Here is a 140042-nt window from a genome sequence, read left to right as displayed (position 1 = left end):
TGCACTAGGAGTCCCCCTGGAAACCGTGGGGAGCGGCGAGCAACCCGGCCTGTGAGCGCCCAGCAGGAAGATGTATGCCAAGCGGCGCAAGTGTGACCTGGTGGAGCTGTGCAAGCAGAGGGGATTGCGCCTGGGGAGACGCACCAAGGACCAGCTGATTGCCCAGCTGGAGCAGGGAGACCGCATGAATGAACGGAGCCCTGTCTCTGAGGGAAGCAGCCGAGCAGATGCAGCGCAGGCACCAGTGTCTGTCCCCGCTGGGAATGGTCAGCCAGCGGACGAGGGCTTCCCGAGACCCCCCCCTCCTAGGCGTAGGGGAAGGGCGGGGAGGAGCCCAGTGTATACCGAGGGCACCGTGACACCCCCGGCCAGCAGGGGATCTGCCCAGCAAAGCTCACCCCCCAGCAGGGGATCCTCCCGGCAACGCTCGGCATCCGTGGAGCGGACGCGGCTGGAATATGAAAGGGAGAAGCTCGAGTTAAAGAGGCAAAAGCTGAAGGAGAAGGCGAAACAGCGTGAACATGAGCTGGAGGAGAAGGAGAAACAGCGTAACCATGAGCGGGAGGAGAAGGAGAAACAGCGTAAACATGAGCTGGAGCTGGCCCGGCTGGCAAACAATGGGGCCCCGGCTGTGGTGAGTGAGGGGGGACCCAAGCCTACAAAGAGCTTTGATAAGCACTTGCTGCCCCGGCGTAAGGAGGGGGAGGACATAGATACCTTCCTGACGGCCTTTGAGAATGCCTGCGAGCTGCACCGGGTTGACCCTGCAGACAGGATCGCAGTTCTCACCCCCTTACTGGACTCCACAGCCGTGGAGGTGTACAGCCGACTGAAAGGGGCGGAGGCAGGGGACTACGAACTGTTCAAACAGGCCCTGCTCCGCGAGTTTGGGCTGACTCCTGAGATGTACCGGAAAAAGTTCCGGAGCCAGCGTAAAACCCGTGAGGTCACATACCTACAACTGGTCAACCGGGCGCAGGGGTATGCCCGCAAGTGGACGGCTGAGGCCCAAACTAAAGAGGACCTGCTTGACCTATTCATACTGGAGCACCTGTACGAGCAGTGCCCGTCCGACCTGAGGCTGTGGTTGATGGACCAGAAGCCGGAGAACCCGCAGCATGCAGGCCAGCTGGCCGACCAATTTGTGGACAGTCGGGCAGGGGATGGCAGGGAGGAGTCTCGAAGGAGCAAGCCTGCCTCAACGCAGAGAGAGAGTCATCATGGGACCTCCCAAAGGGGGCCTATAGAGAACCCCCCCAAAAGGGGAACATCCAGTGGCAGGTCCCTCCGACCCATTCAAGGGGACCCACGAGATATGGACTGCTATCGCTGTGGCCAACGAGGTCACATAAGGGCCCAGTGCCCCAAGCTCAGGGACAGACCAAGCAGACCCAACCCGCAGAGGGTGGACTGGGTAAAAACCCAATCGGAGGAGGGGCTACATTCCCAGGAAAGGGGGGTTGGCAACATACCACCGGCGCATGCTCCAGGTTCCGGGTTTTTGGTTTACCGGGTGGGCGCGGGGCTGCCCCTCCGGAAAGAGTGCATTGTTTCCCTGGAAGTGGATGGGAGGAAGGTCACTGGGTACTGGGACACGGGTGCAGAGGTGACGCTGGCCCGGCCCGAGGTGGTGGCCTCAGATCGGATGGTGCCCGACACCTACCTGACCCTGATGGGCGTGGGTGGGACCCCATTCAAGGTACCCGTGGCAAGGGTACACCTGAAATGGGGGGCCAAGGAGGGCCCCAAGGATGTGGGGGTACACCAATATTTGCCCACTGACATGTTAATGGGAGGGGACCTTGAGGACTGGCCTAGTAACACCCAGAGTGCCCTGGTCGTGACTCGTAGTCAGAGTCGGCAAAGGGCACTGCTCCCCGACAACGGGGAAGGTACTCGACCCGAGGTGCAGGACCCTAACCCAGGGAGCGGGGAACGCCCAGGGGCACGGTTCAAAGAGGCTGCGGCCTCAGACCCAGCCAGCAAGAGAGAGCCGGTCCCCATCCCTGTCCCAGCTGCTGAGTTCCAGGCCGAGTTGCAGAAAGATCCCTCCTTGCGGAAGCACAGGGACCGGGCTGACCTCAGTGCAGTACAGACCATGAGGAGAGGTTGCAAGGAAAGGTTCCTGTGGGAGAAGGGGTTCCTGTACCGAGAATGGGCTCCCCCAGGGGAAGTAGAGTCATGGGGGATCAGGAGGCAGCTGGTGGTTCCCCAGAAGTTTCGTCACAAGCTGCTGTACCTGGCTCATGACATCCCTCTCGCAGGGCACCAGGGAATCCGGCGCACCAGGCAGAGGCTGCTACAGAACTTTTACTGGCCTGGGGTCTTTACCCATGTCCGACAGTACTGCCAATCCTGTGACCCCTGCCAGAGGATGGGGAAGGCCCGGGACAAGGGGAAAGCAGCCTTGAGGCCTTTACCCATCATAGAAGAACCTTTCCAGAAGGTGGCCATGGACATAGTGGGACCCCTCAGCAAGACGACCCGGTCAGGGAAGAAATACATCCTGGTGGTGGTGGATTTTGCCACTCGCTACCCCGAGGCGGTGGCCTTGTCCTCTATTGAAGCAGACACAGTGGCAGATGCGCTGCTGACAATTTTCAGCCGGGTGGGGTTCCCCAAGGAGGTCTTAACGGACCAGGGGTCCAACTTCATGTCGGCCCTGCTCCGGTCCTTATGGCAGAAATGTGGGGTCCAGCACAACTGGGCCTCAGCGTATCACCCCCAGTCCAACGGGCTGGTAGAAAGGTTCAACGGGACGCTGAAGATGATGCTAAAAACATTTATGAACCAGCACCCGCAAGATTGGGACAAGTACTTACCTCACCTGCTGTTTGCGTACAGGGAGGTACCCCAGGAGTCTACCGGGTTTTCACCTTTCGAACTGTTGTATGGAAGGCGGGTAAGGGGGCCCCTAGACCTGATGAGGGACGAATGGGAGGGGAAGGCCGCTCCCGAGGGAGAGTCAGTGGTGGAGTATGTCCTGACCTTCCGGGAAAGACTGGCCGAGCTCATGGGCCTGGCCAGGGAGAATCTGGCCCGAGCCCAGAGGAGGCAGAAGGTCTGGTATGACCGCACAGCACGAGCCCGTGCCTTCGCCACCGGGGATCAGGTGATGGTTCTCATCCCCGTGAGGAGAAACAAACTCCAGGCCGCCTGGGAAGGGCCCTTCAAGGTGATCAAGCAACTGAATGAGGTAAACTATGTGGTGGAGCTGTCAAACCGGGCACATCACCGTCGGGTGTACCATGTGAACATGATGAAACCATACTATGACAGGGGGAATGTGGTGTTGGCCGTGTGTGGACATTGGGAGGGGCAGGGAGATGACCCCTTACTAGATCTATTCCCTGGGACCAAAGCTGGTTCCACCCTGGAGGCGATTCCCCTCTCTGATCAACTGACCCCGGGCCAGCATGCTGAGATCAGAGGGGTGCTGCATCTGTACCGACAGCTGTTTTCCAACCAGCCTGGACGCACTAATTTGACTGTCCACCGGGTGGAGACCGGGTCACATCCCCCTATAAGATGCTCCCCTTTTCGGGTCACTGGTAAAACTGCCCAGGATCTTGAAAGAGAGGTCAGGGACATGCTGGCTTTGGGGGTGATCCAGCCGTCTTCCAGCCCTTGGGCCTCACCAGTGGTGCTAGTCCCCAAGAAGGATGGGTCAATCCGGTTCTGTGTGGACTATCGAAAGCTCAATGCCATCACCGTATCTGATGCCTACCCTATGCCCAGGCCTGACGAGCTCCTAGACAAGCTGGGAGGTGCTCGGTACCTTACCACTATGGATCTTACCAAAGGCTACTGGCAGGTGCCGCTGGATGCAGATGCCAGGCTGAAATCGGCCTTTATCACCCCTCTGGGGCTCTACGAGTTTCTGACCCTGCCCTTCGGCCTCAAGGGAGCGCCGGCCACCTTCCAGCGCCTGGTGGATCAGCTACTGAGGAGGATGGAGAGTTTTGCCGTGGCGTATATTGACGACATCTGCGTCTTCAGCCAGACCTGGGAGGACCACATGTCCCAGGTTAAACAAGTCCTAGACCGACTCCAAAAGGCTGGGTTAACGGTAAAGGCTGAGAAGTGCAAGGTGGGGATGGCTGAAGTATCTTACCTGGGCCATCGGGTGGGGAGCGGCTGCCTGAAGCCGGAACCAGCCAAGGTGGAGGTGATCAGAGACTGGCCTGCTCCCCAAACCAAAAAGCAGGTCCAGGCCTTTATTGGGATGGCGGGGTACTATCGAAGGTTCGTGCCCCACTTTAGTGCCATAGCCGGCCCCATCACTGAACTGTGCAAGAAGGGGAAGCCAGACAAGGTGATCTGGACTGAGCAGTGCCAGGAGGCTTTCCGGGCACTGAAGGAGGCTCTGGTTAGTGGCCCAGTTCTGGCAAACCCAGATTTTGACAAACCCTTTATGGTGTTCACTGATGCCTCAGACACGGGACTGGGGGCAGTGTTAATGCAGGAGGATGAAAAGGGGGAGAGACACCCCATCGTGTACCTGAGTAAGAAGCTGCTACCCCGGGAACAAAGCTACGCGGCCATCGAGAAGGAATGCCTGGCCATGGTGTGGACCCTTAAGAAGCTAGAGCCATATCTCTTTGGGCGACACTTCACCGTGTACACCGACCACTCTCCCCTGACCTGGCTGCACCAGATGAAAGGAGCCAACGCCAAGCTCCTGAGGTGGAGCCTGCTCCTGCAGGACTATGACATGGACGTGGTCCATGTGAAGGGAAGTGCCAACCTGACAGCGGACGCGTTGTCCCGGAGAGGGGGCCCTGAACTTCCCCAGGTCACTGGGCAGAGTGACCCCGCTCAGTTCAGTCTCGAAGGGGGGAGAGATGTGATGGAGTAGGGACTGTCTGTGTGGGGAGTGGGAGAGCAGGGGAGGACTTTAGGGGATGGACGATGCCAGGGCCTGTAACCTGAGCTAGGTAAGGGAGGGGAAAGGTCAACACCTTTGCCCGGGAAGGGGACAAAGGAAGGGAGTGGCAGGAGGGAAGCAGTTTGAGTTTGGCTTGGGGCTGTGTGGGCGGAATTCAGGGTATCCTAGCTAGGATCCAAGCACCCTGAAAGCCCAGATGGACTCGGTGGAGGGGTCCTGACTGTGCCTGCAAGCTCTGCTGTAACCTGTGTTCCTGTTGTCCAATAAACCTTCTGTTTTACTGGCTGGCTGAGAGTCACTGTGGGTCCCAGGAAGAGGGGTGCAGGGCCGGACTCCCCCACACTCCGTGACACAAACATAGTATTTACTATCTTAAAAAAGGGTTACAGAAAGGAGCCAGGAACTATAGACCAGTCAGCCTAACTTCAATACCTGGGCTGGAAAGATACTGGAACAAATTATGAAACAATCAGTTTGTCAGCACCTGGAGGCTAATAGAGTTACGAGGAAGAGCCAGCATGGATTTGTCAACAACAAATCAGGCTAGACCAATCTAATTGCCTTCTTTGACAGGGTGAGTGGCCTAGTGGATGGGAAGAAGCAGTAGGTGTGAGATATCTTGAATGTAGTAAGGCTTTGGACACAGTCCCTCATAAGCAAACTAGGGACCTGTGGTCTAGATGAAATCACTATAAGGTGGGTGCACAACTGGTTGAAAGACCACACTCAAAGAGTAGTTACCAATGGTTTGCTCAGACTGGGAGGGTGCATCTAGTGGGGGTCAATTTTGGGTCCAGGACTACTCAATATTTTCATTAATGGCTTAGATAAGGGAGTGGAGAGTGTGCCTATACAATTTGCGGATGACATCAAGCTGGGAGGAGTTGCGATGACAAGTTTACAATTCAAAACAATCTTGACAAATTAGAGAATTGGTCTGAAATCAACAAGGTGAAATTCAGTAAAGACAAGTGCAAAGAACTTCCCTTAGGAAGGAAAAATCAAATGCACTACTACAAAATGAGCAATAACTGGCTAGGTGGTAGTGCTGCCGCGAAGGCTCCGGGGGTTATAGTGGATCACAAACTGAATGTGAGTCAATCGTATGATGCAGGTGCAAGAGGCTAAGAGCATTTGGGGGTGAATTAACAGGATTGTCGTATGTAGACACGGGAGACCATTGTTCCACTCAACTCAGCACTGGGGAGGCCTCAGCTGGATACCGTGTCCAATTCTGGGTGCCTCACTTTAGGATAGTTGTGGACAAACTGGAGACAGTCAGGAGGAGAAACAAAAATGATCGGAATTTAGCAAACCTGACCTAGGAGAAAAGGCAAAAATTGGGCATGTTTAGTCTGGAGACAAAAAGACTGAAGAGATCTGAGAACAATGGCTGGTGATCAATTGTTCTCCGTGTCCACTGAAGGTAGGACAAGAAATAATGGGCTTAATCTGCAGCAAGGGAGTCAGGTGAGATATTAGGAAAAACTCTCGAACTTTCAGGGTAGTTAAGTTCTAGAACCAGCTTCCAAGGGAGGCTGTAGAATCCCCATCACTGGAGGGTTTTAGGAACAGGATGGACACACACTTGTCAGGGATGGTCTGGGTTTACTTGGTCCTGCCCCAGCACAAGAGACTGGATCTGATAACATGTTGAGGTCCCTTCCAGCCCTACATTGCTATGAGTCTGTGAAAATTCTCCTCTGCAGAGAGATTGAAGCTGTTACCTTAGAAAGGAGGGGGCAAGAGGGGACGTGACAAAAACATATAAAATATTAAATGGTCTAGAGGAAGATAGAGCAAGAGCTTCTGTTCTCTCTGTCTCACAAGGAGGCATTCGTGGTGGACAATCAACGGGACACAAGATCCCAGGGAGACGCTGCAGCCAAAAGAGCTAATGGGATCCTGGGCTGCATAAACAGGGGAATCTCAAGTAGGAGCTGAGAGATTATTTTACCTCTGCATTTTGTACTGGTGCAACCACTGCTGGAATCCTGCGTCCAGTTCTGGTGTTCACAGTGCAGGAAGGATGCTGATAAATCGGAGGGGGTCAGTGAAGAGCCACAAGAATGATGCCAGGATTAGAAAACCTGCCTTCTAGTGATAGGCTCAGGGAGCTCAATCTATGTAGTTTAACAGAGAGAAGGTTAAGGGGGGACGTGGTCACAGTCTGTAAGTAGCTACAATATTTAATAATGGGCTTTTCAGTCTAGCAGAGAAAGATTTAACATCATCTAACAGCTGGAAGCTGAAGCTGAACAAATTCAGACCAGAAATAAGGTGTAAAGTTTTGACAGGGAGGGTAATTAACCACTGGAACAATTTACAAGGGCCGTGGTGGATTCTCCATCACTGACAATTTTTGGATCCAGACTGGCTGTTTTCCTAAAAGCTCCTCTCTAGGGATTATCAGGGGGCAGGTCTCTGGCCTGGGTTATACAGGAGTTCAGACTCCATGGTCACAGTGGTCCCTTCTGGGCTTGGACTCTACGATGAAACGAAAAGGGGGAAATTCAAAACTGATAAAGGAAACACTTTTCTCCACGCAAGATGTAATTAGCCTGTGGAACTCACTGCCACAGGGAGTTGTTGAGGCCAAGAAACTAGCAGGATTCAAAAAACAGCTGGGCATTTCTATGGATACAAGAATATCCAGTTACCCTAATTAATGCTGAAAAAATACTGGTAGGGATACAAACCTTCCTGTACTGGGCTTATGCCAATCTCTGAGTACCAGAGGCCAGGATAAAACCTACTGTGGGGGCAGGTTGTTCCTCATCTGCAACTGCTGCAGGGTTCTCTTACCTTTCCCTGGAGCATCTGCTGGCCAGTGTCAGAGCCAGGACGCAGGGCTCGATGGGCCTCAGGTCTGATTGTAGAGAAATCTCTGTATTAACTATCTCTATAAATCTTTATAACGTTGCATTGTGTTATTTTGTATTAAGTATCTTTCTGTATTAAGTATCTTTATGACATTGCATCTGGCATGATGTTATCTTGTATTTCATATGACTTGGCATTGTGCCTCTTTATTTTCATACAACTTTGTATTAGATCCCTATATAGAAAATTGGTAGAAAACTTTGTATCAAATGTTATAGCCCCTAAGGATAGTATAGTTAAAGTAAAAGAAACATGTGCCTTTTTGCTAGAAGTAGAATAAGATCTTCCCCTCACTCTGTAATCAATTGCCCTATTGACTGAATGAGGTGTAAATGAGTGAGGCTTGGAAGACACCCACCTCGAGACAGCTACAACAGTTGAAGAGGGAATGGGAGCCAGAGCAAAGGACAATACAACTTGTCAATTGGGCCCAATAAAGAAGAGCAGACATATCCACGGCCTCAGGGATTAGAAGCAAACACCTTCTTTAGAAAACACCCTCTTTGAGCAGAACTGGGACAACACCCAAAGAAAAGCAGCACAAAGACCAATGGACACAGACCAACGGACACAGACCCAGATTTTGAATCTGGTCTAGATTTGCGTAAGAGGGAAGCTGCTATAAATACAAGGTGTCTTGCAGAAGGACCCCGGGTCTCGTCTTGTCACCATCGGAGCATCGATCCGGATCGGCAGAAGCCCGGCTCCACCCCTCCCCTGTCTAACTCACCTGGCCAGTGCAGTTAAGGGGAGCAACTAGTTGGTAACAACAGCAAGACGAGTGTGTTTGTGTCTGTGTGTGTGTGTGAATGCATGACTGTGATATATATCTCATATGCATATCATAGAGTATTAATTGATACCTGTATTACTAATAAATGTGGCGTTTTGCCTTAATCCCCCTGAAAAGATCCTGCATATCATAGAGTATTAATTGATACCTGTATTACTAATAAATGTGGCATTTTGCCTTAATCCCCCTGAAAAGATCCTGCATATCATAGAGTATTAATTGATACCTGTATTACTAATAAATGTGGTGTTTTGCCTTAATCCCCTTGAAAAGATCCTGTATAGTACTTTGAGTATAACATGATCCACTCTAGCACTTCTGTTCCTATTAAGCATATTTCAAAGACCTCAAACTAAATTCCTCCCAGGCGTCACTCCATTGAAGTTATTGCTGCTCCAGCTGGGGTGAATATGTTACTGTCATGTGACAATGGTGAAGCATCACAGAGAGAGTCACTTTCTTCTAACACTGAACAAGGAATGTCACGGGAATAAGGGTTTGATGTTCCAGTCTCTCTTTAGCTTCTGTTTCCAACTCTCACCAGCCTGTCCCTGTCCCTGGCTCCAGATCGAAAGGATCAGCCCACGCCTCCTTCCGCCTCACCCCCGGGCCTGTGGGCTTGTGAGTCTAGCTAAACAGTTGGGTTTGGGGTGGGTCCATCTCAAATAGCCCCCGATATAACCTGGACGCTGGCACAGACCCCCTGTATTCCAGCATGCGGCCAAGGATCCCAAGAAGCCGATTCCAGGGTTAATCATCTGGCATGTTTTCCAACCGCCGGGCACCTCGCTGGCGTGGAAGTAATTCCTAAACAATGCACAGCACAGTGATAGAGGCAATTAAGTGCTCTAATGATGTCAAGGCTCTGTGAACAAATCAATAGAGTCTTTTCTTTTACCCGGAATTAGTGAGCAAGTGAAGCAGGTGAAATGTGAGTCCGCGGCGCAGCCATTATGAGGTCCAGGCTGGCTCCTGATCAAGGCAGCAGTTACGCTGTAAGTTATTCCATGCTGCGCCTCTCTCCGCAACCTCGCCTGCAAATGGAACAGCGGGGGCAGGCGTCACCGCTCTGGCATTGCACAGCCTGGTGGCCGCATTCCCAGCAGCTTTGCACAGACTTCCAGTTTCTGCTCCATTTACTTCTCTTGGGGGGGGGGGGGGCGTTGTAGATCTGGAGTGAGGACTCCTGGGTTCTGTGCCAAGCTATGACTCACTGTGTGACCCTAAGCAAGTCCCTTCACCGCTAGGTGACTCAGTTTCCCTATTTGTAGAATGGGGATAATAGTGACCTATTCACAGGGTCATCAGAAGATTTAATCTAGTTGCAGACACATCTCCAGCCTGGCCTGCTCTCCTGGTCTGGCAGGCTGCCTCCTGTTACTCAGGGCTTGGCCTTGACCAGCAAATCCAGACAAGTACTGCCTGGCTCAGGACTCAGCTGGGAGGTCCGACTGCTTAACGCACTGGGGGCCCGGGACTGGCACAGAGGTGCTGCTGTGATAGTCACAGTCTGTTCAGTCTGGTTCATGGAGACGTGACGGATGGGCGCGCCAGACGAGCGCTGGCCAGGAGTAAGGAGAGGCTGCCCCCGGACTTCTGTCGGGGGCTCACTGCCCCGGGATGAGGCCATGCTGCACGTCCGTGCCCGCTCATCGGTCCTGCCCGACCCTTGCTCCGGCGCACTGGGCCATCCCTCGCCCAGTGCCCCTAGGCACTTTTTCCTGAGCGTGGGGGATGCTGCCTCGTGTGGGGGATGCTGGCATGTCTCTCTTCTGACCCGCAGGGCCCAGCTGGGCCCAGCAAAGAGGGCAGCGAGTTGCCTGTGCCACTTTCACAGTCATTTGCTGCCATCTAGCTGCCAGCTGGAGTCTCCGCCTGGCACCACAGACCTCTTACGGACTCCTCACTCACAGTCCAGGGCACTGGAGCACTGGGCTCTCGTGTTCTATTCCTGTCATCGATTCACTGTCTAACCCTGAGTGAGTCACTGCCCCCGTGCCTCAGTTTCCCCCTCTGTACAATAAGGCTAAGCTGTTAATTCAGGGGTGTCGGTATGGTGCTTTGAGGTCCTCGGTGGGAAGGCAAGGGCCGCACAGTTACCACATGCAGGACTTTGCGCTTTGGCTTTGGTTGGAGACCCTATGCGGAGTCGGCCCTTGGACGTCAGCGGAAGCCTGTGGCAGGGAATGCTGGGGCTGGCTGTAGCTGAACCTCTTACCCTGCGGGGACCTGCACCCCTGTTCTGCTCAGTCCCCAGGACGCTGGGCCTGGCCTGCGTTGCAAAGCCCGTTCGCTCTCAGCAACTTCTGGGTGATGGAATTGGCGTCTCACCCATCTTGGGAGCAAAGCGAGCTCAGAAAGCTCCTGCCGTCCACGAGGAGACCTGGCCATTCCCAGCACCCTGACGGGAACCCCAGGGCCCCAGTGGGGTCCCTGCAGCCACCCAGCACTGGCAGGCCCCAGGGCTTCCCGCAGGTAATGCCGGTGCCATCCTGGCTGCTGGATGAGTGCGAGCTGCTCCGCCCAGCCCGTTCAGCGTCGGGAGTGCGGCTGGCTCCGGGGCTCGGGGCTCTCGTCTCTAGGGCGCTGGTGCTAGCCCAGCCTGAGCAGCAGCGTGTGGAAATGGCTGGCAGCTGCTGGGTGGGTTTCGGTGCAGGATCCTTAGCGCTGATGCTAACTGGCCCCTGGCCGATCTCCGCTGCCACGAGCGACCTGCCCACTGGCTCCACGGATGAGCCGCAAGCAGCAATTGCTGGCCTGAGCCTGGAGCGTGGGAATCTTTGGGAGGGAGCTTGGCTTCCCACGGGCCTGCCCCAGCGATGAATCCTGTCCCCACACCCTGACCCATAACGACTCCAGCCTTGGGGCTGAGCTGGGAAGGTCGTAGCCAGTGTGGGCTGGGTTAGGGACCATGGGCCCGGCAGGGCCAGCTCTACTGTTTGTGCTGCCCCAAGCAGCGCGCCACATTGCCGCCGCAGATGGTGGGGGCAGTCCGTGCGCCGTTAGGGCGGCCCGCGCGTTTCCGCATGTGACGAACTGGGACTGTTCTTACTGTGGTCTGTGAGTGCTGAGTGGGGGTGTTGGCCTGGGAGGACGATCTGCATTGGGGGATGGGAGACTGGCCTTGAGGGAGGAGACCTGAGCATGTTAGGTGAGAACCCAGGAGGTGGGTTGGAGGCCGGGTGACACCTCTGCCCGGGACACTGAACAAAGGCTGGAGGAGGAGCCAGGGGGAGGCTGGGGGAGAGATGCTGGGGGGTGAGAGTGCTTCAGGAGCTGGCTGATGTAATGGAGGGGAGCCCAGATGGGGCTCTGACCCCCCAGTGGGGCTGTGGTGCCCCTGGGACCCCAAGATGGACCTAACTGGGGGAGGTCCTGTTGTCTGTACCTGCAAGACCTGTCTTGGACTGTGTTCCTGTCATCTAATAAACCTTCTGCTTTACTGGCTGGCTGAGAGTCCTGGTGAATTGCAGGAAGACGGGGGTGCAGGGCCTTGTCTCCCCCCATACTATGTGACACCGCAGTAGCGGCAATTCGGAGGCAGCTTTTGTCTTCAGCCGGAAACAGAAGCTGCACTGCCGTGGACAGTGGAACATAGAAGCTGCCGCCGAATTGCCATCGCCATCACGGAAACGCACATGCCGCCCTAATGGCACACGGACTGCCCCCGCCGTCTGCGGCGGCAATTCGGCTCACTGCTTGGGGGTAAGCAGACACAGACTGCCGCCCCTTGCAGTTTGCTGCCCCAAGCACCTGCTTGGAAAGCTGGCGCCTGGAGCCAGCCCTGGGGCCTGGTGATTAACCCAAAATGAATATCACACACCACGTTCAGCCAGGCCAAGCCTGAGCTTCACAGGAAACCCCAGGGCTGCAAACATCCATGTGCAGAGCCCCCAAGGTTGGCCCCAGCCCCTGCCACATGTCTCTCCAGGGCCAGGCCCAGTCCCTCGAGCTCCTGTCGTGAACCATCACTGCATCCTGAGGCGGCCTGGGAGCACCTCCCCAAGCTCAGCACAGCTCCCAAACCTGGCCAGCAGGCTGTCCCTGGAAGCACCGGTGACACACTGGTGGAGTGGAGCAGGCAGGCCTCGGGGGGACGGGGCATCACGGGGGCTCAGGGAGAAGGGGTGGGGCAGACCCTGGCGGGGAGGAGCAGCATGGGGGGGCATGGTTTGGGTACCAGTGGCCCCCCCACTTTTAGGAAGCTTCTGCCACTCCTGCCCTCAGCTGCACCTCGCTCGCTAGGCAGGGGGTAGGGACAAAGCACAGGACAGGGATTGGGGGGGGGCTGGTATTTCTACCTAGGGGGGTGGTTTCTGTCCACAGTGGCTTAGACCCTCACCAGTGTTTAGAGCCGGAGCCGACTGCACCTCGTTAATATGGGTGAGAAGCAGGTCTGTGCCTCAGGGCTCGTCCACACTCCCAGCACTGCAGCTGGGCCATAGCAGGGCTTAGAGAAGCTGCTGCCTGTGCCCGTGGGAGAGGGGCGCAGCTCAATGCCCCCCGGGGTGGGGGGTGACTCCTGCAAGCGCCCCTGAACTCTGGGTCTTCCTGGCCAAGGCCAGGCACCTGTGAGTGGGGGAAGCAGACGGGGGTGGTGGGGTGGTTAAGGGACATTCACTCGTGGGATGGTCCCCCCGCACTGTGGGAACCTGAGGCACAGGGCACCACCCAATGCACTGGGGGGTCGGGGTTGCTTACGGTTGCCTGCTTCTGAATGTGGCTCCGGTGTTCTCCCAGATGATGCTGGGTCCCCTTTCCCTCTGCTTGGGAGTGGGGTGCCCCGAGAGGCGCCCCGGGCTGGTGTTGGGTTTTCCCAGATTGCTGGGTGGGGGCTCAAGCTGGTTCTGTTCTGTACTGTTACGAGGTACCCGGCCCTTGTGGCTGCCAGTGCTCCCCCCACCTCCAGCAGAGGGGGTTACACCCCCATTGTCTGACAGCCTGCCCCATGAGAGCTCAGCACCACTGACGCGGCGACAGACAGCTCTGCTCCTGTCAGGGCGTCCCTCGAGCCATACCCAGGGTCAGTGGGGGCTGAGGAGATGAGGGTTTGAAAACCTCCAGGGATCTTGTGAGAAGCCAACAGTGGAGCCACCAAAAGAGGGGGCGAGGGGAAGTGTCCAGGTGTCCCAGTTACTCCTGAGTTGGGCGTGACTCAGTGGGTCTTCAGAACCCAGGGCAGCCCCCACCCACTGCTCTGACTGAGCCCAAGCCATGAGCAGCCGCCTGGCATCCTCCCAGGATGGTGAAAGCTGGTGTCTGGCCTTCCTGGAAATTGCCATTCGTGCTGTTCTGTCCACACTCGTCACCTGCGCCCAGGACAGTCACGGCCCTCACTTGCACCGTGCAGAACATGCCCTTGTGTTGAGTAACGCAGGCAGCTCCTGCAGCTCATGATAGGCCTTGTGTTTCCCGCTTTGCCGCAGCCGCTGCCCTTCACGCCCTGGACGGGAACAGCCAGGGAGGCTGGGAACATGGACCCAGGCTCAGAGGACCCTGGATGCTGCAGGGAGTGTGTAGCAGGAGCAGGAGCCCTTGATCACAGCCAGGACCTGGTAGGCTGCTGTAGGGGAAAGAGGCAGGTGCATGGACGGAAGGAGTTCGTTCTTGCCTAGTCCCATGCAGCCTTCTCCATCCCTGCTGGTAACACACTACCCCATCCCTCCCCTCCCCTGCCTCTGGCACCACCCCTGGGACTCAGGAGAGGCCCCAGCTCAGCATCCCCCACCCCCAAAGCAGCCAGCCTGCCTCCCTCCTGGCTCACATGGCTGAGGTGTGTTCCCTATACTTTGATGAACGTGCAGCCCTGTCCACAACACAGCCAGCCAGCCCCACACAGCACGGCAGCTGCATACAAACCACCCCATGACAATGGCCTATTCTCCACTATCCACCTCCAGCCAAACGTCGCAGGCTTTGCCAAGGACCCGGTGTGTCCCTGTAGCTATTCAGGAGCTGTGAATGGCTGCTCTGTTCTGGGGCTCAGCAAGATGGGGTCTTGCCCAGGGGAACGGGGGGGAGTCTCCAACGTTTCTTCCTTTAATCAGTGTCGTGTCTCAGGGAGAAGGAACATCCCACTATCTCCGGGGGATACCAGCAGGCCCCAGGCTCGGGCCAGCAGTCAGTGAATCAGTACAGAGCTCAAGGGCCCCCATCTGAGAGCTCTGAGCATGTGACATCCCAAAGTCTTCAATTTGGCCTGGTGGCAAACAGGGAGGGTGCTGAGAGGTGTGGGCTGAGGGGAGCAGTGTGTGGGGAAGGGAGTGTGGGACCACTGAGCAGGGAGCATGTAAATGTCACAAAAGTGTGGGAGGAAGAATGTGTGTCCGGGATGTGTGACTAACGAGAAAGGATCACAGCTAAAACCCAGAGTGCTGCACTTCCAGTCCCATGTTTTATCAGCAAGATCAGCCCTCCTGGCATGGCACTGTCACTGCCCTGCCCAGCCAGCGGGGGGCGCTCACACAGCATGTGTCGGTGTCACTGCCCTGCCCAGCCAGCGGGGGGAGCTCACACAATGTGTCGGTGTCACTGCCCTGCCAGCAGGGGGAGCTCACACAGTGTGTCGGTGTCACTGCCCTGCCCAGCCAGCAGGGGGAGCTCACACAGTGTGTCGGTGTCACTGCCCTGCCCAGCCAGCAGGGGGAGCTCACACAGTGTGTGTCGGTGTCACTGCCCTGCCCAGCCAGCGGGGGGCGCTCACACAGTGTGTCAGTGTCACTGACCTGCACAGCCAGCGGGGGGAGCTCACACCGGGTGTGTCGGTGTCACTGCCCTGCCCAGCCAGCGGGGGGAGCTCACACAGTGTGTGTCGGTGTCACTGCCCTGCCCAGCCAGCGGGGGGAGCTCACACAGTGTGTCGGTGTCACTTCCCTGCCCCGCCAGCGGGGGGAGCTCACACCGTGTGTCAGAGTCACTGCCCTGCACAGCCAGCGGGGGGAGCTCACACAATGTGTCGGTGTCACTGCCCTGCCCCGCCAGCGGGGGGAGCTCACACAGTGTGTGTCGGTGTCACTGCCCTGCCCAGCCAGAGGGGGGAGCTCACACCGTGTGTTGGTGTCACTGCCCTGCACAGCCAGCAGGGGGAGCTCACACAGTGTGTGTCGGTGTCACTGCTCTGCCCAGCCAGCGGGGGGAGCTCACACAGTGTGTGTCGGTGTCACTGCTCTGCCCAGCCAGCGGGGGGAGCTCACACCGTGTGTCGGTGTCACTGCCCAGCATAGCCAGCGGGGGGAGCTCACACCGTGTGTCAGTGTCACTGCCCTGCCCAGCCAGCAGGGGGAGCTCACACCGTGTGTGTCGGTGTCACTGCCCTGCCCAGCCAGCGGGGGGAGCTCACACCGTGTGTTGGTGTCACTGCCCTGCCCAGCCAGCGGGGGGAGCTCACACAGTGTGTCGGTGTCACTGCCCTGCCCAGCCAGCAGGGGGAGCTCACACAATGTGTCAGTGTCACTGCCCTGCCCAGCCAGCGGGGGGAGCTCACACAGTGTGTCGGTGTCACTGCCCTGCCCAGCCAGCGGGGGGAGCTCACACAGTGTGTCGGTGTCACTGCCCTGCCCAGCCAGCGGGGGGAGCTCATACAGGTTTTGGCTGTTACACCAAAATGGTGGCTATTGGGCTGTGCTGCACAATGCAGAGTCACACCAAACATAGTGTGGGCCTAGCTTGTTTGTGGCTCTCTCATCTCAGTCGCCGGGATGTTTTGTGGGTCTCTGCCCCTCGCCTCTCAATGGGGGGAGTACCTGCTGCAGCCTCCCTTGTTCACCTCATTGCTACTGGTGTCAGAAAGCAGCAGCAGGGGGCTAGAAATCTCCTGATCTGGCCTGTTTGTGGCTCTCTCAAGTCCTGAGGGTTCCCAGAACCGAGTGGCGCTGAACCAGGGAGCCGGGTTACATGTCCCCGCAGGCCAGCTCCGTGCAAGCCGGGAGACAAAGGCAGCCTCATCACTATGCACAGGGGCCAGTTCCCCACATTCACAGGGACAAATCATTCCCAGCAGCCGCGCCACAATGAACAACGCTCCTTTCATGCCGCTCCAATAGGCGACATGCTTTAAAAGACTCCCAAACTGGCCAGTGTCCACAGGCATGGGAGCTGGGCCGGGGGTGGTCCCAAGTCCCTCCCAACGATGCCGAGCTTGTCAAAAGCAATGGAACAAGGAGTCAGCTCCCAAGGGCTGGGTAGGGGGGCAGGGGATATGACTGTGCGTCCATCTCTGCATCGGAGCATATCGGTCTTTGTGAACTTATGTTCATATCAAAGTATGATGTGTGTGTGTGTGTGTATCTCTGTCCAAGGGTGTGTTTGAGTGATATGTCCAGGTGTGTGTCCCCATAGGACAGTGTGTGAATCAGAATCATAGAATATCAGGGTTGGAATGGACCTCAGGAGGTCATCTAGTCCAACCCCCTGCTCAAAGCAGGACCAATTCCCAACTAAATCATCCCAGCCAGGGCTTTGTCAAGCCTGACCTTAAAAACCTCTATGTCTACACTATGGGATTACTCCGATTTTACAGAATTTGATTTTTGGAAACAGATTGTATAAAGTCGAGTGCACACGGCCACATAAGCACATTAATTCGGCAGTGTGCCTCCATAGTACCGAGGCTAGCGTCGCCTGCCGGAGTGTTGCACTGGGCTATTACACAACACAAAACTATTTCCTCATGCTTATTCCTGCCCCCCCACACACACACAGTTCCTTACATCTCCTTATCAATTGCTGCAAATGGGCCATTTTCATTACCACTACAAACAGTTCTTTTTCTCTCCTGCTGATAATAGCTCACCTTAACTGATCACTCTCCTTAGAGTGTGTATGGTAACACCCCTTGTTTCATGTTCCCTATATATCTTCCTATTGTATTTGCCACTCCATGCATCCGATGAAGTGGGCTGTAGCCCATGAAAGCTTATGCTCAAATAAATGTATTAGTCTCTAAGGTGCCACAAGTCCACCTGTTCTTTTTGCACTGTGGGTAGCTATCCCATAGTTCCCACAGTCTCCCCCACCTATTGGAATTCTGGGTTGAGATCCCAATGCCTGATAGGGCAAAAAACATTGTTGCGGGTAGTTCTGGGTACGTCATCAGTCCCTCCTCTCCCTCCCTCTGTCCCTCTGTGAAAGCAACAGCAGACAATCATTTTGCGCCTTTTCTCCTGGGGTACCTGTGCAGACCCCATACGATGGCAAGCATGGAGCTTGCTCAGCTCAACGCAAGAGTCATGAACATTGTAAACACCTCGCGCATTATTGTGCAGTTTATGCTGAACCAGGCGAGGAGGAGGTGGCAGCTTGGCGACGAGAGTGATGAGGACAGGGACACAGAATTATCTCAAACCACTGGCCCCGGCACTTTGGAGATCATGGTGTTAATGGGGCAGATTCATGCTGTGGAACGCCGATTCTGGGCCCGGAAAACAAGCACAGACTGGTGGGACCACATAGTGTTGCAGGTGTGGGATGATTCCCAGTGGCTGGGAAACTTTCATATGCGTAAGACCACTTTCATATAACTTTGTGACTTGCTTTCCCCTGCCCTGAAGCACCAGAATACCAAGATAAGAGCAGCCCTCACAGTTGAGAAGTGAGTGGCCATAGCCCACTGGAAGCCTGCAACGCCAGACAGCTACCGATCAGTCGGGAATCAATTTGGAGTGGGCAAATCTACTGTAGGGGCTGCTGTGAAGCAAGTAGCCAAAGCAATCACTGAACTGCTGCTACCAAAGGTTGTGACTTTGGGAAATGTGCAGGTCATAGTGGATGGCTTTGCTGCAATGGGATTCCCTAACTGTGGTGGGGCGATAGATGGAACCCATATCCCTGTCTTGGCACCGGAGCACAATGGCAGCCAGTACATAAACCGCAAGGGGTACTTTTCAATGGTGCTGCAAGCACTGGTGGATCACAAGGGACGTTTCACCAACATCTACGTGAGATAGCCGGGAAAGGAACACTATTCTGTTTAAACTGCCGCAGCAAGGGATTTACTGCCCAGACCAGAAAATAACTTTGGGGGATGTTGACATGCTTATAGTTATTCTTGGGGACACAGACTACCCCTTGATGCCATGGCTCATGAAGCCGTACACAGGCAGCCTGGACAGTAGTAAGGAGCAATTCAACTATAGGCTGAGCAAGTGCAGAATGGTGGTAGAATGTGCACTTGGCCATTTAAAGGCGCGCTGGCGCACTTTACTGACTCGCTCAGACCTCAGCCAAACCAATATCCCCATTGTTATTGCTGCTGTGTGCTCCACAATCTCTGTGAGAGTAAGGGGGAGACCTTTATGGCAGGGTGGGAGGTTGAGACAAATCGCCTGGCCGCTGATTACGCGCAGCCAGACACCAGGGCGATTAGAAGAGCACACGAGGCAGTGCTGTGCATCAGAGAGGCTTTGAAAACCAGTTTCATGACTGGCCAGGTTATGGGTTCCGTTGCTGGCTCGGGGAGCAGACAGCCGAGCCGAAAGCAGGGCCCAGCCCCACGACCTTCACAGGGCAAAGCCCAGGCTGGGCGCATGAGGGAGCCAGCTCCAGGACAGCGGCAATGGTGTCAGGTCACTAAACACTCTGTGGCCTGGCCATGAGAGGGTGACACGCCAACCAGTGCTTGCATGTTACAGAGGCTCCATGTTTGAATAACTCCTTTGAAGGGGTGTGTGACGGGTTTGGTCACAGAGACACCCCTCCCCTTGGGACTGTCACTTGATGTGCTGACATGACCTCTGAGCCCATTTTCCCTGGCAGCTTGGGACTCCAGAACCCTGCCTTGTGTAGCCTGCTGCAACACAGACCCAGGGTCTGAGCCACAACCCCAAAGCTGCAGACTGTAACCAAAAACTGCTCAGCAGGTCACGTATCTCCAGCACTCAGACACCCAGCTCCCAATGGGATCCAAACCCCAAATAAATCCATTTTACTCTATATAAAGCTCATACAGGGTAAACGTATAAATTGTCCGCCTTCTATAACACTGCTAGAGAGAGATGCTCAGCTGTTTGCTCCCCCAGGTATTAATCACTTACTCTGGGTTAATTAATGAACAAAAGTGATTTTATTAAGTATAAACAGTAGGATTTATGTGGTTTCAAGTAATAACAGACAGAACAAAGTCAGTTACCAAGAAAAACAAAACAAAACACGCAAGTCTCAGCCTAATACATTAAGAAACTGAGTACAGGTAAATCTCCCCCTCAGAGATGTGCCAATGAGCTTCTTTCACAGACAAGACTCCTCCTTGGTCTGGGCCTGATCCTTTCCCCTGGGACAGTCCTTGTTAGTTCCAGCTCAGGTGGTAACTAGGAGATTTCTCATGACTGAAGCCCCCTTTGTTCTATTCCACCCCCATTAATAGCTTTGGCACAAGGCGGGAATCCTTTGTGTCTCTCTGGGTTCCCACCCTTCCTTCTAGATGGAAAAGCCCCAGCTTTAAGATGAATTCCAGTATCATTTGACCTGGTCACATGTTCAGTGAGACGTCATCACTCACTGGCTGGCAGCCACAGATACAGGAAGGTTTACAAGTAAACAGAGCCAGTTACAACCAATTATCCTAGTTAATGGGAGCCATCAAGATTTAGGGTGACCAGATGTCCCGATTTTATAGGGACAGTTCCAGTATTTGGGCCTTTTTCTTATATAGGATCCTATCACCCCCCCACCCCTCTCCCGATTTTTCACACTTGCTGTCTGGTCGCCCTGTCAAGATTCCAAGCCACCATTAATGGCCCAAATTTTGTATAGTTACAATACGACTTCAGGGTAACAGTTCATATTTCTAGCTTCAGATACAAGAATGATACATTCATACAAATAGGATGACCACATTGAGTAGGTTACAACCTTTGTAATGATACCTTCTTCATGAAGCATGTTCCAGTTACATTATATTTACACTCATAAACATATTTCCGAAGGATGTGGAATGCAACGTCACAGGGTGTGTGGCAAAGCACTGATGCTTGGCCTTGGTACGGTGGAGGCCAGGGCTTTAATCTCAGCGGTGCCTGCAGTGACATCCGCACAGGATCTCAGGTCTCTGGCCTGGAAGTGCCAGAGCCTCGGATGGTCAGCGAGCCCTGTGCCCCTTGGCTCCTCAGAAGGGGTCAGCCATCAGCTGGGCTAGAGTTCATGGTCTCTGGGGGGGGGGGGTGCCCCTCCCCTAGATTGTAGGGGAGAGGTCTGTCCCTCCATCTTACTGCCCCAAAATGGGAGAGCTGGAAACCCCACTGGGGGGCCCTGCTCAGCTCAGTCCCCAGCCCCCAGCCTGGCCTGCTGTGCTTTGACTGCCATCCCTGGGTCGACTCTGAGCTATACACTGGCTGCAAAAATCCTCACTCCCCGACCTCGGCCTGGGAAGGGATCTGTCCCTGGCCCAGAGCACTGCAGGGACAGCTTGCTGGTGTAGGGCTGGTTTAAGGCATATCCCCCTGCCGCTGTGTGGGGCTCGGGGGTGAGATAGCACCTCTTGGTGTGGGGCAGGGGGTGTTGGGAGGGGAGGGAGCTAAGACAGCCTCTCCCATGTGGGGCAGAGGGGATGTTGGGAGGGAAGGGGGCTGAGACAGTCTCTCTCATGTGGGGTTGATGGGGAGGGGAGAGGACTGAGACAGCAGCTCCCACATGGGGCAGAGGGGGTGTTGGGAGGGGAGGGGGCAGAGATAGCACCTCTCAGTGTGGGGCAGAAGGTGGGTTAGGAGGGGAATGGGCTGAGACAGCCTCTCCTATATGGGGCAGAGGGGGTGTTGGGAGTTGAGGAGGCAGAGACAGCCTCTCCCATGTGGGGCAGAGGTGGGTGTTGGGAGAGGAGGAGGCAGAGACAGCCTCTCCCATGTGGGGCAGAAGGTGGGTTAGGAGGGGAACGGGCTGAGACAGCCTCTCCTATATGGGGCAGAGGGGGTGTTGGGAGTTGAGGGGGCAGAGACAGCCTCTCCCATGTGGGGCAGAGCTGGGTGTTGGGAGAGGAGGAGGCAGAGTTAGCACCTCTCGGTGTGGGGCAGAGGGGATGCTGGGAGTTGAGGGGGCAGAGACAGCCTCTCCCACGTGGGGTGGGGGGGTGGCTCTTTAGCTAGGGTGGAGGAGGTGGATGTATCTGCCCTTGGCTCCTGCCCCTGGTTTTCTGAACACCACTGGCTCTGGCTGTATCCTGTGCATGGAGGAGGGTTGGGGTGGGGAACAGGCAGGGACCCTCCCTCAGAGCCAGGCCATGTGCTGTGGTTCCCACAGGCCCTCAACCTGTCTCTGGGGATGAGGGCACTGTTCAGTGAGTTCCCAGCCCAGCCATGGGGTGTGTCTGTTCCCGTGGCAGGACAGGATCCGGGGCTCTGTGGGGCAGCCAGAAGGAGTCAATCCCTGGCGCTGAGCGCTGGCTGGATGACACCTTGGAGCACAAAGCACCTTCTGTGCTGGCCCCATCAGGGAGAGTCATACTGTGGCCCCGGCCCCATTAATAAGGCCTTTGTGGAGCTGTTGGCTCCTGGCCCTAGAGAAGCCCGATGGATGCGCTGTCCCTTGGCAGGGCATAGCTGAGCCTGCCTCTGTCTCTCCATAGTGAGGCCCGGGTGCAGGAGCCTGAGTCAGCAGAGGGGATGGCGGGGGACACAGCACCGGGGGGGGCATGCCTCAGACGAGGCATTTCCAGTAGAGGTGGGGCGATGAACCTCATGCGGGACACTGGGTGCAATTATTCACATTAAGGGCCAATGTTGGCACTTGAACAATGGCTATAAACTGGCCATTAACAAGCTTAGGTTTGAAACTTGGCGAAGGTTTCTAACCATCAGAGGAGTGAAGTTCTGGAGCAGCCTCCCAAGGGGAGCCGTGGGGGCAAAACCCTAACTGGCTTCAGGACTGAGCTTGACAAGTTAATGGAGGGGCTGGGATGATGAAACTGCTGACAGTGGCATACGGCCCACGTGCACCTGTTATTAGCAAATATCTCCAATGACTGGAGGTGGGACACTAGCTGGGGAGGGCTCTGAGTTACTCTAGCGAATGCTTTCCCAGGTGTTTGGCTGGTGGGTCTCGCCCATATGCTCGAGGTCTAACCAATCATCATATCAGGCTGGGAAGGAATTTTCCCCCAGGTCAGACTGGCAAAGACACTGGGGGAGTTTCACCTTCCTCTACAACATGGGGCACAGGTCACTTGCTGGTTTGAAATAGAGTAAATGGTGGGTTCTCTGTAACCTTGACATCTGTAAACCATGATTTGAGGACTTCAGTAACTCAGCTGGAGGTTAGGAGTCTGTTACTGGAGGGGGTGGGTGAGGTTCTGTGGCCTGCGATGTGCAGGAGGGCAGACTAGATGATCATGATGGTCCCTTCTGGCCTTATAGTCTATGGGCAGCTGCTGTCCTCGCCACTGTGAGGTGAGGACAGCAGCTTTTGGGGGCACACTCCCAGGTTCCCTGCACGGCTGTGAGCTGTCATCCTACGGATTCTTGCCCAGTGAATTGGGGGAGAATCTGTCTGTCCTTTCTGGGCCCACCGGGGAATTGTGGGAAGGCACTGGAGGACTAGCCGCACTCAGGTGGAGCTAGCCTGTGTCCGCACTGCGGAGTGGCTGCTGTTAGTAGCTGGGGAGCTGGAGTCACTCAGGTGCCAGCCTGCTCCCATCTCAGCCTGCCAGCCCAGAGTGAAGGGGCTCGAGTTGGGGCAATCCTTGAAGGCAGTGAAGCCCATCCCCCTCTCTCTCGAGTCTCAGGGATTTGACTGAATGCGCTCCCCATCACTGGGGTCCAAAGAGAGCTTACTGGAGGCCAGCTCCCTGAGCAGCATGTCTCTGCTGGGCCAGGAACCAGGCGATGCTGCCCCTGGCAGTGGGTGAGTCCCAGGCCCTGGGCTGCCCAGAGAGCACCAACCCCCCCTGCCCTCAGACCAGGGGAAGGGGAAAAGGATACAGGCCTTGCAAACAAACAGAGCTTTTCCGGTTCCTCTATCTTGCTCTCCTCCCCAATTCATTCATAGTGAACACAGATGCAGATCAGCCCTGAGACTGTTCCTGTTTTTGGCCTGGTCTACACTAGTCTGTTATTTCGGAACTAGCCGAGTTAATTAAAAAAAAAAAGGATTCTGTCCACATGACCAAACCGCCTTTTTCAATTTAAAGGGCTCTTTAAATCGATTTCTGTACTCCACCTCGGCAAGTGGAGCAGTGCTTAAATTGAGTTCGCAATCCTAAATTAAAGGGATTGTGGACACAATTCAATGTTATTGGCCCCCGGGAGCTATCCCAGAATGCTCCCTTGTGACCACTCTGGACGACACTCTCAACTCCGATGCATTAGCCACGTGGGAAGGAAAAGCCCCGGGAACTTTTGAATTTCATTTCCTGTTTGGTCACCATCAGCACAGGTGACAGTCAGCACAGTCCACCATCACAGGTGACCATGCAGAGTCCATCATCGCAAGAGATCATGCAGTCCCGGATTCGCAGGCGAGCTCCAGCATGCTCCAAACGGGAGGTACTGGATCTCATCGTATGTTGGGGAGACGAGTCTGTTATGGCAGAACTACATTCCAAAAATAGGAACGCAAATACCTACACTAACGTCTCCAGGGCCATGCCGGAAAGAGGCTACTCCAGGGACACAGAGCAGTGTTGTACAAAAATGAAGGAGCTCAGGCAAGCATACCAAAAAGCCAGGGAGGCAAACAGGCTGTGACGAACTGGGAATGTTCTTAATGTTTTCTCTGAATACTGTGTTGGTGCCTCAGTGTCTCCTATGCAGTTCTTAAGTATCTAGGTGGTGGAATAAGGGTGTGTGATTGCTGCGGAGGAAGGGGCCAGTGCACCTAAATGCCTGACACTCTGTCTCCTAGCAACTGATGGCCTGGGCCCCTCCCCTGCAAAGGTGCCAGCTGAAGGTGTTGGAGACAAAGGGATCAGGTGACCTCCTGGCCCGGGAAAGGGGCTGAGCAGAGAGGAGGGGCTGGAGGGGGTTGTTAGTCTGGAGCTGGCTGGGGACGAGGAGTGAAGTGCAGATCAACGTGTTGTGCAACAAATAATAAAGAACAGTTTTTAAACAATTTAGACTTTATTTCCTTTCATATACATCTAGGGGGCAGGTAACTTCAAGAGAAACAAACACAACTGTCACACCGTACCCTGGCCAGTCATGAAACTGGCTTTCAAAGCTTCTCTGATGTGCAGCGCACCCTGCTGCGCTCTTCTAATTGCCCTGTTGTCTGGCTGTGTGAAATTGGCCGCCAGGTGGGTTGCCTCAACCTCCCACCCTGCCATAAATGTCTCCCCCGTACTCTGAGATTGTGGAGCACACAATAATCAGCAATTACAATTGGAATATTGGTTGTGCTGAGATCTAACCGAGTCAGTAAACTGCGCCAGCGCGCTTTCAAACATCCAAAAACACATTCTACCACCATTCTGCACTTGCTCAGCCTAAAGCTGACTGCTCCTTACTACTGTCCAGGGTGCCTGTGTACGGCTTCATGAGCCATGGCCTTAAGGGGTAGGCTGGGTCCCTGAGGATAACTATAGGCATTTCAACATCCCCAACAGTAATTTTCTGGTCTGGGAAGTAAGTCCCTTCCTGCAGCTGTTCAAACAGACCAGAGTTCCTGAAGATGCGAGCGTCATTCTCCTTTCCCAGCCATCCCACGTTGATGTCAGTGAAATGTCCCTTGTGATCCACCAGTGCTTGCAGCACCATGGAAAAGTACCCCTTGTGGTTTATGTACTGGCTGCCCTGGTGTGCCGGGGCCACGATGGGGATATGGTTTAGGGAACCCCAGTGCATTAAAGCCATCTACAATGGTCTGCACATTTCCCAGAGTCACTACCCTTGATAACAGCTGGTCAATGATTGCATTGGCTACTTGCAGCCCTGCAGCCCCCACAGTAGATTTTCCCACTCCAAACTGATTCCCGACTGACCGGTAGCTGTTGGGCATTGCAAGCTTCCACAGTGTAATGGCCACTCACTTCTCAACTGTGAGAGCTGCTCTTATTTTGGTGTCTTTGCACTTCAGGGCAGGGGACAGCAAGTCGCAAAGTGGCCCTACGCATACAAAAGTTTCGCAGCCACTGGGAATCATCCCAGACTTGCAACACTATACGGTCCCATCAGTCTGTGCTTGTTTCCCGGGCCCAGAATCAGCGTTCCATGGCATGAACTAGGCCCAACACCACCATGATCTCGCAATTGCCACATGCCGTGCTTCTAGGAATGTCTGTGTCCACGTCCTCATCGGTATAGTAATCGTACTGTCGTCACTTCCTCGCCCAATTTTGCAGGTACTGCACATAGTGCTGGATAAAGCGTGAGGTATTTACAATGGTCAAAACTGCAGCAGAGATCTGAGGGGGCGCCATGCTTGCCACACTATGGCGCCTGCACAGGTAATCCTGGAAAAAGGGCACGAAACGAGCTGTTTGGTTCAAGATGGTTGATAAAAGGCGGTAAATGGTTGTTTTCTGTAGCTTTCACGGAGTCGAGAAGCTCGTTAGAGCTGCAAAAGCAGGAGAGCAGAGTTTGCGACAGAAACATGAGCGGAGTTTGTGGCGGAAGTTGTGTGGTTCTGTTCACGATGGCCGAAAAATGGCGGGGAATTGGTGCCTTCTGTAGCTTCCATGGGAGCCCAGGACAGACAACATGGAAAAAGCAGCAGAAGCTGTGTGGGTCTGTTCATGATGGCTGAAAAACAGTGGAGACTTGGTGCAGGGGTGGCTCTAGGGATTTTGCCGCCCCAAGCATGGCAGGCAGGCTGCCTCCGGCAGTTTGCCTGCGGAGGGTCCAACCAGCGGGCCCTCCGCAGGCATGCCTGTGGGAGGTCCACCAAAGCTGTGGGACCAGCGGACCCTCCACAGGCAAACAGCCAGAGGCAGGCTGCTTGCTGGCAGAGCATCCCCTGCGGCTTGTCGCCCCAAGCACGCGCTTGGCATGCTGGGGCCTGGAGCCGCCCCTGACTTGGTGCCTTCTGTAGCTTCCACGGGAGCCCAGGACAGACAACATGGAAAAAGCAGCGGAAGCTGTGCGGCTCTGTTCATAGTAACAGAAAAAAGGCAGGAAATGGTTAGATGAAAGAGTAGATAGAAAGACGAGAGGACATGCGAGGTGGATTCATAGTACCAGGAGACAGGCGGTGCACCGCACTGCACTGTCTGCTGGTAGTATGGCCCCTGCCGTAGCTTTCACGGAGGGAGGAACGAGTGACGGCACACACCCAGAAACACCTGCGAGAATGATTTTGCCCCATCATGCACTGGGAGTTTAACCCACAATTCCAGTGGGCAGCAGAGACAGCGGGAACTGTGGGATAGCTACCGCAGTGCACCACGCCGACATTCAATGCGAGCCTCGGTACTGTGGATTCCCAGGTCCCTGCTCTAACCGCTAGGTCACCCTCTTCCAGACTTGGGAACAGACCCCCGCAGGCCTGAATTCCAGCCCCCTGCTCTTCCTGCTAGACACAGTAACATTAGAAGCATCCCTGAGAAAAATCACAATGAAAATACAGAACAGTCTGTAAGTTTCCGCAGCTTTTAAAGAACCACTGGGCTGGAAACCAAGTCCAGAGCTTTCAAACAGACACTTAATTTAAGTCTTTCTTCATTAGTTACTCAGCTGTCCGGCTAAGCTTGCCTTTTCAAAGAAATTCTCAGTTCAAGATAAAGCAAAGTTCTGTCGTCAGGCTGATTTTGATGGTAACCAGCCAGGATGGCAGCAAATGCAGCTGACCATCACTGACCGGAGAAGATACCATGTGTGGGGCACTGGAAGTGCGGGTGCCGGCGGGAGGGGCTAGCTGTGCCGAGCACGATCCTGTCTGAAACCCTCAGTCCATACACAGGGCGGCTCGGCCCTGCCACCGCTCGCCCCGCCATGACTGCACAGCTAGTTTGAGTGCGCTGGCTCCACCAAAGCAAGCGCATGCACATCTACCGCGTGGGAAGTTCTGTGCCCCGCCCCCGTGGAGACGGACCCGCAGATAACAAGACCTGCATGGTTAGAGTTAGGCACGTGCTTTGCTAACCGGGGTCCTGAGTGTCAAGTGCAAAATCCCCCAGTGCTCAGCCTCCACTCACACAGACACCTGCTGGCAGGATCACTCACACCCGGGTCCTTGGCAGCCAAAGGTTTCAGTGGCAGCCTCCATACTGGCGAGATGAGAACGGGAGGCAGTGACCTGGCGTGGGATCGTTATCCTTTATCAAAGGGGCGTTGTGTCTGCGTTTGTAATGCAGGTCAAAGTGCAGATGCTTTGAAGTGCACAGAGACTCCCGAGGACACTGTGCTCAAAATTTCAAAAAAGGCTCATTAATCATAATTAAAATGATTATTTATTAATTTCTATCACAGGAGTGCTTAGAGAGCTCAACTGAGAGCTGAGCACCGCAGTGCTGGACTCACTACATACACACCACAAGAGACAGGCCCAGCCCTGCCAGCATATAGTCTGAAGTTATGAGAAAGATTGGGAGGGGAAACTGAGGTACAGAGCTGGGAAGGGACTTGCCCAAGGCCACCCAGCAGGTCATGGGCAGAGCTGGGAACAGAGCCCAGGTCTCCTGACTCATAGCCCATTTTTTAAGTCATATGATAATTCAATAAATGATTCAAACTGCTTAATTCAAACTTTTAAACAACTTATTGGAAACTAAACATAAACATTTTAATAGCCTAATTTTGGGTGTGGGGGTAAGCGGGGGTGGAGGGGAAGGGCACGTTTAAGCTACGAAAATGTTTTCAGCCGTGTTAGCTAACACATTTTAATGGACACAAGTTTAACCAGGACTTTGTTGGGGCACATTGCGTAAAACATGTTACACGCATGACCATTTCTCCAGTCATGTCCTGTGAATAAAGAGAACGGCACATATAACCTTGCAGGCAGGTTTTTTTTCCATTGTGTGTAAGAGAGAAGAGAAAAGACCAGCATGGTCTCAAGCACGTGTTTTCTCTTCACTAAGGATTAAAGTAAACTCCAGCCAAGAGATGTACGTTGTGCAATGAAACACAAGACATGCCCCAGTTGCCGGGACTCCTTCAAGCATGGCTGGTGCTATTTTTGAAAAGATATTTTCCTTTAACCAAGCAGCTCCCTTGCTACACAGACTCTTTCCTTACCCAAAAGACCATGTGTCCCCCAGGAACTCTTGGGTTCTGAGGCCAGCTCTGGAGGAGGGGCGAGTCTCTCTCCTGTGCTGAAATCTGAGTTACGGCTCCCTGATTCTCCAGCCACAGTGGCACACGATACATTAGGGTTAGGGGTTGCTCTGACTTTTGCTGTCTGGCTGTGGTCCCTCAGGCTAGAAGAAAATCAGGGTCTCAAGGGACTGGCTGGAAAGAACAGCCTCTCCCAGGCAGGAAAAAATCCCACCCCAACTCCTCCAAATATTTCAGCAGCTCAGAGCAGAGGCTGGGTCTCCTTTCACCCGGGAGGGCCCTGCTGTGTCCCAGGAGACGAGGTCTGAGGGGCTGGCTCGCCCTGCGCGTCAGAGAAAAAGGCCATGTTGACTCTTACGAGTCTCAAGGATGCTGGGAAAGGAGCACGTGTGGATCAGGCTCTCCCCTGCTGTGGCCACCTCCCAGGTACATTCAGCCATGAAAGGAGTTTACGGGAAGCTGGTGCCCACCCACCAGAGGGGCATGGAGCTCCTGGAGCAGTGCCACACACATCACCACGGAGCATGCCAATTTGCATTTGTTCTCCTCCGCACAAGGCAATAGCTGAGGGTTTCCACTTGTTCTGTCACTCTTTGTTTCTTTGCCAGGGGCCTGGGGGGTTGGCTTGATACATAGCAGACACTAGGACCAGGCACAATCCCCACCTCCTCCTGGCCTCCCCCTCCTTCTGCCTGTGTCACACATACCCCTGGGAAGGCTGGTCCTCTGTATAAACCCCGGCAGCACAGAGCGAATTCCATCCAAGGGCTGCACTCGGGACTCAGCACAGCCTGGAGGATGAGCATGACCATGGAGAGTCAGCGACTGTCCTCATATCGGCGGCGCTTCGGCCCCCAAGCCACCGCTGTCCATCAACCCCTGAGATCCTCGCCCCTCTTATGGCTCATGTCGCCCAGCCCCAGCACCAGAGTCTCCATGACCAAGAAAAAGAGCTCCAGCCTGAGCATCCGTGCCGGCCCCAGGTTCTTCCAGGACAAAGCCGATTTCTCTCTGGCTGATGCCCTCAACACCGAGTTCAAGGAGACACGCACCAACGAGAAGGTGGAGATGATGGAGCTGAACGACCGCTTCGCCAGCTACATCGAGAAGGTGCGCTTCTTGGAGCAGCAGAACAAGGTGCTGGTAGCGGAGCTCAACCAGATCAGAGATAAGGAGCCCACCAAGCTGTCCGACATCTATCAGGAGGAGCTGAGAGAGCTCCGCCGGCTGGTGGACCAGCTGTCTAATGCCAAGACCAGGCTGGAGATCGAGAGGGAAAATCTGCTGGATGACGTCAACGGCCTCCGGCAAAAGTAAGGAGGCTCCTTTGCCGGGCGCAGGGCTGGAGAGCAGCTGCAGTAGCGTCTGGGGGCTATGCAGCCAGAGCAGGTCACTTAGCCAAGACAGGTTACACCCAAAGAGAGCGGTCCCTGACCCTGAGAAGCTGCAGCTTCAATGCACTTTAAAGCTGGTGGGGAATCTGTGTGTGGCTGCAAAGGCAGAGAGGGGCAGTGCTAGTGCGTGGGGCTGAGTGTTAGAATTCCTGGTTCCCAGCTCTGCTGCTCCCCGGCTGGCAAGTCACGTCCTCACTCTGTGCCCCAGAGGCACTGGCCCCTGGGAGGGCTCTGCGGGTGGGAAGAACAAAGTGTTATTCTGCAGCCACAGAGCAGCCTCCCATTTTCAATGTTCAAAAATCCGCATCCAAATGTCTGCACCTGTAAACCTGCGGGCTCGTAAAACACCCCCCACCCCAAGCTGGGTGAGCAGCAACACACAAAACCCTGGGTCCCTGCCCAAAACGTGCTTGCCCAAATTGGGCAGGCGTAAACACGGGCATGCACGAACAGCTGGATCTCAGGGGTGGCAGCTGGCCCAGACCTCAGACGGGGACGTCTACCGCAGAGGGATCTGCTCAACCTGACTCAATTGGGGCTGTGGCGCTTCTCTTGCTGAGCCTGTGCTCAGAAATTTGCAGCATTCCTGCCGCAACGTGCTCTGGCCGAGACTCCACAGAAAAGACCTTGATCTGGGAGCCAGGCTGCTCACTCTATACATGTCATAAAACCTCTGTCTGACTGAGAATCCGGGGAGGGCAGCAGCAGCAGGCAAAGGTTTACCAGCCTCAGAGAGAGGTTTGGTCTTGTATTTTGCTGGTTCTACACAACCAGTCTGTTGCTTTCTAGAGGAAGTGTCATCTAATGGTTAGTGCAATGGAATCGAGCCCAAGCTCCAGCCCTGGAAGAGGAGTGTGGTCTAGTGGTTAGCATATGGAAAACCTAGACTCCTAAATTCCATCCCCTGCTTGGAGAGAAGGTGATCTAGTAGTTGGCAGAAGGATCTTGGAGTCGTAACTCCTGGGTCCTCACCATTGACTAGGGCAAGATTGTTACGTCTCTGTGTCGGAGCAGGTAGTAGTAGTGTCTTAGCACCACAGGGAGTTAGAAATGGGGTTAGTTTATGCCTGCGCCGGAAGGGCACAGGATTATCGCTGCTGGCAAGAGTTCGTCAGGAGGTTTCCAATGAAAGTTTGGTTCATCAGAAAATGCTGGTTCATTGAAGCAGAACTTCCCGGGAAGGGGCAGTTTGGACGAATCTCCGGATTCGAAAAGGTTTGAAATTGTTGAAACATCCCATTTTGACATTTTCAAAAGGAAAAGTTTCATGTTTCTGCTAGAAATGACTTTGAGTTTAAAAGTTTTACAGCGTATATGCTTTAAAAAGGTTAAAAATGTCAAAGGACAAAATTGAAACAAAACTGATCAAAGTGAAGCATTTCAGCGGATGTGGATGATTGGTTCATGAAAAGTTTTCACATTTCTCCTTTTCTATCCCAACTCAGGATGGGAAAAAGTATTGATATGTGTCAAACTCTCCTGGTCTGGGACAGCATTCCCTCCCCCCCCCAGCTGTCACTGAGTAAATCATGGGGGCGGGGCAGCAACAGGCTCTCTGTGTGACTTTGGCAAGCACCCACAACTGGGGGGCAGATTTTCAAAGTGTTCAGCTTGTGTTGAGTTCAGCGCTTTAGAAAATCTGGCCCTGAATCTCTCTGGCCATCAGCTCCCCATGTGCAAGGTGAGGATATGGCTCCTTCCTTTCTCCCTGGCCTCCTCTTGTCTCTTCCGAATGTGAGCTGCCTGGGCAGGGACCGTCTCTTCCTCTGTGCCCCTGCAGCATGGGGAATGCTGGGCCTCTAGCGTAGTAACACTCAATAGTTACAATAAACACTGGGCTGCGGACAAGGGCAGATGTAGGGGATAAAACCAGCAGTTTAAAAAGCAAGGGGGCAACATTCGTAGCAAGCCGAACACCACACACACACACACACACACACACACACACACACACACACACACACACACACACACACACACACCTTCCTCCCTAACCCAACCCCCACAATCCATCCCACCTTCCTACCTAACCAACCCACATAATCCATCCCACCTTCCTACCTAACCCAACCCACACAATCCATCCCACCTTCCTACCTAACCAACCCACATAATCCAACCCACCTTCCTCCCTAACCCAACCCGCACAATCCATCCCACCTTCCTACCTAACCAACCCACATAATCCAACCCACCTTCCTCCCTAACCCAACCCACACAATCCATCCCACCTTCCTACCTAACCAACCCACATAATCCATCCCACCTTCCTCCCTAACCCAACCCGCCACCATCTATAATTCAAAAGCCAGACAGAGACTGGAAGGCAAGCAATGTTTCTGTCTATAAAAGATCTTGTGTTTGGCAGAATTTGCTCCCCAGAAGTCTGGGACACATCCAGATGATGAGCTTTGGGGATGCCCCTAACACAGAGCCCATGGAGTAGGGATCGAAGGAAAGAAGTCCTGCTTCACTGGGCAATAAGACCTTTGCCTGCCTCCATGATCTGCACAAATACCAGCAAATCCAACCTCACACGCTCTCCACTGTGGGCAGTGGATGAACAATATCCCCCTGTCAGAGGCAGGGAAAATGAGCACCGGCAAGAGAAGCGACTGGCTCAAGGTCACACAGTGATTCCAGTGCAGAACAAGGAATGGGACCCAGGGTCCCACCCCCTCCCCTGTCTGTTCTGCTTATCACCAGCCTAGGAGTCTCCAGACCTGGATTATTATACATACACTAGCCTGTGGTTTTCACCCTTATTCTCTGTGCAGAACCTAAACAATTTCAAATACAGGTACGGACCACTGTGGAAATCTGAGACATTGTCTGTGCACCCTCAGGGGTCCTCGGATCACTGATTAAAAAACATTGACTAAGTGACTGCAGGGAAGACTGCTTTTAATATGAGACATCACAGCTAACAAAACCCACTCAATCCATCTCACCTACCTACCCAACCCAACCCCCACAATCCATCCCACCTTCCTCTCTAACCCAACCCGCACAATCCATCCCACCTTCCTACCTAACCAACCCACATAATCCATCCCACCTTCCTCCCTAACCCAACCCGCACAATCCAACCCACCTTCCTCCCAACCCAACCCGCACAATCCATTCCACCTTCCTACCTAACCCACCCACATAATCCATCCCACCTTCCTCCCTAACCCAACCCGCACAATCCAACCCACCTTCCTCCCTAACCCAACCCGCACAATCTATCCCACTTACCTCCCTAACCCAACCCCCACAATCCATCCCACCATCCTACCTAACCAACCCGCACAATCCATCCCCCCTACCTACCTAACCCAACCCGCACAATCCATCCCACCTACCTACCTAACCAACCCACATAATCCATCCCATCTTCCTCCCTAACCCAACCCGCACAATCCATCCCACCTACCTACCTAACCCAACCTGCACAATCCAACCCACCTTCCTCCCTAACCCAACCCGCACAATCCATCCCACCTACCTCCCTAACCCAACCCCCACAATCCATCCCACCATCCTACCTAACCAACCCACATAATCCATCCCACCTACCTACCTAACCCAACCCGCACAATCCATCCCACCGTCCTATCTAACCAACCCACATAATCCATCCCATCTTCCTCCCTAACCCAACCTGCACAATCCATCCCACCTACCTCCCTAACCCCACCCACACAATCCATCCCACCTACCTTCCTAACCAACCCACACAATCCATCCCACCTTCCTACCTAACCAACCCACATAATCCATCCCACCTACCTACCTAACCGAACCTGCACAATCCATCCCACCTACCTCCCTAACCCCACCCACACAATCCATCCCACCTTTCTCCCTAACCCAACCCATACAATCCATGAATGGATTAATTTAACATGCACAACCCTCACACCTCACAATCCTCACGCCGTTCTCTTCTACTTCCCCCTGGACTGACATCTTGGAATAGCCCTTTTCTCCAGATGGGGCACCTGTATCTGTGTCCTCTGCATTGGCCACCCACACCTCAGCGTCCCGGGTCCCTTGGTCTAGTGACACTTTTGGGCAGCAGCTGTCATTGGCCTGGCTGCTGTTCTCGGGGGTGCTGTTCTGGGTACCGTCTTCCCGTTTTCCTGCTGTGGCCCCTCGATAATGTGCATTCAAGCTCTGCCTTCCTCTCCTGCCATTGCAGAGCTCCCTCTGCTGCTCTGTACCCCTGCTTTGCACTAGGGTCTGAGTGGCTCAAGGGACTGGCAATATGGAGTCCTGCACCTCAAGGCCCGTTTCCACTCTTCGCCATAAAGCAGGGTGACGCCTCCTGGCAGGGAGCTATGACGGAGTTGTTCCCTGCCACTGTCCGCGCTGCACCAATGTGGGAGTGACTGGAGGGAGGGATATGGGTGTGTATCGGTGGGTATTAGCGAGGGCAGGGCGATGATGGGGTGTGCATGTAACAGGAAATGGGTTATCGGTGCTGGTGACAATGAGAGGGGAATGGGCTGTCTGGCTGAGGGGGACTGTGTGTACGTGTGTGTGAGAGAGAAGGATCAGGTGTGTGTGTCTGTGTGAAGAGGGGAGCTGCGTATATGTGTGTGACAGGGGAGGGGAGGGTTTGGGTGTCTGTGCAACAGGGACTGTGTGTATGTGTGTGCGACAGAGGAAGTTACAGTGTGAGTGTCTGTGTGAAGAGGGGGGACTATCTGTATGTGTATGTGACAATGGAGGATTGGGTGAGGGTGTCTGTGTGAAGAAGGGGACTGTGTGTACATGTATGCAAGAGACGATGGTCGGGTGAGGATGTCTGTGTAAAGAGGGGCACTGTATGTATGTGTGTGTAAGAGGAGGGTTGTGTGTGTGTGTCTGGGTATGTGTGTGCGCGCATGCAAGAGAGGAGAGTCAGGTGTGCACGTATGTGTGTGTGACAGAGGAGGATGGGTTGTGGGTGTCTGTGTGAGGGGCACTGTGTGTATGTGTGTCTCACAGAGGAGAGTCAGGTGTGCATGTATGTGTGTGTGACAGAGGAGAGTCAGGTGTGCATGTATGTGTGTGTGACAGAGGAGGATGGTTGTGGGTGTCTGTGTGAGGGGCACTGTGTGTATGTGTGTGTCACAGAGGAGAGTCAGGTGTGCACATATGTGTGTGTGACAGAGGAGGATGGGTTGTGGGTGTCTGTGTGAGGGGGACTGTGTGTATGTGTGTGTGACAGAGGAGGGTGGGTTGTGGGTGTCTGTGTGAGGGGGACTGTGTGTATGTGTGTGACAGAGGAGGGTCAGGTGTAAGTTGTTAGGGGGTTTATTCCTTCACCCTCTCACCTCCCTGGTCTTTCGACATGAACAGAGAGCAGCAATACCCGAAGTCCAAAGGTGCAAACAATTTGATGTTTACTGGGGTGAACTTCCAGCAAGCATGATTCCAGTTTCCTTCCTCAGTGTTCCCCTTCCCAGCTCTGATACAACACATCCTTGCCTGTGTCCCCGTTTCCATTCCACCCCCCTTAGCAAAACATGATTCCAATTCCCACACCCCCGTTCCCAGTTCCCATTCCCCCCCCTTACTTCCTGATTGACTGCAGAGTATTGTTGTATCAAACAGGCGAGTTCAGTTTGTCTAAATTTGCATTTGGACCTATTGAGCTTGAGGCCTGCTTTGCGGATGCAGTTTAGTACAGACTGCAGGTTATTGTCATGCTCCTCAGTGGAATATCATCCAAATAGCACTGAACTCCATGGTGTTTCTTCAGAATCAATGACATCATTTTTTGGAAGGCACTTGGGGCTGATGCGAGACCGTATGGAACACATTTAAAAAGAAATAGCCCCTCGTGTAATAAAGGCTGTGAGGTCTCTGCTGTCCTCATGAAACATAACCTGGTGGTACGCGCTCTGCAAATCAAGAGTAGAAAACATCTTTGCTCCATGGAGTTCTGCAAATACTTCTCCTATGTGAGGCAGAGGGTGGCTGTCAATCACAATAGCTTTATTTGGCTCCCTTAAGTGCACACAAAGTTGAATGCCTGCACTTTCTTCTGCGTCACCACTATAGGTGAAACCCATTCCGAGGAGTTTATCTCTTCAGTAATGTCCTTGTGAACACGTTTTCTAAGTTCCTCTGAAACAGCTTCCCTGACGGAAAATGGTAAACGCCGTAATTTCTGTCATACAGGCATCACATTATTCCGCATTTTAACTTTATGCAGAAACCCATAAGCACAGGCGAGTTTCTCCTCAACCCTGTTGGGTCCCAGCTGAAACTGGTGTGTGTACCGCAAGAGTGCTTTGCTGAGGAAGATCAATTCGTCCATTAACTGCCCTGAGATTTAAAGCAGCCAGTAAATCTCTGCCAAGGATAGGAGTGCCTTTGTGGACAATGTAGAACTCTGCAGTTACGCAGCAACCACCAAAAGTAACTATCACTGGCAGGCAGCCATGTACGGGAATATGGTTTTTCAACTAGCACACCAACTGAAGCTTGGGTTCAGTAAGAGGCACATCTCTAAAGTAATGCAAATAGATGGAATCAGGTAGTATAGATACTGCTGAGCCAGTGTCCAACATTAGCTGAATAGAGTGTGATTTGCCTGAGGGGATGGTGGAAACATTTACAACGCACTTTATCTGCTCTGGAATATGTGCAGTAGTGGCTTGATCCACACTCAGCACAGTAACATCTGGTACTGTAACTGCATGCCCCTGTTGATTGAACGGGCTACTGCAGCATACTTCAGCAAAATGCCCAATCTTTCTGCAGTGATTGCACTCAGCCACTTTTGCTGCACATCCTGCGTAGCTTGCAAGGTGTTGTGGGGATCCGCAGTGAAAGCATGCTTTTATCGTATTTTGCATTTGCTGAGTCAGTGGCTTTTTATTAGTTTTCCTCTTGCAATGGTTTGTCTGCAGCGATAGTGAACTTTTTTGCAAAGGAGTCACAGGCTGGACTGTGCCTTCTGTATCTTTGCTCATTACCTTGGCTTCAGCTGTAGCTGACTCAATCTGAGTAGCAATGGTTCTTGCTTTTTCTAGTGTGAATTGTGGTTCTAGAAGTAAGCATTCTCTTACACGAAGCATGGTTGTATTCTCAATGAGCTGGTCTCTAATCAGCTCATCTGCCATGTAGCAGAGTGGATCTCTGCTCCTGCCCTGAAGGAGTTAAAAACAGCCCGGGGAAGGGGCTGGGGCTGGAGAAAGCAGCCTTTAAGCTGGGCTGATTGGGGAAGTGGCTGCAGCTGGGGCCACGCCCCAAACTGAGCCACAGGGCCTAATAAGAAGGCCAGGGAGTCAGAAGCAAAAAGAGTCTCTCTCTGACTGGAGAGAGAGACAGGCCTGGCTGCTCGGGGACTCACCCAGGGGACCTAAAGGCAGGGCTGGGGGAAAAGCCTTAGGAGCTGGGAAGCCCTAGACCAGCAACTCCCTAGGCTGCAGGGCCTAATTCTAGGCCTGCAAGGTACTGGGCTTGCAGAGGGGCAGCCAGGCCAAAACCCCTTTGCCTATGATGAGTGGCTGATACTGCAGTCTGCCCCAGGGCGTGGGGGCTAGACAATGACTGGGCAGTAGCCAATACTGAGGCAAAGTGGAGATAGTGGGCTGGGGTTCCCCTGGGAGAGGGGAGACCCAGTTAAAGGGGCACCGAGGTCCAGGGAGGGGCCTGGGGCCAGCGGAGGACAGGTGGATCACCGGCCTGCAGAGGGCGCTCCGTAGCTGGAATTGAGCTAATTCCCCGAAGCAACCAGCAGGAGGCGCCGCGGGGGTGGGTCCGCACGGTTACACGCCATATTCCCAAAGTCACGAGTTACAATCAGACTCCTCAGGGAAGCAATATACTGCATTATAGTCTCCCCTGGTTTCTGTGCACACTGGTGAAATCTGTAGCGATTAGCTACTGTGTTCACTTTTGGCACAAAAAAGTTCTTTAATGCAGTGATGCAGTCTCATATTTATCATCTGCAAGGGGAAAAGCGTAGAATATACGCTGCCCTTCTGCTCCAAGGCAGTGGATTAGCGGAGCACACTTTCTTTCTTCAGAAGTCTCTGTAGCACTGATTGCAAACAGATAAGTCTCAAACATATGGATCCAGACAGTAAAAGCAATTGGAGGCTCACCTGGGCTTTGCAGGAAGGGCGCAGGTGGATTCAGAGGCAGAAGATCCATCCTCGTGGCCAAAATGTTGTATCAATCAGGCAAGGTACTAACATACTTCAACAGGACTTTATTTTTACAGTGGATACCTCTTTACCAAGCTGCTGCTGCACCCTCTGTAACGCTCACTCTGCCTCCTCAACTCCTCCTCCCTCCTTCCTGTTTGCTGTCCTTCCAGACTCCCAAGCCAGTGCTTCCAGCTCTAATCATTACAAGCACATCTAAACACCACAACTACACCTCTACCTCAATATAAGGCTGTCCTCGGGAGCCAAAACAATCTTACCGTGTTATAAGTGAAACCAGGTTATATCAAACTTGCTTTGATCCACCGGCTTGTGTAGCGCCGAACTCCCCCGGAGCGCTGCTTTACCACATTATATCTGAATTCATGTTATATTGGGCCACGTTATATCAGGATAGCGGTGTATATAGTAAAACTTGAGTTCTGCTTAGCTATACCTTAACCAATCATTTTACTAAAATTTAACTAACCAATCCTAACATACTGTAACATGGTTATTTAGCCAATTATATCCCATCCCCTTAATTGGTTTACCCCCAACAAAATTATACAGCAGACAGAAACACTCACAGAACCAGACAGAGATTATACAGACAAACAATAGGGAAGTGGAGACTACAGTGACAGAACAATACGGAAATGAGGATTTCACACCCCAGCTATTGATAAGTGAGTTCTTGCCAGACAGGCTACTATCAAACTAAGTTTCCTTTTACATCTTCTAGGCTCTTCCCTTTCTCTGGAGGTGATAGGAATATCAGGACAGGATATCATGCGTCTGACGAAATGGGTATTCACCCATGAAAGCTTATGCTCAGTACGTCTGTTAGTCTATAAGGTGCCACAGGACTCTTTGCTGCTTTTTACAGATCCAGACTAACACGGCTACCCCTCTGATACAGGACAGGGTTCTATTCCTAACAGCCCAATAGCACCTTATTTCAATGTGACTAGTTTGGAATGTGAGGATGTGACCAGACACTTCCCAGCTTATGGCTGCCTCTGCTGCTTAGCCAAAGGCTTTAGCCTAAGAACCAGGCCCAGTGAGAGAAGGTCCATACACAGACAGTGATTTTGATTCTTTCTTTTATATGTCTATAACTAGCTAAGTGATAAGAATACACCTAAATTCTTAAAGTATAGGCCTTTACAGACAGTTCTCAATGTCTATATCCTAACATAAGTGTCTCCATGAAGCGGGGGACTGAATGTATGTGTGTGCGACAGAGGAGGGTCAGGTGTGGGTGTCCGTATGTGGGGGACTGTGTGTATGTATGCATGAGAGATAAGGATCAGAAGTGAGTATTTGTGTGAAGAGCGGGGCTCTGTGTATGTGTTTGAGACAGAGGAGTATTGGGTGTGGGTGTCTGTGTGCGACCAAGGAGGGTGGGGTGTGGATGTCAGTTTAAAGAGGGATACTCGTGTGTGTGAGAGAGACAGGAGGTTGGAGGTGGGTGTCTGTGTGAAGAGAGATACTCGGGGTGCGGGGGTGTGTGACAGAGGAGGGTCGGAGGGGGTTGTCTGTGCAGAGGGATACTCGGGGGGGGTGAGACAGGAGGTCGGAGGTGGGTGTCTCTGAGGAGGAGTGGGGGAAGTGGCTGTACATCAATGAAAGGGAACGATCAGGGCTCCACACGCTCCCTGGTTCTTTTGACTCTGAGCATTTGTTTGTGTGGGTTTAGCTCAGAAAAGCCGATAATTATATAACACTGCCAAGCGCCTGTTTGCTTCTTGTTTCAGGTTACAGGACGAGATTAATCTACGGCTGGAAGCTGAAAACAATTTGTCTTCCTACAGACAGGTGAGGCGTGCTCTGCTCGCGGCCAGGCGGGCCCTGTCCTGGAAGCTGGGGGCCCCTCAGCCTGGAAACCAGAGCTGGCTTGGCAAGCCCAGGCCGCTGTGGCAGTGGAACAGGAAGAGGGTGGGACTCGAGTAATTGGGCAGCCCAGTGTCGGGGAGACTGAGGGTCACCAGTGCTCGCGGCCCCTGCCAGGGTAGGGAAAGGATTACGTGAGATATCCCAGCTAATCCGGGCCGGTGATCGGCCCCCTACACTGCAGGGGAAGGCAAAACACGCCCTGGCAATGTGGCCTGGGAGGGAATTCCAGAGCTAACTCTTCCCCATGACTAAGCTGGTGAACAGGCCCCAGGAGCAGGCTGAGCCCTTGCTTGGCCCAGGTACCTGAGCCCACACCAGTCACTCAGCCTCTAACACATTGTGCACAAAAGCATGGCTGGCCCTGGAGTCAGGTCAGGTCCCCAGACCAGCGCGCTTGGAGCTGCACGTGCTCCTGGCAGGAGCTGTGACTTCACCTCCCCTGCTCTCACCCACATGGCAGGATGTTGACAATGCTGCATTAGTGCGCCTGGACCTGGAGCGGAAAGTCGAGTCCCTGCAGGAGGAGATCAACTTCCTGAGGAAAGTCCATGAGGAGGTATCGTGCGTGACCCATCTCCAGGCCCCTACGGTGCCTGGGTGGGAATGGGATGGCAGAGAGAGCCCCGACGTCTGTCCTTGCCTTGGGACCAGCTGTCCAGAGGGGCAGGGATCTTACGGTGGGAACAGCTCATCACTCTCCTTTGGGGGGTTTCTCCTCTCCCCTAGGCCCTCCCTTGGGTTCCATTGTGCACCGGCGTGCTGGGTTCCCATCACCTGGCCTGTTATTCCTGCCAGCCAGGAGGGAGAAGGGAGAAATCTTTGGCCCAAACTCAAAGAGTGACATGTAAATTCTGCATCTGCGAAGGGGTGTCAGGGGATCTTCGCCGGTGTAATATACGCCCCACAGTCACATAAGAAGGACCTGCACCTTCTTCTGCTGTCCTGTCAGCTCCACCCCTTGCTGTGAGCTAGGGGAGCTCCTTCCTTTAAACCCCGGCACGGACGGGGAACTTCCACCAGCTTGTCCAGAGACCCAGAGAAGGATGGATGGACAGAGGTCTGCAGCAGCCACAGCAATGGCACGTCATAGCACAGCGTGACCAGCAGTGGGCACTGCAGAAGGGATGTGGCTGGCCCGATTTCCCACAGGGTCAGACCATTCCATCCCTTGGGAGCTAGTGCGGTGCCGGTACCGATCCCCTCCACGCCGGGATCCGCAATGGCGACTGTGGCAGGTTCAGTCCCGTGCCCAGCGTGGGCGCCGCTGCCTGTCTCCCAGCATGGCACAGCCCTGTCTCCGTGCCGCCAACCCGCCTCGCTTGTATCTTTGCAGGAACTGAGAGAGCTGCAGGAGCAGCTGGCGCAGCAGCAGGTCCACATTGAGATGGACATGTCAAAACCAGACCTGACGGCTGCGCTGCGGGAGATCCGCATCCAGTACGAGTCCATGGCCTCCAACAACATGCACGAGACCGAGGAGTGGTACAAGTCCAAGGTAACGGGGCCTGAGCCAGGCCCTCAGACCAGGGGCGGCCAGTGAGGCACATCGTGGGTTGCACATGCAGTACCTGCCTCTTACCCCTCCCACTGCTGCTCCGACTGGTCCCCTGCGTGACGCCCCGTGTGCCATATGCCACCCAGGGGAGTTACCAGACAGGTTGGAAGGGCTGGTTCATGAGACATTCCCCTGCAGTGAGTCCCCTGAGCTTCATGAACTTGGGCGTCCCGGCTACCAAGCCCGTGCTGCAGCCACTGGCTTACTTCAATCAGCTGGTATCACCCCCCCGCTCTCTCCCCAGTTCCTGTTCCCGTGGGCACCACGCCCCTGCTGCGTGCTCTCCCCGCGGAGGACGTCCCTGGCTCGCCGGGCCACGCGCACTAACTCCTCTTCCTCAGTTTGCAGACCTGACGGACGCAGCAGCTCGGAACATTGAAGCCCTGCGCCTGGCCAAGCAGGAAGCCAATGAGTATCGGCGCCAGCTGCAGGCACTCACCTGCGACCTGGAGTCCCTGCGGGGGATGGTAGGTGTGGGTGCTGGGGGCAGGAGCAGGCAGCAATGGGTGCCCTCCATTAGCACAGGCCACCCGATGAACATCACCCTGGTCACTGAGCCCTGCTTTGGGCTCCAACTTCCCTTCATCTCCAATTAGCCTCGTCAGATAAACCTCGGCTCAGAATCAAACATGCCAAGCTTGGCCGTAAGGACTCGACAGACACCAAACAGTGCTGGGCCTTGTGCTCCTGTAATGTGCGAAGAGGAAAGCGGCCAAACAAGATGGCCTGTGAGGCAGGGGCAGGACACTGGGCTAGGGGATGGGGTCTGCGCCCGTGGGGCAGGGGCAGGGCACTGGGCCAGGCTTGGGGTCTGCTCCTGTGGACATAGGCAGCGGGCTATATGGGCTCGAGGTGCCCGGGCGCCAGGAATATTCAGGGCTGGGAGCCCTGCTCCAGCAAAATTTGGAGCTGGGTGTCTCCCCCGGCCCTGCCTGGATCGGGGCCCGTCCCCGGCCCCAGCGGGTCTTCCCCCACCGCCCCGCCCCGCCGCGTCCCTGCCTGGAGCGGGTCCCGGCCCCCGCGGGTCTCTTCCCTCCGCCCCGCCCCGCCGCGTCCCTGCCTGGAGCGGGTCCCAGCCCCCACGGGTCTCTCCCCACCTCCCCGCCCCACCGCGTCCCTGCCTGGAGCAGGTCCCACCCCCGCGGGTCTCTCCCCTCCGCCCCGCCCCACCACATCCCTGGCTGGAGCGGGTCCTGGCCCCTGCGGGTCTCCCCCCACCGCCCCGCCCTGCCGCGTCCCTGCCTGGAGCAGGTCCCGGCCCCCACGGGTCTCTCCCCTCCGCCCTGCCCCACCACGTCCCTGCCTGGAGCGGGTCCCGGCCCCCTTGGGTCTCTGCCCACCGCCTCGCCCCACCACGTCCTTGCCTGGAGCGGGTCCCGGCCCCCGCCTTCCACCCCTCCCCCTGCGTCCCCCCTTCGCCACGTCCCTGCCTGCTCCTGCTGCCCGAGTAGAGCAGCTCCCGGCAGAACTGCTGTCTGCTGCCCCCGGGCCCTAGCACCTGCCAAACCCTAATGGCAAGGCAGGCTGCCCTTACCCTGCCCTTCTGCCCTAGCCCTGAGCCTCTCCAATGCCCCAAACCCCTCATCCCCAGCCAGAGCCCTCATCCCTCTGCACCCTAATCCTCATCCCCAGCCAGAGCCCTCATCCCCCTGCACCCTAATCCTCTGCCCCAGCTCTGAGCCCCCCCCACAGCACGAACCCATTCTCAGCCCCAACCTTCATTCCCCTGCACCCTGAGCCTCTGCCCCAGCGTGCACCACCTCCCCCTTCCTACACCCCCACCCCCAGCCAAGCCTGCACCCAAACTCCATCTCAAAGCCTGCAGCCCTCACCCCCTCCTGCACACCCACCCCCTGCCCCAGCCCGGAGCCTGCACCCAGCACCCAAACTCCTTCCCAAAGCCTGCATCCCTCCTGCACCCTAATCTCCAGCCCAGGACCTGCACCCCAGACCTCCCCCCTGAAACCCCGCCCAGAGCCTTAGGAAGGTGGAGGCGGAGTTTGAGGGGGCGGAGTTGGGAGGCGGGTTCTGGGCACCACCAAAATTTCTACAAACTTGCCTCCCATGCTCATGGGGCACGGGCAGGACACTGATCTGGGCCTGGGGTCTGCTCCCGTGGGGCAGGGGCAGGACGCTGGGCTGGGCCTGGAATTTGCTCCCATAGGGCAGGGTCAGGATGCTGGGCTGGGCCTGGGGTCTGCTCCTGTGGGGCAGAGGCAGGACACTGGGCTAGGGGATGGGGTCTGCTCCCGTGCGGCAGGGGAAGGACACTCGGCTAGGGGATGGGGTCTGCTCCCGTAGGGCAGGGGCAGGACACTGGGCTGGGCCTGGGGTCTGCTCCCGTAGGGCAGGGGTAGGACACTGGGCTGGGCCTGGGGTCTGCTCCCGTAGGGCAGGGGCAGGTCACTGGGCTGGGCCTGGGGTCTGCTCCCATGGGGCATGGGCAGGACACTGGGCTGGGCCTGGGGTCTGCTCCTGTAGGGCAGGGGCAGGACACTGGGCTGGGCCTGGGGTCTGCTCCCATGGGGCAGGGGCAGGACACTGGGCTGGGCCTGGGGTCTGCTCCCGTGGGGCAGGGGCAGGACACTGGGCTGGGCCTGGGGTCTGCTCCCGTGGGGCAGGGGCAGGACACTGGGCTGGGCTTGGGGTCAGCTCCCGTGGGGCAGGGGCAGGACACTGGGCTGGGCCTGGGGTCCGCTCCCATAGGGCAGGGGCAGGACACTGGGCTAGGGTAGGGGTCTGCTCCCGTAGGACAAGGAGGAAGAGTAGCAGCTGAAGCGAATGACAGGTCTGGCCTGGTGCAGGCAGGAGGTGGGGGACTGGACTATGTGCTCCAGTGGGGCGGCCCCCCCACCTCTCTGTAGGAGCCCTGGAGCTCGATGATCCCTGTTAGGATCACGTGACCCTGGTCTGCTGGCGCCAACCATGACATGATCCCTGGGGGCAACCAGCTGAGGGCAGGGAGAATCCAGATTAGTAACAGCCCCTCATCCCGCCCCCTCAGAATGAATCCCTGGAGAGGCAGCTGCGGGAGATGGAGGACCGCTACGCCATTGAGACAGCCAGTTACCAGGACACAGTCATCCGTCTGGAGGAGGACATCCGGAGCCTCAAGGAGGAGATGGCTCGGCACCTCCAGGAATACCAGGACCTGCTCAACGTCAAGCTGGCCTTGGACATTGAGATTGCCACCTACCGCAAGCTCCTGGAGGGAGAGGAAAGCAGGTGAGCCTCCTGCAGACGGATGGAGGGATGCACCCCGGGGGGCCACTGCCTCTCTCCTTGTGCTAATAGCCTGTAATGCACCTGGAAGTGGTTATCCCTAGGCCTCACCTCCCTCATCCAAGGGGCCCCTCCAATGGCAGGATGAGGAACGGGAATTCATTCTTTCAGGGGGACTCTGAGGAACCTGTTCCGTGGATACCCAGAGGACACCAGTGCCAGGGCTGCCAACCCAGCACCCCTTGTCTTAGCTAACAGGTGCTCCAGGCCACTGCTGGATTGAGTGCCTGGGGTCTCATGCTCTGTCACTTAGAGAAGAGCCTGAACCAAACCCTGGATCCAAACTCTCCCAACCTTTGGAGGAAAGCTGCCCGGATCCCCGCCTGGCAGCGTGGGCCCATCTCGCCCATGTGCTCTTGGAAGCGAATGACTTTCAATCGTCCCCCTGCAACCCCACTGACCTCAAGAGCATCCATGCAAGCAGAAGCGTCCAGGCAGCCAGACGCTGAGGGTATATGGCTGGGCTGGGTACGTGGTGGAAATGGGCCTCTGGTCACCTAGGGCTGCCGATTTTGGTTGGAGGGATTCCGGGGGTTTCATCACATGGCATAATATATCATTAAAGATTCATCTTTAATTCCTGGACACTCCTGGAGGGTTGGTAACCCTATTGTCAGCTGCCTGTTCTAGAGCTCTCTGACGAGCTGGCCTGTCACGTAGGTCTCCCAGCAAAGGCCTCCTTTCTCTCAATGAGTCAGAGGCAGCCTTGCCTAGGAAGTGCCTCTTGTGGGGCCCATCTCACACTTGTCCCTCTCCGTTTGCCTTGTTCCTGCAGGATCACCATCCCCGTGCAGACCTTCTCCAACCTGCAGATCCGAGGTCAGGATGCTGCGCGCCCCAAGGGAGGAGGGATGGGATGGGTGGTCGTGGCTACGTCGCGCCTTCACGTTCGGGTGTGGACTCACTTTGCCATGGTGCCGCCCCCGCCACGCACAGGCTCTGACTCTGGGCCAGGACTGGAGGAAGGGCTGGGTAATGTGATGGCCACTTGCGGCTAGAGGCGCTAAGATGGGGGCCATCCAATCTCGTGCTCCAGGGCATATGCTGGTCACTGTGGGAACTTCTCCTTAATGCACAGAGTTGTGCAACTTCTCCTGCATTGTGGGGTCTTCTCCCATCTTCCTCTGACGCACCAGGGCTGGTAGCACAGTTCAATGGACAGGGAGCAGGGAGCAGACCTGGCTCTGCTCCTGTCACTAACCTGCTACGTGACCTTGGGTGACCCTTCTCCACTCTGTGTCAAACAGGGATAACCATACCACCCGCCAGAGCCTGGGGATGTAAAGTCTGAGTATTGGCACTGGCACCAGTGGGAGGCGGGTGCCTGGGCTGGGGCCCCACTGGTCTGATCTGGGCCAGCCCATCCAGTGTGTAGATGCTCCCTGTGTCCAGCCAGGCCAGGCTCCAGGAGGTACAGGTGAAGGGAAGCCTGCGCCGTGGCCTCCTTTGGGACCCAGCCTGGTGACATGGGGACCCTGTAACAGGTACAGGAGCAATGAGAGTGTCCCTGAAGCCACTTCTCTGACTGCAGCCTGCTCTGTGGTGCAGGGGGACCCTGCAATGTGGGATGGGGGAGTCCCAGGGAGCCCCGAGCTTCGGGGTGTGTTGGGGCAGGAAGAAGTGGAAATTTGGAGCATCTGTGCCTTGCCCTGGGCCATGTAACTTTCCAAGCAGGAATTCAGGCAGGCGAGACCCATGGTTACTCTCCCACTGCGGGGCAGTCCCACAGAGAGGGGACTGGGGTGCGGTGCCATCGCAGTACCCAGCCCACAAACTCTACAGCCCCGTCCGAACAAATGGTATCATGTCGGGGCAGCCCAGCCAGGTGCATGCCAGGGGACAGCCCCAGGGAGTCCACAGGGTACTAGAGGTGCTGGGACAATGTGCACAGTGGGGGGCTGAGAGCCATTGAACCAAGCTGTAAAACCTGCCTGTGACGGAAACCACTTCAAACCCCCAGCACTCCTAGTTCCAGCATCTGTGCTGTGTGGGTTTTTGGGTTCACTTGCTGTGGGCCATTCCCCTCTGGTGTGAGTCAGGGAGGGGAGCACAGATCCCTTTGCTAACAGATCTCAGAGCCCAGTGAGTGCGGACGGGCTATTAGCCACCGGCAGGAGAGGGTTCATGGCTCCTGTGCCGTGTGCAGGGAATCTCAGCTCAGGCCCAGAGCTAGCCCGACCTGGCAGCCTGTGTGGCCCAAAAAGCTTCGCTCTGTCTTGTTCTGCCTGGCTGGGCTTTCTCAGAGTGGAGACAATGGCCACATCTGCTCTTCCCCACAGAGACCAGCCTGGATACCAAGTCAGTGTCTGAGGCTCACCTGAAGAGGAACATCGTGGTCAAAACTGTGGAGACCAGAGATGCAGAGGTAGGAGATGGTCTCCTCTGCCCTTGCCCCATCATCCAGCCCCACCCCTGCCCGCTGGACACCACCTGACCTTGCCATGATGCAGTTCCCTGTTGTCTGGGGCTTCCAGGTAATGGGCCTGGGCCTGGTGGGTGATGGGCATGTGCCTCGCTTGCTGAGCTGTAATGGCCTAGTGGGGGCAGCATTCTCCTGGGGAGAAGCAGGATGGTTGTTCTGTTGGTGGATCTCACCACTAGTCGACTGCCTGCCGAGTCAGTGACTCCCCGTCTGTGTTTGCTGAGGTGTCCAGCGAGGCTGGGGCGTGTGGCAGGCCAGGCACTGAGGAAGGACGTGCTGCTGTGCGGGAGAGCTGGGCAAGACAATTCAGTAGAACAGGTTCTGTTGGACAATGCAGTGTCATCGAAATCAGGCCTTGTCTACATCACAGGGGAGGTGTACACGCGACAAAGCGACTTCTGGCGGCAAAACTCTGCTGTTTTGCCGACAAAATAAAACCACCTATGGTTATGAGAGGCATAATGCGTCAGTGTAGACACTGCGGTTTGTTTTGTCGACAGAACTGGGTTCTGTCAGTATCCCACAATGCCCGCCCGCTGTGACCGCTCTGCTCACTGGTTTGAGCTCTGCTGCCCTGCAGGCATGTGCCCCTCCCCTTTCAAAGCTCCCAGGACGTATCTGACAGCTGAGCCTGTGCTCCCTTTGGGGAACAAAGAGCAAATCACAAGAATGATCCTGCTCTGCCCTGCACTGGGAGCACAGGGGCAGGCAGGCTGCTGCCGCGGGGAATGGGGGGGGGGAGGAAGGGGGAGACTGGAGTGGGCGGGGGCCAGGGGACTGCCTGCTGCTTTGACATTCCCCAGCAGGGAGCGCTCACGGAGCTGCTCAGGATGCCGCTCCCGGCTGTGGGAGAACTTGGAGGGAATCACAGCACCATGGGCAGGCAGGGCTTTTCTTTAGGGCTGAGAAAGGCACTTTGAGCATCCCAGCTAAACACAAATGGGGAGAACTTGTTAAGCAGAAGCATTAAGGCATGTTGGAGGCGGTGGCTGGAAATGAAGCCAGCAGTTCTAGGTTAGATTATTATGCACAGAGGGGTTGAAGTGGGTAATTAAGGGTAGCAGGCAGTGTGGTGTTACAAACTAATAAGCCTGGGAACTTAAATTCATAACTCTGCTAGGCACCAAAAAACATGGACTGAACAGGGACACTTTATGGCTCATTACAACAATTCACAACACAGCACACTGCCTGCGACCTTTACTTGCCCACTGCCACGCTGTCTGGAGCGACTCATGGCCGTAAGTGCCAGCCTCAGGGCAGACTGTCAAAGAGCAGGGCAGAGACCCCAAACGGGTGGTACGTTCTAGAATTAGATTTCACCAACCCCGTAATGAGTGACCTCCTCAAGCACTAGACCAGTCTGACCGTGGACTCACACAGTCCCCTTGGGCATTCCAGTCTATCTCGCCACCCAGGCAAGCTGGACAATGTGATAGATGGTCACGGTACACTAAAAATCACAGCAATATTCAGGCTATTCCCAGTCCCAAAGGACCAGTCACTTACCTAGGTCAGTTGTACTCAGATTTCAGACCAGAGACAACGCCTGTCGCCAATCCTGGCTAAAGCTGTAGCAACTAAGAAAAGAAATGAGAATTATTTACAAGGTTAAATCACAAACGAGTTCCACTCTTTGATTTAATATAAGCCTCTACAGTGAGCAGCTCTCTATGTCCTTTGGGCTGACCTGTGCCAAGCAGCATGGGGATCTCTTGCTTATGCTTAGGAATCTTTGCCCTTCTGCATCGTTTCTCCTTTGTATCCCTTTCACCCCAGATGCCAGGCTGGTGGGATGAGCTCTTGCGCAGCCTCCCCTTCCTGGAGGGGGTGAGGGGTGCAGCCAGCAAGGTGTCTGGCCTTTGATGCTGCACAAAGCCTGATTTGCCTTGAGTGGGCCCCCTTGTGTGCAGGACGAGCACTTCACCTTAAGTCATGCTGCTTTTTCCTGTTACACCATCACAGAGGTTTGCAGTGCAAACACTCAATGTCGCTTTATACCAGGGGATACGGGTGTTACAAGCAGGATTCACACACGCAGCATCCTACAAGCATTCCATGAAGTCTAAACAGGACGCACATCCTTATAACACTGACACTTGTTTTAACTCTAGTGACCCACAGCTGAGCCAGTCTGGTTTCCAGCTCTTCATCTGCCAGTGTTCAGGGAGGCCCTGGCATGAGCAGGCACCTGGCTTGCCAGTGTCATACCCACTTCAAACTCTTTATGCACAACAATCTAACCCACAACTGCCCATGTAACCCCAACAGGCGCCGGTCGTCAGGATCGAACCGGGGACCTCCGAAGTTCAGTGCATGAGCCTCTGCTGCAGGGGTTCTCAAACTGGGAGTTGTAACCCCTCAGGGGGCTGTGAGGTTATTATGTGGGGGGTCGCGAGCTGTCAGCCTCCATCCGAACCCCTTTGCCTCCAGCATTTATAATCGTGTTAAATATTTGTAAGTGTTTTTAATTTATGGGTGGGGGTTCGTACTCGGAGGCTTGCTGTAAAAGGAGTCACCAGTACAAAAGCTTGAGAACTGCTCCTCACTGCATGAGCTAAAAGCCACCTGGCCCTTAGCTAAGGCTGTAGCAGACTCATTAATCCCTCTCTAGGACTCAGGGGTGGGCAAACCACGGCCCGTGGGCCACATCCAGCCTGCGGGACTGTCCTGCCTGGCCCCCGAGCTCCTGGCCCAGGAGGCTTGTCCCCGGCCCCTCCCCTGCTGTCCCCCTCGCCAGCAGCCTCAGCTCGCAATGCTCTGGGTGACGGGGCTGTGAGCTCCTGGGGCACAGCAGCTGCAGGGCCCAGCCTGACCCGATCTCTGTGCTGCGCGATGGCAGCAGCGGCATGGCCCAGCTTCTCCAACAGTCACCGGTGCTGCAGGCAGCGCGGTAGGGGGCAGGGAGCAGGGGAGGTTGGATAGAGGGAAAGGGAGTTTGGGATGGTGGTTGGAGGCAGGGATGTGGATGGTGGCCAGGGGGTTGAATGGGGGCAGGGTCCCGGAGGAGCAGTCAGGAAGGAGGGGGATTGGATGGGGCAGCAGGGGGCACTCAGGGGATGGGGGGGTTGGAGAGGGCAGGAGTCCTGGAGGGGAGGCAGATAGGAGGTGGGGGCCAGGCCACGACCCCCTCCCCTAACCGGCCCTCCATACAATTTACGAAACCTGATGCGGCCCTCAGGTCAAGAAGTTTGCCCGCCCCAATCTAAGTGGTCTTGGTGCACCCACTTCATTTCAGGTGACATCCTCCAACTCCAGGTACCCCTTCTGCTTACAATCCAGCCCAGTTTGCATTCAGCTTCCTGCCCCATACTGGAGAAGAGCTTCTGTGTCCCTCGAAAGCTTGTCCCTTCCCCTGGCAGAAGCTGGTCCAGTAAAAGATATCCCCACCCCCCTTGTCTCTCGTTTGGATTGTAAATCTTGGGGCAGGGGACGTCTCTCCTGGAGTATTCACACCCTAGGAACAAAAGGGAGAGGGGCTGAAAAGACAAACTTTTGGTGGGGTTATACTACAGGATCAGGCAAAGCTCAGCCCAGCCTCTGCAGGGCATTTTAGGTCGCCCCAGAGGGAGCCCTGCAAGAGACATTTTGATCAGGTCACACACAAAAACTGCTGTGCCTCCACAGAGCAAAGAATGCACCACTTTGAGCTTCCCCTGACACAGTTCTGGGGTTGGATACTGCCCTGAAGGAGACGGGAGGGGACTGGGAGCCGGGCACATGGAGCTCTGGCCTGGCCAGTCAACCTGCAGGTGCACAGGCAGAGCGGCCATGGCCACCCATCCCTCTCTCACTCCGCCGGCCGCGAGGAGATGGGAGAGGACTGGGAGCCGGGCACGTGGCGCTCTGGCCTGGTCAGTCGACCTGCAGGTGCACAGGCAGAGCGGCTATGGCCACCCATCCCTCTCTCACTCTGCCGGCCGTGAGGAGGGGGAGGTTCCCCGCATGCGCCATGCACCTGCCAGGAGGTTTGGTGACTGCCCTCCCTGGAAGGCTCTTTGGCTGCAGTTACAGGGAAGAGGTGGCCGCAGAGTCCCCTTGGCTGAGCGGAGCTCTGCACTGCTCCAGCTGGCAGCATGTGGCTTTCCCCATTGACTTTGCATGTTGGCTCTCGGAGGGCCATGACCCTTCCTGCCACCGGGCACGGAGGGACAAGCAGCTGAGGGGCACAGCTGGCATGTCAGTGACCCAGCCTCAGGGTGTGAGTGGCCCTCATGTTCCCTCGGTGCCCTAGCACACTGAGGAGCTGCGAGTCCCAGCAGGCTGTGTCAGCCGCAGGAGCGCTGAGGCGGGGAGCAGCTGGGCCGGCTCAATAGGGACGCACTGGGTCAGGGGCGGAAACACCCTTTCTGGGTCTCCAGCCAAGCACTTTGCTACCCTGGGCGGCCTGAGCCCGGCCGAGGGGTCACTAGCATTAGCCGCACGGCTGGACTGGCCTGCCAGTGTCCAGTGACCAGGAGAGGAAAAGAAGCCAGGGTGCCAGGGCAGCGGGGGCCCGGGTTCAGGGACCCCCGACGTGCTAACCCACCACTCAACCCACAGGCCAGCCCTGGCTCCACACAGGGACAAATCCCCCACAGGAGAGTGGGGCTTGCTAGGGACTTGCCTCCTGGCCTCCAAGCGGCTGGGGGCCCCTCAGCTGGCTCTGAGCCAAGGAAATCCTGCCAGTGGAGGGGGGCAGTGACTGGCCATGACGGTAACAGTCGCCCTCTGTCTGCCCACAGGTGATCAAGGAATCCACCCAGGAGCACAAGGACTAAGGGGGCGGCAGAGGAAAGCATGCAGCCGTAGATCACTAGCAGCGTAGATCCCGCCTGGCACTCGGCCCCTCCGACGTGGAACCAGCAGGGCCCAGTGGCTGCGAGGGACCCACCCGGAGGGAACGTGTTTCGCTTGCTGGAAGTGGAGTTAACGAGACTAACTGAGGAGCTAGAGTAACCAGCGCCCCTTAGAACTGCTGCGCACGGTTCCAGTGCGGGCCGCGGGCTAGCGCTTCACCCTAGCCCCGTCTCTCCCTCTCGCCACCCCTGCCCATTCTCCCGTCTGCCCTGGTCCGCTGCAGTCTGTGGGATAGGCCTGCTGAGCTGCTCCAGAGTCTGGCAGGGTTTGAGGCCCTGCTGAGGCTGTCAGAGCTCCCCTAGAGAGAGGGCTGTGCTAGGCCCACCCAGAAACCCCCTAACACCGGCTCCCTTGGGGGGCTCTGCAGGAGGCTGCGTGGGGAAGGCAAAGCAATCGAAGGCCCAGCTCATGCCCACAGAAAGGGCCAAATCCATGGCCCAGGAGCTGCAGAGTTTCCACTGCCTCCTGCACCCCACCACCTGCCCCAGATCTCAAAGCTCCTAGGATGGTGGAGACCCTGATCCCGGCTCAGGCCCAGGCATCCCCAGGAGAGGTAGGAGAGGCCCTGAGTGCGAGTCTGCCCAGGGAGACCCCCGTGGAGTTGCAAGAGCGGGGGATGCTGTGGAGAGCAGCTCTCCTTCAGCACTGCCCCCCACCACACACCCCCACCGGCCTCCAGGAGATCAGGCTTCCAGGGAGGGAGATGCTGCTGCCCTCCTTGTGACAGGCTTTTGGGCCCACAGGAGCAGGGTTTCTGTTCCCTGGCCCCTGCAATGGGGCCTGTTCCCCAACGCACCGGCGATGGGCACGGGGAGGCAAAGGCACTAGGCAGCTGCGCTGCACCAAATGCCCTGGCCCGCCCAGGGGCTGTGGCTGGGCTAACGCGGAGAACAGCTGATTGGAACCGGAGGCAGGACTGGGCTGGCTGATGTCTCCCCCGTTTGTGCTGAGGGCTAGGACTGAGGTTTCCTACTGACTGAGCACCAGGCAGATGTAGCCAGAGGAGCTGGGCGGACGGGAGGGACAGAGCCTCGCAAGGAAACAGCTTCCTGCTGCTGTCAGGAGGCCACGAAGCCTGCTCAGGCTGCACAGAGGAAATCAGACCAATGATGGGGGAGAGGTGCAGGCCGCAGCCTCCTGGCAGCCTCATGGTTTAATCCTGGCCTGTTCCCAGAGCCCAGGCTGGCCAGCTGTGAGGGGTGGGGCCCTGCCAAGCAGCGATGCGCAGGGTTTGCCCTGCTTGGCGATGGCGGCATCCAGCCCTCGCTATTCCGGCTCCTCCGAGCGGCACGGCAGAGCCAGGGGCTGGTGAGCTGAGTTCTGTGCTCAGGTGGCTACAGCCTGGGCCAACGCCAGCCAGGTCAGGGGCTCTGTCATTGGCTCCCTGGGTGCAGAACAGGCTGTTAGCTCCCCCATTTGGGGGTATTTTCCTCCCTCCCGGACAGGCTGAGGAGAGCTTGCGGGTGTTTTGGAGGGGCCGGGAGCCATCACAGAGCAGGCCCTATGGCAGGAGGGGCTGGTGGCCTGAGTTAAAGCCCAGGACGGACCCTGCGCCCTTCCAGCACAAAGGGCTTGTTACCAGGTGCCCTTGTCTCCCAGTTTCCTACAGGGTTGCTCTGACTTGCTCGCTCTGTGGGGCAGTGCCAGTGCCAGCAGAGGGTGCCTGGCTCGGGAGGGTGGCAGAAGCAGGCTCTATGGATTGTGCTCTGTGTGTCCTGAACTGCTGGACCGTGGTGTGTGCCGGTGGACAGCTGCCACCTTCTGCCCCAGAGGTGGCTGCATGGCAGCCGGGGTGAATACAGTGCAGGGATGTGACTATGGGTGTAGAGCAGCAAGGTGGCTGATCTCAGCCAGCCACTGCTTCTTCCCCTAGCTGGATGTTTCTAACGCAAGTGAAAATGGAGTGGGTGGAGAGAAAGAGACTGAAGGGTGAGAGAGGAGCCGGATGGGGCCAGCCTGTCCGGGAGCCCCGTTGTGTGTTCAGGGGCAGATGTTCCTAGTGACCATAGCTGTGTTGGGGAGGAAGGGGGCTCCATTGTCACTCCAGCCCAAGCTGCACTGCAGCCCCCCATGGGCCATGCTCTGCCAGTGATCTAAGTGCCAACGCTGCCCCCACTGCCTGCGCCCTGCAGCCTCATGAAGGGATGGGCAGCGGGAGAGGGAGGGCGGCAGCAGGCCCAGAGTTTATATATTCTGTGTCCCATAGGAGCCTGGTCAGCTGGTACTGCCTGGCAAAGACCCTGGCAGCCATCACACCTGGGCAGTGAATCCTGAGCGCGAGCGCGCCTGTGCATGGGGTGGAAAGGCAAACCCGCAGGCCTCCGCTATACACATGCTTTCCAGCCAAGCCAGTGTGAGCCAGCCACCCCGCAGGGCAGGACGGCTGTAACTCAGAATGACCTCCCCAGTGCTCAGCCTGCGGGACTGGGCCTGCCCGCGCCTGACCCATATCTAGCCCAAATCTAGCTGCATGCCGATGCTAGGAGCCTCCGCCCCAGTTCCCTCGCGCACAGTTGGTTTAGGAGCAAAGATCTAATGGCTGCTTCCAGGAGCAGTTAGTGCCATTCATCGGCCCCTGCGCTAGGAACTCTGCTCGCAGGCTCCAAGTGCAGATTATCAACACGAATCCATGCAGCCATGCAGCTCCCCGGAGGCAGAGGCGTATTCTTATCCCTTACGTGCAGCTGGGCCGGCTGAGGCAGAGAGTTGTGACGTGCCCAAGCTCACCCAGCAAGGCTGTGGCAGAGCCAGCACAGCCCCTGGTTCTCCTAGCTCCCATGCCTGTGCCCTAATCACTAGGCAACACTCTCCTTGTAGAGTCTCCACAAGAGCTTCCCGGAGCATTGAGGGGATGGTGATGCTGACGTGGTCTTGCGAGGCACCTGCAGCAGCCATGCTGGACCCTGAGGTGACTCTCCCAGCCAGGTGCCAACCCGTTCAGAAGGGATCAGAGATTCTGGGTGGCTCAGATTTGGGGTCTGGGGGATTTTCAGAGGTGAGTGCCCAGCATTTCTTAAAACCAGAACCTTTAAAGGTGTCTCCAGATGGGCCCCCAAAATGAAGCCCTGCCCCCAACTCGCTCGTCACTTATGGACATCTTGCTCCACGACCTTTGGGCTCCGAACCTGTTTCCATCCCCCAGAGCCCAGACCCTCATCCAGCCGCAGGGAGAGCAGGGTCCCTGGAGCTGCAGGAATTGGCTGGGGGGTGTGTGGGGCCCAGGCAGGAGGTGGCCGGGGGCGCGCCAGGGAGCAGGTGTGTTGTGTGTTGTTTGTGTAGAACCCTCGCTCTGCGCTGATACGTTAGTGAGCCATCCCCCGCTGGAGTGTCTGCATCGCGCTTCGCTACTCAATCCATACGCTAATGGCAGCAGCAGCCTGAGTCAAGCAATAAAGCAAAAGCAAGCAGTACCTTCTCGCTGGTCGGCTCAGTCTTCCTGCGCCGTGCCCAGGGGCCAGGGAGGCTGCGTTCCACACTCAGAAACATGAGCACTTGGTTGTATCTGCAATAAACTAGTGTGGGCAGCTCCTGGGCAAGCTTAGCACTCCCAGCGCCTCCTGATCCCAGCTGGCTTCCCCTTAACGCTCTGCTCTGCCAGTGTCCCATGCCCAGCCTGGAGGCCCCCTGCTATTCCAGGCCTGGGGACCCACACAACTTTTGCCAGTGCAGCTCAATCCTGACCTGAAACTTAGCCCATGCTAGGTCCAGCTCCCAGCCCCAGCCTCTTTGCTGGGGTGTCTCCATGGTGAGCTCCGAACTCCCTGCTATAGTCCTGCCATAACAGTTCTGCCAGCACACTTCAGTCCCAACCCCAGATGTTCTTCTGAGCTGCCAACACCCAGCCGCACCATGGAGCCATGGGGCTTGTGACAGGAACTCAGGTGCAGAAGGGAAAATAGGCAGTGGATACCAATTGGCTCCAAGATAATATGGCAACTTTCCCAAACTGGAGAGGACAGGCATGCGAGGGCTGTAGGTGCGAACCTCATGTGGAAGACAGCAGCCAGGCAGCATTAGGAAGGGATCCCCTCATGCCTCAGGAGAGAGGAAGAAGGATTGAACCTGCGTACTTTAGCAGCAAAAGCACAGGCTTGAGCTGCAAGCTGCCTCGGAGGAGCTGGGACCAAGCCAATTTTCAGCATTGCGCCCCAATGTTCCAGGCCGGAAAAGGGAGTGAGCAGGGAGGTGGTAACATCTGCAGCTGACACCACGTTCTCTGGACTTGAGAAGAAGGGCAGGAAGTTCAGAGGCCCCCAGCCAATCAGGGTGAACTGGCAACACGATGGCAAATGAAACAGTGTTGTCGATTGCAAGGAAAAGTTCATTGGAAGGAATAATCCGAACTACTCAAGCCTGTTGTTCAGGTTCTAAATTAACCGCAAGCCCTCAGGAAACAGCCATGTGCTCAAAGTGCAGTGAGCAGGCAGAGAAGGAAACAACCTAGATCACTGACTGGTGTGAACCGTCACACACCATGGGTGGGACTGGTGTGAACTGACACCAGGGGTGGCTCCAGGCCCCAGCACACCAAGCGCGTGCATGGGGCGGCAAGCCGCAGGGGGCGCTCTGCCGGCGTCGCGAGGGCGGCAGGCAGGCTGCCTCCGGCGGTTTGCCTGCGGAGGGTCCACTGGTCCCGCGGCTTCAGAGGACCTCCCACAGGCGTGCCTGCGGCAGGTCCACAGGCGTGCCTGCGGCAGGTCCACTGAAGCTGGACCCTCCGCAAGCAAACCGCCAGAGGCAGCCTGCCTGCCATGCTTGGGGTGGCAAAATCCCTAGAGCCACCCTGACTGACACACACCATGGGTGGGACTGGTGTAAACTGACAAACACTCCCTGTGGGACTGGTGCAAACTGACACACACCATGGGTGGGACTGGTGTGAACTGTCACACACCGCCTGTGGGACTGATGTGAACTGTCACACACCATGGGTGGGACTGATGTGAACTGTCACACACCATGGGTGGGACTGGTGTGAATCGACACACACCATGGGTGGGACTGGTGTGAACAGACAAACACTGCTGGTGGGACTGGTGTAAACTGACACACACCATGGGTGGGACTGGTGTGAACCGACATACACGGCCTGTGGGACTTGTGTGAACTGACACACATCATGGGTAGGACTGGTGTGAACTGACAAACACTGCCGGTGGGACTGGTGCGAACTGACACACACCATGGGTGGGACTGGGATGGTAAATAACACTGAAAATCTTCTAATGCTTTTATACAGATCAGTAGTTCACCAACACAAGTGTCAGGAAGCCCGTCTCAGAAAGGACACCGCAGCACAAGTGAGCTTCAGAGACAGGTGACAAAAGAGATCGGAGTCCTGGAGCGATTTCACTATGAGGAGAGTTTGAAAAGACCAGTCTTCTTTAGCTTAGAGAACATGACAGTGAGATCCAAACTAAGGTAAATCAACTGCTTCTCTCTACAATGTCCAGAGACACCCAAGGGCAGCTCCTTGAAAGGTGCCAAAAGGACATGCTTTTTCACACGGTGTGGTTTAGCCTGTGGAACCCATTGCCACAGCCTGCACGGAGACAGGAGCTTGGTGGGATGTCAATGGCTAACTAGTGAGAGCATCCACAGTTACATGAGAGAGGGAAAAATGTGGATATAAAACCTTCTGCTTCAGAGAATGACCCAACCCCTACAGGCCTACGCAGATACTTCCCTTAAGGACAGGTTATTCCACCATTGTCCAGTAGGGGGTTCTTGCACCTTCCTCTGAAGCAGCTGGTGCTGGCCATGGCTGGAGATGGGCCAGCTGGACATCTGGACCCCTTGCCTGACCTGGCATGGCACCCTCTGCGGCCAGTCTCCTACAGACGCAAGCATCTTTCTCCACTAGTCACGGCTTGCAACACCCAGTGCCGCAATGCTCAAGGGATTTGACCCCAGTGTATTACCCCAGGACACATACGCACTGGTTACCCTGGCCTTGCCACATTCTGGGCAGGCTCTGAAAGAGAAGCAGGTGAAGGGAGTTAGCACCCAGGGGAGAATAACTGGGCACTGACACGGCTGGCAGCTGGAAGAGAAGAACCACAGATGGTAGGGCCTGCAGTGCCCTCTTGTCACACCCCAATGGCCCCCTCCCTCAGGGCATCTCTGGGGAGGCAGATCAGCATTGTATGTTGCTAACGCTGTTGCAAGCATCGCAAGGCATTTTGGGAAGGATTAAAGGTGTGAGTGTGGAGTGGAAGATTCCTTTGCAGGTTGCGAGAGTCCGAAGGGGGAGGCAGGGAGAAGAGAACGAGTTAACGCAACGCCTCAGCTCAGTCCGAAGATAAGACACCGGCTCCAGTCCAAGGTCACTGCACTTGAACAGACTCTATGCAGCCAAGAAGCCTGCAGCTGTACCTGGATCTTACCCAACCCCAGCCAACTGTGAGAAAAGAGAAATAAGCTGAACCAGACTGCAGGGAACTGCAAAAACTAGGGAGACAGTGAAGGCCAGCGAGGGGAAAAACAACGTCCCTGAAGCCAGTGAGTTCTCGAAACACTGAGGCCACAGAAAGCCGGTTTGGACTGGTACAAAGAGCACGGGGGACAGAGGTCCCTGAATGAAATGCCCCCAAAAGACCCCAGGACTTAAAACCCTCCTGAGAGCTGAAGCAAACTGGAGATCAACAGCGAACCCCAGACAGCCTGTGCACAGGACAGAACTCTCGTCCAGCCTTCCCCCTCTTCTGACATTACACCCAGCTTGGCCAGCCTCGGGTCGAGTGTGTGTGAGTATGAAAGTGGGTTAGGGCTGGGGCGCTAACACTTTCTTTCTTCCTCTGAGTGACGTGGGAGCGTTCCCAGCACTCACTGCTGTTATTTTAATAAAGCTTTAAAACATAGACCCTTGGTGTGCTCCTTCATCTCCTCCCCTAACGATCCTGCGGCCTCAGCCGGATCACCTGACGCCTCAGGCAGATTGGTAACGGAAGTCTGTCGCACTGTGCCCTGGGATCCTCTCCAGACAGTGCTCTCAGCCCTGCCAATCAGGATTATTTTATAATTCATTAGCTCTATGGCAGCAGCACCCCTAGAGGCCCCAGCCAAGGTCAGGGTGCTGTCCTGCAGGTGCTGCACAGACGCAGTGAGAGACAGGCTCTGCCCCAAAGACATGAGGCATAATGTGACACGCTGATGCACGTGGGTTACAGGGCCTGGTGCGCAGACTGAGCTTGGCACAGTATTTAGGCAGCTTACACATTTAGCTGTGGAAGTCCCTGGCTCAATCCCAGGTGTGCTGACCAGCTGGCATCACCACACTAACATTTGCCTTAACCCTTACAGGGGAAAAAGGGGGGGCGAGATGGACAGCACCTCCATCTGGCCTAGGGCCTCAGGATTTAAAGGGGTGCTGCTGGAAGGTGGCAGCTGCTGCTCATGTGGACAAGGCACCCTGACCTTACTAGGGGCTAGGCTGATTCGGTTTAAACTTCGGCTTTAACTCCACCAGCTAACTCGTGTTACAGTCCCACAGCTGGTCTCCGTGTGCTAATCCACCCTTTTAGTCCTTGTCTAGATGCAGCCTGGAGGGCGGCAGCAGGGATCCTTGTGCTGTGCTCTGACAGCTGACAACTCTGAGCTGGGGCAGATGGCCAGAGCACAGGCCCCTCGCTCAGGCACCGGCCATCTCCCAGGACCAGTGTCCGGCCCTGGCAACTTTTTCACCACCACATGGGTTTGCTGGGTGAGACCCTCCATGCATCTGCCAATGCCAGCCCTGCCTGGGGGAATCCCCCTCTGATTGGCTGCCTTCCCCACTGCCCCACCTACTGGGGAAGAACAGCCAATCATGGGTGCTACTGGAAGCTGGCAGCACTCTACCCCCTCCCCTCAGGAGCCAAGGACCCAATTCTCACAGGAAGAGAGGGAAAGGGAGCAGAGAGTCAGCAGCTCAGCCCTGCTCCCTCCTGTGAGCAATGGGGACAGGATGGGGCCTCTGCCCCATTGCCCTTCCCTCAGCAGGATACACCTGGGAAGTGAGCTGAAGAGCCCCTGGAGTCACATGTCCCCAGCCTGGAAGGGGCAGAGGGGACCCCCCTGAAACCCCCCAAGCCTGGGAGAGGGAGGTGAAGAGCCCCTGGAGGAACAGAGTTGAGAGGGAGCAGGGCAGAACTGATGTGGGCCAGATTTGCTGCTTGATCGGGGTGGGCAGATATGGGGGTGGTTGCTGCTGCAGCAGGGTCCAAAATCACTGTAATATCAGTGCTGTAAAATCAGTGCTGGTTGCACCGATCCTCACCCACACCCTGGCGCGGGTAGGGCATCTACAGTCAAAGACAGACCCAAAACACAATATCGTGGTCTTTTAAATCACATGATTTTGGGCCAATCTCCTGAGTCTGGAGTCTGACCATGACTTTTGAACCTGTGGGGTTGGCCATGCTGCAGGAGGCTCCTGCTCCCAGCTGCACAGACAAGGTGCTCTCCTGGGGACTCCGCAGCTGCCTCCTTTGGATGGCATTGGCATCACTGAGGCATGCCCCAGAATGCATTGTAGGCCCCGGAAAAGGCAGCCCACTGAGGTTGAAGAGAGATAAGGAACCTACCTGTGTCTAGGTGACCAGACAGCAAGTGTGAAAAATTGGGACGGGGTGGGGAACAATAGGTGTCTATATAAGACAAAGCCCCAAATATTGGGACATCTGGTCACCCTATCTGTGCCCCACCCTGAGTCCTGGGGGTTTGGCCTGGAGATTTTCCCCACAGGGCACCCTGTGGTCTTAGGTGTGTACGTGAGAGAACCGAGCGTAACTTTTTCCAAGCACAGGCAAGGGGATGAGGACAGGGGATCTCAGCAGCAGGAAGCCTTCATGAACCTGCAAACAGGTGCTCTGGGGAGGGGCTGAACTGACTTGTTGCTGGAGCCATCAGACAAGAGCCAGAATTTCCAAGGGCTCAACACTTGCAATGGGATTGTTTAGTCTGCAGAAGAGAAGAATGAGGGGGGATTTGATAGCAGCCTTCAACTACCTGAAGGGAGGTTCCAAAGAGGATGGAGCTTGGCCATTCTCAGTGGTGGCAGATGACAGAACAAGGAGCAATGGTCTCAAGTTGCAGTGGGGGAGGTCTAGGTTGGATATTAGGAAAAACTTTTTCACTCGGAGTGATGAAGCACTGGAATGGGTTCCCTAGGGAGGGGAAGGAATCTATTTCCTTAGAGGTTTTTAAGACCTGGCTTGGGAAAGCCCTAGCTAGGATGATTTAGTTGGGGTTGGTCCTGCTTTGAGCAGGGGTTTGGACTAGAACCTCCTGAGGTTCCTTCCAACCTTAATCTGTGATTCTATGAAATGCAGGGCCCCAAACTAGCTTTTGAAAAGGTGAAGGCGGGGAGGGCTTAATGGCCTACGTGTCTGGTTTGAAATCCCAAACCCCCCTGAAACCATGGGTTCAAATGCAGGCAGTGTTGAGCTCTCCCCATTCATCTATCCCAGAGGGATACATGGGATCCCATGCATCTTGTCAACCAAAACCTTAAACAACGGAGGTCTTGTCTGCACTGCAGCAATGTTCACAACCAATGTTTGCCCTGATATTCTGAGCAAGCTAGAGTGGTGGAGAGCAGATCTATCAGCCCTGAAATGATGAAAGCCCTGTTCCCTACGAGCTGAAAAAGGATGACCTCAAGTTAATCAGAGATACCTGAGCCCAGTTAAGGGCTGCCAGTGATCTTTAAAATCCCCGTTTCTGGTGAGAGAGGGGAGGGGAGAGATGAGAGACAGGCTGCAGCTGGGGCAAGGGCAGAGGGAAGGAGGAAGAAAAAGCTTTCTCTGGCTGGAAGGCAGTCTCCCTTCCCTAGAGGAAAAGAAACTAAGACAATGCTGCCTGGGGAAACTGGCAACTAGGAGCCACTGTAGTAGGGTAACTCCCTAGAAGGAGAGGTGGGAAAAGCATTTCTGTTTGTATTGGGGGGTTCTGTTGTTTTGCTGAAGGGCACTTCTTGGGCCTACCCTGAGGCCCACCATATAAGAAGGAAAAATAAAAGAGGAGTGAAGAGAAAAACCTTCCAGGGTCAGATTGGTTTGCTCCAGGCCTCCTACTGCCCAAGGGAGTAAAGCAGAGGCCTGTGAGGCACAGGAGGTGCCCTGCCACACCACACAGTTGTGCGGTGTACAGGTGACCTACCTGGCTGTTGCCTTGCACTCAGAGGTGGCTGCGTTTGCGTACACATCTGTAACATGCCTTGAGTTGCAAGGGCTTGTTTATTGTCTGAGACTCCCATTCTCAGGGCTGTGTTCACATTCTAGAACCGACATGAGGAAAAAAGAAAAGGTTCTAGAGTTAATGTCTCTGAGCACCCCGTCGATAGCCTTGAACCTTCAGTGCAGGACAAACACAAAGTTCTTTAAAACAGTTTACAATAGCTTCCCCAGCAAGCCTTAGGCTGTGATGAGATAATCCCAACTGCTATCCACCCTCTCCCAAAGCAGTTCCAGAGGGGAAGAGTCTACTGCCGAACTTGACTACAAAACCCATGCTTATATAGTGAAATGTATTAAAATCGTCTGCCCCAGCACTGTTCTCTGGCTGTTAACCTTAGTGACCAGAGGATAAGTAAGGATCTTGGGATGGTTTGATGCTAGACTGGCTAATGGAGATAAGGCTGGTTGGAATTTCCATTCTCCTTGGGATGGCAGATGTTCTCCATGCCTTTGCAATCATGGAGAAGGAAGATGTATTCAAGAAAACACCCTGCCCAGCCTTCCTGATGTTCGACAATGCTGCCTACTTGGCTGACATGAGTTTTGAGCTCCCTTGTAAGTGCAAGCCAGAGGAGGTCACCTCAGTCGTGTGGTACTTCCAGAAGAGCATGGGCAGCCGGCAGACTAAGGTCTTAACAGACTTTGATGGAACCATGTTCTTGGACTCCAGCCACATCCGCGTGGGCAGCGACATGCTGAAGCGCTTCAGCATTAGGATGTTCAGTCTCATCGTCTTCCAGGCCCAGGTGAAGGATTCAGGCCACTATCTCTGTGGTACCAAGGAAGGGGACTTCTTCTATGGCTATGATGTGGACGTGCAGCCCTCCCAGGCCATCACCGTGGCCTTTGAGGACAGGAGCCAGCACCCACAGAAGGATCACACAGAAAAGCATTTCAGCGTGTTCACCACCTTCTGGGACTGGACCAAGTGTGACCGCTGTGGGGTGAGAGGTGAGCAACGGAGAATTGGCCTCTGCTACGTGAAGAGCGCCTACCTCTACCCCAGGTACCGCACAGTCCCGACAGACGTGGTGTCCTGTGGCTCAAGATCTGTCCCCGAGCGCTTCCAGGGCACCATCCGGCGCAGGAAGCCCGAGGTTGTCATCCGAAGCTGCCTAACGCCCTGTGTAAAGAAAGAGGGCCCCGAGGAAGGAGTGCTGTCCATCTCCAATCTCATTGCAAAGATTGGCCAGAAACCGTGGCTGCCCAAAGTCCCCATTCAGTTCCACAAGCAACAAATTGGCAGCGGTCTGATAATTGCCTGCCCCGGGGCCAGGCCTGAGCATGCAGTGGCATGGGACAAAGATTCGACCCGATTGTACCGCACCAGCTTCCTCATCGGGGTCAACAAAAGCATGCGGGTCTTCATTGACCATGGCAACCACCTGCACATTCGATTTACCCAGCTGGACGACAGGGGCACTTACTACTGCTGGTGTGAGGGGCAAATGGTTGCTGGCTTCCGGCTCTCCGTGGGGTTCCGAGGTCACCACAAGCGAACCCTTGATGACCCCGAGACGAGATATGCCATCAAGGCCATCCTCACAAGCTATGTCCTCATCACCATAGTGTTCGTCAGCATCCACGTCAGCCGCTGCTGCTGCTATGTGTTCAGATGCACTCCCATGGAGTAGCCTGACTGACGAACACTGGCTGCAGACCAGGGAAATTATTTCTCATTTGTTTGTGATTATGTCTTGGAACATTTTCGCTTGGGCTATTGGGAATTTTCCTAATGCACATTAGCAATAAATGCAAGCAAAATGCTACCAGTGCATGCTCATTAATTTCCTTTCATTGTGGAGAAAGAGAGAACTGAACCATAACGAGAACTGCATTCAGCTTGTTAGGGACAGAGTCTGGGAACCAGGACTTCTGGGGTCTGTTCCGAGCTCTGCCACTGACCTGCTGTGTGGCTTTGGGCAAGTCACTCAGTAAATAATACTAATATTTTGCACTTCCTTAGGCTAGTGTACACTAGAGGCGCTACATCAGCACAGCTGCACCGCTGTGGCACGTCTGGTGAAGATGCTTTATGCTGATGGGAGGAGCTCTCCCAGCAGCGTAACTCCGCCGAAAGCGGTAGCTATGTCAGTGGGAGAAGTGCTGTCCACGCTGGTGCTCAGGTTCTTGCAACTTACGTGGCTTGGAGGGTGACTTATTCACACTCCTGAGCGACATAAGTGATACCAAAGTAAGTGGCCAGTATTGGGTTTACAGAGCTGGGCCCATGCTCAGAAGGGGCCCTGGCCTGCTCCACTTGCACTGCACCCCGAGACCCTGAAATCCACCAGCCTGCTGACTCCCCCACACCCACCACTTGCTCCTCTCGGCCAGCTGGCCCCACCCACCAGCTCCTCTCTGCCCCCCAGCCAGACCCCAGCACACCTCCAGCTCCGGGTAATCTTTGCTTCTCACTACCTGTGGGGCCCCACCTGTTTCCTCGAAGCTGAGCCACCTAGGACTGGTGCAGAAGCCTGGCCAGTCTCAGACAGTTGGGGGGAGAGGGAGAAGTGTGGGGCTGAGCAGAGCGGGGCCATTCCTGCCATGCCATGCCCCATTGCCACCGGCCAGGCCCTTTCTCTGGGAACCAACCTCCCTGCGCCATACTCCATTGCCCCCATGGGGCCCCAAAAATACGTTTAGCATCGGACCCACAAAAGGTTAAACCAGCCCTGTAAGTGGTAATGTCAGCAAGGCTTTATTTTTTCTAGCCAAGGGTCTCAAAGCCCTGCACGAAGGTGGCTAAACACCATACTATTATCCCCATTGTACAGGTGGGAAACTGAGGCACAAGGGACCAGCTTTTCAAGGGCTCAGCAGCCAATATGCGCCACAGTGTGCTGGGCTCTTCTGAAAGTCCAACCATTTATCTTGGCAACTAAAGGGGAGTTGAGCTCTTTGGAACATTGCCCCCATTCATAGAATATCAGGGCTGGAAAGGACCTCAGGAGGTCATCTAGTCCAATCCCCTGCTCAAACCAGGACCAACCCCAACTAAATCATCCCAGCCAGGGCTTTGTCAAGACAGGCCTTAAAAACCTCTAAGGAAGGAGATTCCAGCACCTCCCTAGGTAACCCATTCCAGTGCTTCACCACCCTCCTAGGGAAAAAGTTTTTTCTAATATCCAACCTAAACCTCCCCCACTGTTCCCTCAGCCTCTCCTCATAAGTCATGTGCCCCAGCCCCCTAATCATTTTTGTTACCCTCCACTGGACTCTCTCCAATTTGTCCACATCCTTTCTGTAGTGGGAGGCCCAAAACTGGACACAATACTCCAGATGTGCTGAAGAGAGGGGAATAATCACTTCCGTCAATCTGCTGGCAATGCTCCTACTAATGCAGCCCAATATGGTGTTAGCATATAGAGTGTGAGACTCGGAAAGACCCGGTGGTGGCTCCAATCCTACACAGGGCTCAGCTCCTAGCTCCCGCTGGTCTGGTTAGAACGGGATTTCCTCTTTCCCTGCACAGCATCCAGGGCCAGGTCAGACCCACCCCTAGATGTCTACCCCAGCTTAAGGAAGTTCTGCAAACTCTCTTTCCTGCACCCATCGCTCCTCAGCTTCAGGGGGAGAGATCACTGTATGGGGAGCTGCTCCCCCATCCACCCCACCCCTGTGCATCCAGACCCCCTCATACCCAGACTCCCTCCACCCCTGTGCCGAGCCTCACACCCTGTGACGTCAGAGCTGCGCCCCTCCACTTTGCATGCCTGAGGCAAGTGCCTCAGTCGCCTCGCCCTTGTTACGGTGCTGTTTTAATTTGCTTGGTAATTTAGTTTGTTCTGTCTGTTATTACCTGGAACCACTTAAATCCTACTGTTTATATTTAATAAAATCCCTTTTTGCTTATTAATTAACCCAGAGCAAGTAATTAACAGCTGGGGGAGCAAACAGCTGTCTCTCTCCAGCAGTGTTATAGAGGGCGAACAATTGATGAGTTTACCCTGTATGAGCTTTATACAGAGTAAAATGGATTTATTTGGGGTTTGGACCCCATTGGCAACTGAGTATCTGGACGCTAGAGACAGGACCATTTCTTAAGATGTTTTCAGTGGGGGATTTGGTTCAGACGTGGGTCTATGTTTGCAGCAGGCTAGTGTGTCTGGCTTAACAAGACAGGTTATTGAAGTCCCAAGCTGCCAGGGAAAACAGTTCATAGATAGTGCCACACCATCACACACCCCCAGAACCCCACCTACTGAGCCCCACTCCCCCTGAACCTGGACCACCCCAATGAGTCACCTACACCCGATCCTCACCCCATTAAGCCCCACTCCCTCCTGCATCTGGACCTTCCCAACCAGACCCCCCTGCCAAGCTTTATTCCCCCACACCCAGACACCACCACCCCTGCTGAGTCCCAACCACTTTCACCTGGACCCCCCTGCAGAGTCCCATTACCATTGCACCCAGAACCCCCAACAAACCCCTGTGCCTCCAGATCCACCCCGCACCTAGATTCCCCACTAAGCTGCCTGCACCTATACTGCCCCATACAGAACCCTCTCAATGCACATCTGGATCCCCTCACACTGAGCCCTTCCACACTTGGATCCTGCTGGGTTGAGCCTGCTGGCCCACACTTGGTGCACCTGGCACAGAGCAGCAGGGTCCTGGGGTGTTTCTGGGGCAGGCCCAGTTCTTGCACCGTGTCAGGGTTGGGTGCAGAATCACCGCTGAGTCCATATCCCGGGGGGGGGGAGCTACAGAGTGACCTCCCACCTCTGTGCAGCCAATTGACTGTGCTCCCCAACGCTATGCTGGATTCTTCACATTTGACAAATAAAATTTGCAGAATTTTTAATTTTTGGTGCAGAATTTTTAATTTTTTGCCCCCAGCATGCCCCCAGGAGTATGACTGTGGAAATTAGCAATGTACATTCCATGTATTTATCCCAGATTCTGTTTAAGGAGGGGGTCAGATCATGGCTGTACACATGAACCCATTCCTCATTGGGCTGTTACCTGTTTCACTATTATAATACAGCTGCTTATGTTTCTAAAATCCCGGGTTGACCAAGAACAGGGAGCCAGAGAAAAGAAAAGAGGTGAATTAATCTTTTCCCACTAATACTAGAGTGATTTTTTCCCCATCCCTAAACAGTATATTCAATACTGTTCTACTGATTCACAGCAAGTGTTGCCTCCTGTGTGACGGCCCCTCCCCCAGTAAAATCCTTTTGGTGACTAATATTTATTTGTACCAGGCAGGTGAAGCAGGTACAAAGTAAAACTCAATCAACAACTTTCTGTAGAAAAGGGGCTCTCACTGTCCCTCCATCTTTGATGACAGAGCAGTACAGGAAGGGTCCCTCCTGGCCCTCAGTTCCTAGTAACCCTGGTGGAGTGTGAGCTGCAGGGAAAGCCTGTGCTCCTTCAGCTAACAAGGTAACATTTCACCAGCTCTTTAATTAGTTTGTCATCTGCCTCCTTTCGCTGGCCAGCTCCCCTCAGATGGGTTTCTCTCTCAGCCTCATTCTCCTCTTCCTGTAAAGCAGCTGTACCTGCTTCAGCTGTGCCCTCAGGAAGGCCATCAGCACCACAATTCCTGCCCATACTCTGCAGTTTCCCAAACAAGTCCCTGCAGCTATCCTTCTCCACCTGGCTCAGGAGAGCCACATTTAGTCCAAAGCGCTTGGTCCCACAAAGGCTCTGTAATATCTGAAGGACAGCTTCTCTGTCTTCCCTACAGGAATGCTCGGCCAACACCACAAGAAATTCACCCAGGAGACCAAAGCCAACATCAGCTTGAAAGATTCTGCCCAGGCCCTTGCCGCCGAGCTGAAACAGTAACTGGTATTTTTCCTGTCCACTTTTCAAGCATCTGCGCCAATATCTGTAAAAGTCTGCAGACGTTTCAGGGAGTCCATCCCATCCCTGGAGGAAAAGATATCAATAACAGTTACATAAAACAGGTGCAGAATCCCACCAGGTGGTGGGTGTTGGGAGCAGAATTCCCCTCTGGACAGGTCATTCCATAACTTGTAACTGAAAGGCTGTGCTATCGCTGAGTTTAATTCGTAAAGTCAAAATGGCTTTGCCATTCAAGTTTATGGTTTTATGGTAAATATATGAGTGAGAGTGGGTGAGGGTGTGTGTTGTGCTAGTAGATTTTTTTGATTTGTGCAGCAGGTGAATGAGAGGTATGGGCTGTGATGGGAGGCTATGTGTGTTTGGGGTTATTGTGTGTGCTGGTTGTGGTGTGTCTGGAGTAGCTGTGCTGGGAATTTGTGTTGATTTGTATTTGTGGTGCAGGGAGATTTGTGTTGAACTGTGTCTGGGGGAGTGCTGGGAGATGCTGTGTGATGATTTGTGTGGGTAGCAAATGAGGGGCTGTATGCTGTGGCCCAGCCCGCCAAGGTGCTTACCCTGGCCAGCCACGTGCCAGAGGGTGCCAACCCCTGTTCTAAACAAAAAAAAAAAACTTTCAACGATGCTTGTGGTTGTTTCTATCATTTCACACAGCCTCAGAAGACATTCTCCGTGTCAGAGTGACACCCAGAGTGAATCCTGGAATATTATTATACAGATTATTCCCTAGAGGGAGCTTTGCACTTTCCCCTGATGCAGCTGGTCCTGGCCATTGTCAGAGACAAGACGTAGGACTAGATGGTCTGATCTATTGTGGTGATTCTGGAAATTTCTTCTACTGCTTGTCTACACATTGTGCTAAAGCAAGGGTTTTCAAACTGGGTGTCTGGACCCCTCAGGGGATCGTGAGGTCAATACATGGGGGGTCGCGAGCTGTCAACCTCCACCCTAAACCGCACTTGCCTCCAGCATTTATAATGGTGTTAAATATATTAAAAAGGGTGTTTAATTTACTGGGGGGAGGGGGTCTCACTCAGAGGCTTGTTATGTGGAAGAGGTCGCCAGTAAAAAAGTTTGAGACCCACTGTGCTAAAGCTATTGTGCTTTAAAATTCACCCCCACCCTTAATCCGAATTAATTTTTAAGTGTAGACAAGCCCTCAGCTCAATCCACTTTGGAAGCAGATTAAACTGAAGTGGAACAAGGCACTATTATTCTGAAATACTTGTCCACACATGGAATTATTCTGGAATAGCTACTGCATTTTAAATTCACCCCTACATTAATTTGAATTAACTAGTGTGTGTAGACAAACCCTTACTGATGGAGTTTTCCTCCTCACCTGGGCTAGCTCCATCTCTCTGTCCTGCTTGCCGTTAGCTTGGGTAGCATAGGAATTCCACAGAAGGTTTTTCTTTTTTCCCATTTTGTCCTTTTTCTCTAGCGGTTTCAGGTGTGATGCCAGCACAATATCCCTGCAGGAAATATAAAGGGAGTGGTAAACCCTGCAAGAGCAAATGCTCGCTTGAAATTAGCACCATTTCCAGTTTGATTCCTCTCTGTGAGACTGGCACAGTCACGGAGTTTGTGGTGCAAAGTTCTATCAAGTAAAAGACCTGGGAGATCCACCACCTCCTATGTACTCCAGGCAGGCGTGCATCTGCAGCATAGTCAGCTGGGCAGTTATTAGGTGAGCTCTCCATGCTGAGCAAACAGGAAATGGAATTTCAAAAATGTGCAGGGATTTAGAGGGGAGGGGTTTATACCTGTGTACCTGGCCACCAGGCAGTGGAGTTCAAAATGGCGACCAGAGCAGTCATGGTGGGGCATTGTGGTACATCTCTTGGAGACCATTAAAGTTGACATAAGTAATGCAGTGTCTACACTGACACTGCGTCCACCTAACTATGTTGACCTAAGTGCTGGGCCTCTTGAGGAGGTGGAGTTCTTAAGTCGGTGTAGTAAGCGATCTACATCAGTGGGAGCAACATTTTCGTGTAGCTGCCTTACATCGGCCTAACTCTGTAGCGCAGACCAGGCCTGACTCTCGCATGAAAACAGGGACTTCAACAGTGGTGCTGGAAACAGAGTACAGGGCAACAGCTGACTGCTAGAGGAAGCTTTGGACAGTAGCAAAGCAGAGACTGAGAACTGGATGTGATGTGAACTTGTGGAAGAGATTAAAAAGAGAAAAACTACAATGTAGCTGGATACAGATGGACGAATAAATGGAAAGGAAGGAGGACGTACAAATGCTTCTGGGGTCTAACATGGCATATATTTAACAGCATGGGAATTGTGGGATAGCATTGGCAGGTTATCTGATCATGAGCACAGCAACATGTACTCTAGCTACATCCTCACTCTAAAGTGGGTGGGCAGAGACATGCACTACAGTGGGCCCCAAGCTTGTACCTACGCCCCCAGACAAGCTAGCGCACCCATGTTCTGAGGGCATGCAGGCACGTCTGGGGGTTTATATATGGATGACTGGGGAGAAGGGGGTTGGGCATCAACATGCGTCAGGCCTGCTGGGAAGCAAAGGCTAGGAAGCAAAGACCTATCTTATTCAACTGAAGCTTCAGGAACAATTTAGAGAGATTGAATGTAATTATCCAAAGCATCATTTGATCAAGGCATGAGTTAGCATGTTACTGTGAAAGTGTCACAGGATCTTTAATCATCCTAGGTGGTGAGGATCTCAGTTTTATGTCTTCTGCAAAAGTTAGCACTTCTAACAGCACAGTGACCTCTGACGCCATGCCTGAGGAGTAGTCTCACAGTACCAACCAGAGTGCCATCTCTATCTCCTTCTGCACCCAAAGAATCCCCTTGAGGTCTCTCATATAAGTACTGACCCACCAAACCTCTATTTCATTTTCCAAAACCGACAGGATGCCAGTGGAAGATGCAACCATGCCACTGCAGAACATTCATTTGATCACCCTTCCTCTGTGTGTTAACAAGGGGCACAGCTGACCTAGTAAAGAAGGGCTTAAAAGTCAGATACGAAGTGACCGAAGGGAGCTAGCAAACAGGGGAGTTTGTAGGAGGAAGACAGAATAAATTCAGCATGGTTTGGAAAGGCCACATCGCCAATGCCGACATTGCTCCTGGCTCCTTCACCGGCTCCTGCATCCAGACAAGACAACCCAGCCATGGATGTCTCTACCCAAGTTGTCAGCGTTCCCTCCCCACTTTGAACTTCAGGGTACAGACATGAGGACCTGCATGAAGACGCCCTAAGCTTATTTCTACCAGCTTAGGTTAAAAACTCCCCTATTCCTTGGATTGAGTAACGCTGCCACCACCAAGTAATTTAAACAAACATTTAGGGAGGGCCATTTGGAGCCCTACATTCCCCAAATATCCCCCCAAGCCCCTACACCTCTTTTCCTGGGCAGGCTTGAGAATAATCCTCCAAGCCCCAACACCCCCTTTCCTGGGGAGGCTTGAGAATAATATTCTCACAAATTGGTACAGATGAACACAGACCCAAACCCTTGGATCTTAAAACGATGAAAAATCAATCAGGTTCTTAAAAGAAGACTCTTAATTAAAGAAAAGGTAAAAAATTACCTCTGTAAAATCGGGATGGTAAGTACTTTACAGAATAACAAAAGTCTCAAGAACATAGAGGATCTCCCCTCTATGCAAAACCTTAAAGTTACAAATCCAGGGATAAACCTCCCTCAAGACAAAACCTCCCTCTAGACAAGGAAAATCACAAGCCAAAATCAAAGTAAGCTAACGCATTCCCTTATTATTACTTACTAATTCTAACTGAGTTGGATTGCTTGCCTCCTTGATCGGTCGCCGGCAAGCACACAGAACAGACAGATCAAGAACAGACAAAACAAAGCCTTTTCCCCCTTCCCAGATTTGAAAATATCTTGTCCCTTTATTGGTCCTTTTGGTCAGGTGCCAGCAAGGTTACCTGAGCTTCTTAACCCTTTACAGGTAAAATAATTTTATGTCTCTGGCCAAGAGGGATTTTATAGTACTGTATACAGAAAGGTGGTTACTCTTCCCTTTATATTTATGACACAGGTCCTGCAGAGAATGTGGCCTGCATTTCCTCGTCACAGAAAGCCAGAATGGGAGGGACCATCCAGTGTGAGAGGGGCCTACTGGTACAATCTCTCAGGAAGCAAGCAGCAATCCAGCTGGTCAGGACTGCACGAGGGCCACCAGGAGAGGAAGAAAAGGCTCTTTCACAGGGTGGAAGCTTGCTGCCGGTTACTTCTGGCAGCAAGCAGTGGTCCCCGCCCCCTGCCCACTATCTAGAGATAAAAAACTGGTATGCCACCTTGGCAACAAGTGATGAGGAATTTCCCCTAAAGGTGGAGGAGGAAAAGACATGTATCCCTAAATCCGGGAGAACTGCGGCCACCACTCCGAGGAAGAAACTAAGGGTGGTGGTAGTCAGTAATTCCCTTCTAAGGATGGTGGAGGCATCCGTTGGTCTGACATGGCATCCTGGGAGGTGTGCTGCCTGCCGGGGGCCCATATCCGAGACATTATGGAAGGACTGCCAAGGATCATCAGTCCTCTGACTACAACCCTATGCTGGTCATCCATGAAAGCACTAATGATAATGCAAGGTCTCACTCTGAGCAGATCAGAAGTGACTACAGGGTTCTGGAAGTGAGGGTGAAGAAGCTGGGGGCGCATGTGGTGTTCTCATCTTTCCTTCTGGTCAAGGGTAGGGGCCCAGGCAGAGATAGACATCCTGGAAGTGAATCATGGCTGCATGGATGGTGTCGCCAGGAGGGCTTCGGTTTCCTAGACCATGGGATGCTGCTCTGAGAAGGACTGCTGAGCAGAGATCAGGTCCATCTATCAAGGGGAAGTATATCTTTGGATACAGACTAGCTAACCTAGTGAGATGGGCTTTAAATTAGGTTTGATGGGGGCAGAAGACAAAAGCCCACATGTAAATGCAAAACAGAGGTCTGGGTGAAGGGTTGGAATCTTAGGTGAACATAGTAGAAATCAGAGAAATCTAGATGTCTGTATACTAATGTAAGATGTATGGGGAATAAACAGGAAGAACTAAAAATACTAGTGACTGATCACATTTACGATATAACTGGCATCACAGAGATTTGGTGGGATAATTCACATGACTGCAGTACTGGCACAGAAGGGAAAGAAAGGAAGGGAACAAAGGAGAAGCTGTTGCCTTGCATGTCAAAGATGTAGACACTTGCATTGAGGTTGAGATAGAAGTGGGAGGCAGACCTATTGACAGTCTCTGGATAATGCCTAAAGGGGTGAAAGAAAAAAGAAAAAAAAGGTGATCACATGGTAGGGTCTACTACAGACCACCTAGCCAAAAAGAAAAGGTAGATGAGGATTTTTTTTAAACTACAAATAAAATAATCCAAAACACAGGACTTGGTGGGGATGGGACACTTCAGCTTCCCATACATCTGTTTGGAAAACAGCACAGCAGGGCAAAGATTATCCAACAAGTTTTTATTGCAGAAGGTGGAGAAAGCAACTAGGGGAGAGGGTGTTCTAGATTTGATTCTGACAAATAGGGAGAAACTGGGTGAGAATTTGAAGATGGAAGGCAGTTTGGATGAAAGTGATCCTGAAATGATAGGAGTTCATGATTCTAATGAATAGTAGGAGGGAAACATCCCAAATATCCTGTTGGAAACAAGTTTAAAAGAATTCAGGAGAGCTGGCAGCTTTTAAGAGGCATTATTAAAGACAAAAGAGCAAACTATCCCAATGCATAGGAAAGATAGGATGTATGGCAAGAGATCACCCTGGCTTAACCTGGAGATCTCCGTCCTGAAAGTCAAAAAAGAATCACACAAAAACTGGAAACTATATCAAATTACGAAGGAGCATGTAGGGACAAACATGTCGGGACAAAATTAGAAAGGCCAAGGCACAAAACAAGATTAAACTGGCTAGGGACATAGAGGGTATTAAGAAAACATTTTACAAATACATTAGAAACAAGAGGAATACCAATGACTGGGTAGGCCCATTACTCAATGACGAGGGACAGACAATAACAGAAAAGGCAGCAACAGCCGAAGTTTTAAACGCCTTTTTTGCTTCAGTTTTTGCCAGAAAGGTTAGCAGTGACTGTGCAACTAACATAGTGAACATCAGCGTAAGTGAAGTAGGATCTGAGGCTAAAATAGAAAAAGAACAAGTTAAGAATGACTTAGGCTATGTCTACCCTACGCAGCTTTTAGCAACACAGCTGTGCCGCGACAGCCATGGTGCTAAACGCCGCGCAGTGTAGCCACTGTTTGTCAGCAGGAGAGAGCTCTCCTACTGACAAAAAACTTCCACCCCCAAGTAGCGACATTAGCGTTGTCGGCAGAAGAGCGCTCCTGCCAACAAAGTGCTGTTCACACTGGCGCTTGTCATTGGCAAAACTTTTGTCTTTTGGGGGGTGTTTTTTTAATACCTCTGAACAACAAAAGTTTTGTCTTTCATTTGCCAGGGTAGACAAAGTCTTAGATAAGCCAGATGTCTTTACGTCAGCAGGGCCTGACAAAATGAATATTCAAGGAGCTAACTGAGGAGATATCTGGGCCATTAGTGATTATCTTTGAAAACTCATGGAAGACAGGAGAGATTCCCAAGGACTGGAAAAAGGCAAATACAGTATCTAGCTATAAAAAGGAGAATAAGGATAATCCAGGGAATTATACACAAGACTTTACTCCTGGGAGAATTCCACACCACTGTGCATGCGCAGAATTCATGTCCCTCACAGAAAAATGATTTTCTGACAGGGAAGCAAAGGGAGGCTGCAAGAGCAGTCACACACCACTCCCTAGCTACACAGGTACATCGTTTCAGGCAGCCGGCAGAGAGGTAAATCACTGCAGGGCTGGGGACACTCCAGCCAGTGGCTTCTACCCTGAGCCAGGATCAGCTGCTAGACCCAGCCGGGCTGGAGGAAGAAGAGGATGGGACTTTCTCTTCCCCTGCAAGTAGTGGCTGGGGATGTGTCAGACTCACCCCTCAGAAACCTTCCCCAGCTGCAGGGAGCTCAACATCCTCCCCTGCTTCCTCCCCCAATAGTTCCTCAGCTGTGGGGGGAGCTGCTCCCCATCCACCCAGCCCCTGTGCATCACTGAGCTGCCTGCACCCAGATTGTCCCACACAGAATCCTCTCACCCCACACCTGGATCCCTCCACACTTGAATCCTGCCCGATTGAGTCTGCCTTCCCCACACCTGGTGCAGTGGGGCAGGATCCCAGGGTGTTTCTGGGGCAGGCCCAGACCTTGTGCTGTGTCAGGGTCAGATGCAGCCTCACCGCTGAGTCAGTGTCCTAGGAGTGGGGGGTGGGGAAGCTGCTGGGTGATATCCCACTTTCATGCAGCCAGCGGCCTGTGCTCCCCACTGCCATGCTGGAGCCTCTGCATTTTTTTTATTGACAAATGTAACTTGCAGAATTTGCAGGATTTAAAAATATTTTGCATAGAATTTTTAACTTTTTGGCACACAATGTCCTCAGGAATTATAAATCTTAACTTCATTATCCAGAAAGCTAATGGAGCAAAAATAATCAAACCATCCTAATATCCTTCTTTGACAGAGTAACAAGCCTTGTGGATGGGCGTAAGCAGTAGATGTGATATATCTCAACTTTAGTGAGACTTTTGATATACTGTCTCACATGACCTTCTCATAAATAAAGTATGGAAATATAGCCTTGACAAACCTATATAAGATGGATGCATAACTGGTTGGAAAAATATACTTGGAGAGTACTCACAGTCAAGCTGGAAGGACATACCGAATGGGGCCTCACAGGGATCTGTCCTGGGTCCGGTTCTGTTCAATATCTTCACAAATTATTTGGATAATGTGTTTGCATATGATAGCAAGCTGGGAGGGGTTTCAAGTGCTTTGGAGGACAGGTTTAGAATTTAAAATGATTTTGACAAACTGAAGAAATGGTCTGAAATATACAGGATGAAATTCAATAAAGACAACTGCAAAGTACTACACTTAGGAAGGACTAATCAGTTGTACAACTACAAAATGGGAAATGACTGCCTTGGAAAGAGCACTGCAGAAAAGAATCTGGGGATTATAGTGGATTGCAAACTAAATATTAGTCAATAATGTAATAGTGTTGCAAAAAAAAAGTGAACATCATTCTGGGATATATTAGCAGGAACATTGCAACAAGACACAAAAAGTAATTTTTCCATTCTAGTCAGCACTGATAAGGCCTCAGCTGGGGTACTGTGTCCAGTTCTGGGCACCGCACTTTAGGAAAGATGTTGAGAAATTGGAGAAAGTCCAGAGGAAAGGAACAAAACCGGTTAAAAGTCTAGAAAACATGGCTTACACGGAAAAATAGAAAAAATTGGGTGTATTTAGTCTGGAGAAGAGAAGACTGCTGGGGGACATGATTACAGTCTTCAAATATGTAAAAGTGTGTTTTAAAGAGGAGGGTTTAAAGAGGAGATTGGTTTAAAGAGGATAAATTGTTCTCAAGCACTGTGGACAGGACAAAAAGTAATGGTCTTAAATTGCAGGAAGGGAGAAGAGTAGATATTAGGAAAAACTGCCTGTGTGTGTACGGGCAGTTAGGCACTGGAACAAATTCCGCAGGGAGGTTATGGAATCTCTGTCATTGGAGGTTTTTAAGAACAGGTTAGACCAGGGGTAGGCAACCTATGGCACAGGTGCCAAAGGCGGCACGCAAGCTGATTTTCAGTGGCAGTCACACTGCCCAGGTCCTGGCCACCGCTCTGGGGGGCTCTGCATTTTAATTTAATTTTAAATGAAGCTTCTTAAACATTTAAAAAAACTTTATTTACTTTACATACGACAGTAGTTTAGTTATAGATTACAGATTTATAGAAAGAGACCTTTTAAAAACGTTAAAATGTGTTACCGGCACGTGAAACCTTAAATTAGAGTGAATAAATGAAGACTTGGCAAAGCACTTCTGAAAGGTTGCCAACCCCTGGGTTAGACAAACACCTGTCAGAGATCATCTAGATAATATTAACTCCTGCCTCAGCACAGAGGACTACTGTACTAGATGACCTATCAAGGTACCGTCCAGTCCTACGTTTCTCTGAATCACTAATATGAAACTTTCATCCTGATGAAAGAAACATTCGATTGTTATATTCCCAATTCTGTGACTCGCCACAGAAAACAAAATCCTGCAAACCTGAATTCTTCATAGGATGCCACCTTCTGATGAACGGCTCGGAACTTGGCATCATTTTCTCTTTGATACTTTTCATCAGCAGCAACTGCAGCCTGCAGTTCTCTCTCTAAAGCACAAAAATCTATTGCTCCAGTTTCCTCCATTTCAAAAACCTAAGAGCAACACATATAACCATGAGAGTGACTTTAGGTGCATGAGCATCATACAAGAAAATACTCCTCACTCTCCCACCCATCCATTTCATCACTAGAGTTCTTGCTAGACTCACTATAAGTAACTAATACAGGGTGTCATGAGTTAATGATCCCACCTTAGCCAGGCAAACTCCTGTCTTAAATAATCACTTCAAACTATGCCATACGTGCTGGAACTAAGTGTGTGTGTGGGAGGTGCTGCAGCACCCCCTGACTTGAAGTGGTTTCCATTATATACAGGACTTACAGTTTGGATCAATGGGTCTCAGCACCCTCACTATACAAATTGTTCCAGCACCCCTGAAGTATGCCCACATTTTCCAGTTCAATTTCATTACACAAATGTTTTTATTCTGGACCCCCAGTTAGTCACTGAAAACAGGTGTCACTGTATATCATTTTATCATCAGACCGCCTAAACATTAACTTAAGGCTGCCAAGATATAAACTTTGCTAAAATTACAGACTATGTTACAGTTAATGAATCCTAAGGGTCAAAAAAAAAAGTCAAGTGTCATGTTGCCAGAGAGTACAAACAATTTACAGTTCACACATACTCCTAACAATATTCAGGGTCAGATACAGACACTGAAAATAAAAACACTATGTGCCAGTCAGGCATGCTTCCTCGTGCTGAGTAGCATGTTACCCTGCAAATCATCCCATTTATTTCAATGGCAAAACTCATGGAGTAAGGTACTTTTCAAAGTGCATAAGGATGTGGCAAAGGATGTGGCACCCTGTGTTTTATTTTTAAAGTGCTGAAGAAAAGCTCGGGGTAGCTCAAAAGCTTGTATCTTTCACCAACAGAAGCTAGAGGGACACAGAGCTCTTCCTCAGGGGGCCGGTGGGGGGAGGTACTCAGTGTCACAGCTCACAGATCAAACAGATTACTTAAACTAAACAGTTAGCACATATTCTAAAGGGCATGTTAACAGCCCAGTGCCTTAGGACACCACCTTTGTGTAGGCTTCCCACACAATAACTATAGCTGGGGTAGTCCCAGCAGGGGGTGGGGGCTCTAGACCAGGGGTGGGCAAACTACAGCCCGTAGGTTGGATCCAGCCCACCAGCCCTTTTAAGCTGGCCCTCGAGCTCCTGCTGGGGAACAGGATCTGGGGCTTTCCCCACTCCGGTGTTCCAGCCAGGGAGCAGGGTCGGGGGCCACTCCATGCAGCTCCTGGAAGCCACAGCATGACCCCCTCTAGCTCCTATACGCACCAATGGCCCCCTCCGGCGCTCCAATGGGAGCCGCAGGGGCAGTGCCTGTGGACAAGGCAGCGCACAGAGCCACCTGGCTGTGCTGCCACTTAGGAGTCCAAGAAGGGACATGGCGCTGCTTCCGGGAGCCACCTGAGGTAAGCGCCGGCCAGGGCCTGCACCCCATGAGCCTCTCCCCATGCCCCAACCCCAGCTCTGATCCCTCTCCTGCTCTCTGAACCTCAGTCCCACCCCAGAGCCCCCTCCTTCACCCCAAACTCCTCATCTTCAGCCCCACCCCAGAGCCCCCACCCCGCGCCTCAGCCCAGAGCTCCCTATTTCTGGCCGCACCCCCCGCCTCAGCCCAGAGCCCTCTTCTGCACCCCAAACTCCTCAGCCCCACCCAAGCCCCCACCCTCTGCCTCAGCCCAGAGCCCCCTCCTGCACCCCAAACTCCTCATCCCCAGCCCCCCCGCCTCAGCCCAGAGCTCCCTCCTGCACCCCAAACTCCTCATCCCCAGCCCCCCCGCCTCAGCCCAGAGCCCCCTCCTGCACCCCAAACTCCTCATCCCCAGCCCCCCCGCCTCAGCCCAGAGCCCCCTCCTGCACCCCAAACTCCTCATCCTCAGCCCCCCCCCCGCCTCAGCCCAGAGCTCCCTCCTGCACCCCAAACTCCTCATCCCCAGCCCCCCCGCCTCAGCCCAGAGCCCCCTCCTGCACCCCAAACTCCTCAGCCCCCGCCCCAGAGACCCCACCCCCAGCCGGAGCCCGCACCCCTCCCCAATTCCCCGGGCATTCAGGGCCCGCCAGACAGTTTCTATTTCCAGGTGTGGCCCCGGGGCCGAAGCGTTCGCCCACCTGCGCTAGCCACTGACCCCGGCACTGCGATCCCCACGGTGCCGCCAGCCACGGGATTTCCCGAGCGCCCCGTGGGCGGCTGCGATGGGACCACGGCGGCGGCTGCTCCGCTAGCGGGCACGCGGCCCGGCGGACGGAGCAGGGGCTCGGCCCGGCTTCGCCACGGGCCTGCGGGTGCCCCGGGCTAGTCCTGCACTGGGGGCGCCGAGCCAGGCGGGGGCGGGAGGAGTCAGCGCCCGGGCCGGGCCGCCACGGAGCTGAGCCCAGCGAGCCCCCGGGCCCCAACCGCCAGCCACGCGCCCGGCCTCACCTGCGGTCTCCATAACAACGGCCGCGCCGCGGAGCCGAGGCCCCCGGCTGCGGCTGCCTGTGCCAAACGCCTGATCAGAACCGGCTACACAGCCGAGACGGCCCGGCCCCAGGGGCCGCGGACGCAGCCGGGCTCACATCGCCGAACTCCCCGCCCCGGCCGCGGCGCTGGCCGCAATGGGGTTTGAAGCGGCCCATTAGGCAGTCGAACCGCCACCCCCGGGTCCTTCCGCGCTGCTGTCGCACTGTCGCAGGTAGCGGCTGTCGGGAGGGAAGGCGCGGAGCGCGAGCGTTGGGTGAGGCGCGCGGGCCTGGCCTGAGCTGGGGCCACGGGGCGTCTTGGGCGGGGGGCTGCGTGCCGCTGATGGGACGTTGGTGTGGGGGGGACGCTGGGGGCTCTGGACGAGGTGATGTGAAGGGGGGGTGCGGGGCACTGGCTGGGGGGGCACTCGGGACTGGGGGGTGCGGGGCACTCGGGGATGGGGGGCACTCGGGACTGGGGGGTGCAGGGCACTGGCTGGGGGGATGGGGGGCACTCGGGACTGGGGGGTGCGGGGCACTCGGGGCTGGGGGGATGGGGGGCACTCGGGACTGGGGGGTGCAGCGCACTGGCTGGGGGGATGTGGGGGACACTCGGGACTGGGGGGTGCAGGGCACTGACTGGAGGGATGTGGGGGACACTCGGGACTGGGGGGTCCCGGGCACTGGCTGGGGGGATGTGGGGGACACTCGGGACTGGGGGATGCAGCGCACTGGCTGGGGGGATGTGGGGGACACTCGGGACTGGGGGGTCCCGGGCACTGGCTGGTGGATGTGGGGGACACTCGGGACTGGGGGATGCAGCGCACTGGCTGGGGGGATGTGGGGGACACTCGGGACTGGGGGGTACAGGACACTGACTGGAGGGATGTGGGGGACACTCGGGACTGGGGGTCCCGGGCACTGACTGGAGGGATGTGGGGGACACTCGGGACTAGGGGGTGCAGGGCACTGGCTGGAGGGATGTGGGGGACTCCCGGGACTGGGGAGTGCAGGGCACTGGCTAGGGGGATGTGGGGGATACTTTGGACTGGGGGGATGTGGGAGGATGCAGGGGCCTCTGGGCGAGGTGATGTGGGGGACTGGCAGAAGGGGCTCTACCAGCCCCCAGCACATCCCCCTTCTAATGTGGGTGGCTCTGTTGACTGGAGCTCAGAAGGATTTTGGGGCGCTGGGGTCTGATGGAAGGGATAATGTGGGGGACTTGGCAGAGAGGGGTTATCTGGGGGCACACTAGGTGCTGTGTTGGGGGCTTTGGGGAGGATGATGTGTGCCAGTGATGCTAAGTGCTGGCAGAGGGGACTCTAGGGAGGATGATGTGGAGAGTGTGTGTGCTGGGATTGGCAGGGGTGCAGTGTAGGATGGGCTCTGGTTGCTGGTTAACCAGGGGCTCTGGAGGGGGTGATGTGGGATGGGTGCTGGTGAAGGGGGGCCTGGAAAGGGCCGTGGGGGGAGCACTGGGTGCTGGCAGAGGGAGTCAGTTATCAAATGTGTTCAATGAATAAACTTAAATGACAGGGTGGAGGGATGGGGGTGAGATGCAGCTTCATCCATGGTGCAGGAAAACAATTTCCCGATTATTCTAGTTACACATGGCTTTGTCTCTCTTGGTACTTAGCATCATGGACACAGACCTGTATGATGAGTTTGGGAATTACATCGGGCCAGAGCTGGACTCTGATGATGATGATGATGAACTGGGCAGAGAGGCCAAGGATCTTGATGAGGTGCAGTGAGACTTGCGCAAAAAAATCTTAATTTGTATTTTCACCAAAATAACGTAATACTGAAATAAAGGTTATTCATGTCTTAAGCTTTCCTCCTCCTACTCTATCCTGTTTCTCCTGAATTTTAATCCTGACTATAGTTATCAACAGACCTCTGGTGCAATCTGAAGAGTAACTATTCCTTCTGTGTCAGTGTCTCCTGTCCCCAGAAAATGATTTTCTCTCTCTCTCTCTCTCTCTCTCTCTCTCTCTCTCTCTCTCTCTCAAAAAAAAAAAACAGAACAAAAACACCCCATACCACAGCACACTTACTTAATGTTTTCAAGGAAAACTTTGATACTATTAAGTATTTTGATTTAGTAGATTTCTAAAAACGTAATAAAAATTAAAAATCTAATAAGAAGCTTCCCTCTTGATAGCCAGAAAAAGACAAGGAAATTCAGCTTTCACTTGAATGTGTGAAAAAAATAAGAAACTTTATCTGTTTTAAGTGAGTTTCCCAGCTGTTGTACGCTCTGAGATAGGAGCTCCATATCCTGTGTTTTAAGCAAGACCCTTACACTGAGTCCCTCATTATTTTATTCATACTTTCTGGTGTCTCCCATTAAGAGATGTTAACACCAACATATGACACATGTTAATTGTGTTTAATACGTGACTGGAAGATGTTCAGAGATTATGATGGTGATCTTAGTGTAAGAACATTTTTGGAATAGAGGAATATGAGTAGTATTTATATTTATGAAAACAGAAATAGCCACTGATATGTTTAGGAATGGTGTTGAAAATTGCTCTTTCACTTACTTTCTTTGGCAGATCTTTAGTGATCTAAGAAATTGGAACTAATCACTGGGTTGTTCCTTTAAATTAGTAGAACTCCTAATAGTGCAAGTATATGTATGTATATGCAAAATAATCATTACTGTACTAGTGAAATCATAACTCTCACACACATGGGGTTTTTAGAGTTAATGCACAGGGTTTGGTAGCCACACTTTGATGCAGAAGGAAGTCTAGTGTGTCTCACTACTTGTGCTGCCAGCCTTGGGTATGTTGTGCACATTGATAAAGGGTATTGGTATCGATTGCTTGCTGTGCAAGCATCACCTGTGTGTGGCATTGGTATCTGTTTTAAAGATGACCTATTGTTCATTGTGGCTATCTGGAATGGATTCAAGGTGGAAAAATGGCCTCCAAACTGAAAAGTAGGGGAGTCCCTCAGAACCTTTTTCTGGGTCTGACTTTGATTGGTGCCTGATACAGCAAGACTGGGACCTGCACTGCATTTGCGTATGATCTAAATTCTAGTGATGGCTGGATTCTTTTCCAGCTGTGTCAGAAGTGTGATCATCAGCAAATCACCTACCTGCTCACTGCCTCCAGTTTCCTAACTATAAAATAGGGATGATAATACAACGAAGTTTAATGTTTGTATAGTGCTCTAAAGAATAGCAAAGTATTGTTCTTGGTTTCAGCTTGATGATGATGATGAAGACGATGATATAGGAGATCATGATGAAGATCATCCTGGAATGGAGGTGGTACTGCATGAGGATAAGAAATACTATCCAACTGCTGAAGAGGTTTACGGACCTGAAGTAGAGACCATAGTGCAGGAGGAAGATACCCAGCCTCTCACTGGTGAGTAATGATAGATTAGCAAATTGTGGGAGTGATCAGGGAGGGTTTCTTAAAACAAACTTGTAAGGGAGAAGGAAAATAAAGTCTTGCTGCTGGCAGTATCATTAGTTTCGTCTCTTCAGAATTCATTCTGGTTAACGTTTTGTTTCTGTCATTTTAACAGAAGTTCTATTGAGATCATTAAGAGAGAATAATTTTGTTCGTGAGTTACTTTAAAGAAGGCAAATTAAAGCTTATTTCAATTTAATTTCTGAGCCTCTGCATGTACAAAAGTCAAAGGGATGCCATTAGTTGAAAATCGTATTGGCAGCTGAAAGTTTTGTCTACTCTTTATTACAGTGAACCTCTAAAATTAGAGAGAATGTTGGGGCTGAGGGGTACTAAGGAATACCGTTTCATTTTTTTTTTGTTTTCAGAGCCTATTATTAAACCTGTGAAAACTAAGAAATTCTCCCTAATGGAGCAGACATTGCCTGTCACTGTGTATGAGATGGAGTGAGTACTGTGTTGCTTTTTCTTTCAAAAGTTCGTATTTGGTTCAAATAATTCGTACTGTGTATCCTTCGCTTTTCCATGTTCACAGCCTGAGGGGAGATAAGAGGGATGGGTATGTACTACTGGGAGGAAAAAGTTGCTCTAGAGTGGAGGTGAAAACGTCTTGTCTTCCAGCTTTCCAAAACTGCAGCAGTTTGGCCTTTCATTGACATAGGGACACCATCATCAGTACTGCAAAAGCACTTGGTTCTGCTTTTTCTAGCTAGAGGGGAGAAGGACAAAGGTACAAAAGGAACTGAAGCTTAAAAATGCATTTCACTCACTGCACTGCACAGCATGTGTAGTGTCCTTACTTCACTAACTTCAGAACCCTAGTTTTCATCATTCCCCCCCCGGGTAATGTGGAGTTTGTCAGTCAGAAACCCACACCCTGAATTCACTTAAAACGTACCTATTTTCTTGAGTCACTCAGAAAAAATATAGAGAGAGTCTGGAATCCTGGGTGCTAGTTACAGCTGTCCTACTGACTGTATAAGGCACTTTGTAGATTGTAAGGCCAGAAAGGACCATTGTGGTCTTTGACATCCTATATAATGCAGTGTGAGGCATTAAGCAGATCTTGTAGAAAAACATCCAGTCTCAATTTAAAAATTTCCAGTGATGGAGAATCCATCAAAGCCCCTGATAAATAACTGAAGAGAAACAGTCAAAGGAAAGAGTCCCATTCAGTTACATCACATAAGGGCAGACGACTAAATACTGACAAATTTTATAAGAGCTTGTCTACAAATGCAAGAAGATGAGGGAACTTGAGTGCCTGGTATTAAATGAAGATATTGTTTTAGCAGGCATCACAGAAGCTTGGGACATGGTAATGCCAAGGTACAAAATATACTGGAATAACAAAATAAGTCACACTGGTTGGGGACTGGCACTATATGTGAAAGAAAGCATATAGTCAAACATAGTAAAAATCTTCAATGGATCAAACTGTATCATAGAATCTCAATGGATAGAAATTCTGTACCTGAATAATAAGAATATAGCTGTAGGAATATACTACTGACCACATGACCAGGATGATCATGGTAACAGTGAAATGCTCAGGCAGATTAGAGAGACTACAAAAACAGAAAATGCAGTACAGTGGAGTCGCATCATAGGCGCATTTAACTTACGTGATTTTAACTGTACGCGCTCGGCAAAACAAAAAAAATAACAATTTAAATACTGTACCTGTAGTGTGGGCCATTCCACCCGCCATTCAGCATATTGAGCGTTTGACTATACGTGATTTTCGCCTTACGCGCTGACTTCAGAACCTAACTCCCACGTAAGATGCGACTCCTGTGTACTTTCAGCTATCCCCATATTGACTGAGTATACGTCATCTCAGAACGGGATGCAGAGATAAAATTTCTAGACCCCATTAATGACTGCTGCTTGGAGGAGTTAGTCCCAGAGCCTTCAAGGGAAGAGGCAATTTTGATTTAGTCCTAAGTGCAGCACAGGATCTGGTCCAAAAGGTGAATATAGCTGAACCACTCAGTAATAGTGACCATAAAGTAATGAAATTTAACATCCTTTTAAGGGGAAAATACCAAAGAAACCCTCCACAGTCGTGTTTAACTTCAAAAAAGGGAACTCCACAAACACGAGGAGGCTAGTTAAACAGAAATTAAAAGGAATGGGCACAAGAGTGAAATGCCTGCACATTACTTGGAAACTTTTTAAAAACTCCATAATAGAAGCTGCAACTATATCTATGCCCCAAATAAAAAAGAGGGGAAAAAACAGTAAGAAGATCAAAAAAAGCCACCATGGCTAAACAACAGAATAAAAAAGGCAGAGACAAAAGACATCTTTTTAAAAATTGGAAGTCAAATCCTGGTGAGGAAAATGCAAAGGAACGTAAACTCTGGCAAGCCAAGTGCAAAAGTATAATTAGGCAGGCCAAATGAAGAGTTTGAAGAGTTTACGTCTTTTGCTAGTTAAACTTAACAATCTGAAGCAGGAAGCTTACCAAACAATCAGTGGAGCCACTGGACGGTTGAGGAGCACTCAAGGAAGACATAGCAGTTGCAGAAGCTAAATGAATTCTTTGCGTCCATCTTCACTGCAAAGGATCTGAGGGGAGATTCAAACTCCTGAGTTGTTCTTTTTAGGTGATAGATCTGAGGAACTTGAAGCAGTTTGAGGTGCCAATAGAGGAGGTGAATAGGAAGGTTCCCCAAGGATCTGTACTGTTCAACATACTCATAAATAAGGCTAAGATTTAGTCATGGGTATTTTTAGTAAAAGTCGGGGCCAGGTCACTAAACAAAAATTCACTGCCTCTGACCGGTCCATAACTTTTTTACAATAAGTGCCGCTGACTAAATCTTAGCTGCTCCTGGACATCGCTGCTCTGGAAAAATGGGTAAACAGTGAGGTGGCAAAGCGTGCAGATGATACTAAGCTACGTCAGAGAGTTAAGTCGAAAGCAGATTGCAAAGAGTTATAAAGGGATCTCACAAAACTGTGAGATGAATGACAGGTGAAATTCAGTGTTGATAAATGCAAAGTAATGCCCATTTGAAAACAATCCAAACTATACATACAAAATGATGAAGTCTAAATTAGCTGTTACTACTCAAGAAAGAGATCTTGGAGTCATTGTGGATAGTTCTCTGAAAACATCTGCTCAGTGTGTGGCAGTACTCAGACAAGCTTGCAGAATGTTACGAACCATTAAGAAGACAGAAATATCATCATGCCACTATATAAATGCATGGCACCCCAGACCTTGAATACTGCGTGCAGTTCTGGTCCTTCCATCTAAAAAAAAAAAAGAGAGAGAGTTGAAAAAGTACAGAGAGAGGCAACAAAAATGACTAGGGGTGGGAACAGCTTCCATATGAGGAGAGATTAAAAGGCTGAGACTGTTGAGCTTGGAAAGAGACGACTGGGGGAATATGACAGAGGTCTATAAAATCATAACTGGTGTGGAGAAAGTAAATAGGAAAGTATATTTATCTCTTCACATAACACTCAAACCAGGGATTGCCCTATGAATTAGTATGCAGCAGGTTTAAAACAAACATAGGAAGTACTTCTTCACACAACACATAGTCAACCCGGGGAACTTGTTGCCAGGGGATTTTGTGAGGCCGAAAGTATAACTGGGTACAAAAAGATTAGGTAAGTTCCTGGAGGATAGGTTCATCAGTGGCTATTAGCCAAATGAGCAGGAGCACAACCTCTTGCTCTGGGTGTCCCTAAGCCTCTGATTATTAGAATCTGGGAATGGATGACAAGGAATGGATCACTCAATAAATTGCCCTGTTCTGTCATTCCCTGTGAAGCATCTAGTACTGGCCACTGTCAGAAGACCAGCATATTGGGCTAGAAGGGTCATTGTCCATTTTTATGTTCTTATGTTAAAGTTCTTACAGTAGTTAATTACCCTCGCTGTTAAAAAATTGTGCCTTATTTCTGGTCTGAATTTGTTTAGCTTCAACTTCCAACCATTGGATCTTGTTATATCTGTCTGCTCGATAGAAGAGTCCATCATTACTTTTCTGTTCCCCCCATAGGTCCTTATAAACTATGATCAAATTATCCCTTAACCTTCTGTTGGCTAAACTAAATCGCGTTAGCTCCTCAAGTCTATCACTGTACAGTATTTTGTCCGGTCCTTTAATCATTGTCATGGTTCCTCTCTGAACCCTCTCCAGTTTATCAACATCCTTTTTGAATTGTCCAGAACTGGACACAGTATTCCAGCAGTATTTGCACCAGTGCCAGATACAAAGGTAATATAATCTCTCTGCTCCTTCTCAAGATTCCCCCAGTTTATACATCCCAGGATCACATTAGCTTTTTTGGCCGCAGTGTCACATTAGGAGCTCATGTTCCATAGATTATCCCCCACTGACCCTCATGTTCTTTCCAGAATCATTACTTCCCATAATAGAGTCCCCCATCCTAAAAATACAGCGATCATTCTGTGCTCCTAGATGTATAACTTTACATTTAGCCATATAAAAATGCATATTTTTTGCTTGTCTCCAGCTTATCAAGTGATCCACATCACTTTGTATCAATGACCTAGTCTCTTCATTTACCACTTCTCCAGTCTTGGTGTCACCTGCAAATTTTGTTAGTGCTTATTTTGTTTTCATACAGGTCATTAAATAGCATCGGGCAAAGAACTGCGGAATGCCTTTAGAAGAACACATGCTCAGTCATGATTCCCCACTTAGTTATATTTGGAGACCGACTCTTAGGCAGTTTTTAATCCATGTAATAATTGCCATGTTGATCTCGTATCAATCTAGTTACTTAAACAAAACATCATGCAGTACCAAGTCAGATGCGTTACCGAAAGGAACAACATTTGTTACCTTTTATGCTGAACTTGATAGTGGTTTGAAGGGACTATAAATTAATTTGACAATATTTATTTTCCATATATCCATGTTACTTGGCATTAATTATATTAATCTCCTTTAATTCTTCTTGAGCCCTATATCAGCCATTCCATATCTTGTCAAGGCGACGGGTCTCTATAATTAACTGGGTCAGCTCCTTTTTAAATGTTGGCACAACATTAGCTTTCTTTCAGTCTTTTAGAACTTCCCTAGCATTCCAAGAGTTACAGAAAATTAACATTAACGGTCCAGCAAGCTTCTTGGCCAGCTCTTTTAAAACTCTGGATCCAAGTTCTCTGGACCTCTTGATTTAAAAATTTCTAGCTTTTAGTAGCTGTTGTTTAGCATCCTGTTGGAATGGAAAGTGTATTATCATCATCATATGATATAAATAATCATCTTGTTGTACCCAAAGTACAGATCAAAATAGTTATTGAACACACTTCCACCTTTCAGCACTGTTTTTGACAGTTCTATCATTTCATCTAGCACTGGATCAATACCGTGGTCCAGTACTTAATCTCTGTGGGTCTTTTCCCGGTCCGTGAATTTACCTACCTGGCAGGGAGCTAGGAGAATGAATGTTCTAAAGCACTTCAAGACTCGGGGATGAAAGGTGCAACTGAAGTGCCAGGTCTTACTGGGGGATCGTACTGTGGGCAGAATAGAAGCAGCTAACTGTCACTTGTTTCTTCTCTTCCTCTAGTTTCCTGGCAGATCTGATGGACAACTCTGAACTGATTCGGAATGTGACCCTGTGTGGGCATCTCCACCATGGCAAGGTACAGCGAATACAGGGCTGTGCCTAACTGAGGACAGAGGGTGTCTTCTGTGTTAATTAATCAGCTGGTGCTGTTGAAGGATAACAGCGCACTTGTGCAGGGACATGCCTTGCTAATAGTGCATATGTGAGAGCTCACTGGCTCACAGGAGTGACTGTTTTTGATTAGGAGGCCAAGCTGATTGTTGATAGTCTCTTAGTGGATAAGTAGGAAGCCAGAAGCCAGTTTATGTATTCAGTTCTGTGTTCTCTAGCTAATGCATATGTAGTTATGTAACTCTGCTTTAAGAAGTGATGTGTACGCATCAGCTCGGGAGTGTTTGATAGTATATATCAGTACAATATGTAGGTAAATCTAACCAATTAGGGGAGAGGGGAGCAATACCCTTACCATGGCTTTGTCAAGGCTCCCCTCTGCTGTGATGCCTGCAAAACCAGGCCTGCTCCTCAGGACTAGGGAGCTGACAGAGTGTAACAATCCCTCTTTCCTTCCCTCCTTTGCTCTTACTAACTCTCCCATTTTCCCCTGTACTCCTAATAAATAAAGAAAAGGAAAAAACCCCACATGTAACTAATCATGCTGTGTCCATTCTTCACAGTGTTCATCTACTTGTATGTTCTTTCCCTGTTAAACATAAGAACAGCCATACTGGGTCAGACCAAAGGTCCATCTCGCCCAGTATTCTGTTTTCTGACAGTGGCCAATGTGAGCTGTCTCAGAAGGAATGAACAACACAGGGAATCATCAAGTGATCCATCCCGTCGCTCATTCCTACCTTCTGGCAAACAGAGGCTGCGGACACCATCCCTGCCCATCCTGGTCAATAGCCATTAATGGACCTATCCTCCATGAATTATCTAGTTCTTTTTTGAACCCTAGTATCGTCTTGGCCTTCACAACTTCCTCTGGCAAGGAATTCCACAGGTTGACTGTTCATGTGTGGAAAAAATACTTCCTTTTGTTTGTTTTAAACCTGCTGCCGATTAATTTCATTTGATGGCCCTAGTTCTTGTGTTATGAGAAGGAGTAAATAACACATCCCTTATTTGCTTTCTCCACACCAGTTATGAGTTTATAGACCTCTGTCATATCCCCCCTTAGTCGTCTGAAAAGTTCCAGTCTTATTCATCTCTCCTCATACAGCAGCTGTTTCATACCCCTAATAATTTTTGTTGCCCTTTTCCAAGTCCAGTAGATCTTTTTTGAGATGGGGCGACCACATCTACACCCAGTATTCAAGATGTGAGCGTACCATGGATTTATATAGAGGCAAGATGATGTTTTCTGTCTTATTATCTATCCCTTTCTTAATGATTCCCAACATTCTGTTCACTTTTTTGACCTGCCACTGCACATTAAGTGGATGTTTTCAGAGAACTATCCATAATGACTCCAAGATCTTTCTTGAGTGGTAACATCCAATTTAGCTCCCATCATTTTCTATGTATAGTTGGGATTATGTTTTCCAGTGTGCATTACTTTGCATTCATCAACATGGAATTTTATCTACTATTTTGTTGCCCAGTCACCCAGTTTTGAGAGAGCCTTTTATAGCTCTTCGCAGTCTGCCTGGGACTTAACTATCTTGAGTAGTTTTGAATCATTTGCAAATTTTGCCACCTCACTGTTTATCCTTTTTTTCAGATAATTTAGGAATATGTTAAATAGGACTGGGCCCAGTACAGATCCCTGAGGGGACACCACTATTTACATCTCTCCATTCTGAAAACTGACATTTATTCCTACCCTTTGTTCCTATCCTTTAACCAGTCACAGTCCGTGAGAGGACCTTCCCTCTTATCCCATGACTGCTTATTTTGCTAAGAGCCTTTCGTACCCACTGGATCCTTCTTGTCCACGTGCTTGTTGACCCCCTCAAAGAATTGTAGTACATTGGTGAGGTATGATTTCCCTATACAAAAACCATGTTGATTATTCCCCAAGAAATTATGTTCATATGTGTGTCTGACAATTTTGTTATTTACTATAGTTTCAGCTAGTTTGCCTGGTACAAAAGTCAGGTTTACTGGCCTGTAATTCCCACGTCTCCTCTGGAGCCCTTTTTAAAAATTGATGTCGTATTCGCTATCCTCCAGTCATTTGGTACAGAAGCTGATTTAAATAATAGGTTACAGATGACAGTTAGTTGTCCTGCAATTTCACATTTGAGTTCCCTCAGAACCCTTGGGTGAATACCATCTGGTTCTGGTGACTTATTACTGTTTGGTTTATCAATTTGTTCCAAAACAACCTCTGACACCTCAATCTGGGACAGTTCCTCAGATTTGTTACCTAAAAGAATGGCTCACGTTTGGGAATCCCCCTCAATCCTCAACCGTGAAGACCGATGCGAAGAATTCATTAGTTTCTCCGCAATGGCCTTGTCATCCTTGAGTGCTCCTTTATCATCTTGATCCTCTAGTGTCCCCAGTGGTTGTGTAGCAGGCTTACTGCTTGTGATGTACTTAAAAAAATGTTTTTGCTGTTACTTTTCAAAGTCTTTGGCTGTTCTTCAATTTTTTTTTGGCCTTCCTAATTATATTTTTACACTTCATTTGCTAGAGTTTATGCTCCTTTCTATTTTCCTCCCTAGGATTTAACTTCCACTTTTTAAAGGATGCCTTTTTGCCTCTCACTGCTTCTTTTACTTTGTTGTTTAGCTACGGTGGCTCTTTTTTGGTTCTCCTACTATGTTTTTTAATTTGGGGGTGTACATTTAAGTTGAGCCTCTATTACAATGTCTTTTTAAAGTTTCCATGCAGCTTGCAGAATTTTACTTTTGGTGCTGTACCTTTTAATTTCTGTTTCACTAACCTCCTCATTTTTTGTGTAGTTCCCCTTTCTGAAATTAAATGCTACAGTGTTGGGCTGCTGTGGTTTTTTCCCCGCCACAGAGATGTTAAATTTAATTATATTATGGTCACTATTACCAAGTGGTCCAGCTATATTCACCTCTTGGACCAGATCCTGTGTTCCGCTTAAGCCTAAATCAAGAATTGGCTCTCTTATGGTGCATTCCATGAATAGCTGCTCCAAGAAGCAGTCATTTAAGGTGTCAAGAAACTTTATCTCAGCATCCCTTCCTGTGGTGATATGTACCCAGTCAAATATGGGATAGTTGAAATCCCCCAATCCATAGAGATTTTGTGGTACAGTTTAGTTTAAGATTTTTACTTCATTTGATTTCTATGCTTTCTTTCACATATAGTGCCATTCCTCCACTAGCATGACTGTTCTGTCCTTCCAATATATTTTGTACCCTGGTATTACTGTGTCCATTGGTTATCCTCATTCCACCAAGTTTCTGTGATGTCTATTATATCGATATCCTCATTTAACACGAGGCGTTCTGGTTCACCCAGCTATTATTTAGACTTCTAGCATTGGTATATAAGCACTTTAAAAACTTGTCACTTTTTAGCTGCCTGCCATCACATGATGTAATGAATGGCACTGTTTTTCATTTGACTGTTTCTTTTCAGATCCTACCTGTTATTTTATCATCTTCCATCCTCTCCTCCTTATTAGGGCATAGGAGAATCTCCATTATAGATCCTCCTCTAAGGGATGTCCGAACCACATGCTCCTCTGCACTTGTCAGCTTTCCTCCAGCCCTTAGTTTAAAAACTGCTTTACGACTTTCTTAATTTTAAGCTCCAGCAATCTGGTTCCATTTTGGTTAGGTGGAGCCCATCCTTTCTGTATAGACTCCCCCTTTCCAAACGTTTCCCCAGTTCCCAATAAACCTAAACCTCTCCTCCCTACACCATCGTCTCATCCACGCCTGAGACCCTGCAGTTCCTGCCTGTCTAACTGGTCCTGCACGTGGAACTATAAGCATTTCAGAGGATGCTACCATGGAGTTCCTGGCCTTCAATCTCTTACCTAGCGGCCTATATTTGGCCTCCAGAACCTCTCTCTTATCCTTCCATATGTCATTGATACCTACGTGTACCACGACCACCGGCTCCTCCCCAGCACTACACATAAGTCTGTCCAGATGTCTCGAGAGATCTGCAACCTTCGCACCAGGTAGTCAAGTCACACGCGGTTCTCCCGGTCATCGCAAGCCCAGCTATCTATGTTTCTAATGATCGATGTCGCCCATTGCTAGTACCTGTCTCTTCCTAATAACTGGAGTTCCCTCCCCCGGAGAGGTAACGTCAGTGCAAGAGGCAACCCCAGCACCATCTGGAAGGAGGGTCACAACTGTGGGATCATTTCTTTCTGCTCTAGTTGGATGTTCTCCATCCCTGAGGCTTTCATCCTCCTCAACAACACAGAGGCTGTCATCTGTGTACCTCTCTGTCTCCCTTAGCTCCTCCAGCTCAGCCACCCTGGCCTCCAAAGTCCGTACACAGTCTCTGAGGGCCAGGAGCTCCTTGCACCAAATACATATGTACGCCACCAGCCCATAGGGCAGGTAGTCACACATGCTGCATTGGGTGCGATAAACTGGGTTGCACCACTCTGTTGCTGACTTCTGCCTGCATTCCCTTTTTACTCCTGCAGCTGGGTCCTTTGTTGTTGTGTTGTTTTGTTTTTATTAGGGGATGTTTTGTAGCTTAAGTTCCAAGAAGTTTAAGAAATGTTAAGTGCTATGTAGCCCCCCCCGCTCATCCCTCCTTCACATTCCCCCTGTAAACTCCCTCACAAAACTCCCCTGTTAGCTGCTCCTGTTCACTAGCTCCTCTGGTCACTTAGGAGCGGTCTTTTTAAAGCCCTGGTCTTCCGGAGTAGCCCTACCCCTAGTTAAGGGTTGTTCATGACCCTTCATGTCTTGTGTTTTAGATTGGAAGCCCTTCAGGGCTCAGTTAAATCTATTTATGTTCGTACTGGTGCCCAAACAGTGGGGCCCCCATCCTGAGTGGGCCCATAGTAAAACTGTAGTAGTAGTAATGATCTGTCAGTTACTTTATCGCTACTCGCCATTCTGATAGTTTTAGTCCCTTGAGAGATTGCTATCACAGACTCCACTTCAAATAACATATAATTAGCCACCAGCTCTGCTCCCTCCACCTCTCTGGCTAAAATAGAAGAGATTTGGTGGCCTTCTCTATCTGTTTATCACCCATAAGAATCACCTTGCTTTTTCTTGCCTTTTGATACTTTCAGGACTTGTTTTGTGGATTGCCTGATAGAGCAGACGCACCCAGAGATCAGGAAGCGCTACGACCAGGATGTAAGTGTCATCTCCATATGTTCTGATCGTTCAGGAGGGCAGAGGGTGCTCACATTCAAATTAAGAGATTCTGTGCATGAGGGAGAATGTGATATAAAGGTTAGAGCCAAGAACTGGAAGCCAGGTGTCTGGGTTCTGTTCCTAGCTCTGCCGTGTATTTACTGTGTTATTTATATATAAACAGCTATCGCTTCCTATATCAGACTTTTAAATGTTTGATATAAAAACGTCTTGTTTCATGATCTGACCCTGAGAACTGTCTCTGTTTCTGCAGCTTTGCTACACCGACATACTGTTCACGGAGCAAGAGGTAAGTGCACCTTGAGATAGGCACTAACTCCAGCAAACAGCGCTCAAGCTGCAGAAAGACACGAAATAATAAATTCTTCACTCGTAATGCTTCCAAGTGTCACCTCTTGTGCCCTGTATGCTGGAAGGAAAGTTCTTTTTCATTCACTGCACCAGTTGATCTATAAACCAGGGATCTTATCGCTTAAGGCAATGAGAAGCAGACCAAACCTTATCTTCCTTCCATTACTCGTGCCTCCCTATAAAAAACCTTAATAGTCACATTTAATTAAATAAAAAAATCTACTGAAGCTGACCACCTGTGGCAATCTGGTCAATTGTCCTTGTAGCTGAAACAGGCAAGAGTTTCTCTGATGCTGAGGCTAACATGACCAATGTAGTGTTGTGAAAGGGCCATTTGATATCCTGTATGTTGGAGGTAAATGTCAAATTGGTGATGGACATATTATTTGGATGGAAGACCCGTGAATGCTGAAGTGTGTGTACCAAGAAAGGCCACTGTGCATTTGGCAATCACATGGGAACCAAAACCTTCAGTGGCACAGTAAGATCAGACAGACACAGACTCCTTAAGAATGCGGGTGGCGTTCGATCTGCAAGGAGGCTGTGTCCCTGGGGGATTTGCCGTGATGATGATGGGGATGATGGTTATAAATGTAAACTCTCTTTAATTTTGGAGGCTGTCCCAGTGGCACGAGTGGGTTCAGTCTGTGAAGGGAAGGCGGGGGCCAGGGGTTATTCACCCATATTGGAATAAATAGATTCCATTTTTCATAAAGCCTGGCTTTCTGGGATTTGATCCTTTAGACTGGTGTCTTTGGTTATGTTTAAGAAAAAAACCAAACTGGGTCACACTGATTACATGTTGGCGTAGGGTCATGTCTGGATCTGTTCTGTGAACTTGGTATTTCCATCCCCTCACTGTTTCTTTACACTGCCTATGGGCAGAGCTCATGTGTCAGGGCGCGACCTGGGGGCAGCAGCGAGAAGGGAGGCAGAAGGAATTTATTCTCCCATGTACAGCATTGCACTGTTAGCTGAGTGCAGTATTCAGGAGATTTCTCCTTCCTCGGATGAACTGGGTGTTGGCTACTGCTAGAGCAAGTTTACTGGGTGTCTGGATCAACAGCCCAATCCAGTATGATAGGAGAGTGGGACATTGGGATGGTGGGCGATTTTCTGTGTCTTGTCTGATGAATTCTCTTTCCATGGCTGACTGCCACTTTCTCCAGTCATGTGGCACTGTAATTTATCTGCTAATCCTGACTTCATTTCTTTCAGAGGGGTGTTGGCATCAAGAGCACCCCAGTGACTGTGGTTCTACCAGACACCAAGGGGAAATCCTTTCTCTTCAACATCATGGACACGCCAGGTGTGTTGAGCTGACCCAGACACTGCCAATTTGTGGGCTCAATCCTGCTTGTGAGTTAGGCTCAGTAAAGCCAGCGGTGCTACTGGTGTGAGTAAGAAATGGACGTTTCAGTGAAGGCTTCCACAAATGGGCCCCAATTCATAAAACCTATAGGTCTTCTGAAGGAAGGTGCATAGACATGAATGGAATATGAAAAAGATAAACCAGTGTCTACCAAAGGAGGGTCTGAGGGGGGGCTTTGGAGCTAGGGCATAATGGGGTTTTGCGCCAAACCATTTTCTCAAATCCAATGTCTGTCTATTTAAATTTCACAGACCATTTATTCAATTTAGACTTTATAAAGTGCAATGACACACTGAAAAGTTTCCCTTCAAAGATGACATCCTGGGATTTCAGGTTTACTCTTAGTGATTCCATTTCAGCCCTAACACAGCTTCAGATTCTGACCTTCCAGCTGGCTGCTCTCTGCTTCTGAAAACACTACCAGCTATAGAGAGATTTTGCAGCTGGACTTTAGCTGGTAGTTTTTTGTTTCTGATGCTTAAGGCAGCATAGGCTTCAGCTTATGCTCTCTTAGCTGGACTAGTTCCTTCAGGGCCAGTAGGACTGAGAACGTTGCTCTCTCTCTTGTCAAGGTCAGACAGGATGATCAGAATGGTCCCTTATTGGCCTTAGAACCTATGAAAACTTGTTTGTGTATGAGCTGAATCAGCAGCAGTGACTTAAATATATGGGAAGGAGCTGTGTGGCCAGATTTTCAAGGTCTCGGCGCCCACGTTTGAGCCAGTTTTTTTCCAAAGTGCAGTTGTGAGATTTACGCTTAGGTTTCCAGAAGAACTTGGTGCCTGCCGTACTGATGTCTGGAGTTACAAAACAGCCAGGGACTGAAGGCTGACACAGCGCCGTGTCCAAAGAGCTTTCAGTCTAAGCCAAGGAGAGACAAGCATGGAAGACACCAGAAGAGGGAGGAGGGTTTTGCAGGGATTATGTTGGTTACTGCCCCGCTCTGCTCCTTAACCTAGTTCATTTACCTCTCTGAAATTACTACTTTAATTACCACCTTTCCTCGGGCATTTCCACAAAGCTTTGTGGATAGCGTTACAGTTGCAAACAGACTACTAAAAACAACATTAGTAGCATGCTGTAGTCTCAAAAATCAGCATTGGACAGTGTGAAAGATCCTAATACACAATGCTGGCAACAGTGCCCTTGCTAGATTAACGGAGGTGCTTTCTGCAAGTCAAAGGAACGCCATTCTTCTCACTCCTGCCCTCTGGAGTGCAAGCTTGTGACCAGTGACAGGTCACCACAGCTGGGGGCAGCTTTCCCCACTCCAGTGAGTGATCTCTGAACTGGGATCACTGAGCTTTGATTGATTTTTGTTTTGAAGGCCATGTGAACTTTTCTGATGAGGTTACTGCCGGCCTTCGTATTCGGACGGAGTTGTGCTTTTCATTGATGCCGGGCCGAAGGGGTAAGTGTTATCCTCTTTTACCTCCTGTGGATGTATTTCAGAATCTCTTGGCCCCCTGATCCTGACTTCAGACTAGGAAGCAATCTGTGCAGAGTTCACTTGCATTAGTGATGGGGCTCTTTGGAGGCTGATTTAGAAAGGGTAGCATTTTCTAGCTATTGAAGCAGAGAGTCATGGCTCCTTGGTTCTATTGCCAGGTCTGACACTGATGGACTATCAGAGGGGTAGCCGTGTTTAGTCTGGATCTGTAAAAGCAGCAAAGAATCCTGTGGCACCTTATAGACTAACAGATGTTTTGGAGCATGAGCTTTCGTGGGTGAATACCCACTTCCTCAGATGCATGTAATGGAAATATCCAGGGGCAGGTATATATACGTGTGCTAGCAAGCAAGCTAGAGATAACGAGGTCAGTTCAATCAGGGAGAATGAGGCCCTGTTCTAGCAGTTGAGGTCACACCTCATCCTCCCTGATTGAACTGACCTCGTTATCTCTAGCTTGCTTGCTAGCACACGTATATATACCTGCCCCTGGATAGTTCCATTACATGCATCTGAGGAAGTGGGTATTCACCCACGAAAGCTCATGCTCCAAAACGTCTGATGGACTATGACTTTGGAACTACTTGCTTAACTACTTTGTGCCTCCACTTCCTCCCCCATCTGAAATAAAGATGATTATTTATATCAGAGGTGTTGGAAGGGGTGGCTTAAAGGAATGCTGTTGGGTTAAACACCCCCTTCTAAAATTCAAATTATTAGCAGGTCACTGGTGGCCGAGCTTAGACTTTTCTACAGGCTGCTGGCCTAGTGGATAAGGGTCACTGCTTTGTCGTCACGCCCCATATAGCATGTTATCAGGGGCTTTAGCTCGTCTGGTAATGCTCCTTGTTTTCCGCAGGTTATGCTGAACACAGAGAGGCTCATCAAGCATGCAGTGCAGGAGAGGCTGGCAGTGACCGTGTGCATTAATAAGATAGATCGGCTGATCCTGGAGCTGAAGCTTCCCCCCACCGATGCCTATTACAAACTCCGACACATAGTAGATGAGGTCAACGGTTTGATCAGGTACAGATTTGTGGGGAGGGGGGGGGTTCTTTTTATTCCATCCCTGCTTTGTTGTCCTCTGTTGGTCTCTTTCCCTCAATTGTCCAGAAGTTTTTCCTTCTCCATTTGTTCGATGTATTTTAAAAGAGGGGAAAACAATAGTTAAACTGCAAAACGTGTGTGTTCTACCAACCCTGAAACACAGCTCCTTAGTGTTGGAGCCTTCTTGTAGGCCCCTGTGGGCAGTGCAGAATTCCTCCAGTAGATTAGATCTCATTTCTGGGCTTGGGTTTACATTCATTGACAGTGTCTTCCTCTGTTTATAGCTCCAGTCTCTGCTCCATCACGCTGTAGAGTTATGCTGTACATAAAAGCTCTCTCTGTTTCAGCATGTATTCCACCGATGAGAACCTGATCCTCTCCCCTCTTCTGGGGAACGTCTGCTTCTCCAGTTCCCAGTACAGCATCTGCTTCACACTTGGCTCCTTTGCAAAGATTTATGCAGAACATTGGTAAGACTCAGCCAAAAACCATGAACAAATCAACATCTCAAGTCCTATTCATTTCTGTGGAGCCCTTTCAAGTACTTGCAGCAGCTCAGGTCTCTCTGCTGGTTTCATATATGCACTGTATCCTAGCACAGGTGCTCAGAAACATTTAGGGAGCTGAGAGTTATTGCAGAGCCCAATTGGGGTATTTCTCACCAGCCACTTTCAGGTTGTTGAGGAACAGGAATCCCAGTGAGGAACATTGCGGGATAAATATTTTCTCCTGTAATCTTTATCTTGTAGATATTGGAATGGGTGGAAGCCACTATATGGTACATACATCTATAATGGGGAAAACCACTGTCACTGTTCTAGATAAATGGTTGCATATGTGTTGCACTCTGCATGGGGTACATGGCTCAGAGCTGAAAGGGTTAAGAATCTTTCAGCATAGCCGGAGGGAAAGTCCTGTTCTCTGGAGTTGAGACTCAGCTGTATGGAGGCTGAAGCTTAGCCCTGGGGGTCTTGCCCTCTCGCTGCCCCCTGGATCTCTTTTATGTAAACTGTCCTGGCTGTGGTTTGCATCTCTGCTCCCTCGTTGCCAGCCTGAGGCAGTCTCTGGTTTGAAAGAGCAGGCAATAAAAAAACAGCCATGTGCTTAGCCTGGCCGGCTAGAACTCGGCGAGTCCCTGGGTTGGAATGTTCCACGGGGCTGCAGTTGTGGTGAAGTTGGGATCTAGGAGGCGGTGCCAGGCAGCTGGCCCAACTCGGGGGCGGGGGCCATGAAAAGCAGCCTTTGTTCAGAGATCAGGGGGCTGACACTTTCATGTGCCGTAGGAAGGAATAAACAAGATCCTCTTTCATTGTGGCATCCTTCGGTGCCCATCCTGAGGTTTTTCCCGACTCGGGCGAAATTTAGCGTGCGGGCAGCGGTTGGTAAGGCATGCTAATGGACTGTGCTCTTAGCAGAAATGGTGTGAGGGATGCTGATGTCCTATCACTTGTAAACTCAGCAGGCGTGAAATCTAGAGCTACAGTCCCGCCTATTCCCGGAGCGTATGAGGAGGGATATTCTGCAGCTCTGAACTCCCTTGATCATTTACAAAGAAAACATGACCCTGTAAGCGGAGAGAGGTGTTTCATCGTGTGATAGCTGAGGTTATTTCTTATTCCCTTGTAGGAGAATCAATTACCAGGAGTTTGCAAAGCGACTTTGGGTGATATCTACTTCAACCCCAAGACGTACGTAGTGTTTCTAATGATCTTTGTTCAACAGCTTTCTTACTGTCCAAGCAGCATCTCTTGCTCAGCTCCTCCATCCCGTAGAACAACAGGCCGAGTTGAGCCTCTCCTCTACTAGGTGTGAATCCACATTGCTGTGTTGTCCTGCCAGTTGGCGGCACAGCGCTCATGTTCCTCCACAGGCATTGCTAACTGTCACTGCTGGGCTTACCCTGGGGCCACAGACATGCTGCTCTAGCTCACCGGGATTATGCGGAGGGACTTTGGAGGAGGATGCGGGATGGCATGTGGCTAGACTTCCAGTTTTCTGAGTGGTTATGGGTACCTGGAGGCGTTGCCGGTTCAGTTCCTAGGAACTGCGAGTTCCTACTAAATGCCCATGAGAGTTCATTGGGGTCTGTCTTTTTGAACAGTGTGTATAGCTCCATAGGCGTGCGCTGAGCTTCCCAGGACAGGTCAGGTCAGATTCTCTGCCCTGCAGATCTTACACTCTGCGTAAGGGCCAGGAAAGGAAGGGGGAAATACGAATATCCAGACATGCAGGGGCTAGTGTACATATCACAGAGGTCATAGTGCTTTTGGGTGGCAGAGCATTTTCCATTCACATCTTTCCTCTTGGCTTTCCTGCACAGACGAAAGTTCACTAAAAAGGCCCCGACCAGCAGTTCCCAGCGGAGCTTTGTGGAGTTTGTCCTCGAACCACTGTACAAGATCCTGGCTCGGTACATTCTTGCTTTCCCCTTTCCTGTGACGTGAGTGCAGTACCAAGTAATGAAGCCTGTAGTTCTTCTTCGAGTGATTGCTCACATCCATTCCAGTTAGGTGTGCGCGCCGCGCGTGCACGTTCGTCGGAAACTTTTTACCCTAGCAACTCCAGTGGGCCGGCAGGTCGCCCCTGGAGTGGCGCCGCCATGGCGCCCACTATATAACCCTGCGGCCCGCCCGCTCCTCAGTTCCTTCTTACCGCCGTGTCGGTCGTTGGAACTGTGGAGCGCGGCTTAGCTGTCCACGTCCCTAGCTCTCCTGTTATCTCTCGATTATCTCTCGTACTGTTAATTAGATTGTTGAGTGTAGTAGTAGTGCTTAGTTAATAGGTTGTAAATGTCTTCGCCAGGGGCTTAGCCCTTCACGGCACCCGGCACCGGGCTCTAGCTGGTTCGTCGGGCTTTCAAGCAGTGTGCGGCCTGCAAGAAGCCTATGCCCACCAGCGACCCCCACGACGCATGCCTGAAGTGCCTGGGGGAATCGCACAGATCGGACAAGTGCCGCATCTGCAAGGCTTTTAAGCCAAGAACAAAGAAGGAGAGGATCAAAGACTCCCGAACTCTCCTTATGGAGGCGGCACTTGACCCGGCGGCTTCGCAGGCCGTGATCTCCGGCGCCGGCACCGGATCGCACCGGCACCGGAAAGACTCCCAGCACCGACCTTCTCCGGCACTGGGACAGAACCGAGGCCGTCGAAGTCTACTACTCCGGCCAGGCAGACCCGACTGGAGCGCCGGCCTCACACCGGCCACGGCGCCGCCGGCACCGTCGACTCCGGGCCGGCGGGTCCGTCGAGTCCGGTGCCGCCAAGCTCCCCATGAGATCTGGGGTTGAGATATTGGTCCCGTCCACGCCGGAGACCTTCGCACTCGGCTCGGGACCTCATAGCACTGACTGAGTCCACTCAGCAGCAACCCCGGTACCCTCCGGTGCGGGTCGTGTCCCGAGGCAAAGCCCTGATGTCGGCACGTCTCGGGACTCACGCTCACGATCGAGGTCCCGACGCCACGGTAGCTCCAGCCGCCGCTCGCAGTCCCGGCACCGCTCCCCTCGGCGGTACCGGTCGCACTCGCGGCGCCAGTCGGCCTCAAGACGATCGCGGTCGGACTCCAGCCGCCGATTACCGGCACCGCGACTCCAGGAGCCAGTCCCGACGTTACTCGCCGCACCGGTCGACCTCCCGGCACCGAGTTGGTGGCAGGTCCCGGTCCCGGCGACCTCCCGGCACCGAGCTGGTGGCAGGTCCCGGTCCCGATTCCGGCACCGAAGCGGCGACCGGTACGGTCTAGATCCCGGCCCCATGATAGAACCCGGTCCCGGTCCCGATCCCGGCACCGTTTTGACTCCCGGCACCGGTCCCCGGCACCGAGACATTCGTCCATGCCGACCCGCGCAGACCCTTACCAACCAGGGTCAGCTCCGCCGTGGCCTTCTAGACAGCCGTCGGTCTCTTCCCAACGGACAGCGGGTATGCGCTGGGCACCGACGGCAGGCGGCGCTATTTAGCGATCCGCCACAACAAGACCGAGGCCCGCAGCAATGGGGGTTCTGGACACCCTGGGCATACCATCAAGCCCAGGGGCCCCAACAGCTCCCTGCTAGGCCTGCGACGGCGGAGCGCAGGGCGCCAGAAGCCTCATTGTCTCGCCCCCCTCCCTCCCCGGATCGGGAGGAAGGATCCCAGCAACAAGACTCCGCTCTGGCTCCTGAGGCAGAGGCGAGGGCCGAGGGAGACCCTCCATTAGACACTCTCTTGCCGGGGGTTTCCTCATCCTCCTCCCCTGATGAAGAGGTGGCTGGTACCCTCCTCCAACAGCCCCCCCCCCCCCGCTGGATCTCAGAGCGCACCAAGACCTCCTCCGGCGAGTAGCCCAGAATCTGAGTCTGCAAGCCGAGGAGGTCTCGGAAATAAAGGATCCGATCGTCACCATCCTCTCAGCAGATGCTCCCACCAGGGTCGCCCTGCCCTTCGTAAGAACCATCCAGGCCAATGCCAACACCATCTGGCAGTCTCCGGCCTCCATCCCCCCTACTGCGAAGGGCGTCGAGAGGAAGTACATGGCCCCTTCTAAAGGCTATGAGTACCTCCATGTACACCCGACGCCGGGTTCCCTGGTGGTTCAATCGGTGAATGACAGAGAGCGTCATGGGCAGGAGGCTCCAGCCCCCAAATCCAGAGAGGCCAGGCGAATGGACCTCCTCGGCCGTAAGGTATACTCGGCTGGGGCGCTGCAGCTCAGGGTTTCGAACCAGCAAGCCCTGCTGAGCAGATACGCCTTCAACTCCTGGGTGGCAGCAGACAAATTTAAGGAGCTGCTGCCGCAAGATGCTCGCCAGGAATTTGCAGCCATCTTGGATGAAGGCAAGAAGGTTGCACACACGGCCTTGCAAGCTTCTTTGGACGCTGCAGACTCGGCTGCCCGTACCCTCGCGTCGGGAGTAACGATGCGTCGCATCTCCTGGCTGCAGGTTTCTGGCCTTCCCGCCGGAGCTCCAGCATACCATCCAGGACCTCCCCTTTGAAGGCCAGGGCCTGTTTTCTGAAAAGACAGACCCCAGACTCAAGAGTCTGAAAGATAATCGGGTCATTATGCGGTCCCTCGGGATGCACCACACCGGTAACGCAACGCAGACCCTTCCGGCCACAGCAACAACAGCAGCGCAGGCCGTATTCCCAGTTCCGCCAGCGGCAGGACCTTTACAGGCGCCGCGGCAGGAATGGAAGGCGCAGGCATTCGGGGAACCAAGGGGGGCAGAATCAAAGCTCCTCCAAGCCCCCGCCTGGACCCAAGCCTTCATTTTGAAGGTGCGCTCGAGGGCGCAGTAACAGTTTCCCCCCATGGATCCTTCCCCCCGTTTTCCGACCGCCTTTCGTTTTTTCCTCCTGGCGTGGTCCCAAATAACATCGCACCGTTGGGTCTTACGCACGGTGCAGACGGGATACCGCCTGCAGTTTGTATCATTTCCTCCTTCCCGCCCCCCTTCCTCATCCCTCTTCAGGGACCCCTCTCACGAGCAATTCCTTTGGCAGGAGGTGCAGACGCTCCTCAGCAAAGGAGCTATAGAGGTGGTTCCGGAAAACGAGAAAGGCAAGGGGTTTTATTCCCGCTACTTTCTGATCCCCAAGGCCAAGGGAGGCCTCAGGCCTATCCTCGACCTGCGAGAGCTCAACAAATACCTGGTGAAGTTGAAGTTCCGCATGGTATCCCTGGGGACCATTATTCCATCCCTGGATCCGGGAGACTGGTACGCCGCCCTCGACATGCAGGACGCGTATTTTCACATTGCCATTTGGCCACACCACAGACGTTTCCTTCGCTTCGTGGTGGGCCTCCTTCATTACCAATTTGCAGTCCTCCCATTTGGCCTGTCCACGGCCCCGAGGGTGTTTACAAAATGCATGGCAGTGGTTGTGGCGCATCTTTGGCGCAATCGTATCCACGTGTTTCCTTATCTGGACGATTGGTTGATTCGGGGCACGTCGGAACAACAAGTCTGCAGCCACGTCCGCGTGATCACTGGCATGTTCACCACTTTGGGCCTCTTTATAAACACGGACCTTCCACGCAGAGGGTGGAATTCATCGGGGCCGTGCTGGACGCCACTGTGGCCAGGGCCTTACTGCCATTGCAGAGGTTCCAGGCCTTGTCGGCGATCGTTCAACGACTGCGGACAGCCCCCTTGACATCAGTGCGGACATGTCTAGCCCTGTTAGGCCACATGGCGGCTTGCACCTTTGTGACCGGTTACGCTCGGCTCCGCATGAGGCCCCTCCAGTTGTGGCTCATCGATCATTACAGGCGGCAAGGCAGCCGCTAGACATGCTAATCACAATCCCCCAAGGGGTGTTAGATTCTCTCGGCTGGTGGCTAGACCAGTCCGTGCTATGTGCAGGACTCCCTTTCCACCCACCTCAGCCCTCGGTGTCCCTGACAACGGATGCCTCAGATCTAGGCTGGGGGGCCCACCTAGGGACCCTGAGAACGCAGGGCCTGTGGTCCCAGGAGGAGGCGGGGTTGCACATCAACATGCGGGAGTTGCGAGCGGTCCGCCTTGCTTGTCAAACGTTCTGCCATCAGCTTCAGGGTCGTTGTGTCGCAGTGTTCACCGACAACACGACGACCATGTATTATATCAACAAGCAAGGCGGCAACAGATCCTCCCCCCTGTGTCACGAGGCGATGCGACTCTGGGACTTCTGTGTAGCCCACTCCATTCACCTCACGGCTTCCTTCCTCCCCGGAGTACGGAACACGCTGGCGGATCGATTGAGCAGATCCTTCCTGTCGCACGAGTGGTCCCTTCGCCCGGACGTCGCCCTCTCCATCTTCCGGAGGTGGGGTTATCCCCGGGTGGACCTCTTCGCGTCCAGGGGGAACAGGAAGTGCCAAGCGTTTCTGCCTCCTTTCAGGGCAGGGAGCCCGGGTCGATAGCGGATGCCTTCCTTATTCAGTGGTCGAACCCATCTGTACTATGCGTTTCCTCCGTTCCATCTGATCCACAGGGTCCTTCTGAAGGTGCGCAGGGACAGGGCTCACGTGATCATGGTAGCCCCGGCATGGCCCAGGCAGCACTGGTACCCCATGCTGCTGGACCTGACCGTAGCCGACCCAGTTCCCTGCCCCTTCACCCGGACCTGATTACCCAGGAGCACGGGACCCTCTGTCACCCGGACCTGCAGTCGCTACACCTAGCGGCGTGGCTCCTGCGTGGCTGACTGTTCTGAGCTGCGCTGCTCCTCGCCGGTGAGGGAGGTGCTTTTGGGCAGCAGGAAGCCTTCCACGAGAGCGACATATTCGGCCAAGTGGAAGCGTTTCTCCTGTTGGTGCGTGGAGAGAAATCTCCGCCCTATGGAAGTGTCGGTGGCCGACATCTTAGACTACGTTTGGTCCCTCAAACAGCAAGGTCTGGCCATATCGTCGTTGCTAGTCCACCTGGCAGCTATCTCCACCTTTCACCCGGGTGCGGATGGTCGCTCTGTTTTTTCTCAACCCGACGGTGTCTAGATTCCTTAAGGGATGGAACGTTTATACCCCAACGTCCGTCCCCCTGCTCCAACCTGGGATCTTAACCTGGTGTTGTCCCGGCTCATGGGACCCCCCTTTGAACCGTTAGCCACTTGCTCCCTGCTTTTCCTCTCTTGGAAGACTGCCTTTCTAGTAGCTATCACCTCAGCTAGGCGGGTGTCGGAACTCCAGGCTCTTGTGGTAGACCCCCCCGTATACAGTCTTCCACAAAGATAAGGTGCAGCTGAGACCACACCCTGCCTTTCTTCCCAAGGTAGTCTCGTCCTTCCACATCAGCCAAGAGATATTCCTTCCGGTTTTTTTCCCGAAACCTCACTCCTCAAGTAGGGAGCAGCAGCTCCACTCGCTTGATGTCCGTAGGGCTCTCGCGTTCTACGTGGGGAGGGCTAAGCCCTTCCGCAAATCCCCCAGCTTTTCGTGGTGGTAGCGGACCGCATGAAAGGGCTTCCTATCTCCTCCCAGAGGTGACGTCCTGCATCAGGACCTGTTATGACTTGGCCCATGTCCCTACGGGCCGTGTGACTGCGCATTCTACCAGGGCTTCAAGCGTCGTCGCTGGCTTTCCTCGCCGTGTGCCCATCCAGGAAATCTGTTGGGCAGCGACCTGGTCATCGGTCCACACCTTTGCTTCCCACTACGCCCTGGTCCAGCAGTCAAGAGAGGATGCGGCCTTCGGATCTGGCAGTGCTCCATGCCGCTACTTCTCACTCCGACCCCACCGCCTAGGTATGGCTTGGGATTCACCTACCTGGAATGGATGGGAGCAATCACCTCGAAGCAGAAAAGACGGTTACTCACCTTTGTAACTGTTGTTCTTCGAGATGTGTTGCTCATGTCCATTCCACACCCGCCCTCCTTCCCCACTGTCGGAGTAGCCGGCAAGAAGGAACTGAGGAGCGGGCGGGCCGGCAGGGTTATATATTGGGTGCCATGGCGGCGCCACTCCAGGGGGCGACCTGCCGGCCCACTGGAGTTGCTAGGGTAAAAAGTTTCTGACGAACGTGCACGCGCGGCGCGCACACCTAACTGGAATGGATGTGAGCAACACATCTCGAAGAACAACAGTTACAAAGGTGAGTAACCATCTTTTCCTGTCTGTCACTGAGCATTTAAAGACTGACCACTAGATGATGCTATATATGAAATCTGTCTGCTGTCCTGTTAGGAAAATTCCGCAATCACAAATGTTGTGTCTGAGGGGGCAGCCCCTACTCTTCCTGCACCTGTTCTGCTCCTCGTTCCAAATACGCCCTCCGTTCATGGTGCTCTCCTCAGCAGGACCTGCACCAAGTGTGCTGGTTTTGGGATGTGTCCCAGTGACCACCAAGTACCAACTTTTAGCTACCCAACCAGTTTCACTGCAGGAACTAAACTGATCTGAGCCCAGCTCTCCCAGGGTAAAAGGCCAGATATTGGCTGCAGGCCCCCCACTCCTTTCACACTGATGTCCTATCCCATCACCATTTGAATGGCTCGGATGTACCATTGTCTGCACCCGGGTGTCAGTGGCAGTGAACCTCTCAGTAACTGGCGGTGGTGGCTGCCGTCTCACAGGTGGTTGGTGATGTGGACACCACCCTCCCCCACACTCTGGATGAGCTGGGCATCCACCTGACCAAAGAGGAGCTGAAGCTAAACATTCGACCCCTGCTAAGGCTCGTCTGCAAGAAGTTCTTTGGGGAGTTCACAGGTGAGTCCCGTCTCTCCCTTGCCCTAGCTGCTGGGCTCCTGGGCGGGTAGGTGAATGCCCCCAGGTGTCAGTTCAACCTGCTGTTGGCAGAGCATTAGGGCTCCGTTTTCAGTGGCGAGGTCCCCACGTTGCAGGTGCCCTTCGCTTCTCAGCTGGTGCCAGTGGTGTCCATTGCTCCACCAGTCAGGCTGCTTATTTCGGTGCCTACGTTTGGATTTAGAGATGAACTGTAGGTTTCTCGTTTTTAAAGGTCTTGGCCTTTGCACCTAAACCCAGTTGACCGACTTTCCTCTTTGGAGGAAGTGGGACTTAGTTGCCCAGAAGCTCTGGTATAGTTTCCAGGCCATACGTTGTATGTGACATTGTACCCAGTGCAAATCAATGTGCCAGAAGTCCCTGAAAGTAATTCATTTGCGCACACATGGCCCTCAACTCTGCCTTTAGTGTGTTCTCCTGAAAGGCTTCCTCTGAATGCCCCAATGTGCAGTGAAAAACCAGTCGGCTGGCTTCCTGTGGAGGTTCACTGATCCTTCGCCAGCAGCGCAGTGTGTCCTGATGGCAGTTCCTATATAAGCTGTCCGCTCCAAGTGAATTGTGTCACCCAGGACTGTAGACTGACTAGTCCTCTGGGTTAAAGATGTCGTGTTTTACTCAAGCCCCCTCAGTGCTAAACTCTGGATACCTCCACTTAGCAGCATTCTCATGAAGCTCTGCTCTCCTAGGCTTTGTGGACATGTGTGTGCAGCACATTCCCTCCCCAAAGGTGGGCGCCAAGACCAAAATCGAGCACACCTACACTGGCGGCGTCGACTCAGACCTGGGGGAGGCCATGAGCGAGTGTGACCCTGATGTAAGGACCCCTTTCACTTACCATTACATCTCCAAAAGCAGCATGGGGTAGCAGAGAAGTCCTCCTTTCCTGGGGTTGGCAAGGCAGCCGGCTCCTAGAGAGTCATCCAGCAGCATTTCACAATCTCTCATCTGCTACTGAAGCAAATCTCTCCACTTTGAGAAATTCAGCAGCCTGCCAAGCCAGCCGTAGAGAGAGAGGGTTATTGGAGAATGTGCAGGGGAAAGGCAGAGATTTGAACAGAACTTTCCAGCACTTGGGAACTGCACTGTGATGGCTGGATGTTTTGGAGTCTTTTGGGGACAGTTATTTTCCATTTTAGGTGAAGGCAGATTCTCTGCATGAAAATCTGACCTGAAAAATTGGTTTGAGCTCGCCTGAGCAGAGTATCTGCCTTTATATTGTCCTTTGTACTAAAGGGATCGCTTCTTCAAATGTAGCTTCCTCTGGGGTGGCACTCGATAGCTGTTTGTTTGCCCCACCAATGCTCAGCAGCAGCGTGGGAAGGGAAGAATTGACCTGTAAATAGTAGATCATTGCCTTTAGACTGCTGGGAGAGACAGAGTGCCTTACTCCAGTTAAGGGCTGTGTGACTAGTGAAAGTTAATTACCCAAGCAGAGTTTTACCAGTGCAAACTGTCATGAAACCTGGGCATGACCTGGATTTTGTGTCTCATCTGAAATACGGGACCTCCAGCAGCACAGAATTTCTAGCACTGGGTCTTATGCCAAGGAGTGACTTGGCAGGTCAGCAATGGGGTTCTTCTCTCCAACCCCCCTTTCTAAAGTGGTCCATCCAGGGAGAGGCCTGGCCCAGACGTCTCAGTTTGAAATGTCAGGGATCGTATTGTGAGGTCGCACAGCTACAGGCTTCCATGATGGTGTCTACATGAAGAAAGCACCAATCTGCCTCAGTATGCACCGGAGAAGTGCACGTAACCGTGCCCTTTCAAGGGGTCTGGCCAATGGGGAGGGAATTCCAGGCGGAGGAAGAAAATTGAGGACCCAAAAACTGTTCCTTGTGGATTTTCAGACAGAGTTCCTGATAATCTCACATGGGTCTAATCACTGCTTTGTGAGTGCATGTCTTGGGAGTGACTTACTTTTATTTCTTTTTTGGGGGGGAAGGGTCCACTAATGTGTCACACCACGAAAATGTACAGCACAGACGACGGGGTTCAGTTCCACGCCTTTGGCAGGGTGCTGAGTGGGACCATCCATGCAGGTCAGCCCGTGAAGGTACTGGGAGAAAACTACACGTTAGAGGATGAAGAGGATTCCCAGATCTGCACTGTGGGACGGCTCTGGATCTCAGTGGCAAGGTACCAGGGTGTCAGTGAAGAGGACAAACCTTGGCAATTTGAGAGAGGAGTCCCCACTCATTTCTGCTGTTCTTGATGGTGCAGCGTGCGGAAGAAAAGCTCGGGGCTTTGGAGGCAGGGAGGGGTGCATTTAGTGCGGTGAAAAGTCCCAGATTGACGAACTGGATTGGGGCTATGTTGAGTTTACGAAATTGATCCAAAATGCCCATTAAGCCCCAAAGATCTTACAATGGGAGAGGATAAGTAACATTCAGAGGGGGCAGAGAGGGATATGATCAGCACAGCTATAGATGCGATTGTATTCTCTTTTACCATTATCTGATAGATCAGTGGGTCCCAAACTTTTTACTAAGTGACCCGCCAACTGCATGCTACTTTTTTTTTGTGATCTGTCATCACAAATATGCACCTTTCACCCCAGCGCCACAATGCTAATCCTGACCATGGTGGGGTGCAGGAGGGTTGGAGACCGAGCATGTGGGGGGCTCCTATCCTGTGGGGCTGGGCCCAGCATTGGTCGCAGCATCGCTCCATTTGAAGGGCTGGCTAAACCCGAGTGGTGCTGCGACCCACATACACCAGGTTGTGACACCTGAAGCAGGGAGCCGGAGCCAGGCCCAGCCCCCTGCAGGACAGGAGCTGCTGCTGCAAGGTGAGTGTAGGGCATGCTCACTCTCCAGTCCTTCCCCTTCCTTTCGGGCCAGGAGAAGTGTATGTTTGCCTAGGCTAGGGCCCAGTGATGAGTTAATCTGGCCATAGACATAACTACCCATCTAGAACTTTGTTGGGGCCATTATCAGCATTGTCTGTGTGCCTGGAGTTGCGGCAGGGGAGAGGTTTGCAGGAGAGGAATGTAGCCAGTCTCCCGCTCAGCACAGGAGCGTTGTTCCACAGGGAGCAGGCAGCATGGAAGAAGGTGCAGACATGTTTGTCTGAGAACCAGGGGGCGAGAGGTTGCGATCTGATGAGGGTGGATGAACAGAGGGACAGCATTGTGAGAGGTGTGGACAGCGGTAACTAATGGCTGTGCTCTCCCATTCTGTATTTCAGATACCACATAGAGGTGAACCGGGTCCCTGCCGGCAACTGGATCCTAATAGAGGGGGTGGACCAGCCCATTGTGAAGACTGCAACCATCACAGAACCTAGAGGCAACGAGGAGGTACTGTGTGTGGCTTGGCATCGTTCGGAGTAGGGGAGTGTCAAGGGGTGATAAACGTGCTGGCTGTCTAGGATGGTCAGGTTGGGGGGTCAGCGATTTCCTCCAACCAGAATGTTACTTTCTCCCATGAGCAAGGCAGCCCCATTGTGGATTGTCAGTCCAGGGTGCCTGGCTGGGTCTGTCAATACAACAAAACCCGGTATGAATGCACGGAATGCAGCCGGGCTCCTCCTAGCCTGCCCTTGCTCCATAGTGCTGTTCCAGCAATGACCGGCATGTCCTGTGGCTGACGCCAGGCTCCAAGGGGTGGTTGTCCTACCAAGCGGAGATTTCCCTTGTCACCAGAATTTTACTGATTGCTCTGATTTGGTTTCAGGCTCAGATCTTCCGTCCATTGAAGTTCAACACCACATCTGTCATCAAAATAGCCGTGGAGCCGGTCAACCCTTCGGAGCTCCCTAAAATGCTGGATGGTCTGCGGAAAGTCAACAAGAGCTACCCGTCACTCACCACCAAGGTGTGTGGCCGAGGCGAGGCTGATCCCGGTGCCCCCTGCCCTGCTCTCTGGGCCCCCTTGTGCGATCTTCAGTTAACACTTTACATGTCAAAACCAGCCCTGTTTTGGCTTTGCCATTCTCTCCCCTGAAACCCACTTGCTGTTAGTCTGCATGGACGAGCTGAGCTTGATTCTCCAAGGGGTGAACCCTACGTCGTTCCCTGGGAGGGCTAGGCCTGGCAAACGTACAAGTTTCCCACAGAGCCTGCATCTCCAGCAAGAAGAGGCTGGGAGCGGAGTAACTGTTGCTTCCTCAAAGCCAAATGGTTCAGCAGCACGTCCTGCAGTGTCCCATGCTGGGAACCTAGGTTGCTGGGAATCGGGGGGAGGGATAGCTCTGTGGTTTGAGCATTGGTCTGGTAAACCCAGGGTTGTGAATTCAATCCTTAGGGTCATTTAGAGAACTGGGATAAAAATCTGTCTGGGGATTGGCCCTACTTTTGAGCAGGGGGTTGGACTAGATGACCTCCTGGGGTCCCTTCCAACCCTGATCTTCTATGATTCAATGACTGGGGCTGCTCTTCCTTCTCAGAAAGCCAGGAGCTGGCCCCACTTGCCTGGTTGCTTAGACTCAGGAGCTAGGAACTTTCCCTCTAGGTTCTCTGACTATAATACGTTTCCCTTGGCCTTGTGGACAAGACTAGAAGGGGCTAAGTCAGAAGGAATGCCGTGCTGTAGCTTGGGGCATCTGTTCTGGTGTTTCAGGTGGAAGAATCTGGGGAGCACGTGATCCTGGGGACCGGGGAGCTGTACTTGGACTGTGTGATGCATGACTTACGGAAGATGTATTCAGAGATTGATATCAAGGTGAGGAAGCGAAACGAGCCTTTCCTGTCATCATTACTGAGGGTACATAAAATGGGACTTCCTCCCCCTTGGGAGTGTGGCAATCAGCTGCTGCCCCCAGGCCCATTGCTCCACAGGGTCTCATGACTCTAGCTCCTGAGGTGTAGAGAGACCGCTGAGACTTGCGGTGCTATTCTTGCCTCTGCCATTGACTTGCTGTCTGACCTCAGACTCGCCACTTACCTTCTGTTGTGGGCTGCACTTTATCCATCTGTGACACATACTTGCGTACCTCACAGGAGAGTGAGGTTTGGGATGTCTGAGATCCCTAGATGACAGGCACTAGAGAAGGGCGAAGAATTGTTTTTCCCTTTCCAGGAGTTGCAGGGAGATGGAGAGAAGTTGCCCTTTATTTCTTAATAGCAAAGAAAGCAAATGCGTCCCTCCAGGACAGCCAGGGCCCTTGGCACAGAATCGTGCCTCGGAATGTTTTTAAAATTGAGCTTCTAGCCCCCATGGCTGCAAAGATAACTTTGAAAACCTGAACAGAGTGTAACCAGTGCAGGTCTGAGTCTGCAGAGAGCCTCGGTGACTGGCTCAGAGGGGGCTGCACGGCCTAGATCCTGTCATCTCCACAACTGCTGAGCTTGGCTGTTGGTTTTTTCCCAAGATGCCGTAGAATCCAGCAGTTTTACTGCAGAAGTTACCATTTTGCCGGATGCAGGCACCCGGCGTTTTGTTTCCTGCCGAGACCTACTGCAGCTCTCGAGCTTCTGTTCCATGGAGTGGGAGCTGCCGAGCAGCTTGCAGGCAGAGCCAGAAGCATAGCTGTAGAGCAGCCAGGAACCAAGACCTGAGAACTGACATGAGCCACCCAAGCTCACTACAAGCTGCCCTTTCTTCTGACATATGTGGGGGAACGGCCATGCGGAGCCAGGCTGCCCAGATGACACCATGACAACTGAGGCCCACAAAGCTGGGCTGCCTGGGGAACACAGAGAAAAAAATCCATTGTCAGAAATAGCCATTGCTGGAAACAATCCCGCTGCATAGTAGGTCACTGAGCACTTTCAGCCCTGAGGCCCAGCTGGGGCGGGTGTTTGGGGAGGGGAGGAGTGGGAATGAAGACTATTTTGAGCTGCAATACATTCCCATTAGGGGTGTTTGCTGAAGAATTTGGCCCCATGATGCTGCAGAGTGCATGGGGCTCAGAGTGTAACCTAGGGAGCCGCTCTCCTGGACCCAAGTGCCTTAAAGAAATTCAGTCAGTTTCAAACCCTGAGAACTGTTTTCCGAGCTGCCCCTGCCCAGAGCCCCTTGTGGCCTCACAGTCACGCTTCCTTGGTTTGTAAATGTGTTTCACTCCCTTGCTGCTGTGAAAGACCCACAGTGACCCACACCTGACCCGTGCAGCCTAACTAGCTGAGAGGAGGGGGGACACTGACTCGGCACCCAGTGCTACCAGGTGAACAAAACAGGCACCTGCTTTTTCTCTCGTTGCTTTTGATTATAGTGATCTCAGGCATTGCTGGTAACAGGGGGAGGTTTAAAAGGTTTCAGACCGGACCTGTGCAAAGTGTGTTTGTGAAGTTAAAAAGTTCAAAGAAAAGACATAAACTATTGCTGTTGTTGTTTTTAAAGGTTGCTGATCCGGTTGTGACGTTCTGTGAGACTGTTGTGGAAACTTCCTCCCTGAAGTGTTTTGCTGAGACACCCAATAAGAAGTATGGCTTAGTGACCTGATAGTCCAACTCTGAAATGGTGTCCCCGTGGGAGACAGTGGGGTCCCCTTCCCCTGGACTAAAGCCAGTCTCTGGTGTGCTTAGGAGGAGGGGGGAAGGGACACATTATCCCACATTAGCACTTTCCTCTGCAGCACCTGGCACTGGCAGCTGTTGGAAGTTGGGTACTGGGCTAGATGGACCTTGCATGTGATCTGGTCTGGCAAGCCCTGTTTCCAGCACTCTGTAGTGTTCAAGAGGGTGCAGTCCTACACCGGCCTCAGGAAGGGACCTGCTAGGAGTTTCTGTTTTGACACGTGCTGGTTAAAAGGACTGCTTCCCAGTTTCCCGGGCTCATTCTAATCAGATTCCACTGCACATGGTCATCTGCAAACCTTCTGGCTGCGGAGCTCCAGGTTCTGCCATTCCCACAGCAGGACTCTGAGTCTCCTGGCTTTCCAAGAGCTGTGAGCGAGTCAGTCCTGGAAATATAAACAGGCAGTAAACTGATTCATGTGTGTGGCTGGCTCTATCTCCCTAGCCACATTCCAGGTGCAAGCAGCTGTTGTAAGAACACAGTGGTTTCCCACAGAACAAGAGGGGAACATATTTTTCCATTGTAACTTTCTCTGGGTTCCTCATCTCCTTTCACTTCAGTCTGGTGCTGCTAACTGTGCAGATTGGCCTCTGGGAGAGCTCCCATCTCTGCTACTAGCTGATTGGTGTCATTTCTCTCTGCACAGGAACAAGATCACAATGATTGCTGAGCCACTGGAGAAGGGGCTCGCGGAGGACATTGAGAATGAGGTGGTCCAGATCACCTGGAACAGGTCTGGCTAACTGGGGAGAGCAGAGGCTTTGTGTGTGTGAGAGGGCGGTCGCTGGGGAAGAACTGGAGGGAAATGCACAGCTCTGGAAGTCGCACAACATCAGTGCAGAGGAAGAGAAACCTAACAGGGAGGGTGTCTCTAAATGTGCTACCCTGCCAGTCCGTGGGTCACCCTGAGGCTAAGCCTGTGTCTACACCACACACCTAAGTCGAGCTATATTAGGTCAACTTACAGCCAGCACAGTAATTACTGTGGCGGCACATGCCACGCTTTCCTCCATGGCTCAGTGGTGCGCGGCCTGGCCAGGGGCATTTCCACCAACCTAAAAGGAGCAGGCTGGGGAGCTGAGAGCCCGATCACTTAGCTCCACTAGCAGCTCCCTGCCAGGAGCCTGGCTGCCCTACAGACTCTGGTGGGCTACCCGCTCTCCGTTCCCCTCAGGGAGCGGGGGAAGCCACCCGCATCTTCTCCTCTACCCGTTCCCTGCTGGGAGCAGGGGGAAACCGTCTGAAGCTTCTGTACCCCCATTCTCCAGGAGCTGGGAGAAGCTGTCTGGAGCTTCTCCCCACTGGACAGCGAGGTCCAGCTACCCCGGCTTCTCGGCCCCACCCCCTGCCAGGATCTGGGCAGTCTTGTCAATGTCAAGGCTCATCCAGCTGTGAAATTGACAAGGCTGCCAGGCTCCATGCAGGGACCGGGCCGGGGGCTGCCCTGACTTCTCACCCTGGCTTCCAGCCAGGTGCAGTGTTCAGTCTCCCATCTTCCCAGGGGAGTGGGGTCCTTCTTGTCAATTTCACAGCTGGTACCGTGTATCCTACACCAACATAAGCCTTTTGCCCCTGGTGGAGGTGGAGTTATGATGTCAGTGTAGCGGAGCACTTACATCGGTGGGAGCAAGGTTGCAGCTGCTTTATGTCGACCTAACTGTGTAGTGTAGAGCCCCCCGAAGTGCAGGAGGAGCTGTGAGGCTGCTTTGTGCCTGCATGTCTCTCCCCAGTGAGCCAGGAACTGGGCTAACATTTTCCATCTGTTCCCTTCCCACCAGGAAGAAGCTGGGCGAGTTCTTCCAGACCAAGTATGACTGGGATTTGCTGGCTGCCCGCTCCATCTGGGCCTTTGGGCCAGACGCTACTGGCCCAAACATTCTGGTAGATGACACGTTGCCCTCGGAGGTGAGGAATGGCAGCCCTGGGGAAGGAAGTTCGATGTGAGGAGCACAGTCACACTGCAATAACTTGGGGCAACTTTGTCCACCCTGGGGTTCAGAGGCGACATATTTTCCCCAGGCCCTGGCAGGAGGGTCTGGAGCTGTCTTACTGGTTGGAACAGGGGCTAGCAGTCAGGGCATCTGTGGCTAGTCCCAGCTTTGTCACTGACTTGCCTTGACTTCAGGTCCAGCCACGTGTGGCTTAAATGCCCTGTGATCCAGAGTTGCTTCGCACCCACATAAGTGAAGCCACTTTGATTTATGGGTCGAGGTGCCAAATTCTGAAATGCTGGCTCTGAGCTCTCTGCCTTATTGTACCCCTCTGTCAAAGGAAGAGGGCACAGAGGTGCAAAGCAGTGCTGCTCCTCTAAGAATTCACTCATGAGAATGGTCCCTTGGTGCAGCCGGATGCAGCATCGCTGATTTAAGATGTGTCTGTTTCTGTGTAGGTGGATAAGGCTCTGCTGGGCTCTGTGAAGGACAGCATCGTACAGGGGTTCCAGTGGGGCACAAGGGAAGGGCCCCTCTGCGATGAGTGTAAGTAAGATATCTTGGGGCAGATGCAAATACTAAGACAAGAATGAATTCTCCTCTTTGGTAGCCAAAGTATCTGTCTATGATATGCCCCAGGACACAAGGTCTGCTCTAGTTTAGCCACCAGTCCAAACAGGACTCGCTGAGTGAACCCTCCGGCCTGTTGTACAGGAGGTTGGACTAGATGTCTGACAATGCAGAAAAGGCAGAAGTATTCACTAAATATTCCTATTTTGTGTTTGGGGAAAAATCAGACGTCATATGCTGCTGAAATACGTTCCATTCCAACAGTAACTAAGGAGGATGTTAAACAGCAGTACCGGAGCTAGACATTTTTAAATCAGCAGATCCAGAGAACTTGCCTCCCAAGAGTTTTAAAAGAGCTGGCCAAGGAGAAGATTAAGGGATGACTTGATCACAGTCTATAAGGAAGGCTACATTTTAGTCATGGGTATTTTTAGAAAAAGTCGTGGACAAGTCACTGGCAGTAAACAAAAATTCAAGGCCCATGACCTGTCCATGACTTGTACTATATGCTCCAACTAGACCTTGGGGAGAGGGTGGGATGGCACACAGCCCGGGACCAACGCTGGTGCTGGAGGGATGGGGGCAGGGCTGGCAGGCTCCCTACACGGCTACGCGCCTTTTCGGAAGCAGCGACATTCCTAGGCGGAGGCACAACCATGCAGTTCTGCACGTTGCCTCCTCCCTGAGCGCCAGCTCTGCAGCTTCCATTGGCTGGGAACCACGGCCAATGGGAGCTGCGAGGACAGTGCCTGCAGGTGTAGACAGCGCGCAGATCCCCCTGTCCTGCCTCCCCCTCGGAGGTGAGGGGTGATGCTGCTTCCAGGGACCCCCTCCTCCCCCCCAAGGTAAGTGTCGTCCAAAGCCCTCACCCCCTCCTGTGCCCCAGTCCTGAGCCCCCCACCTAAACTCCTGCAGCTGCTGGGGGGGGGGGCCTGCAGAGGTCACAGAAAGTCACAGAATCCGTGAGCTCCATGACAAACTCGCAGCCTTATCTATAAGTACCTACATGGGGAACAAAACTTTGAAGAGTCCATTATCAGTCCAACAGATAAAGGTGTAAGAAGATCCAATGGCTAGATGTTGAAGCTAGACAAATTTACACTAGAAATAATGATTCCTCATCACTGGATACTTTTAAATCAAAATTGGGTGTTCTCCTAAAACGTGCGCTCTAGTTCAAGCAGGAATTAATTCAGAGATGTTCTGTGGCCTGTGTTACACAGGAGGTCAGACTAGATGATCACAGTGGTCCCTTCTGGCCTTTCTCCTGTTCCTGTGCACTCAAGCTGTGTGTCTGCTCTGGGCGTGATGATCCCTGACTATGTGCGGTTTGGGCTGGTCTTTGCGGAAGGATTAACCTTCCGTTCCTAACGGGACTTCCTCCAGCCACGGTGTCAGTCACTCCCTGCTCTCTTCCTTCTCACACTCAGTGATCCGCAATGTGAAGTTTAAGATCCTGGATGCCGTGATCGCTCAGGAGCCACTGCACCGGGGAGGAGGGCAGATTATCCCAACAGCCAGGAGAGTTGTGTACTCCGCCTTCCTCATGGTAAGGACTGTGCTGTGCATGGTGAGGCCGGGGCCTAACATGGCTTCTGTCTCCTTCAGGGGCAGTGTGGAACTGGGGGGTTTGGGTGGGTGGGTGGTAAGTACCGCGGAGGTGCGTGGTGAATTCCTGCCCTGAGACATTTACAGCCTAAGTCAACTCAGTCATCAATTAATCTTCCCAGTCCCCAAAGAAGGATGAAGGCACAGTGATAGCGGTGTCATTCCTGTGCTACAGACTAAACCCAGTCTGCTTGGGAACCTGCGAGAATCTGCTCAATCTCCAGGGCCATTACTGTTGAGACCGGGAGGGAGCAGCCTGGATGCTTTGAGCCACGATGAGGGATCCTCCCTCTGGAGGTTTGCTCTGGGATGGTCATAGGACAGACCCGACGCCTGCAGCCCCTGCACGAGGTTCTGTTTATCTGCTGCAAGGCGTTCAGCGGGTCAGGAGCCTGGCCAGTGGGGTCAGGATCACTCCGCCAGTAAGTCTTGGTCCTTCCCTTATGTGCCCACAGTGCTAATTGTGTCCTGTTCACACACATGTGCTGCCTCCTGCCCTATAGGAACACCTGGGGCCTGGGCTCGGGGTGTACCTAGTGTCTGATTGCCCCTTCCTTTTCCCAGGCCACTCCTCGGTTGATGGAACCGTACTACTTTGTGGAGGTCCAAGCCCCTGCTGATTGCGTGTCTGCAGTGTACACTGTGCTGGCCCGGCGGAGGTAAGCTGCAGGGAGACTGTGGCTCTGCGGGATGCCCTCGTGTGTGTGTTTGCGAGGTGCCGACTCTGCCTGGAAGCAGTGTCCCCTTGGGATTGCAGGCCACGTGAGGAAATCAGAGCTGCAGAATGTGCAGTCACGGGGTTTGTTTTCCGGTGGCATTGCATGAAACCTTCTCTGGCGGACCTAGACTGCCCCCCAGTGTGGGGGGAGGGTGTCTCGGGGAGCCCCCACTGCAGCCATAGGGGGTGTTCGAGATCAGATTTGGTCCTTTGTGTGTGTGGTTCTCTCCGGCAGTGCTGGCAGTGGAGGGGTGAACAGAGGTGATGTCAAGAGGATGTTTTAATAGATGATGCCTCAAAGGCAGATGTGGGAGGGTTAATTCTTTGTGACTCTTCGCCAGAGGTCATGTGACTCAGGATGCTCCAATCCCAGGCTCCCCGCTTTACACCATCAAAGCCTTTATCCCAGCCATTGACTCGTTTGGGTTTGAGACTGATTTGAGGACTCACACGCAGGGACAGGCTTTCTCTCTGTCCGTCTTCCACCATTGGCAGGTGAGTGTCTCCACCGTCTGCAGCCACATGGGGGGGCGGCGGGGGACATTTTTGTGTTTAAGGCCTGTGCCCCACCAGCCTTGCTGGATACAATGAGCAAAGGGAATGGATGATTGCAGGCCCTCGGGGGTTGGGAGGAGCCTTTGTTCCCCTCCCTTTGTATGTTACTGTAAATGTACTGCTGCTAGCCAGATAACCAGTCCCAGGCCTCAGGCCAGGAGGATCCAAGCTGCAGCTTCCCCCTGGATGGGGTGGTCTGGATGGGATTCCTTTCACCGCTGCTAAATGGGTCCTTCATTAGTGACAGAGGAACTGCCTCAATGGCACTCCCAGCCCTTTAACTCAGGGAGCAAGGAACCAGGGCCAGGACCTGGGATCTAGGTTTCTGCAGTGCAGGCCCTAGAGCCCACAGGCTCCCCTCAGCCGTTAACTATTAAAGGACTTGTTTCAATGCCTCTCTGCTCTGTGAAAGTGCCGGCTGAGCTGTGGGCCTCAGACCGGACTGGCATGGTGGAGATGTCTAAAACACTGGGGCTGCAAGAGGCTAGTCAAGCAAGTCCTCCCTCGGCAGGAGCAGGCAATAGTTCCCTGCTAACGGGAACCTCAGACATTAAACGACTAGGCTGGACTGTAATTCCTTAGCCTGGAAGTTCCCAGTAGAATGAGCCCTGAGCCAGCACCTCCATTCATGTGGGAGCTGCCAGCTGGCAGCCGTATCACTGCAATGAGGAGTGAATTCCTTTGATGGTTGGCATGCACGTTCCAGAAGGTCCTGGGGCCTAGGCTCAGGATCTGGCCTCCACGCTTGTGAGATGGGTTACACACCTTGTGTTTCAGAAAACGAAACCCTTCCTGGTTTTGACTGGCAACAAATCGTCCCATGTGTACCTTCCTAAAGCTGATGGTGACGCTTTGAACCAATACGCAGCTTAGGGCTTTTCTGCTCTGGCAATTAACAGCGCTGCAGCTTTCTCGCTCGGAGGGGGTGAAAAAACACCCCGCTGAGAGCTGCAAGTTTCAGCGCTGTAACATGCCAGTGTAGACAGTGCCCCAGCACTGGGAGCCGTGCCCCTCGTGGAGGCGGTTTTTTTAGAGCGCTGGCAGCGCTTTAGTGTTGGGGGGAGCAATAGCTCAGTGATCTGAGCAATGGCCTGCTAAACCCAGGGTTGGGAGTTCAATCCTTGAGGGGGCCACTTAGGGATCTGGGGCAAAAATCAGTACTTGGTCCTGCTAGTGAAGCAGGGAGCTGGACTTGATCTTTCGAGGTCCCTTCCAGTTCTAGGAGATAGGTACAGCTCCAGTTATTAGTGTGGCCTGTGTAGGCGAGCCCTTAGCGCGTTCTGCAAACACCTCTTCTCCACTGGCTGGCACCATGGTAAAATGCTCAAACCGACAGAGGTTGGACATAGCCAGGATTAACCCGTCGGGGGCTGTTGGTGGCAGTAACTGAGCAGGCCTGCAGCTATGTTGCTGCGATACACAGTTGCCCACGGTGTAAACAGGTCTGTGCCAGGTGTCCTTGTGCCATAGGCACAGGTGGGGATGCTGTGGAAGACTAGGTTGCCTAGCCCCACACGGAGAAGGGGCAGACTGGCTGTGAGCGGCAGTGACCGCAGAGTCGCCAGGACTCAGATTTACTAGGGTTTCGCCCAGTTTGCTCTAGCTGAGGGTTGCTCTCAGAATCCTTCAGTGGCTCTTCTCTCCCATGCTGACTTTGTGGCCCGTGTTCCAGATTGTGCCTGGAGACCCCTTGGACAAGAGTATCGTCATCCGGCCCTTGGAGCCCCAGCCGGCACCTCACCTGGCCAGAGAGTTCATGATCAAGACCAGGCGCAGAAAGGTAAGGCCAGCAGCAGCCTCGCCCTCTCTGTGACTCTTCTCCCCCATCTGCACAGTTCACAGGGCCCAACGTGCACCTCGCACCACAGCCGTGCCCCTCGCACCACAGCCGTGCTTTGGACTCCGTGTGCTGCCTGATGCATGGAGCTATCCCCTTGCACTGGTGCTGGAATGAGCTCATGCTCTGGCTTCGCTGTTTCCCTGCAGGTCTTTCGGCAGGGCTTTGAACGCGCCAGGGTGGGCTGCTCGGGTCTCTGGGAGCTCTGCTGGTTCCTACCTCTCCAGCTCACGCTGCTGCTTCTCTGTCCGCAGGGCTTGAGCGAGGACGTGAGCATCAGCAAGTTCTTCGACGACCCTATGTTGCTGGAGCTGGCCAAGCAGGATGTTGTTCTGAACTACCCCATGTGACCGTGCTGCCGCAGAGGCTAACCAGAGACTGCTCCAGTGTCTGCCGGCCCAGCTCCTTCCCTTGTCCTGCAAACATCTCCTCCCTCGCAGTCCAGCCACCCTGGTACCACATGTGCCGTGCACTTCTGCTAAGGCCTCAGAAGGACCCTTACTCGCAAGCTTACAGGCTCTGGGTGTTTGGTCAGGAGTCAGCACTCAAGAGTGACAGAATATGGACATGGCTGATATCACTCTTGGTCCCCTGCAGCCTGTCACTTCCGTTGCTGTGTACAAGTCAATTTTATAGCTGCACGAGGCAGTTCCAGGCCTGACGGGGTTAATTCCCACCCGTGTTCCCCCAGGATTACTGGGGACAAACTGCAGTTTCATGCAGGGGTTTCATGTTGGGTTCAGCCGCCTGCAGGTGCCTCTGATAAAGCTGGGAGCTGCCGCCAAGCTCCTGCAGCCGGTGACGTGCACAGGCTTCCAGGGCAGGGCATAGCCTCTCCTGGGGTGCCGAGGAACGGGGGTGGCCTGTGTCTGGGGGGTTGTTAGTGACCTTGCAGGGAACAGGTGGCGGGAGTCTGGACCTGCTGCCAGTCTGGATTTTTATTTCTATTTTGTAGGAGTTTATTTTTGAGCTTTGTAATGACTAAATAAAACCCCTCTCCCTTGGCGCATCTCTTCTGGGGAGTCTCATTGCCCATAGGGGGGAGAGGCTTGGCTCAGAGCCCACATGGTGACCCTAGGACCAAGTAGCCAGCACAGAAACAAAGACCCTCTGACGGTTGCTTCTGTGCTGTGAGCTGCACCCATCCTCTGGCCCATCTGCCTCAGGGGGGAGGCAGGTGCTGGGTGCAGCAGTTCCCAGAGCAGCTCCCATGTGGATTCTCTCCAACAAGCAGGATGCTGCAATCTGAATCGCCCCAGCTTACTGCATGGCAGGGTCACCACTCCCATTGCTGCAGCCTGTGGTTCACGGGCTGGGGGACGCTGGCTTGGTTCTGCCTTTGCCTCTCTTGGCAGTCCTGTAGCTCACGGGCTGGGGGGTGCTGGCATGCTGGCTTGGTGCTGCCTGTGCCTCTCTTGGCAGCCCTGTGGTTCACGGGCTGGGGGGCGCTGGCACGCTGGCTTGGTGCCTGTGCCTCTCTCGGCAGCCCTGTGGCTCACGGGCTGGGGGGCGCTGGCATGCTGGCTTGGTGCTGCCTGTGCCTCTCTTGGCAGCCCTGTGGTTCACGGGCTGGGGGGCGCTGGCATGCTGGCTTGGTGCCTGTGCCTCATTCGGCAACCCTGTGGCTCACGGGCTGTGGGACGCTGGCTTGGTTCTGCCTTTGCCTCTCTTGGCAGCCCTGTAGCTCACTGACTGGAGGGCGCTGGCATGCTGGCTTGGTGCCTGCGCCTCTCTCGGCAGCCCTGTGGCTCACGGACTGGGGGCCGCTGGCAAGCTGGCTTGGTTCTGCCTGCACCCCTCTCGGCAGCCCTGTGGCTGTTGGCTCCTACGTACCATGCAGTGCCTGTGCTCTCCTCTTTGCCTTCGAGCGCAGCTCTGCAAATCATAATTTCCCCTTCCCTTCGGTCACAGATCTTGCGCACATCTCCTGCTTCCAGGCAGCCTGCACTGCTCGCAGGAGGGGACTGGACTAGCTGGTGGTGGAACAGGAATTGTCCCATATCCTGTCAGTCTCTGAAGAGGCCAGTCACTGAATGGCTCAAGGTGGACACTGACCTTTTGCCCTCCCCGCTAATGCTGCCCCCTTTAGGTCAGTGTTGGAAAGTGGGCACTGCCCCTGCTTGGGCTGTACCTCTTCTCCACATCCCCCGGAGCCTTTGCTCTAGGGCTGTCTCTGTTCACCCTCCAGCTTGCTGGTTTGGTCTCGTGGAGCGAACACTGCCCTGGTCCCTGGGCCCTTTCCAGCTCCATGTGACTGTGCTTCCCCTGTGTCATGACCTAGCCCAGGCCCTTCCAGGGCCCATCCTCATCCTGCTGAGCATGTGGGTCTTGCTGGCCTGAGCTGCGGCGAGGTGGAAAGTCCTCGGGACGTCAGGCCCCCGGCAGCAGAAACAAGCTCCTGTCCTATGGGCAGGCACCTGTGCGCTGTGCCAGGCGGTGAGCATGGCCCTTGGCCCTGTGCTAGTGGCAGGGAGCAGGGCTGTGTAACAGCAGGTCTCTGTCATAGCTCCCTAGGGCTGGATGAGAGGGAGACCAGCTCCAGCGAGACCAGCTTGACCTGGCTTCAATGTACGTTGGTAACAAGCCTGCGGGGGCCTGAGCCCTGTTCTCTCTCCGTGGAGCTCTCGGCCCTTGGCGTGGCTCTGGCCCAGGACCCTGCCGCTCCCCTCTCCCAGCCCTGCAACAGGCCTTCATTGTCACTGTACCACCCCCAGGCTACAAGCCGGGCAAGGGAGAGGAGGAGGGTGATTGCCCCCTTTCAGAGCTGGGGGAACTACGGCTCAGACACTATTGCCAGGCCCCCCAGGGCAGAGCAGGGCGTGGAGCCCAGGCCCAGGCCTTTGCCACATGGACACCCTTCCTCTCTTCGCCTTAGCACCATTCATCCCTCGTGCAGGGCTCTGAGCCCTCCCTCCCTCAGCTGGGACTAGAACCCAGGCGTCCTGCCCCCCAAGTCCTGCACTGCACTGCTTGCCTTGCTGACCAGAAAGTGCCGCCTGCAGCTCCCTGCGCTGGATCCAAGTATGTTCCAAGAACTGGACCAAGCCTCCCTTTAACTGTAACTTTATAAACCAGAAAAGCAGGATTTGTTACATGCACAACAGCAGCCCCAGGGAGTGCCGGGCTGCGGGGCCAGGTTCTGCAAAGGGAAGTTACTGTGGTCAGGCCCGAAGATGCTCCATCTCCACTGCTGCAGCTTCCTCGTGTCTATTTCTGGGCTCTGTCTGCAGCCGGTTTCAGCAGGTAGTCTTGGTACATCGTGTAGGTTGCCCCTGCAAGACAGACAGTGACATCAGCGCAGGCCCACTAGGGACAGTGGCACCAGGAATGTGCCAGATAAATAACATATTTCAAGAGCGTCGGTTGTCCTGGAGATCTCTGCATCACTTCACCCACTCCTGGCCACTGCCACAGGTACCCCCAGGCTGTGGGCGATTCACCTTCGCTCAGGTGCCTTTCTAAAAGCTGCTTGAGTTCAGCTGCCTGCTGTTGCCCTCGCTGCTGAAACGCTCCAGCTGGGACCGTGCAGGAGGGCAGACTGGATGGGCACAATGGTCCCTTCTGGCCCCCAAATCAAATTGCCCAAGTCTCGGAGCTGGCAAACTGCTGCAGGCTTACCGAGCTGGAGTCGCTGGGGGGCAGGGCCTAAGCCTCAGAAGAGCTTTTTCCAGCAGCCGTGGCCTCAGCACTGTCGGCTGATGCACTGGGCCTGCTGGAAGTTGCTAACTGCGCGCTCCAGAGAATGTAGGTGCTGCTTGCTGGGGCCCATCAGCCTTCCACACGCTTTCCTCGGCCAGCAGCCTGGCCCCCTGCCTGCTGGTAGAGAGGGACTGCGTTGTCACTGGGCGGGGAAGGGGAGGAAGGCAGGTTTCTCCAGCAGGGTGGAGGAAAGGAGAGGCCACTCAGCCCCATTACAGCCTGGGTGATTCAGGTGCAGTAGATGATACTCAGCAGCAGCCCTGGGTGGGGACAGAGCGTCTCCTCTTGTACTTGAGGGCAGGGACCTTGGACTTCGTGGCCCAAGTCTGTGTGTGACAAGAGTCCCTTCTATCCAGCACCAATTTCAAATAAATCCCTCTGATTGTGTGACCTCAGCCTCCACTTCCTCTGCGTGACTCAGGCCGTGGCCCCGGGAGGAGGTGGCCAAGGCCAATGCACCATCCAGCAGCTGCAGAATCCACCACCTTGGCAGGGTTTCCGTCGCCTGGCACAGTGCAGCCCCCAGCTGTGCTCCCAGCTTCCCTAGGCTACTGCCCATGAGCAGCCCGGCACCAGCATTCCCCAGCCCCCACTTACCGAGCATGATGGCTCCAACCACGCAGGCTTGGGCAGCCATGCGGGTGTGGATCAGGTGCACAGACATCTTCAGCTTTCCTCTGGCCTTCAGTCTGTACAGGCCATAAGCGGCCACCATGGCAAAGCCCCCGATGCCTGTGAGAGGGAGAGCAGGTGGCAGCTGGGTCACGGGGAGCTCTCCTGGGCAGCGCCGGCCTGGAGGAGACTGATGCTGTGGCGTGAGCTGCTGGCCAAGCCCCTCCCTGGTAGCTTTGGTTTGTTTTACTCTTCCTGGCTTATGGCCTACCCCGCTTCCGTCAGCAGCCCCCACCGATAGCACCGTTAGTGCTGCACTTCCACCTGCAGGGGCCGGTCGTTAGGAGCTCTTCCCCTCCCTGGGGCTCTGAGGACGGGTCCGTTTCACACGCCAGCCAGCGCTCTGCACCCAGTGTCTGTGGGAAGCCAGGAGCTGGCCTGGCCCGACTGGGCCAGGGTTTTTCACGTCTCTCTCATGGCCACGCAGCTCATGGGGCAGGTGCCATGTAAGCTCCCGCGGCTCAGATGTGACCTGCCGGAGCTCTGCGATTCCGGGCCTGCCTCCAGGGAGCGGCTCCTGAGGCCATCCCCTCGCTGGGTCCCGGGGAACGCTGCCCTCCCAGCCGCACCCCTTCACACCCACTCACCAACAGGCACAAACGGGGCCGCACCCGCCTTCTGCAGGAGCTTGGAGGAGACGGTGCCTTCGCGCTCAGGGACCCACTGGCTTTCGTCCATAACCATCCTGCCCCTGCAGCCAAACAGGCCTCATGAGCCACCTTTCCAACCCCAGCAGTCAGTGACCCCCCTCCTCCAGCGTCCCCTTCCTCACAGAGCTGTACCTGGGGTCTGCCTGGTGCCCCAGCCAGGGCTCTGCCTGGTGCTTCCTCCCCACAGAGCTGTACCTGGGGTCTGCCTGGTGCCCCAGCCAGGGCTCTGCCTGGTGCTTCCTCCCCACAGAGCTGTACCTGGGGTCTGCCTGGTGCTTCCTCCCCACAGAGCTGTACCTGGGGTCTGCCTCGTGCCCCAGCCAGGGCTCTGCCTGGTGCTTCCTCCCCACAGAGCTGTACCTGGGGTCTGCCTGGTGCCCCAGCCAGGGCTCTGCCTCGTGCTTCCTCCCACAGAGCTGTACCTGGGGTCTGCCTGGTGCTTCCTCCCCACAGAGCTGTACCTGGGGTCTGCCTGGTGCCCCAGCCAGGGCTCTGCCTGGTGCTTCCTCCCCACAGAGCTGTACCTGGGGTCTGCCTGGTGCCCCAGCCAGGGCTCTGCCTCGTGCTTCCTCAACACAGAGCTGTACCTGGGGTCTGCCTGGTGCTTCCTCCCCACAGAGCTGTACCTGGGGTCTGCCTGGTGCTTCCTCCCCACAGAGCTGTACCTGGGGTCTGCCTGGTGCTTCCTCCCCACAGAGCTGTACCTGGGGTCTGCCTGGTGCCCCCAGCCAAGGCTCTGCCTGGTGCTTCCTCCCCACAGAGCTGTACCTGGGGTCTACCTGGTGCCCCAGCCAGGGCTCTGCCTCGTGCTTCCTCCCCACAGAGCTGTACCTGTGGTCTGCCTGGTGCTTCCTCCCCACAGAGCTGTACCTGGGGTCTACCTGGTGCTTCCTCCCCACAGAGCTGTACCTGGGGTCTGCCTGGTGCCCCCAGCCAAGGCTCTGCCTCGTGCTTCCTCCCCACAGAGCTGTACCTGGGGTCTACCTGGTGCCCCAGCCAGGGCTCTGCCTCGTGCTTCCTCCCCACAGAGCTGTATCTGGGGTCTGCCTGGTGCTTCCTCCCCACAGAGCTGTATCTGGGGGTCTGCCTGGTGCCCCAGCCAGGGCTCTGCCTCGTGCTTCCTCCCCACAGAGCTGTACCTGGGGTCTGCCTGGTGCCCCCAGCCAGGGCTCTGCCTTGTGCTTCCACCCCACAGAGCTGTATCTGGGGTCTGCCTGGTGCTTCCTCCCCACAGAGCTGTACCTGGGGTCTGCCTGGTGCTTCCTCCCCACAGAGCTGTACCTGGGGTCTGCCTGGTGCTTCCTCCCCACAGAGCTGTATCTGGGGTCTGCCTGGTGCTTCCTCCCCACAGAGCTGTACCTGGGGTCTGCCTGGTGCCCCCCGCCAGGGCTCTGCCTCGTGCTTCCTCCCCACAGAGCTGTACCTGGGGTCTGCCTGGTGCCCCAGCCAGGGCTCTGCCTGGTGCTTCCTCCCCACAGAGCTGTATCTGGGGGTCTGCCTGGTGCCCCAGCCAGGGCTCTGCCTGCTGCTTCCTCCCCACAGAGCTGTACCTGGGGTCTGCCTGGTGCCCCAGCCAGGGCTCTGCCTGGTGCTTCCTCCCCACAGAGCTGTACCTGGGGTCTGCCTGGTGCCCCAGCCAGGGCTCTGCCTGGTGCTTCCTCCCCACAGAGCTGTACCTGGGGTCTGCCTGGTGCTTCCTCCCCACAGAGCTGTATCTGGGGGTCTGCCTGGTGCCCCAGCCAAGGCTCTGCCTCGTGCTTCCTCCCCACAGAGCTGTACCTGGGGTCTGCCTGGTGCCCCAGCCAGGGCTCTGCCTGGTGCTTCCTCCCCACAGAGCTGTACCTGGGGTCTGCCTGGTGCTTCCTCCCCACAGAGCTGTATCTGGGGGTCTGCCTGGTGCCCCAGCCAGGGCTCTGCCTCGCGCTTCCTCCCCACAGAGCTGTACCTGGGCTCTGCCTGGTGCTTCCTCCCCACAGAGCTGTACCTGGGGTCTGCCTGGTGCTTCCTCCCCACAGAGCTGTACCTGGGGTCTGCCTGGTGCCCCAGCCAGGGCTCTGCCTCGTGCTTCCTCCCCACAGAGCTGTACCTGGGGTCTGCCTGGTGCTTCCTCCCCACAGAGCTGTACCTGGGGTCTGCCTGGTGCCCCAGCCAGGGCTCTGCCTTGTGCTTCCTCCCCACAGAGCTGTACCTGGGGTCTGCCTGGTGCCCCAGCCAGGGCTCTGCCTGGTGCTTCCTCCCCACAGAGCTGTACCTGGGGTCTGCCTGGTGCCCCCAGCCAAGGCTCTGCCTGGTGCTTCCTCCCCACAGAGCTGTACCTGGGGTCTGCCTGGTGCCCCCAGCCAAGGCTCTGCCTGGTGCTTCCTCCCCACAGAGCTGTACCTGGGGTCTGCCTGGTGCCCCCAGCCAAGGCTCTGCCTGGTGCTTCCTCCCCACAGAGCTGTACCTGGGGTCTGCCTGGTGCCCCCAGCCAAGGCTCTGCCTGGTGCTTCCTCCCCACAGAGCTGTACCTGGAGTCTGCCTGGTGCCCCCAGCCAGGGCTCTGCCTCGTGCTTCCACCCCACAGAGCTGTACCTGGGGTCTACCTGGTGCCACGAGCCAGGGCTCTGCCTGGTGCTTCCTCCCCACAGAGCTGTACCTGGGGTCTGCCTGGTGCTTCCTCCCCACAGAGCTGTACCTGGGGTCTGCCTGGTGCTTCCTCCCCACAGAGCTGTACCTGGGGTCTGCCTGGTGCTTCCTCCCCACAGAGCTGTACCTAGGGTCTGCCTGGTGCCCCCAGCCAAGGCTCTGCCTGGTGCTTCCTCCCCACAGAGCTGTACCTGGGGTCTGCCTGGTGCCCCCAGCCAAGGCTCTGTGTAACTTCCTCGCACTTCCTCTCCACAGAACTGCAAGTGTGTTATCACGGGAACAACCCACGCCCCCCTCCCTCTCCCCACTGGGGCCCGCAGAGGGGTGGGGGTCTATCGCCCATGGTCACAGAGTGAGTTGGTGGCAGGGCTGGGGCAGAACCCAGGAACCTGCCTCCCTGGGGCCCGTTCAGGGGCTGCCCCGCTAAGGCATGTGTATGGCTGGGCTACCACTGGCCACTTATTTCTGTTGCCGGCAGCTGGGGGGGGAAGGTTCCCAGAATAGAACCCACTCGGTCTGTGCTGTGTCCACTGTCCTGCTGCCCCCAGCAATGGGCTCACCCTGCAGCGCTGGGCTGCGCATTCAGGCTGAGCTCCCAGCGTCGCCGACGGGTGAGACTGGGTCTGCCGTGCAAGGGCCGTGGCATTCGCACCAACCAGCCCAAGGCCAGGCTGCACCTGGGGCCTGTTTCGTGCCAGCACCAACCTGAGGCCACTATCTGACCCTGATCCAGCAGAACAATTCCCAGATTACCTGGATGCTGGTCATGAGCCACAGGCCAGGGTTAAGCTGTAGCTAGTCAGTGACGGGACTGTGAGCATGACAGCGTGAATGTCCACATTTGTCCTCGGGATCCTAAAGCAGGGCAGGCTGAGCTGACGGAGGGGAGTGAGTGTCACGGTTCCCAGGGGTGCAGTAAAATACCCAGGGCTGGTACATCCTCGGGGCGTGGGTCCTGCCTTCCTCTGTGCAGGAGCTGCCAGCCCCTGGGCGTGCAGGGGACGGGGCTGGAGCAGATTTCATGCTGCTAACCCTCGGCAGGCCCGCAGCCGTTACCTGCCCCAGTGACGGGTATCTCCAAACCCCTCGAGGATCCCTGGGCTGCTTCCCCAGTGCCAACAGCTCGGCCAAGCTGCCAAGACAGCTTCAGGCCCCACCCAGCAGAGCCGAGCGACGCGCCGTGAAACTGAACCTCCCTCCTTGTGCAGGCAGCCCGGGCTCCCCGAGCGTCTGACACGGCTGGTGGCTCGGGGGGCGCTGTCCAACCCACAGCCCTGTGCCAGGGGACCTGGGTGTGGCCTGCTGGCACTTACCTGTGCTCGGGCTGCTGTGCTAGGTGACAGTCCGCAGGCTGCCCCGGCTGGACCTCCTGTCCCCGCCGCACCAGGCACATTTCCCAGCCCTTCGCTTTAGGGTTACAGCAAAGTCACCGGCCGGGGAGGGGGAGAGAGCGGAGAGGGGGCTGATAACTTGGCACCAGTTCCAGGGACCGTAACCCTTTGTCTGCCAGACTCCAGCTCCCGTCCCGGAGGGAAAGGTCTCCTGTGAAACCAAGACCCCACCCACTGGCTGAGCACCCAGGCCCTCGGTTTTGCCCAGGATTCCCGAGCCAAGAGCCACAGGCAGGAAAAGTCCCTGCTCCACCAGCACCTCAGGGTGTCCACCGACCTCCCGTCCTTCCCTGTCTCCCAGTCACCCCCACACTCCAAGCTCATAGTAGACTCCCACCCCCCACCCCAGGGCATGCTTGGCCTTCCTCTCACTCCCAAGCCTTTGAGCTCCCTGCCCTGCCTTTGCTGCCAGCCCCCTTTAACCATGGGGCTCCCATCCCCTGGGCCCTCCCTTACATGGCCCCCAGCCTCTGCCACCCACCCCCATGGGTAGGCAGTGACACCCAGCCGGGCCCGGCCCCTCATGCCCGAGTGATGGGGGAGGTGATGGGACTAGAAGATGCTCTGGTGGCAGGTGGTGCTGGGCAGTGGCAGGCTGGTGGCAGGAATTACCCAGCCCCCTTTGCTAACGTTAGTACAGAAGGAAGAGCCCAGCCTCTCCCTCCACCCCTCCCCAAAAGGAAGGACGGGTTATCTGCTCAGGAGAGACAGCAGGGGCTGGGAGTCAGGACTCCTGGGTTCTGCACCCAGGTCTGGCACTGATTCATTGGGCAAGTCATTTCCCCTCCTGGGGCCTCAGTGTGCACATGTGTAAACCGAGGACACTAATATCTGCCGACATAGGGGGCTGTGCAGCCAAGTGAACAGACATTGTTAAGGTGCTTGGAAAGCCTCTCGTGGGCGGTGCCACTGACATGCCCATGGCATTGTTCGATGTTGCCCACTGGCCATGTCCCAGTGGGCCTGGAGAAGAGGCCTCAGCACCGGTGCTTTGTGACAGTCAGTGACGTCTGGCTGGGAAGCAGGGCCCCTGAATCTTCAGGTTTTCTGCTGGATTTAGACCTCTAGAGAACATCACCATGGAGCATTGCCTGCAGACTGCTCCCACACAGCCATTCTGCAGCAAATGGTGTATGGGCTCTGCGTGAAATCCATGGCAGAGGCTTTCCAGGGCTTCTCTGCCAGGTTAGCAGGGGCTTTAGCCACAAGACCATCTTCTCTTTCCAAGGGCTTTATAGATTTGGCATAGACCTTTCATCACCCTATGGCACTGATGAATGGAAGGCTGCTGCAGAGAGTGATCCATGTCTGGTCTGTCCAACTGCATCATTAATGTGGAGAATAGCTGTCTTGGATGATCATGAAGTGTAAGGCAATCTCTGATAAACCAGGTCTCAAATATATATATATATATATATATATATATATATATATATATATATATATATATATATATATATATATATATATATATATATATATATATATATATATATATATAAAACAAAACAATAGATACCTAAAGGAAAAAGGGAGCAGTTTATTGTAATGAATATAAATTAGAAGCTAGGAATTATAGAAAATTGATAAGAGAAGCAAAAGGACACAAAGAGGCATCTATGGCCAGCACAGTTAAGGACAATAAGAAGAGGTTTCTTTATGTATATTAGAAACAAAAGGAATCCTAGCAATGGTATTGCCCATTACTAAATGAAAATGGTAGAACTGCAGACAAAGCAGAAGTGTTCAATAAATATTCCTCTTCTGTATTTGGGAAAAAGCCAGATGTAGGTATATCATAAGATGATGAAGAAATACTTTCCATTCCAACAGTAACTCAGGAGGATGTTAAACAGCAGCTACTAAGGTTGGAGATTTTTAAATCAGTAGGTTCAGAGAACTTGCAACCAAGAGTTTAAAAAGAGCTGGCTGAGGAGCTATCTGGAATGTTAACATTGATTTTTCCAGCACTTTTGGAAGAAAGCTCATGGTGTGCCAACATTTAAGAAGAGAAATTGGACAATGTGAGTAGTTACCAGCCTGTCAGCCTGAAATCAATCCCAGGCAAAATAATGGAACGGCTGATTCGCTCGTCAGTTAATAAAGAATTAAAGGAGGGTAACATAATATCAATCAACATGGGCTTGTGGAAAACAGATCATGACAAACTAACTTGATATCACTTTTTGATGAGATTCCAAGTTTGGTTGACAAAGGTAAAATATCATTAGACTTCTGCAAGGCATTTGAGTCGATACTGCACAGTATTTTGATTTAAAAACTAGACTACAAAATGGCCCTGGCCCACATTACATGGATTAAAAGCTGACTAAATGTAACTGTGAACAGGGAATCATCATGGAGCAGGTGTGTTTCCACCGGAGTCCTGCAGGGAGTGGCTCTTGGCCCTTCGCTATTTCACAGACCCAAACCAGAAATCATCACCAGGAAACTCTGCAGATGACACCCAGCTTGGGGAAGGGGTGAGTGGGGAGGAAGCCAAGTCCCTGGATCACTTCAGAAACTGGGCAAAGCAAAGCAAACTGTAGCCAACTAATCGGGCTTTGTGGGTTAGGAGCAGCCCTTTGAGCCCCGTGCTGAAGCCGCAGACAAGCTCTTAGGGGGCGCAGGAGGTGGCCCAAGGCCTGAGCTTCGCCACTCAGTGCCCAATCCATCAGGTACAATGTGACGATCGACGTCTTGGCCAAAACACAAGGGATTGCGCTGGGGCCATCCAGGGCTTGTCACGGAGTGTGGGGGAGTCCGGCCCTGCACCCCTCTTCCTGGGACCCACAGTGACTCTCAGCCAGCCAGTAAAACAGAAGGTTTATTGGACAACAGGAACACAGGTTACAGCAGAGCTTGCAGGCACAGTCAGGACCCCTCCACCGAGTCCATCTGGGCTTTCAGGGTGCTTGGATCCTAGCTAGGATACCCTGAATTCTGCCCACACAGCCCCAAGCCCAAACTCCAACTGCTTCCCTCCTGCCACTCCCTTCCTTTGTCCCCTTCCCGGGCAAAGGTGTTGACCTTTCCCCTCCCTTACCTAGCTCAGGTTACAGGCCCTGGCATCGTCCATCCCCTAAAGTTCTCCCCTGCGATGTGATGGAGTAGGGACTGTCTGTGTGGGGAGTGGGAGAGCAGGGGAGAACTTTAGGGGGATGTGACCCGGTCTCCACCCGGTGGACAGTCAAATTAGTGCGTCCAGGCTGGTTGGAAAACAGCTGTCGGTACAGATGCAGCACCCCTCTGATCTCAGCATGCTGGCCCGGGGTCAGTTGATCAGAGAGGGGAATCGCCTCCAGGGGGGAACCAGCTTTTGTCCCAGGGAATAGATCTACTAAGGGGTCATCTCCCTGCCCCTCCCAATGTCCACACACGGCCAACACCACATTCCCCCTGTCATAGTATGGTTTCATCATGTTCACATGGTACACCCGACGGTGATGTGCCCGGTTTGACAGCTCCACCACATAGTTTACCTCATTCAGTTGCTTGATCACCTTGAAGGGCCCTTCCCAGGCGGCCTGGAGTTTGTTTCTCCTCACAGGGATGAGAACCATCACCTGATCCCCGGTGGCGAAGGCACGGGCCCGTGCCGTGCAGTCATACCAGACCTTCTGCCTCCTCTGGGCTCGGGCCAGATTCTCCCTGGCCAGGCCCATGAGCTTGGCCAGTCTTTCCCGGAAGGTCAGGACATACTCCACCACTGACTCTCCCTTGGGAGCGGCCTTCCCCTCCCATTCGTCCCTCATCAGGTCTAGGGGCCCCCTCACCCGCCTTCCATACAACAGTTCGAAAGGTGAAAACCCGGTAGACTCCTGGGGCACCTCCCTGTACGCAAACAGCAGGTGAGGTAAGTACTTGTCCCAATCCTGCGGGTGCTGGTTCATAAATGTTTTTAGCATCATCTTCAGCGTCCCGTTGAACCTTTCCACCAGCCCGTTGGACTGGGGGTGATACGCTGAGGCCCAGTTGTGCTGGACCCCACATTTCTGCCATAAGGACCGGAGCAGGGCCGACATGAAGTTGGACCCCTGGTCCGTTAAGACCTCCTTGGGGAACCCCACCCGGCTGAAAATTGTCAGCAGCGCATCTGCCACTGTGTCTGCTTCGATAGAGGACAAGGCCACCGCCTCGGGGTAGCGAGTGGCAAAATCCACCACCACCAGGATGTATTTCTTCCCTGACCGGGTCGTCTTGCTGAGGGGTCCCACTATGTCCATGGCCACCTTCTGGAAAGGTTCTTCTATGATGGGTAAAGGCCTCAAAGCTGCTTTCCCCTTGTCCCGGGCCTTCCCCACCCTCTGGCAGGGGTCACAGGATTGGCAGTACTGTCGGACATGGGTAAAGACCCCAGGCCAGTAAAAGTTCTGTAGCAGCCTCTGCCTGGTGCGCCGGATTCCCTGGTGCCCTGCGAGAGGGATGTCATGAGCCAGGTACAGCAGCTTGTGACGAAACTTCTGGGGAACCACCAGCTGCCTCCTGATCCCCCATGACTCTACTTCCCCTGGGGGAGCCCATTCTCGGTACAGGAACCCCTTCTCCCACAGGAACCTCTCCTTGCAACCTCTCCTCATGGTCTGTACCGCACTAAGGTCAGCCCGGTCCCTGTGCTTCCGTAAGGAGGGATCTTTCTGCAACTCGGCCTGGAACTCAGCAGCTGGGACAGGGATGGGGACCGGCTCTCTCTTGCTGGCTGGGTCTGAGGCCGCAGCCTCTTTGAACCGTGCCCCTGGGCGTTCCCCGCTCCCTGGGTTAGGGTCCTGCACCTCGGGTCGAGTACCTTCCCCGTTGTCGGGGAGCAGTGCCCTTTGCCGACTCTGACTACGAGTCACGACCAGGGCACTCTGGGTGTTACTAGGCCAGTCCTCAAGGTCCCCTCCCATTAACACGTCAGTGGGCAAATATTGGTGTACCCCCACATCCTTGGGGCCCTCCTTGGCCCCCCATTTCAGGTGTACCCTTGCCACGGGTACCTTGAATGGGGTCCCACCCACGCCCATCAGGGTCAGGTAGGTGTCGGGCACCATCCGATCTGAGGCCACCACCTCGGGCCGGGCCAGCGTCACCTCTGCGCCCGTGTCCCAGTACCCAGTGACCTTCCTCCCATCCACTTCCAGGGAAACAATGCACTCTTTCCGGAGGGGCAGCCCCGCGCCCACCCGGTAAACCAAAAACCCGGAACCTGGAGCATCCGCCGGTGGTATGTTGCCAGCCCCCCTTTCCTGGGAATGTAGCCCCTCCTCCGATTGAGTTTTTACCCAGTCCACCCTCTGCGGGTTGGGTCTGCTTGGTCTGTCCCTGAGCTTGGGGCACTGGGCCCTTATGTGACCTCGTTGGCCACAGCGATAGCAGCCCATATCTCGTGGGTCCCCTTGAGTGGGTCGGAGGGACCTGCCACTGGATGTTCCCCTTTTGGGGGGGTTCTCTATAGGCCCCCTTTGGGAGGTCCCATGATGACTCTCTCTCTGCGTTGAGGCAGGCCTGCTCCTTCGAGACTCCTCCCTGCCATCCCCTGCCCGACTGTCCACAAATTGGTCGGCCAGCTGGCCTGCATGCTGCGGGTTCTCCGGCTTCTGGTCCATCAACCACAGCCTCAGGTCGGACGGGCACTGCTCGTACAGGTGCTCCAGTATGAATAGGTCAAGCAGGTCCTCTTTAGTTTGGGCCTCAGCCGTCCACTTGCGGGCATACCCCTGCGCCCGGTTGACCAGTTGTAGGTATGTGACCTCACGGGTTTTACGCTGGCTCCGGAACTTTTTCCGGTACATCTCAGGAGTCAGCCCAAACTCGCGGAGCAGGGCCTGTTTGAACAGTTCGTAGTCCCCTGCCTCCGCCCCTTTCAGTCGGCTGTACACCTCCACGGCTGCGGAGTCCAGTAAGGGGGTGAGAACTGCGATCCTGTCTGCAGGGTCAACCCGGTGCAGCTCGCAGGCATTCTCAAAGGCCGTCAGGAAGGTATCTATGTCCTCCCCCTCCTTACGCCGGGGCAGCAAGTGCTTATCAAAGCTCTTTGTAGGCTTGGGTCCCCCCTCACTCACCGCAGCCAGGGCCCCACTGCTCCTCAGCCGGGCCAGGTCCAGCTCATGTTTACGCTGTTTCTCCTTCTCCTCCCGCTCATGGTTACGCTGTTTCTCCTTCTCCTCCAGCTCATGTTCATGCTGTTTCGCCTTCTCCTTCAGCTTTTGCCTCTTTAACTCGAGCTTCTCCCTTTCATATTCCAGCCGCGTCCGCTCCACGGATGCCGAGCGTTGCCGGGAGGATCCCCTGCTGGGGGGTGAGCTTCGCTGGGCAGATCCCATGCTGGCCGGGGGTGTCACGGTGCCCTCGGTATACACTGGGCTCCTCCCCGCCCTTCCCCTACGCCTAGGAGGGGGGGGGTCTCGGGAAGCCCTCGTCCGCTGGCTGACCACTCCCAGCGGGGACAGACACTGGTGCCTGCGCTGCATCTGCTCGGCTGCTTCCCTCAGAGACAGGGCTCCGTTCATTCATGCGGTCTCCCTGCTCCAGCTGGGCAATCAGCTGGTCCTTGGTGCATCTCCCCGGGCGCAACCCCCTCTGCTTGCATAGCTCCAGCAGGTCACACTTGCGCCGCTTGGCATACATCTTCCTGCTGGCCACTCACAGGCCGGGGTGCTCGCCGCTCCCCACGGTTTCCAGGGGGACCCCTAGTGCACGAGCCCTTCGTGAGGTCACCACCTCTCTGCCAGGGTCGAGCTGCAGACTCCTCGCCCCTGGGACCGCTCGCTGCAATCCCCCGGGGGACCCTGTTACTGCAAAGTCCTTCTCACTGGGCACACACTCCCAGGGGTTAATCACCCCTTCGTTTTACTGCTCCCCAGTCACTTACTGCAGGAAGCGCCGTCCACGGGGTGCAGTATGTCCCACCGCTGCCACCAGTTGTCACGGAGTGTGGGGAGTCCGGCCCTGCACCCCTCTTCCTGGGACCCACAGTGACTCTCAGCCAGCCAGTAAAACAGAAGGTTTATTGGACAACAGGAACACAGGTTACAGCAGAGCTTGCAGGCACAGTCAGGACCCCTCCACCGAGTCCTTCTGGGCTTTCAGGGTGCTTGGATCCTAGCTAGGATCCCCTGAATTCCGCCCACACAGCCCCAAGCCCAAACTCCAACTGCTTCCCTCCTGCCACTCCCTTCCTTTGTCCCCTTCCCGGGCAAAGGTGTTGACCTTTCCCCTCCCTTACCTAGCTCAGGTTACAGGCCCTGGCATCATCCATCCCCTAAAGTTCTCCCCTGCTCTCCCACTCCCCACACAGACAGTCCCTACTCCATCACAGGGCTCAACACCTCAGTCCCTCCAGCTGGCGCTCCCGACACCAGGGCAGGGCGTCACTAATCGGTGACACACCCTGAGCAGTGGGCTAAGCTGCCCAAGACGCTCTGCTGAGCAGCCAGTCCCCGTCCTGCCGGGACACGCCCAACACCTGGCAAGTGTTCAACGTCTCACGCAAAGAGGGTCCCAGGGGAGAGGATTCTGTCCCGGTGGATCTTGGAGGCAGGCAGCTTTCCCTGCTCTTCTGCCCCATTTTCCTCTCTCTTAATCTAGTTCTGCCCGCCCCCAGGAAGTGCTGAGTTAATCCCCCCCGGTGGAACCCCCGCTAGCCCAGATACATCACCCCACGTGCACCTCCAAGAGGCCTCTGCGAGAGGCAGGCAGCATCTCCTCGCCCACGGTTGAGGGAGAGGGTGTAAGAAATGTGAGAGGGGATAAACTGGGATGCGCTGGGGCAAGCCCCTGCATTGGCTTGGCAGCAGAGCGCCCGCCTGGGACACTGGCACTCTGGCTGCTGTTTCCCACTTCAGCGATTTACACCCCCCCCCCCGCCACTGATAAACCAGCTGGCAGGTGGGGGAGGGCAGCCCCAGCTGGGGTGCCACAGCCCCTGACCCCTCAGTGCAGCACCAAGGACCCAGTTCTGCTTGCAGACAAAGGTGGGGGACTTGTGAGCACGTTCCCCAGGGAGCTGAGCCCAGCGCCCCATTAGGGTTGCAACGTGCTCCTGGCTTCTGGAGCATGTGGCCATCTTGCCCGAGTGACGGGGAGCGACTGGGCAGAGGCTCTGTTCTGCGCTGCTCTAACTCTTCCGCAGTGCCTTAGGAATTCTCCAGTGTGGGCAAGATCAGGCCGTTCCCCCTAGCGCTGCCCTGAGGATCTCAGAGCGCCCTGGTCAGTGCCAGTGTCCTGGCCCCATTCTAACTGGGGGAAACAGAGGCACGGAGCGGGGAAATTACTTGTTCAAGGTCACCCAGCAGGCTAGAGCCAGGAATAAACCCCAGGTCTGCTGGGTCCCAGGTCTGTGCTCCACCCACTGGACTATACTGCTTCTCGAGACCTGTCACCGTGGTATCTGGCCCACTGATTTCAGCCAGCAGAGTCAGTTGAGTTACTCTGGCCTCACAGGGAGTGAGAAGTGCAGCTCCATGAGCTGGGGTGGGGCCGGCTGGGAGGGAGGTTCCAGCAGATGTGTCCCACCCGTTCCCACCAGGCTCGGGCCAGGGTTGTTTCTCATGAGGGATGTTTACAGAGGGACCTGGGTCAGAGCCTGGCGACCCGGTTGCAGCCACCAACATCCTGTTCCCTCCCTCGCTGCAGGGAGCTCGAGTGGAAAACACTGACCCCTCCTCAGATCAAAGGGCTGGAGCCGGGCCCCAGCCCCTGTGAATTCCAGGGGCGAAAGGGAGAGAGATAAACAGCCCTTTCCCAAGCCGGCTGTGGGAGCTCCAAGGGGTCAGGAGCGAGGGCGGCACGGCCCTGCTGCTTCCTCTCGCTGGAGCCCAGAGCCGCTTCCAGCCACGCCGCCGCTTTGGCTCTGTCAGACTCTCTCTGAGCAGGGCCGGGGGCAGGAACCCCTCAGGACGACCCCGGCAGCCTGCACCTGGCAAAGCCCCTGTGCCTCCCCATGCACACGCGGCCGCTGTCACACTCTTTTCCTGGCATCAACACCCAGCTGCTTCCCTCGTGCGGAGAGCTCCTGGGCGGGGGGCCGGACCCTGCCCACGTGCCCCCTGGCTGTGCGTGGCTGGAAGCCCAGGCGGCGAGCCGGACCACGTGCGCTCCCAGGGTGGCTGATCGGCCATGCTAGCTGTCCGCACTCTGGGACCCGTAGCCAGAGGGGGGAGCTCTGGAGACCACCCCGCAGGGCAGGGGCCGTGTAAACGGGAACTACGGTCACCCTGCTGCAGTGGCGCCGGTGCCGCAGGAGAGCAGGCAGGTCAGGGCCTGGCCCTCTCCAGAGGCAGGAGAGCAGCTGGAGCTGCACCGCTCTGGCAGCGTGACATGGGGGGCTGCGTGACCAGGGCAGTGTGGGGCTCTCTAAGCAGGACCCCGGCCTGGGATGGTTCGGAGCTAATCCCCGCACCCGCCTGGGGAATGCTGGGCTGTCACTCCAAAGCGAGCGGCTCCCCTCCCAGCTGAGCCCCTGCTCCTTCCCAGCAAGGGAGGCTGCACTACCCTGTGGCCTAGGGCTTGCCCAGGCAGCGTCTCTGTTGAGGCTTGGGCAGGAGACTATCTGGGCCAGCGTGGGGAGAGGCAGCTCGGGTGCTTGTAATGGTTCACTTCATTAAGCTAATTGGCTTTTCGTGCAGC

General features: G+C 53.7%; 5 protein-coding genes across 7 annotated transcripts; 3 read left to right on the top strand and 2 right to left on the bottom strand.

The window, feature by feature from the left end:
• Positions 1 to 29383: 29383 nt before the first annotated feature.
• Positions 29384 to 52858, top strand: GFAP (glial fibrillary acidic protein). Its single transcript, XM_030541469.1, has 9 exons — positions 29384 to 30009; positions 39983 to 40043; positions 40582 to 40677; positions 41455 to 41616; positions 42018 to 42143; positions 44681 to 44901; positions 45734 to 45777; positions 47238 to 47323; positions 52105 to 52858. Exons 1-9 carry the CDS (start codon positions 29495 to 29497, stop codon positions 52138 to 52140), a joined length of 1347 nt encoding a protein of 448 aa, XP_030397329.1. The 5' UTR covers positions 29384 to 29494; the 3' UTR covers positions 52141 to 52858.
• Positions 52859 to 62825: 9967 nt separating this feature from the next.
• On the top strand, positions 62826 to 64070 carry FAM187A (family with sequence similarity 187 member A). Its single transcript, XM_030541100.1, has one exon. It carries the CDS (start codon positions 62826 to 62828, stop codon positions 64068 to 64070), a length of 1245 nt encoding a protein of 414 aa, XP_030396960.1.
• Positions 64071 to 67252: 3182 nt separating this feature from the next.
• Positions 67253 to 80012, bottom strand: CCDC103 (coiled-coil domain containing 103). Of its 3 annotated transcripts, none has more exons than XM_030541650.1 (4): positions 79996 to 80012; positions 77434 to 77585; positions 69596 to 69728; positions 67253 to 68319 (listed from the first exon to the last, which is right to left on the bottom strand). In XM_030541650.1, exons 2-4 carry the CDS (start codon positions 77574 to 77576, stop codon positions 67819 to 67821), a joined length of 777 nt encoding a protein of 258 aa, XP_030397510.1. In that variant the 5' UTR covers positions 77577 to 77585; positions 79996 to 80012; the 3' UTR covers positions 67253 to 67818. The 3 variants fall into 3 exon arrangements, with proteins under 3 accessions (XP_030397510.1, XP_030397508.1, XP_030397509.1); XM_030541648.1 differs by lacking the exon at positions 79996 to 80012 and adding an exon at positions 79686 to 79796; XM_030541649.1 differs by lacking the exon at positions 79996 to 80012 and adding an exon at positions 79703 to 79781.
• A 182-nt stretch (positions 80013 to 80194) lies between these two features.
• On the top strand, positions 80195 to 122401 carry EFTUD2 (elongation factor Tu GTP binding domain containing 2). The gene is given in 30 exon segments (XM_030541719.1): positions 80195 to 80290; positions 81652 to 81760; positions 83236 to 83401; positions 83818 to 83896; positions 89015 to 89090; positions 94207 to 94272; positions 94547 to 94582; positions 95863 to 95953; positions 97344 to 97382; positions 97385 to 97413; positions 98326 to 98492; positions 98861 to 98983; positions 100140 to 100174; positions 100177 to 100201; positions 100834 to 100921; positions 107545 to 107683; positions 108406 to 108533; positions 109662 to 109855; positions 110906 to 111017; positions 111394 to 111534; positions 112279 to 112380; positions 114001 to 114083; positions 114824 to 114910; positions 115956 to 116082; positions 116567 to 116654; positions 118109 to 118227; positions 118851 to 118945; positions 119346 to 119499; positions 121232 to 121339; positions 121651 to 122401. Coding segments are annotated over 29 exon segments (2898 nt in total). The 5' UTR covers positions 80195 to 80290; positions 81652 to 81655; the 3' UTR covers positions 121747 to 122401.
• A 2042-nt stretch (positions 122402 to 124443) lies between these two features.
• On the bottom strand, positions 124444 to 130575 carry HIGD1B (HIG1 hypoxia inducible domain family member 1B). Its single transcript, XM_030541358.1, has 4 exons — positions 130356 to 130575; positions 126355 to 126458; positions 125693 to 125827; positions 124444 to 124668 (listed from the first exon to the last, which is right to left on the bottom strand). The coding sequence occupies exons 1-4, from the start codon at positions 130433 to 130435 to the stop codon at positions 124604 to 124606; spliced, it is 384 nt and encodes a 127-aa protein (XP_030397218.1). The 5' UTR covers positions 130436 to 130575; the 3' UTR covers positions 124444 to 124603.
• Between the last annotated feature and the right edge of the window lie 9467 nt (positions 130576 to 140042).

Source organism: Gopherus evgoodei, chromosome 23 (genome assembly GCF_007399415.2).
Source record: "Gopherus evgoodei ecotype Sinaloan lineage chromosome 23, rGopEvg1_v1.p, whole genome shotgun sequence".
In the NCBI taxonomy this organism is placed as follows: Eukaryota; Metazoa; Chordata; order Testudines; family Testudinidae; genus Gopherus; species Gopherus evgoodei.
The sequence above is the reverse complement of the archived record's forward strand: the minus strand, read 5'-3'. Positions and strand labels throughout refer to the sequence as shown.

What these genes read in the sequence shown, in the direction of transcription:
- HIGD1B (XM_030541358.1), bottom strand. Translation starts at nt 130,435, where the DNA reads ATGTGCCTGGTGCGGCGGGGACAGGAGGTCCAGCCGGGGCAGCCTGCG. An exon ending in GCACAGCAGCCCGAGCACAG is followed by an intron (nt 126,459 to 130,355) that starts GTAAGTGCCAGC and finishes GTTTGGCTGCAG; the next exon opens with GGGCAGGATGGTTATGGACG. An exon ending in GGCCCCGTTTGTGCCTGTTG is followed by an intron (nt 125,828 to 126,354) that starts GTGAGTGGGTGT and finishes TCCCTCTCACAG; the next exon opens with GCATCGGGGGCTTTGCCATG.
- GFAP (XM_030541469.1), top strand. Translation starts at nt 29,495, where the DNA reads ATGAGCATGACCATGGAGAGTCAGCGACTGTCCTCATATCGGCGGCGC. An exon ending in ATTTGTCTTCCTACAGACAG is followed by an intron (nt 40,044 to 40,581) that starts GTGAGGCGTGCT and finishes CCCACATGGCAG; the next exon opens with GATGTTGACAATGCTGCATT. An exon ending in TGAGGAAAGTCCATGAGGAG is followed by an intron (nt 40,678 to 41,454) that starts GTATCGTGCGTG and finishes GTATCTTTGCAG; the next exon opens with GAACTGAGAGAGCTGCAGGA.
- FAM187A (XM_030541100.1), top strand. Translation starts at nt 62,826, where the DNA reads ATGGAGATAAGGCTGGTTGGAATTTCCATTCTCCTTGGGATGGCAGAT.
- CCDC103 (XM_030541650.1), bottom strand. Translation starts at nt 77,576, where the DNA reads ATGGAGGAAACTGGAGCAATAGATTTTTGTGCTTTAGAGAGAGAACTG. An exon ending in GCATCCTATGAAGAATTCAG is followed by an intron (nt 69,729 to 77,433) that starts GTTTGCAGGATT and finishes TATTTCCTGCAG; the next exon opens with GGATATTGTGCTGGCATCAC. An exon ending in GAGAGATGGAGCTAGCCCAG is followed by an intron (nt 68,320 to 69,595) that starts GTGAGGAGGAAA and finishes CTTTTCCTCCAG; the next exon opens with GGATGGGATGGACTCCCTGA.